Raw genomic sequence first — 144179 nt, forward strand, 5'->3', positions numbered from 1 at the left:
TCACTCAGCCAGTGACTCACTCACTCAGCCAGCCACCCACTCAGCCAGTCACTCACTCACTCAGCCAGTGACTCACTCAGCCAGTCACTCACTCAGCCAGTCACTCACTCACTCAGCCAGTCACTCTGCCAGTCACTCACTCAGCCACTAACTCACTCAGCCAATCACTCACTCACTCAACCACTCACTCACTCACTCAGCCAGTCACTCGCTCAGCCAGTCACTCACTCAGCCAGTGACTCACTCACTCAGCCAGTGATTCACTCAGGAGCTCAGCTGCTCACTCAGTCGCTTGCTCACGAAATTACTCAATCACTGAGCCAGTTTGACAGTAAACTTTATGTTTATATATCCAACAACACAGCACGAAATAACATCATCGTCTGGCTAATCAGGACCTCCGTCAGCCTACCCCACACCACACAATGGTACCCACACGCTTACCCCTCCACCGTGGTGGTGGTGGTGGTGCTGGAATTGGTGGTGGTGGTGGCATTGGTGGTGTTGGATCGTGGTGGTGTTGGTGGTGTCGTTCAGTGGGTGTTAGCGGTGGTGGTGTTGGTGGTGGTGTCGTTCAGTGGGTGTTAGCGGTGGTGGTGGTGGTGGTGTCGTTCAGTGGGTGTTAGCGGTGGTGGTGTTGGTGGTGGTGTCGTTCAGTGGGTGTTAGCGGTAGTGGTGGTGGTGTCGTTCAGTGGGTGTTAGCGGTGGTGGTGTTGGTGGTGGTGTCGTTCAGTGGGTGTTAGCGGTGTTGGTGGTGGTGTCGTTCAGTGGGTGTTAGCGGTGGTGGTGTTGGTGGTGGTGTCGTTCAGTGGGTGTTAGCGGTGGTGGTGTTGGTGGTGTCGTTCAGTGGGTGTTAGCGGTGGTGGTGGTGGTGTCGTTCAGTGGGTGTTAGCGGTGGTGGTGGTGTTTATGGTGGTGTTGGTGGTGGTGTCGTTCAGTGGGTGTTAGCGGTGGTGGTGGTGTTGGTGGTGTCGTTCAGTGGGTGTTAGCGGTGGTGGTGGTGGTGTCGTTCAGTGGGTGTTACCGGTGGTGGTGGTGTTGGTGGTGGTGTTGGTGGTGGTGTCGTTCAATGGATGTTAGCGGTGGTGGTGGTGTTGGTGGTGTCGTTCAGTGGGTGTTAGCGGTGGTGGTGGTGTTGGTGGTGGTGGTGTTGGTGGTGGTGTCGTTCAGTGGGTGTTAGCGGTGGTGGTGTTGGTGGTGGTGTCGTTCAGTGGGGGTTAGCGGTGGTGGTGGTGTTGGTGGTGGTGTCGTTCAGTGTGTGTTAGCGGTGGTGGTGGTGTTGGTGGTGGTGTCGTTCAGTGGGTGTTAGCGGTGGTGGTGGTGTTGTTCAGTGTGTGTTAGCGGTGGTGGTGGTGTTGGTGGTGGTGTCGTTCAGTGGGTGTTAGCGGTGGTGGTGGTGGTGTCGTTCAGTGGGTGTTAGCGGTGTTAGCGGTGGTGGTGTTGGTGGTGGTGTCGTTCAGTGTGTGTTAGCGGTGGTAGTGGTGGTGGTGGTGTCGTTCAGTGGGTGTTAGCGGTGTTAGCGGTGGTGGTGTTGGTGGTGGTGTCGTTCAGTGTGTGTTAGCGGTGGTAGTGGTGGTGGTGGTGTCGTTCAGTGAGTGTTAGCGGTGGTGGTGGTGTCGTTCAGTGGGTGTTAGCGGTGGTGTTGGTGGTGGTGTCGTTCAGTGTGTGTTAGCGGTGGTGGTGTTCGTGGTGGTGTTGTTCAGTGGGTGTTAACGGTGGCGTCAGCGATGTGCTCCAGCTCGTCGAGGTACCGCTGTCTCAGCGACCCCAGGTACGTGGCCAGGCTGGCTCCGTCCAGCCGCGAGTGTCGCGCCGCCTGGCCCAGCCGCGTCGCGAGGCGGTGGACGGCCGCTCGGCGCAGCACGGGCGCGGAGTCGGCCTGACGCTCCATCTGGGGGGGGTCGCGGAGGGGTCACGGGGGGGGGTCACGGGCGGGTCGCGGGGGGGTCGCGGCGGGGGTGTCGGCGGGGGTCAGCGTCGTTACCCAGCTCTTGCCGCCAATCCGCGCCAGCAGCCCCGTGGCGTCGCGCAGCAGGGAGGGCGGCAGCGATGACAGCGTGGCCATCTCCAGACCTGGACGCGGGGCACGCGGAGGGGGAGGGGGGGGGGGAGGGGGAGGAGGGTGGTGGTGGCCGTGAGACGCCGACCGCGTCGCGGAAGGCGACGGCTTCTTCTTTACGATGTTTGAGGCGCCGGCGGCCTCGGCAGGGCCGTCCCCGCTCTGTGCCGTGATGTGTTTTTCCGGGCCGAGGGGTTTTCCCCCTTCCCCTACCGGGACCTCGCGGAAATGCTCGGCAGATCTGCAAACCTGTTCCCTGGGGGTCGGAGATCGGGTCACCGTTCTTTCCCCCAATGATGGTAATCGGTTGTGGCGCCGCAGGTTACTCTCTTGATGGGGAGTTAAAAAGCGATTTGTGATCGCGGGCCACTGATGCAGACTCTATCTCCTCAGCAACCCGCGACCGCCACCCGTCATTGCGGCGCCTCGCGGCTCTCCGAACCTCCGAGCGAGGGCTGCGGTAAGCCTCCTCATTCTCCGACGTGGGATTCTGTAGCCGATGACAGTGGGCCTGTCGCTTTTTCTCAACCATCCTGAACATCTCCTCTGTCAGCCAGGGTCTCTGGGGAGGTCTGGACCACGTACCCAAAGCAGCCATTGCAGCTATATGAGCCACGGTCCTAAACCTTGCCCGTTGTCCCTCGACATCAGGAGGAGTGGGGGACGATGCCAATCCCAGCCGGCAGAGCATGCCACTAAGGGTTTGAATGGGGTCCTGGGTGTACACCCACCACCGGAGTGGAAGAATGGCAGGTGCATCTTACAGATGACTAGTCGATGGTCAGTGGGCAGATCAGTTCCACGGTAGGTCCTGGTGTCAAGGACATGGGCTCGCATTCGCTGTTCCGTCACTATGTAGTCCAGCAGTGTTCTTGCTTGGACCCGGCATGCATCCATGATGTTGTGTGGATGCGCCGATGCCGGAACAGCGTGTTGGTATTTACAAGCCCATGGGCTGCACAAAAATGTAGCAGCCTCCTGCCGTTGTTATTGAGCTGGTCTGGCCCATGCCTTCCAATCACTCCAGACCAGGTGCCAGCATCATGACCAACTCGGGCATTCACCCAACAAGATGACTCTATCCCGAGGGGCTACTTTAGCTCGCACCTGTGACAGGAGGTCATAGAAGGCATCCGACTCATCGGCCTTGCCTGGATCCCTCCACGGATGTTCGTCTTCGGTGGGGGCATAAGTAACCACGACCACCACTCCTCACCTCCGGTTGATGGGAAGGCGAGCCCAAAGTAGCCTGGGGCTTACAGCTTCCCACACCTCACCGCCACGCTCCCACGCCCCCTTCATTCTTTTGTTCAGAATAAGAACCACTCCCTGTTGTTTGGCAGTCTCCTGCCGTGAGAAGAGGACTGTCCATCCCTCATGGTGGTAGGAGCCAGAGCCGGTCCACCGGACCTCCTGAATACCACAGAGATCGAGGCGGCACCGGTCCAGCTCCCGACAGAGGAGTGGCAGCCTCTCCTCCGCAGTGAGCGTTCGAACATTCCACGTGGCCACACTTAGTGGCTTTTCGTTGTTTCTGGAGGAGCCCCGAGGGTAGATATTCAATCTCCTGGCTCCGCCAAGTGGAGTTTGGCCAGGAGACGTCATAGACGCCTGTACCCCCGGGGCCTCCGGCACAAGCTTAATAAAAAAAATTATAATCGTAGTTTGGTGGTAGTTAATTGAAGGTGGAGGGGTTACCAGCCCCTTGCACCCATCCAGAGCCCCCATTTGGCCACTGTGATGGTCACAAACGCCACGAGGGGAATGGTCAATTTACATTGACCCTCCCCCCACGGCACCGCTCACCACAGCGTTGCAGTCCGGCACCAACGAGGTAGGGGGTTGTTTTTGCCGGACACACGTACACACACACACATACACACATGTACACACACACACGTACACACACGTACACAACAACAACCGCCATTCGCCACTAAATGGCGGTGACGTCACCACGACGCTTGTGCCAGGCTATGTGCATCCTGAGGCCACGTGAAGTGTCGAACGCCCGCTGGCAGGAGGACTGAGATGACTGGCTGATGCACCACCTGTGCCCCCTACTGTGCCAACCTGCTGTGCTTTAGCCACCCGGCGCTCCGCTCGTTGTTCTGAGCGTCGCTCCTCCGTCCTCCGTTGTTGTTGGAGGGCGACTGCCTCCAACTGCCCAGTAGCATCCTTCACGAGCCTCCTCCACAGAGGCCGATCTTGACACCGCTGGTACCAGTCATCGGCAAGTCCACTCAGCTCCACGTCCTCCTGTACCACATGACTCCATCTCTTCTCTAGCCCGTGCCGCGCCCGCTTAGCCCCCTCAATCCGGCCAAACAAAAGCTGTTTCGGCATGCGGTGGCTGGGCATGCGGGCTACATGACCCAGCCATCGCAACCTTGCCTGCCGGAGGAGCTCACCGATGGGACCCTGCCCAGATCTTTCAAGGATTTGTGAGCTCCTCACACAATCCAGTCTGGTTAAACCCAGGATGGATCGTAGGCAGGCCAGCCTAAATGTTTCTAACCAGCAAAGATGTTCCCTTAGGGGGGTCCACGTTTCGCAAGCGTAGAGAAGGGAGGGAATGACCGTGGCCGAGAAGACCTGAAGCTTAGTGCGGAGCGACAGACCAGGTAGCTTCCACACAGCGTTACGCAACTGATGAAAAGATATTGCCGCTCGACTGATTCGGAGTGAGACCTCTGCTGTTAAACTGGAGCCAGTCATAAGCACACTGCCCAGGTATGGGAAACTCTCCACTCTCTCCACAACTGCCCCATCACCGATTGGGAGTTGTGGGGTGGAGTGTCCGATGGTACAAAATACCCAGGCAGGTGCTTAGTTTTGGTGGGGCTGATGGTAAGGCCCCACCTCTAAGTGGCACGCTCCAGTCTCAGCAGCAGCGTCTCCAACTCCTCCTCTGACTGAGCAGCTATTACCAAATCATCAGCATACATAACGTGGTTGAGCAATAGGGAGCCATCCCTTGACCGCACCCGGGCATCGATTAGCCTCACATTATATCTGTACCATATGGAGATTCCCCCGGTACAGCTATTGAAGGTTTCACGAACTACGTGGTCAAAATAGATGTTAAATAACGTGGGAGCCAGAGGACATCCCTGTCGCACCCCAAGGTGTACAGGGAATGGCTCTGACTCCCGGCCACGTAGTTTTACCCGGGCCCGCTCACCATCATGAAGGTCCTTAATGATCGTGAGCAGAGGGTCAGGTACTCCAAAAGCACGAAGAACGACCCAGAGCCCAGGCCTACTGATGGTATCATAGGCCTTGACCAGGTCAATAAAGCAGAGATGTAGGTCTTGTTGGAATTCCCTACACCTCTGCTGTAGCAGACGGACAGACACACACATGTACACACACACGTACACACACGTACACACACACGTACACACACACGTACACACACACGTACACACACACACACACGTACACACACACGTACACACACACACGTACACATACACACACGTACACACACGTACACACACACACGTACACACACACACACACGCGTAGTACCGTAGTGCGTGTCCGGCGTGTGCCCCTGCACCAGCTTGTACGTGCACGTCACACGTGGCACCGTCCGCGAGTCGTCGGCACCAGCGGCTTTACCGTCACGATGCTGCTGCAGCTGCTGTTGCTGATTGCGCGACTCCACCAGGAAGTGGCTGTTGGAGACGTTGGGGTAGAGGGTGGAGAGGTGACTCAGCTCCAGGTGGTGGGTGGCGAAGATGGTGAACGTCTGGGGGAGGGGGGGGAGACACACGGGGGTGGTGAGGGTGGTGAGGGTGGTGAGTGTGAGTGGTGAGTGTAGTGAGTGTGAGTGTGAGCGGTCACCACCTTGCGCTGAAGGAGACACTCACAGACCGAGTGTGAGTGGTGAGTGTGGTGAGTGTTTGTGGTGAGTGTGAGTGGTGAGTGTGAGTGGTGAGTGTGGTGAGTGTGAGTGGTGAGTGTGAGTGGTGAGTGTGAGTGGTGAGTGTGAGTGGTCACCACCTTGCGCTGCAGGAGACACTCACAGACCGAGTGACAGATCCCCAGGGCCTCGTGGACCCCGGTGCCCCTCCCGAGCTCGTCGATGATCACCAGAGAGCGGTCGGTGGCTGTGCGAACTATGTAGTTCACCTGGGGTCATGGGGGTCACCGGGGGTCACCCACCTACTCACCCACCCACACACCCACCCACTCACCAACTCACTCACTCACCAACTCACTTACCATCTCACTCACCCACCCACTCACCCAACCACTCACCCACCCACACACCCACCCACACACCCACCCACTCACTCACTCACCAACTCACTCACACACCCACTCACTCACCCACCCACTCACACACCCATCCACCCACTCACACACCCACCCACCCACTCACCCACCCACTCACCCACCCACTCACCAAACCACTCACCCACCTACCCAACCACTCACCCACCCACTCACCCACCCACCCACTCACCCACCCAGTCACTCACCCACCCACTCACCCACCCACTCACACATCCACTCACCCACCCACTCACACACCCACTCACCAACCCACTCACCCACCTACCCAACCACTCACCCACCCACTCACCCACCCAACCACTCACCCACCCACTCACTCACCCACTCACACACCCACTCACACACCCAACCAACCACTCACCCACCCACTCACCAACCCATTCACACACTCACCCACCCACTCACACACTCACCCACCAACCCACTCACCAATCCACTCACCCACCCACCCACTCACCCACCCTCTCACTCCACACCCACCTCTCTCATCTCGATGGTGAAGGTGGAGGAGAGTGGCTGGATATCGTCGTCCACACCGATGCGAGTGAAGATCTGATCAGCGATCCTCACGCAGGCAAAGTCGGCTGGCACGAAGCAACCTGAAGCAGTGGTAGCACCCAAACACTTACTCACTTACTTACTCACCTACTCACTCAAACACTCACTCACTTACTTACTCACCTACTCACTCACTCACCCAAACACTCACTCACTTACTTACTCACTCACTCACTCACCCAAACACTCACTCACTTACTTACTCACCTACTCACTCACTCACTCAAACACTCACTTACTTACTCACCTACTCACTCACTCAAACACTCACCTACTCACTTACTCACCTACTCAATCACCCACTCACTCACTTACTCACCCACTCACTCACCTACTCACTCAATCACCCACTCACTCACTCACTCACCTACTCACTCACCTACTCACTCACTCACCTACTCACTCACTCAAACACTCACCTACTCACTCACTCACCTACTCACTCACTCACTCAAACACTCACCTACTCACTTACTCACCTACTCAATCACCCACTCACTCACTTACTCACCCACTCACCTACTCACTCAATCACCCACTCACTCACTCACTCACCCACTCACTCACCCACTCAATCACTCACCCACTTACTCACCCACTCAATCACTCACCCACTCACTCACCCACCCACTCAATCACTCACCCACTCACTCACCCACCCACCCACTCAATCACTCACCCACTCACTCACTCACTCAAACAGTCACTCACCCACCCACCCACTCACTCACTCACTGACTCACCCACTCAATCACTCACCCACTCACTCACCAACTCACTGACTCACCCACCCAATCACTCACCCACTCACCCACTCACTCACTCACCAACTCACTCATTCACCAACTCACCCACCCACTCACCAACCATCTCACTCACCAACTCACCCACCCATTCACCAACTCACTCACCCACCGACTCACTCACTCACCAACTCACCCACCCACTCACCAACTCACTCACTCACTCACCCACCCACTCAATCACTCACCCACTCACTCACCCACCCACCCACTCAATCACTCACCCACTCACTCACTCAAACAGTCACTCACCCACCCACTCACTCACTCACTCACTGACTTACCCACTCAATCACTCACTCACCCACTCACCAACTCACCCACCCACTCACCCACTCACTCACCCACTCACTCACTCACCAACTCACCCCCCCACCCACTCACCGATCTGTGCCATCACCTGGCAGAGTGCCACCTGTCTCAGCAGCGTGGACTTGCCGCTGTTGTTGGGCCCCGTGACAACGAGGAAGTTGGAGGCGTCCGACAGGAAGACGTCGTTAGGCACCAGCGGCCAGCCCAGCACCCGCTCCAGGATGGGGTAGCGAGCCCCCTTGAGGGCCAGTGTGTCAGAGAATTCCGGACGGACTGCAGCTCACCACAGACAGCGGGGGGGAGGTCACGGGAGGTCACGGGGGTGAAGGTCATGGGGGTGGAGGTCAAGGGGGGAGGTCATGGGAGGGAGGTCACAGGGGGGAGGATTCACGGGGGGAGGTCACGGGGGGGAGGAGTCAAGGGGGGGAGGTCGCGGGGTAGAGGTCACGGGGCGGAGGTCATGGGGGCGGAGGTCACAGGGGGAGGTCACGGGGGTGAAGGTCACGGGGCGGAGGTCACGGGGGCGGAGGTCACGGGGGGAGGTCACGGGGGGTGAAGGCCACTCACTCATCCACTCACCCACCCACTCACTCACTCACTCACTCCCTCACTCACTCACCCACTCACTCACTCACTCACCCACCCACTCACCCACTCACTCACTCCCTCACTCATCCACTCACCCACTCACTCACTCACCCACCCATCCACCCACTCACCCACTCACTCACCTACCCACTCACCCACTCACTCACTCAATCCCTCACTCACCCACTCACCCACTCACTCACTCATCCACTCACCCACCCACTCACTCACTCTCCCTCACTCACTCACCCACTCACTCACTCACTCCCTCACTCACCCACTTACCCACTCACTCACCCACCCACCCACCCACTCACTCACTCACCCACCCACCCACCCACTCACTCACTCACTCACCCACCCACCCACCCACTCACTCACCCACCCACCCACCCACTCACTCACTCACCCACCCACCTACTCACTCACTCACTCCCTCACTCACCCACTTACCCACTCACCCACCCATCCACTCACCCACTCACTCACCCACTCACTCACCCACCCACCCACCGCGTACCGGACTTGGTGAGCGTGGTGCGGTGAGCGAATGCCAGCAGCATGTCCACCATGGACACTGCGTCAGCAAGCTTGTAGAGACACACTATGTCCTCCCGGATCTCCGCAAACAGCTTGGACAACACCCTGGGCACGGAGACAGAGCGGGGGTCACCCTCCCCCCCCAAAGGGTGTTGTGTAAAGAGTAGTGTACAGTAGTGTATAGTGTAGTGTATAGTGTAGTGCATAGTGTAGTGTAGTAGTGTATAGTAGTGTATAGTGTAGTGTACAGTAGTGTATAGTGTAGTGTATAGTGTAGTGCATTGTGTAGTGTACAGTAGTGTATAGTAGTGTATAGTGTAGTGTACAGTAGTGTATAGTGTAGTGTATAGTGTAGTGCATAGTGTAGTGTACAGTAGTGTATAGTGTAGTGTATAGTGTAGTGTATAGTGTAGTGTACAGTAGTGTATAGTGTAGTGTATAGTGTAGTGTATAGTGTAGTGTATAGTGTAGTGCATAGTGTAGTGTAGTAGTGTACAGTAGTGTATAGTAGTGTATAGTGTAGTGTATAGTGTAGTGTATAGTAGTATAGCGTAGTGCATAGTGTAATGTATAGTGTAGTGTATAGTGTAGTGTAGTAGTGTACAGTAGTGTATAGTGTAGTGTATAGTGTAGTGTATAGTGTATAGTATAGTATAGTGTATAGTGTAGTGTATAGTGTAGTGTATAGTGTAGTGTATAGTGTAGTGCATAGTGTAGTGCATAGTAATGTATAGTGTAGTGTATAGTGTAGTGTATATTGTAGTGTATAGTGTAGTGTATAGTGTAGTGTATAGTAGTGTAGTGTATAGTGTAGTGTATAGTGTAGTGTATAGTGTAGTGTATAGTATAGTGTATAGTAGTGTAGTGTATAGTGTAGTGTATAGTAGTGTAGTGTATATTGTAGTGTATAGTATGTAGTGTATAGTGTAGTGTATAGTGTAGTGTATAGTAGTGTAGTGTATAGTGTAGTGTATAGTGTAGTGTATAGTGTAGTGTATAGTGTAGTGTATAGTATAGTGTATAGTAGTGTAGTGTATAGTGTAGTGTATAGTAGTGTAGTGTATATTGTAGTGTATAGTAGTGTAGTGTATAGTGTAGTGTATAGTGTAGTGTATAGTAGTGTAGTGTATAGTGTAGTGTATAGTGTAGTGTATAGTGTAGTGTATAATGTAGTGTGTAGTGTAGTGTATAGTGTAGTGTATAGTGTAGTGTATAGTAGTGCAGGGCATAGCCAGGGGGTTCCTCTGCAACCCCCACAGGTAGAAGCGGCAGTGAGTCAAGGAACAGATGGAGATTAGTCCACCACACTCTGCCTGGGGTAGGGGTGTTCCCTCACACGTTGGACATGAGGTAGATCTCCTCCACGGCTTCCTGGCTGCGGCAGTTCAGCCTCATGAGGTCCATGGTGGTGTAGCTGAGAAGGTTCCCACGTTTGCTCACCTGGTGAGTGAGGGGTGGTGAGTGATGAGTGAGGGGTGGTGAGTGGTGAGTGAGGGTGTGTGGTGAGTGGTGAGTGAGGGGTGGTGAGTGAGTGGTGAGTGAGGGTGGTGAGTGGTGGAGTGAGGGGTGGTGAGTGAGTGGTGAGTGAGGTGTGGTGAGTGGTGAGTGAGGGTGGTGAGTGGTGAGTGAGGGTGGTGAGTGGTGAGTGAGGGGTGGTGAGTGGTGAGTGGTGAGTGAGGGGTGTGGTGTGTGGTGAGTGAGGGTGGTGAGTGGTGAGTGAGGGGTGGTGAGTGAGGGGTGGTGAGTGAGGGGTGGTGAGTGGTGGGGTGAGTGGTGGTGAGTGGTGAGTGAGGGGTGGTGAGTGGTGAGTCAGTGGTGAGTGAGTGGTGAGTGAGGGGTGGTGAGTGGTGAGTGAGGGGTGGTGAGTGAGGGGTGGTGAGTGGTGAGTGAGGGTTGTGAGTGGTGAGTGAGGGTGGTGAGTGGTGAGTGAGGGGTGGTGAGTGAGTGGTGAGTGAGGGGTGAGTGAGGGTGGTGAGTGGTGAGTGAGGTGTGGTGAGAGGTGAGTGAGGGGTGGTGAGTGGTGAGTGAGGGGTGAGTGAGGGTGGTGAGTGGTGAGTGAGGTGTGGTGAGGGGTGAGTGAGGGGTGGTGAGTGGTGAGTGAGGGGTGTGGTGAGTGGTGAGTGAGGGGTGGTGAGTGAGTGGTGAGTGAGGGGTGAGTGAGGGGTGAGTGAGTGGTGAGTGAGGGGTGGTGAGTGGTGAGTGAGGGGTGGTGAGTGGAGAGTGAGGGGTGAGTGAGGGGTGAGTGAGTGGTGAGTGAGGGTGGTGAGTGGTGAGTGAGAGTGGTGAGTGGTGAGTGAGTGGTGGTGGTGTGTGAGTGAGGATGGTGAGTGGTGAGTGAGTGGTGGGGAGTGGTGAGTGAGGGTGGTGAGTGGTGAGTGAGGGTGGTGAGTGGTGAGTGAGAGTGGTGAGTGATGGGGTGAGTGGTGGTGAGTGGTGAGTGAGGGGTGGTAAGTGGTGAGTGAGGGGTGAGTGAGGGGTGGTGAGTGGTGAGTGAGTGGTGGTGATGTGAGTGGTGGTGAGTGGTGAGTGAGGGGTGGTGAGTGGTGAGTGAGGGGTGGTGAGTGAGTGGTGAGTGGTGGTGAGTGGTGGTGGTGAGTGGTGAGTGAGTGGTGGTGAGTGGTGAGTGAGTGGTGAGTGGTGGTGAGTGAGGGGTGGTGAGTGAGGTGTGGTGAGTGGTGAGTGAGGGGTGGTGAGTGGTGAGTGAGTGGTGGTGAGTGGTGAGTGAGTGGTGAGTGGTGGTGAGTGAGTGGTGGTGAGTGGTGAGTGAGGGGTGGTGAGTGGTGAGTGAGTGGTGGTGAGTGGTGAGTGAGGGTGGTGAGTGGAGGGTGGTGAGTGGTGAGTGAGTGGTGGTGAGTGGTGAGTGAGTGGTGAGTGGTGGTGAGTGAGTGGTGGTGAGTGGTGAGTGAGGGGTGGTGAGTGGTGAGTGAGTGGTGGTGAGTGGTGAGTGAGGGTGGTGAGTGAGGGGTGGTGAGTGGTGAGTGAGGGGTGGTGAGTGAGGGGTGAGTGAGGGGTGGTGAGTGGTGAGTGAGGGGTGGTGAGTGGTGAGTGAGGGGTGGTGAGTGAGGGGTGGTGAGTGCCGAGTGAGGGGTGGTGAGTGGTGAGTGAGGGGTGTGGTGTGTGGTGAGTGAGGGTGGTGGGTGAGGGTGGGGAGTGGTGAGTGAGGGGTGGTGAGTGAGGGGTGGTGAGTGAGGGGTGGTGAGTGGTGGGGTGAGTGGTGGTGAGTGGTGAGTGGTGAGTCAGTGGTGAGTGAGTGGTGAGTGAGGGGTGGTGAGTGGTGAGTGAGGGGTGGTGAGTGAGGGGTGGTGAGTGAGTGTAGGGTGGTGAGTGGTGGGGTGAGTGGTGGTGAGTGAGGGGTGGTGAGTGGTGAGTGAGGGGTGGTGAGTGGTGAGTGAGGGTGGTGAGTGGTGAGTGAGGGTGGTGAGTGGTGAGTGAGGGGGTGGTGAGTGAGTGGTGTGAGTGGTGGTGGAGTGGTGAGTGAGGTGTGGTGAGTGGTGAGTGAGGGGTGGTGAGTGAGTGGTGAGTGAGGGGTGGTGAGTGGTGAGGAGTGGTGGTGAGTGGTGGTGAGTGAGGGGTGGTGAGTGGTGAGTGAGGGTGGTCAGTGGTGAGTGAGGGGTGTGGTGAGTGGTGAGTGAGGGGTGGTGAGTGGTGAGTGAGGGGTGAGTGGAGGGGTGAGTGAGTGGTGAGTGAGGGTGGTGAGTGGTGAGTGAGAGTGGTGAGTGGTGAGTGAGTGGTGGTGAGTGGTGAGTGAGGATGGTGAGTGGTGAGTGAGTGGTGGGGAGTGGTGAGTGAGGGTGGTGAGTGGTGAGTGAGGGTGGTGAGTGGTGAGTGAGAGTGGTGAGTGATGGGGTGAGTGGTGGTGAGTGGTGAGTGAGGGGTGGTGAGTGGTGAGTGAGGGGTGAGTGAGGGGTGGTGAGTGGTGAGTGAGTGGTGGTGAGTGAGTGGTGGTGAGTGGTGAGTGAGGGGTGGTGAGTGGTGAGTGAGTGGTGGTGAGTGAGGGGTGGTGAGTGGTGAGTGAGGGGTGGTGAGTGGTGAGTGAGGGGTGGTGAGTGGTGAGTGAGGGGTGGTGAGTGGTGAATGAGGGTGGTGAGTGGTGAGTGAGGGTGGGTGAGTGGTGAGTGAGGGTGGTGAGTGGTGGTGAGTGAGGGGTGGTGAGTGGTGAGTGATGGGTGGTGAGTGGTGAGTGAGGGGTGGTGAGTGGTGAGTGAGGGTGGTGAGTGGTGAGTGAGGGGTGGTGAGGGGTGAGTGAGGGGTGGTGAGTGAGGGGTGTGGTGAGTGGTGGGGTGAGGGGTGAGACTCACACATAGACACCATAGACTCACACATAGACACATAGACTCACACATAGACTCACACACAGACACATAGACTCACACATAGACTCATAGACTCACACGTAGACACACACATAGACACATAGACTCACACATAGACACATAGAATCACACATAGACACAGACTCACACGTAGACACATAGACTCACACATAGTTCACACATAGACACATAGACTCACACAAAGACACATAGACTCACAGATAGACACAGACTCACACATAGTCTCACACCTAGACACATAAACTCACACATAGACTCTGGGTCTAAGAGTGGTGAGTCTGTGAGTGGTGAGTCTATGAGTGGTGAGTCTGTGAGTGGTGAGTCTGAGTCTCTGTGTGATGAGTCTATGCGTCTCTGCGTGGTGAGTCTATGGGTCTCTGTGTGGTGAGTCTATGGGTCTCTGTGTGGTGAGTCTGTGGGTCTCTATGTGATGAGTCTATGGGTCTCTGTGTGGTGAGTCTATGGGTCTCTGTGTGATGAGTCTATGGGTCTCTGTGTGATGAGTCTATGGGTCTCTATGTGATGAGTCTATGGGTCTCTGTGTGAGTCTATGAGTCTCTGTGTGGTGAGTCTGTGGGTCTCTGTGTGGTGAGTCTGTGGGTCTCTGTGCGATGAGTCTATGGGTCTCTGTGCGATGAGTCTATGAGTCTGTGTGGTGAGTCTGTGAGTCTCTGTGTGATGAGTCTGTGAGTCTCTGTGCGATGAGTCTATGAGTCTGTGTGGTGAGTCTATGGGTCTCTGTGTGGTGAGTCTGTGGGTCTCTGTGCGATGAGTCTATGGGTCTCTGTGCGATGAGTCTATGAGTCTCTATGTGATGAGTCTATGAGTCTCTGTGTGGTGAGTCTGTGGGTCTCTGTGCGATGAGTCTATGGGTCTCTGTGCGATGAGTCTATGAGTCTGTGTGGTGAGTCTGTGAGTCTCTGTGTGAAGAGTCTGTGAGTCTCTGTGCGTTGACCTTGATGAAGACCTCTGGCAGACGCTGTTCGGGCTGCAGGGAGTGAGCGGACGTCTGGATGTAAAAGCCACGCAGGGCGCTGTAGCTCATGGACATGGGCAGGTTGTGAATCTCGGAGAGCTGTTTGATGATCTCTGGGAGAGAGAGAAAATGGGCAGGTTGTGAATCACGGAGAGCTGTTTGATGATCTCTGGGAGAGAGAGCATGGGCAGGTTGTGAATCTCGGAGAGCTGTTTGATGATCTCTGGGAGAGAGAGAAAATGGGCAGGTTGTGAATCACGGAGAGCTGTTTGATGAACACTGGGAGAGAGAGAATGGGCAGGTTCTGAATCTCGGAGAGCTGTATAATGGTCTCTGGGAGAGAGAGAATGGGCAGGTTGTGAATCACGGAGAGCTGTTTGATGATCTCTGAGAGAGAGAGAGAATTGGCAGGTTGTGAATCTCGGAGAGCTGTTTGATGATCTCTGGGAGAGAGAGAATGGGCAGGTTGTGAATCACGGAGAGCTGTTTGATGATCTCTGGGAGAGAGAGATGGGCAGGTTGTGAATCTCGGAGAGCTGTTTGATGATCTCTGGGAGAGAGAGAATGGGCAGGTTGTGAATCACGGAGAGCTGTTTGATGATCTCTGGGAGAGAGAGAATGGGCAGGTTCTGAATCTCGGAGAGCTGTGTGATGGTCTCTGGGAGAGAGAATGGGCAGGTTGTGAATCACGGAGAGCTGTTTGATGATCTCTGAGAGAGAGAATGGGCAGGGGAGAGAGGGGGAAGAGTGGGGGAGAAAGGAGGAGAGGGGGGGGGAGATGATGGTGGAACCCACGACCTCCTGCGTACCAGGCGAGGTACTTGACATCTCGCAGCCACCGTGATGATGACGATGATGAGAGAGACACGCAAACTCCAAACGTACAGCAGCAGGCGGTAGAGAGAGAGAGGAAGAGAGAGATACAAAGACGGCCAGGGAGGGCTACGGGTGGGTGAGCCGTGCCGTGCCTTCGATGTCTCCGACAGCCTCGGAGAGGATGCGCCGAGCGAGGTCCAGGAAGCCGTTGAGGCCGGGGCGCACGACGTGGCAGCGCCGTGTCCTGGCCGAGAGGAGGTTGCCCTTGCGGAAGGGCAAATCGTCGGTCAGCACCGTGCGCAGCTTGCCCAGGATCGCAGGGAACCTGGCACGGGGACAGCGGGGGAGGAGACGCGGTGGGGGTTGTGGTGTCGCCGCCGCCATTGACGCCGCCACGGTCGCCGACAACAACAACGACGACGACAACCGCCGTTCGCCACTAAGTGGCGATGACGTCACCACGACGCTTGTGCCAGGCCATGTGCACTTCAACGCGACGTGAAGTGTTGAACGCACGCTGGCACGAAGGTCACGGGGCAGACCCAGGTGCCAGGGGGGGACTGACTGAGATGAGTGGCTGATGCACCACCTGTGCCCCCTACTGTGCCAACCCGCTGTGCTTTAGCCACCCGGCGCTCCGCTCGTTGTTGTGAGCGTCGCTCCTCCGCCCTCCGTTGTTGTTGGAGGGCGACTACCTCCAACTGCCCAGTAGCATCCTTCACGAGCCTCCTCCACTGAGGCCGATCTCGACACCGCTGGTACCAGTCATCGGCAAGTCCACTCAGCTCCACGTCCTCCTGTACCACGTCACTCCATCTTCTCTAGCCCCCTCGATCCGGCTGAACAAAAGCTGTTTCGGCATGTGATGGCTGGGCATGCGGGCTACATGGCCCAGCCAACACAGTGTTGCCTGCCGGAGGAGCTCACTGATGGGACCTTGCCCAGATCTTTCAAGGATTTGTGAGCTCCTCACACAATCCAGCCAGGTTAAACCCAGGATGGATCGTAGACAGGCCAGCCTAAATGTTTCTAACCAGCAAAGATGTTCCCTTAGGGGGGTCCACGTTTCACAGGCATAGAGAAGGGAGGGAATGACTGTGGCCGAGAAGACCTGAAGCTTAGTGCGGAGCGACAGACCAGGTAGCTTCCACACAGCATTACGCAACCGATGAAAAGATAATGCCGCTTGACCGATTCCGAGTGCTGTTAAACCGGAGCCGGTCATGAGCACACTGCCCAGGTATGGGAAACTCTCCACTCTCCCCACAACTATCCCATCACCAATTGGAAGTTGTGGGGGTGGAGTGTCCGATGGCACAAAATACCCAGGCAAGTGCTTAGTTTCAGTGGGTAAGGCTCCACCTCTTAGTGGCAAGCTCCAGGTTCAGCAGCAGTGCCTCCAACTCCTCCTCTGAGTGAGCAGCAATTCCCAGATCATCGGCATACATTACATGGTTGAACAATCGGGAGCCATCCCTTGACCGCACCCGGGCATCGATCAGCCTCCCATTCTATCTGTAGCAGATGGGAATTCCTCAGGTACAGCTACTGAAGACTTCACGAACTACGTGGTCAAAATAGATGTTTAATAATGTGGGAGCCAGAGGACATCCCTGCCGCACCCCAAGGTGTACAGGGAATGGCTCCGACTCCCGGCCACGTAGATTTGCCTGGGCCCGCTCACTATCATGAAGGTCCTTAATGATCATGAGCAGAGGGTCAGGGACTTCGAAAGCACGAAGAACAACCCAAAGCCCAGGCCTACTGATGGTGTCATAGGCCTTGACCAGGTCAATAAAGCAGAGATGTAGGTCTTGTTGGAATTCCCTATACCTATACTGTAGCAGACAGACAGAAAATATGACATGTGCAGGAACGCCTTTTCCTGAAACCGCATTGGGGTTCCGCATGCCTCTCCTAAGCGTGCCTTGCACGGTGATGTTGAATAATCCTTGCCAGGACCTTTCCCGGCACACTGAGGAGTGAGATACCCCTGTAGTTGTTACAGTCTGTGCGGTCCCCCTTCTTAAAGAGGGGGACCACCAGGGCATTCTTCCAATCCTGCGGAACCAATCCAGTGGTCCAGACTGTTGTTATGATGTCATGTAGGGCAGTTTGTGCACAAACGCCACCCTTCCTCAGCATTTTGCTTGGGAGATCGTCTCTACCCGGTGCCTTTCCTGGTCTCAGACTCTGAATTGCCTTCAGTACTTCCTCAACAGATGGCACCTCAGCCAGCCACTCACAGGGGGTGACTTCTTCCAATATTTGAGGCACCGCAGCCTCAGTAGTGTCATCCCCACTTTGGCCCACGATGTTTTCCAGGTTGAGGGATTTTTCCTCCCCCAGGACCGCACAGAAATGCTCAGCAAATATGCAAACCTGTTCCTCGGGGTCGGAGATTTGGTCACTGTTCTTTCCCCTAATGATGGTAATAGGTGTGGCGCTGCAGGTTATATTTTTTTATGGCGTTAAAGAGCGAATAGTGATCGCGGGCCATTGAGGCAGACTCCATCTCCTCAGCAACCCGCGACCACCACCCATCCTTGCAGCACCTCACGGCTCTCCATACCTCCGAGCAAAGGTTACGGTAAGCCTCCTCATTCTCCGACGCGGGATGCTGTAGGCTATGAGAGTGGGCCTGTCGCTTTTTCTCAGCCAGCCTGAGCACCTCCACTGTCAGCCAAGGTCTCTGGGGAGGTCTGGACCGTGTACCCAAAGCAGCCATTGCAGCTGCATGAGCCACAGTCCTAAATCTCTCCCATTGTCCCTCGACATCAGGAGGAGTGGGGGACGATGCCAACCCCAGCCACACTGAGACCAGGCCACTATGGGTTTAAATGGGGTCCTGGGTGTACACCCACCACCGGAGTGGAAGATGGCAGGCGCATCTTACAGATGACTAGTCGATGGTCAGTGGGCAGATCAGTACCACGGTAGGTCCTGGTGTCAAGGACATGGGCCCGCATTCGCTGTTCCGTCACTATGACATCCAGTAGATGGCCTTGCTTAGACCCGGCATGCATCCATGATGTTGTGTGGATGCGCCGATGCCGGAACAGCGTGTTGGTAATTATAAGCCCATGGGCTGCACAAAAATCTAGCAACCTCCTGCCGTTGTTATTGAGCTGATCTGGCTCATGCCTTCCAATCACTCCAGACCAGGTGTCAGCATCATGACCAACTCGGGCATTGAAGTCACCCAACAAGATGACTCTATCCCGAGGGTCCACTTTAGCTAGCACCTGTGACAGGAGGTTATAGGAGGCATCTGACTTATCAGCCTTGCCTGCATCCTTCCACGGATGTTCATCTTCGGTGGGGGCATAACTAACCATGACCACCACTCCTCACCTCCGGTTGATGGGAAGGCTAGCCCAAAAAGTAGCCTGGGGCTTACAGCTTCCCACACCTCACCACCACGCTCCCACGCCCCCTTCATTCTTTTGTTTAGAAGAAGAGCCACTCCCTGTTGTTTGGTAGTCTCCTCCCCTGAGTAGAAGACTGTCCACCCCTCACGGTGGCAGGAGCCAGAGCCGGTCCACCGGACCTCCTGATTACCACAGAGATCCAGGCGGTACCGGTCCAGCTCCCGACAGAGAAGTGGCAACCTCTCCTCCGCAGTGAGCATTCGAACATTCTACGAGGCCATCCGTAGTGGCTTTTCGTTGTTAAAGGAGGAGCCCCGAGGGGAAGGATTCAGTCTCCTGGCTCCGCCAAATGGGGTTTGGCCAGGAGACGTCATGAATGCCTATCCCCCCGGGGCCTCCGGCACAAGCTTATTAATTACATTTTTCATTCATGGTTTGGTGATAATTAATTGAACGTAGATGGGTTACCAGCCCCTCGCACCCATCCAGAGCCCCCAATTGGCTGCTGTGGTGGCTACAAACGTCATGAAGTGAAAAGCCAAAAATCTAAATAGGCCCTCCCCCCATGGCACTGCCCACCACAGCGTTGCCATCCGGCACCAACGAGGAGGTAGGGGGTTGTTTTTGCCACCGTCACAACCCTCACCATCACCACCATCACCCTCACCACCGTCACCACCATCACCACCATCACCACCACCACCCACACCACCACCCCCACTACCACCACCACCACCACCACTACCACCGTCACCACCATCACCCCCACCACCACCCACACCTCCACCACCACCACCACCGTCACCACCCCCACCATCACCACCACCTCCTCCACCACCCCCACCCACACCACCACCACCACCACCACCTCCTCCACCACCATCACCCCCACCACCACCACCCCCACCATCACCCACACCCCCACCACCACCACCTCCTCCACCACCATCACCCCCACCACCGTCACCACAGTCACCACCTCCACCACCACCACCAGCCTGGTCTCCTCGTCACCTGCAGTCCAACAGGGAGCTCTGGTAGGCTGTCAGCAGTGGAGTCTTGCAGGGGCTGAGCGCTCGCTGGGAACACAGCAGGGGAGAGATAGGTGAGGGTGACACCTGCACCTGTCACTCACCACTCACCACCTCACCACTCAACTCACCTCACCCTTCACTCAACACTCACCCACCCCTCACCTCACCACTCACCTGCCACTCACCCTACCTGTGGGTGTTGTGGAGGCACCCCCAGTGGCAGCTGTCTCTGTGTGTGAGTCTGCTGTTGACTAGGGGCACCCCCACTGGCAGCTGTCTCTGTGTGTGAGTCTGCTGTGGTCTAGGGGCACCCCCAGTGGCAGCTGTCTCTGTGTGTGAGTCTGCTGTTGCCTAGGGGCACCCCCAGTGGCAGCTGTCTCTGTGTGTGAGTCTGCTGTGGTCTAGGGGCACCCCCAGGGGCAGCTGTCTCTGTGTGTGAGTCTGCTGTTGCCTAGGGGCACCCCCAGTGGCAGCTGTCTGTGTGTGAGTCTGCTGTTGCCTAGGGGCACCCCCAATGGCAGCTGTCTCTGTGTGTGAGTCTGCTGTAGCCTAGGGGCACCCCCAGTGGCAGCTGTCTCTGTGTGTGAGTCTGCTGTAGCCTAGGGGTACCCCCAGTGGCAGCTGTCTCTGTGTGTGAGTCTGCTGTGGCCTAGGGGCACCCCCAGTGGCAGCTTAATGATAATGATAGTGATCAATAATAATTAGTGATGATAGTGATCAATAATAATTAGTGATGACAGTGATTAACAATAATTAGTGGTGATAGTGATCAATAATAATTAGTGATGACAGTGATTAACAATAATTAGTGATGATAGTGATTAACAATAATTAGTGATGATAGTGATTAATAATAATTAGTGATGATAGTGATTAACGATGATTAGTGATGATGGTGATTAACAATAATTAGTGGTGATAGTGATCAATAATAATTAGTGATGACAGTGATTAACAATAATTAGTGATGATAGTGATTAACAATAATTAGTGATGATAGTGATTAATAATAATTAGTGATGATAGTGATTAACGATAATTAGTGATGACAGTGATTAATAATAATTAGTGATGATAGTGATTAACAATAATTAGTGATGCTAGTGATTAACAATAATTAGTGATGACAGTGATTAACGATAATTAGTGATGATAGTGATTAACAATAATTAGTGATGATAGTGATTAACAATAATTAGTGATGACAGTGATTAACAATAATTAGTGATGATGGTGATTAACAATAATTAGTGATGATAGTGATCAATAATAATTAGTGATGACAGTGATTAACAATAATTAGTGATGATAGTGATCAATAATAATTAGTGATGACAGTGATTAACAATAATTAGTGATGACAGTGATCAATAATAATTAGTGATGACAGTGATTAACAATAATTAGTGATGATAGTGATTAACAATAATTAGTGATGATAGTGATTAACAATAATTAGTGATGACAGTGATCAATAATAATTAGTGATGATAGTGATTAACAATAATTAGTGATGATAGTGATTAATGATAATTAGTAATGGTAGTGATTAACAATAATTAGTGATGACAGTGATTAATGATAATTAGTGATCATAGCGATGAACAATAATTAGTGATGACAGTGATTAATGATAATTAGTGATGGTAGTGATTAACAATAATTAGTGATGACAGTGATCTTGGGCAGGCGATGTAACCTGCAGTGGAGACACCAACTCCAGGACATGCTTGAGGTGGATGGCGTAGTTGATCTTAGACTCAGCAGTTCTCAACTGGGGAACAGGGTGGATGGATAGACAGATACATAGATAGATACATTTTGATTTAAAGCTTTCGTGACTGCAGGGATTCATATTCTTGGTTCTTTCGGTAAAGTCACCACGTAGAAGGGAAACTATAAAATAATAAAAATATAAAACAATAAAATTATCAAGAAGTTTCGACTGCAACACAAGTAATCATCATCAAGGTGTGAAAACCACAGCAAGAAAATTGTATTGTTTTATATTTATATTATTTCCCTTCTACGTGACTTTACCGAATATAGATAGATACATGTAGAGATAAATATAGACAAATAAATAGATCACTAAATAGCCTCTCTCTCTACATCACGGGTGGGGAACCTTTTTTCTACCAAGGGCCATTTGGATATTTACAACATCATTCGCGGGCCATACAAAATTGATCAACTTAAAAATTAGCCCGTTATATCCGGTCAAACGTTTAATTAACTCGCCCCTAATGCGATGGGATGGAACTGCTTCTCTTTGGCGAAGCGTTTGGTGATGTTAGCCGGTATTGACGATGTTGTTGCTACTCGCAACTGCTCTTCCAGGTTTGCTCTACCTAGATTTATTGAATTTCGAGTCCTGCCTGCGGTTGCCTTGGCAGGGCCAGAGACCGGACGTTCCCCACCCCTGTTTAACGTGATGAAGGGGTACTGTGTGGTGCTGAGCGAGGTGATGCTGATTAAAGTGATCATCTCACCGTCTCTGTCTTAGGGATTTGAATCAGCATTGAGAGCAGGTGGTCTACATCCAGAAACTGACTGATAGCTGCACACACATACACACAGACATCACACATATACACACAGACACACACACACAGACATACACAACAACAACAACCGCCATTCGCCACTAAGTGGCGGTGACATCACCACGACGCTTGTGCCAGGCCATGTGCACCTTGAGGCCACATGAAGTGTCGAACGCCCACCGGCAGGTGGTCACGGGGCAGACCCAGGTGCCACGGGTCGACTGACTAAGATGACTGAGATGACTGGCTGATGCACCACCTGTGCCCCCTACTGTGCCAACTTGCTGTGCTTTAGCCACCCGGCGCTCCGCTCGTCGTTGTGAGCGTCGCTCCTCCGCCCTCCGTTGTTGTTGGAGGGCGACTGCCTCCAACTGCCCAGTAGCGTCCTTCACGAGCCTCCTCCACAGAGGCCGATCTTGACACCGCTGGTACCAGTCATCGGCAAGTCCACTCAGCTCCACGTCCTCCTGTACCACATCACTCCATCTCTTCTCTAGCCCGTGCCGCGCCCGTTTAGCCCCCTCAATCCAGCCGAACAAAATCTATTTGGGCATTTGGTGATTGGGCATGCGGGCTACATGGCCCAGCCAACGCAGTCTTGCCTGCCGGAGGAGCTCACCGATGGGACTTTGTCCAAATTTTTCGAGGATTTGTGAGCTCCTTACACAATCCAGCCTGGTTAAACCCAGGATTGATCGTAGGCAGGCCAGCCTAAATATTTCTAACCGGCGAAGATGTTCCATTAGGGGGGTACACGTTTCACAAGCGTAGAGAAGGGAGGGAAGACCCGAAGCTTCGTGCAGAGCGACAGACCAGGTAACTTCCACACAGCGTTACGCAACCGATTAAAAGATAATGCCACTCGACTGATTCGGAGTGAGACCTCTGCTGTTAAACTGGAGCCGGTCATGAGCACATTGCCCAGGTATGGGAAACTCTCCACTCTCTCCACAACTGCCCCATCACCCACATACCCACTCACCCACCCACCCAACCACTCACTCACCCACTCACCCACCCACCCACTCACTCACCCACTCACCCACCCACATACCAACCCACCCACTCAGCCACCCACCCACCAACCCACCCACCCACCGGCTTGCACTCTATAGAAGTTGTCTTCCTGCATCAGCTCATCCACACAGTCGAGACGGCCTCTGAGCGTCTCTTCGTCCACCAGCGGCTCGTGGATGTTGGCTCTGAGCCGGCGCGCTCCTCCACGCGTCCTCGTGTAGTTGAGCACCCCGAATAGCGAGTGGGAGCTCCTGGGTGCACGCTCGCACGCACACACGCACACACACGGGTGGAGGAGGGTCACACACACACACACCAACACACACCCACACACACTCATACCACACTCGCACCCACACATACATGCACACACACCAACACACACACACTACCACACTTGCACCCACACACACCCCCACACACACCAACACACACCAACACACACACCAACACACACACACACACCAACACAAACCACAAAACAACAACAACCACCATTCTCCACTAAGTGGCGGTGACATCACCACGACGCTTGTGCACCCTGAGGCCACGTGAAGTGTCGAACGCCCGCTGGCAGGTCACGGGGCAGACCCAGGTGCCACGGGTCGACTGACTGAGATGACTGGCTGATGCACCACCTGTGCCCCCTACTGTGGCAACCTGCTGTGCTTTAGCCACCCGGCGCTCCGCTCGTTGTTGTGAGCGTCGCTCCTCTGCCCTCCATTGTTGTTGGAGGGCGACTGCCTCCAACTGCCCAGTAGCGTCCTTCACGAGCCTCCTCCACAGAGGCCGATCTTGACACCGCTGGTACCAGTCATCGGCAAGTCCACTCAGCTCCACGTCCTCCTGTACCACATCACTCCATCTCTTCTCTAGCCCGTGCCGCACCCGCTTAGCCCCCTCAATCCGGCCGAACAAAAGCTGTTTCGGCATGCGGTGGCTGGGCATGCGGGTTACATGACCTATCCGAGGGGCCACTCTATCCCGAGGGGCCACTTTAGCCAGCACCTGTGACAGGAGGTCATAGAAGGCATCTGACTCATCGGCTTTGCCTGCATCCCTCCACGGATGTTCATCTTCAGTGGGGGCATAAGTAACCACGACCACCATTCCTCGCCTCGGGTTGATGGGAAGGCGAGCCCAAAGTAGCCTGGGGCTTACAGCTTCCCACACCTCACCGCCACGCTCCCACGCCCCCTTCATTCTTTTGTTCAAAAGAAGAACCACTCCCTGTTGTTTGGCAGTCTGCTGTCCCGAGTAGAGGACTGTCCACCCCTCATGGTGGCAGGAGCCAGAGCCAGTCCACCGGACCTCCTTAATGCCACATAGATCCAGGCGGTACCGGTCCAGCTCCCGACAGAGGAGTGGCAGCCTCTCCTCCGCAGTGAGCGTTCGAACATTCCACGTGGCCACCCGTAGTGGTTTTTCGTTGTTTCTGGAGGAGCCCCGAGGGTAGATATTCAATCTCCTGGCTCCACACACAACCACACACACCCACACACCCACACCAACACCCACACACACACACCACACACACCAACACACACACCAACACACACACACCAACACACAGAAGAGGGAGCGGCTATCCCCGCTAGCGAGGGAGGAGGAGGCATCGTCTACCGGGGGTCGTGGGAGTTGCGCAGCAGCTCCAGGTTGGCGGCCGTTGTGCCGTCGATCATGGCGGTGCGCTCACTGCCGCAGAAGGAGACGCGCACGGAGGCTGGGGCGAGCACCACGCCCTGGATGAACTCCACATACTGCAGCAGCGCCGCCAGCGAAGCCAGGCAGTAGTATCTGGGGGTGGTGGGCAGGGGGGAGGGTGAGAGGGGGGTGGGTGAGTGGATGGGTGAGTGGGTGGATGAGTGGATCGGTGAGTGGATGGGTGGGTGGGTGAGTGAGTGGGTAACCCTAACCCTAACCACTCCATCTCTTCTCTAGCCCGTACCGTGCCCGTTTAGCCCCCTCGATGCGGCCGAACAAAAGCTGTTTGGGCATGCGGTGGCTGGGCATGCGGGCTACATGGCCCAGCCAACGCAGCCTTGCCTGCCGGAGGAGCTCACCGGTGAGCTCCTCACCCACTCACCCACACACTCACCCACACACTCACTCACCCACTCACCCACCCACTCACCCATCCACACACACATCCACACACACACCTACACACACCCACTCACTTCCCCTGCACGTCCATGAGCACGGTGGCCATGTGGGGCACGCAGAGCCTTCGCACGGCGTCCATGCCCCGCTCCTCGTTGAAATATTTCCTCAGCTCCGTGGTCACGTGGGCCTCCTGCACACGCATTCACCACGAGGTGGCAGCACCCACTGTGGTGCGTCTGTGGGTCTCTGGTGAGTCTGTGGGTCTCTGTGTGGTGAGTCTATGGGTCTCTGTGTGGTGAGTCAGTGGGTCTCTGTATGGTGAGTCTATGGGTCTCTATGCGATGAGTCTATGGGTCTCTGTGTGGTGAGTCTGTGGGTCTCTGTGTGATGAGTCTAGGAGTCTCTGTGTGATGAGTCTATGGGTCTCTGTGTGATGAGTCTAGGAGTCTCTGCGTGATGAGTCTGTGGGTCTCTGTGTGATGAGTCTATGGGTCTCTGTGTGATGAGTCTATGGGTCTCTGCGTGATGAGTCTGTGGGTCTCTGTGTGATGAGTCTATGGGTCTCTGTGTGATGAGTCTATGGGTCTCTGCGTGATGAGTCTATGAGTCTCTGTGTGGTGAGTCTATGGCTCTCTGTGTGATGAGTCTAGGAGTCTCCGCGTGGTGAGTAGTGGCGATGCCCTCCGTGCGTGCTCACAGGGAAGTAGTCCCTCAGCAGGGTGAGCTAGGAGTCTCTGCGTGATGAGTCTGTGGGTCTCTGTGTGATGAGTCTATGGGTCTCTGTGTGATGAGTCTATGGGTCTCTGCGTGATGAGTCTGTGGGTCTCTGTGTGATGAGTCTATGGGTCTCTGTGTGATGAGTCTATGGGTCTCTGCGTGATGAGTCTATGAGTCTCTGTGTGGTGAGTCTATGGCTCTCTGTGTGATGAGTCTAGGAGTCTCCGCGTGGTGAGTAGTGGCGATGCCCTCCGTGCGTGCTCACAGGGAAGTAGTCCCTCAGCAGGGTGAACATTTTGCTGGCGTTTGGGTTGCAGGCCGTTTGGGGCATCACCACCTCCAGCGGGCGTAGCACCTGCAGCTTGGTGATCGCCTGAACAAGCAGCAGCAGCAACAGCAGCAGCAGCGCCAGCAACGAGAATAACAGGCTGAGGTGCAGCAGGAGGAGGTCACGGGACAGACCCAGGTGCAGTGCGTTGACTGCTGTGCCAGGCTAGGTGCACCAGGAGGAGGTCACAGGACAGACCCAGGTGCAATGGGTTGACTGCTGTGCCAGGCTAGGTGCACCAGGAGGAGGTCACGGGACAGACCCAGGTGCAGTGGGTTGACTGCTGTGCCAAGCTAGGTGCATGAGGTAAGGTAAAATAAAAAAACTAGTGTTTAATAGTTTAATACTAACTCAACCTGTCAATGTATATAAATATACTGCATACCGTCAGAATAACGACACGCACACATTGGCACGTAGCTACTTACGTGGCTACTGGGCCCCGCACTTTCAAGGGCCCCGCGCTAAACGCTTTCAAGCGATCAATTCCGGTTCGGTGATTCTGCTCTCTTACCAGAGTACGAAACCACCCTTCAGCTTTTACGAACGGCCGAGTGTGTTGAAGGTTCAGTTTCAGTTTTCAGTTTATTTTGGGTATAGCCCTGTGAGCCATCCGGCTCTTGAATCGGAGTGCAACCGCAACAAACCAACAAACCAACAAAAACACGACCAAGAAAAGCATCAAATTTTGACTTAAAGCTTTCGTGACTTCAGTGATTCATATTCTCAGCTCTTTCGGTAAAGTCACGTTGAAGGGAAACAATAAAATAATAAGCACAGAGACAATTTAAACCGAGAAGATGTATTCTGGCTTAGCAATCATTGTAAGGATTTGATAAACTATTTCAGGTCTTAATTGATTGTTCACGCTTACGGTGGCTTTCAGACAGCATACATTAATTTTTCGTCTCCCCCCTCCTCTTTTCAGAACATAGATGGACTCGTCATTCTAAATAAACTGACAAATCGTGGCGCCAACGTATTTTTATAAATAAATAAATGCTCCGATTATAAATAAATAAATGTGAACCGCCACTTCTTTCAAATGTTTCTTGCCGTTGGTTTTGACACCTGATGATGACCGTTTGTGTTATGGTTGAAACGTCGTGAGAATTTTTATAGTTTTATATATATTATTATTTTATTGTTTCCCTTCAACGTGGTGACTTTACCGAAAGAGCTAAGAATATGAATTACTGCTGCAGTCACGAAAGCTTCAAATCAAAACAACCACAACCACAAAGAAAACTTAGGTTAGAGATGCGTCGCATTATCCGGCCGTACAGCAAGTGACAAAAATGACAATCGCTTTACCGCGCAGGTGAAGAATGTGCGTGTTTTAGTTTTAATTCAGGGCCCGGTTCATAACACGCACTGCACAGGGGGGGGGGGGGGGGGCCCTTTGTGTTCGTGCACGGAGAGAGAAGGAGGGGCGGAGGCTGACCTTGACGTAGGGCTGGCTGTCGGGGAACTGACACAGCACCAGCTCGGGGCAGCGCAGGTCGATGCTGGCCAGGCCGACCTCGCCCCGAGCGATACCTCGGCCCTCTGCCAACGCCACCACCACCGACCTCGCCTCCACCTCCTCCTCCTCCTCATCGTCGCCGGCGTCGGCGTCGTCAGTCGTGGAGAACGAGGTCGCTGCGGGGCCACAAGAGAGACGGGGTGCTGCCTCCTGTCGTGAGTCGATGAACGGTGGTGAGTCTACGGGTCTCTGTGTGAGTCTACGGGTCTCTGTGTGAGTCTACGGGTCTCTGTGTGAGTCTACGGGTCTCTGTGTGAGTCTATGGGTCTCTGTCTGAGTCTATGGGTTTTTGTGTCAGTCTATGGGTCTCTGTGTGAGTCTATGGGTCTCTGTGTGAGTCTACGGGTCTCTGTCTGAGTCTATGGGTTTTTGTGTCAGTCTATGGGTCTCTGTGTGAGTCTATGGGTCTCTGTGTGAGTCTACGGGTCTCTGTGTGAGTCTACGGGGTCTCTGTGTGAGTCTACGGATCTCTGTGTGAGTCTATGGGTCTCTGTGTGAGTCTACGGGTCTCTGTGTGAGTCTACGGGTCTCTGTGTGAGTCAATGGGTATCTGTGTGAGTCTATGGGTCTCTGTGCGAGTGTACGGGTCTCTGTGTGAGTCTATGAAGGGTGGCGAGTCTACGGGTCTCTGTGTGAGTCTATGGGTCTCTGTGTGAGTCTATGGGTTTCTGTGTGAGTCTACGGGTCTCTGTGCGAGTCTATGGGTCTCTGTGTGAGTCTATGGGTTTCTGTGTGAGTCTATGGGTCTCTGTGTGAGTCTATGGGTCTCTGTGTGAGTCTATGGGTTTCTCTGTGAGTCTATGGGTCTCTGTGTGAGTCTATGGGTCTCTGTGCGAGTCTACGGGTCTCTGTGTGAGTCTATGAAGGGTGGTGAGTCTATGGGTCTCTGTATGAGTCTATGAAGGGTGGTGAGTCTACGGGTCTCTGTGCGAGTCTATGGGTTTCTGTGTGAGTCTACGGGTCTCTGTGTGAGTCTACGGGTCTCTGTGTGAGTCTACCGGTGGACGTGGTGGCCCTGCTGCTGCTGCCGGGCGCATGCCGCTGGCGTTGCCGCCGCGAGCCGCCTGGCGCCGCACGGAACCGGGAAGAGGGGAGGGGCGCCCGCGGGGCCCAGGATGAGAAGCCTGGCATCACCACGGTGGGAGCATCACCGCAGCCGCCACCGCCACCACCGCCGCGGGCCCTGCCGCCGCCGCTGGTGGTTGTGGCGGTGTCGGCGTTGCCGCTCCGGTCGGCCAATCCCGACTCTGGGAACAAGAGAAACGGGGGGGGGGGGGGGGGCGGACGGAGACTTAATTAAAGCGGTCCGTTTTCTTCGGGGCTCCTCGCGCTCACGGCCCTGTTCCAACGCGGCACGGGGGGAGCGCGATGGCACCAGAAGGCCGACATCGTTCAAGAGAGAGGCTTCACCAAAAACAGAAGCGAGAGAGCTTGCATACTTCGACAGCTGGCGAGGAACGACGCCTCCCTCTCGTCTCCCCCCCCCCACCGCCCACCAACCCCAGCGAGGTCTTGTGCGAAATCCTGTTTGGCAGGATTAATTGTGCTCCCCTTTACAAGACCCTAGTGGAGGGAGCGAGCTGATTTTCTAAAGGGAGGGGGGGGAGAGGCTGCGTAGGGCCACACATTCGCTCGACGCAACATCACAGAACGGTGCCCGGAATGGAAAGCCGTGGGCTTGTCGGGGCCTTAATGCTCCGCAGGGAGCGGAGAGCAGCGAGATGCAATCTGTTCCTTAAACCTGCCGTGACCGCAGGAATTCATGTTGTTGAGTTATTTCGGCAAAAACTCACGTAGGTACGAAAACATTTTAATGGATCACGACGTTTGGATCGCGACACAAGCAACCGTCACCAGGTGTGAAACGAACACAGCAGGTGGACCGCCGACGTAGGAGCTGACGTAGGAGCAGTCCACGTGACCTCACCAAAAGAACCAAAGGATAAGGAGCAAGAGGAGCCAAAGTACGGTAATCCGTCAACATCAAAATAATCCGCGGAGAGGCGTCATCCCCCTCAGGGACGGAGCCAGGATTTTCAGCCCGGGGTGACATTCAACAAATGTTAACTTCAAGAATGATTAGAGATTTCGATTTAAAGCTTTCGTGACTGCAAGGATTCATCTTCTTTGGTTCTTGCGGTAAAGTCACCACGTAGAATGAGAATAAAATAATAAAACAATAAAAGTCTCACGACGTTTCGGCCACAGCACAAGTGGCCTTCTTCAGGTTTAAAGGGACAGACCTGTTGGGACGACAGGTGGCCTGAAGAAGGCCACCTGCGTTGCGGCCGAAACGTCGTGAGAATTTTATTGTTTTATTTTATTATTTTATTCTCATTCTACGTGGTGGTGACTTTACCGAAAGAACCAAAGAAGATGATTAGAGAGTCAGGCTTGTTGAACCAGACGCCATCGGTTTGGCGACACGCTCTGACGGTGCAGTTACACGAAGTCCGCCGGACCGAGTGTCGTGCACTTACACGCACAATGTTTCAGATTTTTCGATTTTTTATTTTTTTTCGGGGGTGACAATTGTCTAACCCTGTCACCCCCCCCCGCCCCCTGGCTCCGCCGCTGATTGCCCTCCTGCACTCTCTCCGACCTTGCATCCTGGAGTGGCGTGCCGCGGGCGTGGAGCTGAGCAAAGACGAGGAGGCGGAGGAGGTGGAGGCGGTGGTGCTGTGTAGCTTGGCTCTGGTCTTTGTGCGCCGGGGAGGAGAATCCAGCAGTAGGCCAAACGAGTACTTGGGACCCTTCGTGGACATCCTGCAACCAAGCCTGGGGGTGAGCGAGATGTTGACTACCTCACCTGGTATACAGCAAGAGGTCGTGTGTTCCACCACCATCATCATCATCACGGTGGCTAGGAGATGTTGACTACCTCGCCTGGTATACAGCAGGAGGTTGTGGGTTCCACCATCATCATCACGGTGGCTAGGAGATGTTGACAACCTCACCTGGTATACAGCAGGAGGTCGTGGGTTCCACCATCATCATCATCACGGTGGCTAGATGTTGACTACCTCGCCTGGTATACAGCAGGTCGTGGGTTCCACCACCACCATCAATATCATCACGGTGGCTAGGTGATGTTAACTACCTCGCCTGGTATACAGCAGGAGGTCGTGGGTTCCACCATCATCATCATCATCACGGTGGCTTTGGGGAATATTCAAATCTGTGCGAGGGGCTTAACGCTGCTCAAACGATGAGGATCTGCGAGATTACCTCATCCGATTTCAAAAGAGCGGATCACCTGTCAGACACACACACAGACATCACACACACACACAAGACACACACAGACATCACACACACACACAAGACACACACAGACATCACACACACACAGACATCACACAGACATCACACACACATCACACACACAAGACACACACAGCCATCACACGCACACAGCCATCACACACACACACACACAGACATCACAAACACACAAGACACACACACAGACATCACACACACAAGACACACACAGACACACACACATCACACAAGACACACACAGACATCACACACATCATACACACAGACATCACACACAGACATCACACACACAGACACACACAAGACACACACAGACATCACATACACACAGCCATCACACACAAGACACACACAGACATCACACACACATCACACACACACAGACGCACACAAGACACACACAGACATCACACACACACAGCCATCACACACACACACAAGACATACACAGCCATCACACACACACACAAGACACACACAGACATCACACACACAACACACACACAAGACACACACAGACATCACACACACACAAAGACATCACACACACACGACACACACACAGACATCACACACAGACATCACACACACACACAGACATCACACACACACGACACACACAGAGACATCACACACACACAGACATCACACACACACAGACATCACACACACACAAGACACACACAGACATCACACACACATCACACACACAAGACACACACAGATATCACACACAAAGACCCCCCGTACAGCCTTAACAATCTGTAGGGGCGAGTGCTGTAAGCGAGTAGCAGCACCTATAAGGGCCGGCACTGTGGCACACGAGGGGGTGGGTGGCCAGCACCACGCCCGACCGCCTTTGTCTCCCCCAGTGGTGATGTTTACTACACACACCACCACACCAGGTACTCATTTGAGGCTGAGTCGACCTAGGGGAGGCCCAGGACCGGTTCAGAGAATCGTAGCGCGGCGTAGCGCTAACCACTACACTACCGCTCCCCACATACACACACACAGACACACACAGAGACACACGGAGACACACGGAGACACACACAGAGAGACACACACACAGACACACACAGAGACACATCACACATGGAGACACACAGAGACACACACACAGAGACACACACATCACACACGGAGACACACATACAGAGACACACACACATGTACACACACAGAGACACACACAGAGACACAGACACACACACACAGAGACACAGAGACACACACAGACACACACACAAACACACACACAGAGACACACACACGGAGACACACACAGACACACACAGAGACACACACCACACACAGATACACACACACAGATACATACACACACATACACACAGATACATACACACACATCCACACAGACACACACACTATTACACTATTCAACTATAGACGAGAGACCTTCTGCAGTGATCTATCAGTGCAGGAGCGGAGCTGCTGTGAGGCGAGGCGCTTGGAGCTCTCTGATTGGTCCAAGCGGCGACTTGGAGCCAATCAGATTTGGTTCCTCCCTAGCCACGTGACGCGGGATTTTTTTTTCCCGCCAAATTTTTGAGACTCCTCCTCGGCCAGGCGCCATTTTGAGAGTCGTGAGGTGCGGATTTGAATTTTTTTTATTTCGGAGCAGAAATTAACGACGATGACGACCCCCCAGGGGTGCGAGATCGCCTCTCGTGAGGGAAAACGTGAGGTAAAAAGTGGCCTCAAATGTCCAGCCCGTGATTCGCAGATAGTTTAAATATGCACTGTTGAATTTATGGGCAGTGCTGAGTCTATGGGGCAGTGCTGAGTCTATGGGACAGTGCTGAGTCTATGGGACAGTGCTGAGTCTATGGGACACTGCTGAGTTTATGGGGCAGGGCTGAGGCTATGGTCATTGACAAAATACAAACGATGTAATTTGTGAATAGTTTGCCTCGTGAGGGGCATAAGATGTGCCAGTATTCGTCGAGATGACTGTTTTCTTTTCACCCCGCGAGTAATTTATTGCTTAAAGGAGACATCGTGGAGGGAAACAATGGGAGTGATATAAAACTACATCTGTGTGCTTTGTGGTTGTTCCTACAAGTAACTAAACCTACCCACGTGACGCGGGAGTTTTTTCCCGCCAAATTTTTTTTGGCTCCTCCCCGCCCCCGCCTTGGAGCCAATCAGGTTTGGTTCCCTCCTACCCACGTGACATGAGATTTTTTTTTTCCCGCTAAATTATTTTGGCGTCTCGCCCTCCTCGCTACGCCTTGGAGCCAATCAGATTTGGTTCCTCCCTAGCCACGTGACGCGAGATTTTTTTTCCCGCCAAATGTTTTGTGACTCCTTTCCCTCGGCCAGGCGCCGTTTTGAAAGTCGTGAGGTGCGGTTTTGAATTTTTTTTATTTTGGAGCAGAAATTGACGACGATGACGACCCCCCAGGGGTGCGAGATCGCCTCTCGTGAGGGAAAACGTGAGGTAAAAAGTGGCCTCAAATGTCCAGCCCGTGATTCGCAGATAGTTTACAAATGCACTGTTAAATTTATGGGCAGTGTTGGGTCAATGGGCGCGGTGCTGAGTCTATGGACATTGACAAAATACAAACGATTTAATTTGTGAATAATAATGTAGCCTGGTTATTAAGTATGGTAAGTGTACTGACAGTCTATAATGTAGACTGTAGCCTGGTTATTAAGCTGAGTGAGTGTACTGACAGTCTATAATGTAGACTGTAGTAATGGTTATTAAGTATGGTGAGTGTACTGACAGTCTATAATGCAGACTGTAGTAATGGTTATTAAGTTTGGTGAGTGTACTGACAGTCTATAATGTAGACTGTAGTAATGGTTATTAAGTATGGTGAGTGTACTGACAATCTATAATGTAGACTGTAGTAATGGTTATTAAGTATGGTGAGTGTACTGACAGTCTATAATGTAGACTGTAGCCTGGTTATTAAGTATGGTGAGTGTACTGACAGTCTATAATGTAGACTGTAGCCTGGTTATTAAGTATGGTGAGTGTACTGACAGTCTATAATGTAGACTGTAGCCTGGTTATTAAGTATGGTGAGTGTACTGACAGCCTATAATGTAGACTGTAGCCTGGTTATTAAGTATGGTGAGTGTACTGACAGTCTATAATGTAGACTGTAGCCTGGTTATTAAGTATGGTGAGTGTACTGACAGTCTATAATGTAGACTGTAGCCTGGTTATTAAGTATGGTGAGTGTACTGACAGTCTATAATGTTGACTGTAGTAATGGTTATTAAGTATGGTGAGTGTACTGACAGTCTATAATGTAGACTGTAGTAATGGTTATTAACCTGAGTGAGTGTACTGACAGTCTATAATGTAGACTGTAGCAATGGTTATTAAGCTGAGTGAGTGTACTGACAGTCTATAATGTAGACTAGTAATGGTTATTGACCTGAGTGAGTGTACTGACAGTCTATAATGTAGACTGTAGCAATGGTTATTAAGCTGAGTGAGTGTACTGACAGTCTATAATGTAGACTAGTAATGGTTATTAACCTGAGTGAGTGTACTGACAGTCTATAATGTAGACTGTAGCCTGGTTATTAAGTATGGTGAGTTTACTGACAGTCTATAATGTAGACTGTAGTAATGGTTATTAAGTATGGTGAGTGTACTGACAGTCTATAATGTAGACTAGTAATGGTTATTAAGTATGGTGAGTGTACTGACAGTCTATAATGTAGACTGTAGCCTGGTTATTAAGTATGGTGAGTGTACTACAGTCTATAATGTAGACTGTAGCAATGGTTATTAAGTATGGTGAGTGTACTGACAGTCTATAATGTAGAATGTAGCCTGGTTATTAAGCTGAGTGAGTGTACTGACAGTCTATAATGTAGACTGTAGCGGTACGTAGCTAACCGTGCTAATTGTGTTCTGGTTGCATTTTGCACAATTATAATAGTACAATATGGCACCAATCTTTAGCACGAATGTTCAGTTTTATCCTGAAAATTCATCTCTGACACTTTCAGTGAATACCTGAAATGATTTCCATTGAGAATGTCAATCTCTTGACGCGTAAGGGGAAAATATCCCGGTGGGTTATGACCACGCGATGCCTCGCATTCACCAAGACAATGCAGTGAATGTGCTGGGGGAAAGTAAGCACATTAAGAGCAAATATCCTAAACAAAAAATGTTTTAATAAAACTTGACCATAACGTACTCTTTGGCTTTTTCGGTGAAGTCACATAACGGCCAGCATGTTTTTTTCCCCTCCAAATGTTTTTGTAATCTGTGCGCATAACCTGATGAAATGAATGACCTCTTTTTTTAAATAACCCACGTGACAGATCCAACTCATCTCTCTTAAACTATAAACTAGTTTTTTCTATTTTATTGTACAAGGTAAGACCCACTGAGCTATGTAGCTTTTTTTCACAAGCGACCTGGCCATCACGAATAAAAGCTCAACACAAAGTGACTTCATCGTGTGGAAATGTATCGCAGTTAAATATTTTACATGCGTGATGTTAATTCTAAATCTGGAGGGGGGGAAACCGGAGGAACCAGAAACATCCATGCAACCACGAGGCAGAGACACGCACACTCCAAATATACTACCAGCAGCTCCACTATCAACAACAACAACAACCGCAGTTCGCCACTAAGTGGCGGTGACATCACCACGACGCTTGTGCCAGGCGATGTGCACCTTGAGGCCACGTGAATTGTCGAACGCCCGCTGGCAGGAGGTCACGGGGCAGACCCAGATGCGACAGGTCGACTGACTGAGACGACTGGCTGATGCACCACCTGTGCCCCCTACTGTGCAACTTGCTGTCCTCAACGGATGGCACCTCAGCCAGCCACTCACAGGGGGTGACTTCCTCCAATATTTGAGGCACCGCAGCCTCAGTAGGGTCATCCCCACTTTGTCCCACGTTGTTTTCCTGGCTGAGGGATTTCCCCTTCCCCAGGACTTCAGGAATGCTCAGAAAATCTGCAAACCTGTTCCTGGGGGTCGGATATTGGATCACCGTTCTTTCCCCTAATGATGGTAATAGGTGTGGCGCTGCAGGTTACTTTTTTGATGGAATTAAAGAGTGGTTTGTGATCGTGGGCCACTGAGGGAGACTCCATCTCCTCAGCAACCCGCGACCACCACCCATTCTTGCAGTGCCTCACGGCTCTCCGAACCTCCGAGCGAAGGCTGCGGTAAGCCTCCTCATTCTCCGACGTGGGATGCTGTAGCCGATGAGAGTGGGCCTGTCGATTTTTCTCAGCCGGCTTGAACACCTCCTGTCAGCCAGGGTCTCTGGGGAGGTCTGGACCGTGTACCCAAAGCAGCCATTGCAGCTACATGAGCTACAGTCCTAAACCTCGCCCATTTCCCCTCGACATCAAGAGGAGTGGGGGACAATGCCAATCCCAGCCGCAAGCGATGATGAAATTCTCGTTTGTAACTTTCATCAGCTAGCTGAGACCATGCCACTAAGGGTTTGAATGGGGTCCTGGGTGTACACCCACCACCGGAGTGGAAGAATTGCAGGTGCATCTTACAGATGACAAGTCGATGGTCAGTGGGCAGATCAGCTCCACGGTAGGTCCTGGTGTCAAGGACATGGGCCCGCATTCGCTGCTCCATCACTATGTAGTCCAGCAGATGATCTTGCTTGGACCCGGCATGCATCCATGATGTGGTGTGGATGCGCCGATGCCGGAACAGCGTGTTGGTAATTACAAGCCCATGGGCTGCACAAAAATTAAGCAGCCTCCTGCCGTTGTTATTGAGCTGGTCTGCCCGATGCCTTCCAATTACTCCAGACCAGGTGCCAGCATCATGACCAACTCAGGCATTGAAGTCACCCAACAAGATGACTCTATCCCGAGGGGCCACTTTAGCCAGCACCTGTGACAGGAGGTCATAGAAGGCATTTGACTCATTGGCCTTGCTTCCATCCCTCCACGGATGTTCGTCTTTGGTGGGGGCATAAGTTACCATGACCACCACTCCTCACCTGTGGTTGATGGGAAGGCGAGCCCAAAGTAGCCTGGGGCTTACAGCTTCCCACACCTCATCACCATGCTCCCACACCCCTTCATTCTTTTATTCAGAAAAAGAGCCACACCCTGTTGTTTGGCAGTCTCCTGCCCCGTGTAGAGGACTGTCCACCCCTCATGGTGGCAGGAGCCAGAGCCGGTCCACAGGACCTCCTTATTACCACAGAGATCCAGGCGGTACCGGTCCAGCTTTTGACAGAGGAGTGGCAGCCTCTCCTCCGCAGTGAGCGTTCGAACATTCCACGTGGCCACACGTAGTGGTTTTTTGTTGTTTTTGGAGGAGCCCCGAGGGGAAGGATTCAGTCTCCTGGCTCCGCCAAATGGGGTTTGGTCAGGAGACGTCATAGACGCCTGTCCCCCCGGGGCGTCCGGCACAAGCTTATTTATAAAATGTTGTGGTCGTGGTTTAGCGGTAATTAATTGGAGGTGGAGGGGTTACCAGCCCCTCACACCTGTCCAGAGCCCCCACTTAGCCACTGTGGTGGTTACAAACGCCATGAGGGGAAAGGCCAATCCGAATTGGCCCTCCCCCCCGGCACTGCCCACGGCAGCGTTGCCCGTCCGGCACCACAAGGAGGTAGGGGGTTGTTTTGCCGGACACCACCACCATTACCACCACTACTACCACCAACACTACCACCACCATTACACCACCACTACTACCACCACCACTAGCACCATTACCACCACCACTTCCACCACTTCCACCATTACCACCACTACTACCATACACTACCATCACTACCACCACCACCACCATTACCACCACTACTACCAGCAACACTACCACCACCATTACACCACCACTACTACCACCGCCACTAGCACCATCACCACCACCACTTCTACCGCCACTTCCACCACCACCACCACCACTACTACCATACACTACCATCACTACCACCAATACCACCACCACCACTACTACCGTACACTACAATCACTACCATCACCACCACCATTACCAACATCACTACAATCACTGACCACCACCGCTACCACCAATACCACCACCACTACCAGGACGTTTGCGTGCTGAATGCTGGAATCTGATCCCGCGTCTCCTCCCTCTCCTCCGGCCCTCCCCCCTCACCAGTGGCCTCCCAGACGGCCTCCCCCGGCCCGGGCCCCGGCCCCGGCCATGGCCACGGCCGCCCCCTCCGTGAGGGCTCGCTCCTCCTGGCCCATCCGGGTGCCCAAGCGCTCCGCGGACGACGCCGGAGGAGGAGGAGCCGAGTCCCACGCGGCGCCCTCCAAGGTCGCTCGCCCGCTCCACGACGACGACGCTGGGGGGCCGGGGCCCGCGCCGGGGCCTCCCCGCCACGACCGTCATCTTCGTCGCCCCGTGACGTTCCGGGCTCTCGAGGGGGGGCGCCGCTGCCGGGAGACTCCGGCGGCGGCGGCGCCCCCCCAGGAGAGCTTCCGTGGCGGCGGCGGCGGCAGTGGCGGCGCCCGGACGACGCCGACGCCGGGAATCGGCCCGAGGGTCGCCCCGGAGCGCGGAGACGGCGGCGGAGAGTCGGGGCCGGCGCTTGGCGCTGACGAGGCAGCGGGCGAGGAGGAGGCGGAGGAGGAGGAGGCGGAGAGACGCAGGGAGGCCGCGTTTGGACCGCGTGCGGCGTGGAAGAGACACTTCGACTTTTGGTGGCAGGGCGTGGGCAGGAGGGCGAGCAGCAGGAGGGGCGGAGGAGGAGGCGGAGCGAGAGGAGAAGGAGGGGAAGAGGAGGCCGAGGCGGCGATGAAGGCGGAGGAGGAAGAGGAGGAGGAGGTTTTGACCGGGCAGTCGTCGCTAAGCAAGCGGCGGGAGGCGGCGGCGGCGGATTGCCCGGCGGGACCGAATCCCGATCCCTGCCCGGGCTCCTCTACCTGCCGCGCTCCTCCGCCTCCTAAGCCTCCTCCGCCTCCTTCTCCTCCGCCGCCGCTGGCGGCGGCGGCGGTCGCGGGCAAGCGGCGCTCGGCCCCGCGTGGGGCGACGTTCCACTTCTCCTCGCTGATGACGCGGCCGCTGGCTGAGCCGCCGCCACCGCCCACCGGGAGGCGCCGGGGTCGCGCCCTGGAGAAGCAGCGACGGAAACAAATTCAGCAACAATACCGGCAGCAGAGAGCGTCGTCATCGTCGTCCAGCTGTTGGTCGTTCTCGGACGCATCGTCGTCGTCGTCGTCTTCATCGCCGGAGGAGGTGGTGGAGGGTGACGAGGTGAAGGAGCGGAGGGACGAGGAGGAGGTGGTGGAGGGTAACGAGGTGAAGGAGCGGAGGGACGAGGAGGAGGAGGAGGTGGTGGAGTCTACGGGGGGCGTCCGCAGGCTGTTGCTGAAGTTTTGCGTCAGTCGCCTGCAGCCGAGCATTGACAGAGCACAAGACGATGGGGAGGTGGCGGACAACGAGGAGGAGAACGAGGAGGAGGAGAGGAAGACGAGGAGGAGGAGGAGGAAGAAGAAGAGGACGAGGAGGAGGAGGAGGAGGAGGGGACTACGGAGATCACGCAGTGCAGCCGATGATGGCGACTGCAAGTCGGGCGACGAGATGGAGGAGGAGGAGGCGGAGGAGGAGAGGGTGGCGAGTCTCAAGAGGATGGAGGAGTGCCGGATTCTCAAGCAGATAGACGACATCATGGCTGAGATACCCCAGCTGGAGGGGAGATGCAGGGTGAGGAGGAGGAGGAGATGAGGTGTAGGGTGGTGAGGAGGGGCTGGGTGGTGAGGTGTAGGGTGGTGAGGAGGGGCTGGGTGGTGAGGTGTAGGGTGGTGAGGAGGGGCTGGGTTGTGAGGTGTAGGGTGGTGAGGAGGGGCTGGGTGGTGAGGTGTAGGGTGGTGAGGAGGAGGGTGAGGAGACTCCAGGGCAGCGGGTGAGGGCGTTGGGAGTGGCTCACTCGCTCGGACACTCAGTCACTCACTCAGTCACTCACTCAGTCACTCACTCAGACACTCAGTCAGACACTCAGTCACTCACTCAGACACTCAGTCACTCACTCAGTCACTCAGCCACTCACTCAGAAACTCACTCAGACACTCAGTCACTCACTCAGTCACTCACTCAGACACTTACTCAGACACTCACTCAGACAGTCACTCACTCAGTCACTCACTCAGACACTCACTCAGACACTCAGTCACTCAGACACTCAGTCACTCAGACACGTACTCAGACACTCAGTCACTCACTCAGTCACTCAGTCACTCACTTAGACACTCAGTCACTCAGACACGTACTCAGACACTCAGTCACTCACTCAGACAGTCACTCACTCAGACACTCAGTCACTCAGACACACACTGACACACTGACACACACACACTGACACACAAACTGACACACACACACTCAGACAACAACAACAACAACAACAACCGCCATTCGCCACTAAGTGGCGGTGACGTCACCACGACGCTTGTGCCAGGCTATGTGCACCCTGAGGCCACGTGAAGTGTCGAACGCCCGCTAGCAGGAGGTCACGGGACAGACCCAGGTGCCACGGGTCGACTGACTGAGATGACTGGCTGATGCACCACCTGTGCCCCCTACTGTGTCAACCTGCTGTGCTTTAGCCACCCGGCGCTCCGCTCGTTGTTCTGAGCGTCGTTCCTCCGCCCTCCGTTGTTGTTGGAGGGCGACTGCCTCCAACTGCCCAGTAGCATCCTTCACGAGCCTCCTCCACAGAGGCCGATCTTGACACCGCTGGTACCAGTCATCGGCAAGTCCACTCAGCTCCACGTCCTCCTGTACCACATCACTCCATCTCTTCTCTAGCCCGTGCCGCGCCCGCTTAGCCCCCTCAATCCGGCCAAACAAAAGCTGTTTCGGCATGCGGTGGCTGGGCATGCGGGCTACATGACCCAGCCATCGCAGCCTTGCCTGCCAGAGGAGCTCACCGATGGGACCCTGCCCAGATCTTTCAAGGATTTGTGAGCTCCTCACACAATCCAGTCTGGTTAAACCCAGGATGGATCGTAGGCAGGCCAGCCTAAATGTTTCTAACCGGCGAAGATGTTCCATTAGGGGGGTCCACGTTTCGCAAGCGTAGAGAAGGGAGGGAATGACCGTGGCCGAGAAGACCTGAAGCTTAGTGCGGAGCGACAGACCAGGTAGCTTCCACACAGCGTTACGCAACCGATGAAAAGATATTGCCGCTCGACTGATTCGGAGTGAGATCTCTGCTGTTAAACTGGAGCCAGTCATAAGCACACTGCCCAGGTATGGGAAACTCTCCACTCTCTCCACAACTGCCCCATAACCGATTGGGAGTTGTGGGGGTGGAGTGTCCGATGGTACAAAATACCCAGGCAGGTGCTTAGTTTTGGTGGGGCTGATGGTAAGGCCCCACCTCTTAGTGGCACGCTCCAGTCTCAGCAGCAGCGTCTCCAACTCCTCCTCTGACTGAGCAGCTATTACCAAATCATCAGCATACATAACGTGGTTGAGCAATAGGGAGCCATCCCTTGACCGCACCCGGGCATCGATTAGCCTCCCATTATATCTGTACCATATGGAGATTCCCCCGGTACAGCTATTGAAGGCTTCACGAACTACGTGGTCAAAATAGATGTTAAATAATGTGGGAGCCAGAGGACATCCCTGTTGCACCCCAAGGTGTACAGGGAATGGCTCTGACTCCCGGCCACGTAGTTTTACCCGGGCCCGCTCACCATCATGAAGGTCCTTAATGATCGTGAGCAGAGGGTCAGGTACTCCAAAAGCACGAAGAACGACCCAGAGCCCAGGCCTACTGATGGTATCATAGGCCTTGACCAGGTCAATAAAGCAGAGATGTAGGTCTTGTTGGAATTCCCTACACCTCTGCTGTAGCAGACGGACAGAAAATATGGCATCTGTGCAGGACCGCCCTTTCCTGAAACCGCGTTGGGGCTCCGCAAGCCTCTCCTCAGCGTGCCTGGCAAGGCGATGCTGAATAATCCTTGCCAGGACCTTTCCCGGCACACTGAGGAGTGAGATGCCCCTGCAGTTACAGTCTGTGCGGTCCCCCTTCTTAAAAAGGGGGACCACCAGGGCATCCTTCCAATCCTGCGGAACCCGTCCAGTGGTCCAGACTGTTATGATGTCAAATAGGGCAGTCTGTGCACAAACGCCACCCTCCCTCAGCACACTGACACACACACCATGATACACACACTGACTGGAGGATGTGGAGCGTGGTCAACACATCTATGCCTGAAACATTTTAGAAAGAAGCGGAGAATACGGAACAACCCACCTGTTGTCCATTTCGATTTCCGCGTTGCCTCTAATCTTCAGTCTTGCTGTGTATCCACCGTCTGATGGAGCTCGCCTTCTATAGCGAGGATATCCATCATCTCCAGTTTGTGTGTCTTTAATAAATTGTCTCGGATATTTCTTGCTGCTCTCTATGTCCTTCATACATGCTGCTGCATTGACATTAAGGTTTCCGCATGGTCCATGAATCATATTTGCGGTCACTACTGCAAACAGATTTTGGGTCTTCCTCTGGATTTGTAAACTTGGCAGATATAACATCGATTTGGTTTGGATGAATTTTTTTCTTTCAGCCAGATTAAAATATGAGCGTGGGGAAGTCATCTACATCATTAGACCTCCTTTGGCAGTACCAAAATATAATAATAGTAGGGGTTTTCCCATTTTTTCTGGTAACAAAACTGAAACCTTTTTACAAGGATTCATGTTACAGCATTAACCACAATACCTGCAGTCAAAATGCAAACAAAACACACGCACTATGATAATATATTGGCATTGTCCTTGAAACCGATTGGTCCACACCAAGGGACGGCTTTCTTGAGAGCCTCGACCCAATTGGTGCTCGAGCAGAGGACGCCAAAAGGTTTCAGTTTTGTTGCCAGAAAAAAAGGGGAAACCCCTATGATGTGGAAGTCCTCGCTTCTGCCACTCAGTTGAGTACATCCAGCATCTTGTTTCTCCAAAAAACACGACTCTCAGTGAATGCTCTCGATGAATTTGACTTGCTTTTGTCTGAACACCCTGGCTGTGAAGTTGTATCGACGGCTGGGTGTCTGGCCGAATGAAAGTTTTTATAATTTTTTTGTTTTATCTCAGGCCAAGTTGGATTACATGTAAAGGTAATAAATAAGTCGGGGACATCCATACGCTCGAACGTACGACATGGCACCTTGAGCATATTTGTGCATGCGTCTAGGGCTTCCTGCGAACGTAGCAGACGCCTGGATGCTACAAGGGGGGGGGGGGGGGGGATGTAGCGCCATTGTTGGGCTGTATGCGTATTACCACGGGAGCTGACCTGTAATAGCGGACATGCGTCAACAGGGGGTGGTGTACAGACCAGGTGGGACGAACTGGGCCCCCAGACCCCAGCTGGGGGATGTTCCAGGGCCCCCTAGAGAGTTCCATAAGGCTTGGCCAGGGGCGGAGAGACCCTGGAACGGGAATAAAAGCCGGACCCCTGAACGGGTTTGGTGGTCCTCGTCCACCTGAAGCTCTGAAGAAGACTCTGAGCGCTACCCTGAAGACCCTGAAGACCCTGAAGCGAAGAGCCCAGTGACCCTGGCTAGGGTCGGGTTCAGACATAACCAGTGTAGGGTTAGCGCTAGAACCAGAGTAAGGGCACCGTAGTGTGGAGGGACTGCCTCCTGAGGTTATCGGCTGTGAGGGGTCGTAACCCCTCTGTGCTGTGGTTCCCTTGTTGAATAAACGTGTTGCCTCTAGTGAAGCGTCTCGCCTCGTCTTGGGCCCACTGCACGTGTCACCTATGGTAATAAAACCTCTCGTCGCAAAAAATTAGCGGCGTGCGAAAGTGAAAGGTGTTAACGAAGTAAAAATAAATGTTCATTTAAAGCTTTCGTGACTGCAAGGAATTCATGTTCTTGGTTCTTTCGGTTAAGTCACCACGTAGAAGGGAAACGATAAAATAATAAAAATATAAAACAATAAAATTCTCACGACGTTTCGACTGCAACACGAGCAATCGTTGTCAGGTGTGAAAACCACAGCAAGAAATTTTGAAAAAAGTGGCGGGTTTTTTTAACGTTAGCACCACGGAGAGCGATTTGGCAGTTTATTTAGAAGGACGAGTCCATCTATGTTAGGAATAGAGGAGGGGGGAGACGAAAATAATGGAATGCGGTTTGAAAGCCACCATAAGCGTGAACAATCAATTAAGACCCGAAATGGTTCATCAAATCTTTCCAATGATTGCTAAGCCAGAATCCATCTTCCCGGTTGAAATTGTCTCTGTGCTTGTATATGTGGATAGCCTCATGAACGAATCTCTCATGGTAGCCAGATGGCTTACAAAGAACCTCTGTCTTGGAGAAGTCAATGTCATGTGAGCCTACTGAATTATAACAATGATCTGCCACGGCCGAGGTGTTGGTCCTACCATGTTTCAGGTCTGCTTTGTGTTCACGAATGCGGACCGAGACATGTCGTTTGATTTCTCCAATATAACTACTACCACAGAGGCAACTTAGTTTGTAGACGCCAGTGTACTGTATTTTCGAAATCACATCTTTTACAGATGGAACCAGATCACGGCTTTATGTAATGTGTTGAATCAGGCCTGGATCTTGTGTTTATTCAAGATTTTGGAGATCTTTTTTGTGATCCCCGCAATGTAGGGTAAAGTGATGGTTTTGAAAGGCTCCTCAAGAGGGTCCTTCTTCATGGTTGGAGTGATAGCTTTGCGGATTGTGTAGTCGGAGTAACCATTAGCCTTAAGAGCTTGGTGTACGTGCTTGAGTTCACTGGCTATGTGTTCCTGGTCAGATATGCATTGGGCTCTATGGTGCAGAGTCTTGATCAGGGAATTCTTCTGGAATGGATGGTGGTGGGAATCCGGTTTCAGGTAAGCATCCGTATGGATAGTTTCCTGTAGTCAGAGTGGCTCATTGAACCATCAGGTCTCTTTTTTATTAGGAAATCCAAAAAAAAGGTAGCTTGCCATCTTTTTCGACTTCCATGGTAAATCTGATGGCTGGGTGTATGGAATTAATGTGGTCGAGGAATTGGTCTAGAGCAGGCCGGCCATGTGGCCAGATGATAAAAGTGTCATCCACGTACCTCTTCCATAAGGTTGGGCGCAGAGTGGCAGTCTGGATGGCGTCAGTCTCAAATTTCTCCATGAAAATGTTGGCTACAACCAGAGATAGGGGGGAGTTCATTGGGGTGCCCTCAGTTTGTAGAAAGTTCCATTCCAAGTGAAGTATGTATTGGTTAAGCAGTGTCTCACCAGGGGGGGTACCTCAGTGTTTATTCCTTGATGAACCAAGTCTTCAATGATTGCGATGGTGTCAGGTACAGGAACTTTGGTGAATAAGGAAACTACATCAAAACTAAATTTTGATTTAAAGCTTTCGTGACTGCAGTAATTCATATTCTTAGTTCTTTCGGTAAAGTCACCTTGAAGGGAAACAATAAAATAATAAAAAATATATAAAACAATAAAACAAAATTCGACGACCGTTTGTGTTATGGTCGAAACGTCGTGAGAATTTTTGTTTTTGTTTTATTTATATTTTATTATTTTATTGTTTCCCTTCAACGTGACTTTACCGAAAGAACTAAGAATACATCAAAACTGACAAGCAGGTCGTCTGGGGACATGGAAATACTCGCGATTGTAGATACCAGGTGAGTAGAATTTTGTACCGCAGAGGTGGTTTTTCCAGTGAAAGACCACATGATTTCAGACAGAAAACGAGCCAGTTTGTAGGTGGGGAAGTTGATACAGTGAGGGAAAAAAGTATTTGATCCACTGCTGATTTTGTACATTTGCCCACTGACGAAGAAATGATCAGTCTATAATTTTAATGGTAGGTTTATTTGAACAGTGAGAGACAGAATAACAAAAAAATCCAGGAAAACGCATGTCAAAAATGTTATAAATTGATTTGAATTTTAATGAGGGAAATAAGTATTTGACCCCCTCTCAGAAATATTTCTGGCTCCCAGGTGCCTTATACAGGTAACGAGCTGAGATTAGGAGCACACTCTTAAAAAGAGTGCTCCTAAACTCAGCTTGTTACCTGTATAAAAGACACCTGTCCACAGAACCAATCAATCAAATTCCAAACTCTCCACCATGGCCAAGACCAAAGAGCTCTCCAAGGATGTCAGGGACAAGATTGTAGACCTACACAAGGCTGGAATGGGCTACAAGACCATTGCCAAGCAGCTTGGTCAGAAGGTGACAACAGTTGGTATGATTATTCGCAAATGGAAGAAACACAAAAGAATTGTCAATCTCCCTCAGCCTGGGGCTCCATGCAAGATCTCACCTCGTGGAGTTGCAATGATCATGAGAACGGTGAGGAATCAGCCCAGAACTACACGGGAGAATATTGTCAATGATCTCAAGGCAGCTGGAACCATAGTCACCAAGAAAACAATTGGTAACACACTACGCCGTGAAGGACTGAAATCCTGCAGCGCCCGCAAGGTTCCCCTGCTCAAGAAAGCACATATACATGCTCGTCTGAAGTTTGCCAATGAACATCTGAATGATTCAGAGGACAACTGGGTGAAAGTGTTGTGGTCAGATGAGACCAAAATGGAGCTCTTTGGCATCAACTCAACTCGCCGTGTTTGGAGGAGGAGGAATGCTGCCTATGACCCCAAGAACACCATCCCCACCGTCAAACATGGAGGTGGAAACATTATGCTTTGGGGGTGTTTTTCTGCTAAGGGGACAGGACAACTTCACCGTATCAAAGGGATGATGGACGGGGCCATGTACCGTCAAATATTGGGCGAGAACCTCCTTCCCTCAGTCAGGGCATTGAAAATGGGTCGTGTATGGGTATTCTAGCATGACAATGGTCCAAAACACACGGCCAAGGCAACAAAGGAGTGGCTCAAGAAGAAGCACATTAAGGTCCTGGAGTGGCCTAGCCAGTCTTCAGACCTTAATCCCATCAAAAATCTGTGGAGGGAGCTGAAGGTTCGAGTTGCCAAACGTCAGCCTCGAAACCTTAACGACTTGGAGAAGATCTGCAAAGAGGAGTGGGACAAAATCCCTCCTGAGATGTGTGCAAACCTGGTGGCCAACTACAAGAAACGTCTGACCTCTGTGATTGCCAACAAGGGTTTTTCCACCAAGTACTAAGTCATGTTTTGCAGAGGGGTCAAATATTGATTTCCCTCGTTAAAATGCAAATCAATTTATAACATTTTTGACATGCGTTTTTTCTGGATTTTGTTGTTGTTATTCTGTCTCTCACTGTTCAAATAAACCTACCATTAAAATAATAGACTTATCATTTCTTTGTCAGTGGGCAAACGTACAAAATCAGCAGGGGATCAAATATTTTTTTCCCTCACTGTAGTAGAGACGATGGGACGAAGGGGTGAATCTACTTTATGTATTTTTGGTAAGCCGCATAATCTTGGTGGCCTGGCAGTAGAAGGTTTCAACGAGAACTGTTTGGTTTGATCAATTAATGCGGTTGAATCAGAAATGATTTTGTTGGTTTGTATGACGAGGCTGTTGGTGGGATCTCTTTTTATTTTTGTATAGCTACCATTGATGAGTAATTCTTGAATTTTGTTGTTATATTGTATTTTATCCATGATGACAGTGGCATTGACCTTGTCGGCTGAGAGGATGACAATGCCATCCCTCTTTTTTAATTTCTATAATAATCAGATTTGAATATTTATATTTATTTATTTTTATTTAAAAATAATCAAATTTGATTAGTAAAATTTGAAAGGAAATTTTATATATTTATTATTTAAAATACTCAAATGTGATTATTTGTAAGTTTTATTTTTTATTATTTTAAAATATTAAAATTTTGTTATAAAGAAAGGCTAAATTATTAATTAAATATTCCTGCCTTGATTTATTATGTAAAAGTAATAGAAATTGGTCAATTATTTTATTATTTATTCATTATTATTTTAAAATAATCCAATTGTTATTTTAACTTATAATGTATATTTATTTATTATTTTAAAATAATCAAATTTTATTATTTTAATTTATACATTTTTATTTATTTAATCTCATTTTAAAAATAATCAAATTTGTTTTTTATGTACTTATTCTTATTTAAAAGCAATCAAATTTGATTATTAAAAATTTCGTTTTATTTATTTATTATGATTTTACAATAATCTAATTTGATTATTTTAATCATTTATTATTATTTATTTAATATTATAAAAATTTAATCAAATTTAATTATGTAGTCCGAGTCCGACCTAGGGGGAGGCCCACGACTGCTTCAGATCTCCGTCGCCGGCCCCAGTCGGCCGAGAGAGGCGTCACGTGACGAGTGGCTGTGGGGTCACACCAAGCCGCGCGAACATCGCCAGAGGACACATCGATCCGAGAATCGATGTCACGCGTTGGAATCGCCCCGCCGCCGCCGCCCGCTGCTGCCGCTGACGCTCGGCGATCCGCGCAGGCGTCGATTTTTTTGCGACAGGATCGCGAATCGATTCCCTCCGGCGCTCCACGCCATCACGATGTTGACCACCGCCGCCGCCTCCGCCGCCCGGCACGCGGCCAAGCGCCTGGGAGTCAATGGCGAAGGCAACGACCGCGTCCAGGCGGGCGCGATGGTGAGCGTCAGTGACGAGCGACTTGACGAGGTGTTTTTATAACGAGAAGATGTTTCTTTTACTCCTCCTCGCCCAGAGCCTCGTTGTGAGGCCTGGGCCAGAGGCTTCACTCAGGCGACGTGCCACCACCACCACCAGCCGTGTTTATATTATTTAACGTGATTGTTTAGCTTTGTAACTCGCAGATTCCAGTGCCGTTGCGAAGAGCTTCTCGTTGTTGGTGTTGGGGATGGACCACGCGGACCACAGCATCGCTAGGCTCTGCTTACGTTCAGTAAAACGCGTTTTGGTAAACGTGGATTTCGTGTTCGTTAACACTTTGGGCTATTTCCAGTGTAATTTTTTTATACGGCGTTTTCTCTTCTAAGGGTGGGTATTCTCTTTGCACTGAACTAAAATAATAAAAAAATATGAAACAATAAAAACATTACTCATTGTTTTTTTCGGTAAAGTCACGTATGTAGAAATACAATAAAATTATATTAAAACAAAAAACAATCACGACGTTTCGATCACAACGCAAGCGATCTTCATCAGGTGTCAAGAACAAATCACGGAGGTAAATACAGCAAAAGATGAGAGACGAGAATTCAACAAACCTGAAACAACATTATGTGAAGCACATCTAGTCAGGCCAACAACACAGACACTTCCTGGCGGACCACGAATAAAAACATTGCCTACCAGGAGAAATTCGTTCATGAGGCTATCCACATATACAAGCACAGAGACAATTTCAACCGAGAAGATAGATTCTGGCTTAACAATCATTGGAAGGATTTGATAAACCATTTCGGGTCTTAATTGTTCACGCTTACGGTGGCTTTCAGACCGCATCCATTATTTTCGTCTCCCCCCTCCTCTTTTCAGAACATAGATGGACTGGTCCATCTGAACAAACTCTCAAATCGCTCTCCGTGGTGCTGACGTTAAAAAAAATGCCACTTTTGTTCAAATTTTCTTGCTGTGGTTTTCACACCTGATGATGATTGCTTCTTGTGTTGCAGTCAAAACGTCGTGAGAATTGTATTGTTTTATATTTTTATTATTTTATTGTTTCCCTTCTACGTGGTGACTTTACCGGAAGAACCAAGAATATTAATCCCTGCAGTCACGAAAGCTTTAAATCAAAAGTTAAAATACTAATTAAGTTAAAATACCGATATGTTAAATGTCCCACGCGATAGCGTCGTGGGGAAGCTCTTCGACCCTCCCCAATGTGATTAAAAACTTTGCGGAATAAAACTTTACAGCATCTACAAAAGCGCACCTGGCGGTGGGGGATGCGAGTTCCAGAGTTTGTAACTCGAGGGCCGTTTAGATTGAAAGTTAAACTCGCGAACGTTCTTAGCGATTACTGAAATGATGGCACTGAGCTATGGCCATTTTTTGCCAAACGGATGCAGATTTAAAAAGCCCTTTAATGCAAGTGTCTGCATCTGCTCCGATATCACTTGCCGGCGATGTTAGCCGTGGCTTTATTTTGGTGATTTTGAAAAAGTTTTATGGTTTGGCCATGATTGTTTTGTTGTAGTACGGAGTTAGACTGATGGCTTTAATCTTAGTTGTCTTGTGGTTGTTGTTGTTTGACTTGCATCCCACTGGGATTTTTGCACACAGCGTTGGTGTACGGTGCTATTTCAAGGATTATTTTGCTGTTTTTTCCTGGATTTTTTGTTTGCACAGTCACACAAAGTCACTTTAAGATGTTTTTCCTGTTCATGTTTTTGTTTGTTGCGGTTGCACCCGATTCAAGAGCCAAATGGCTCACAGGGCTATACCAAATAAATGAAACTGAAAACTGTCTTCTCGGTATAGGAGGAAACAACAGCTTTGCACAATAGTCGTGTTGAGTTTGCTTCCTTGCCGACGTGCACAGGACACGTTTGAGGACCCACACAAGCCCCCACCGTCGGCTGTGGTTCACGTGCGGGGACTCTCAGACACAGCCCTCGAGTCGGACCTCGTGGAGGCCGTGCGGTACTTTGGCCTAGTCAGGTGACCAGTCGGTGGTGACCGTTGCCCGCATGGGGAAGGAAGCTGTATTATTATTATTGTTGTTTACCGAAAACACCAAAGATTAATTCCTGCAGTCACGAAAGCTTTGAACCAAGTTTAAACCGCCTCTACGGGGAGGTATAAGGTCTGTATCTTTGTGTCTGTCCTTGTGTTGTCTTGTGTTGTCTGTGTGTTGTCTCTGCTTGTGTATCTGCCTTTGTGTCTGTGCTTGGATTTGTTTCTCTGTGCTGTCTCTGCCTGTGTGTCGGTCTTGGTGCTTCCGAATGTTTGCTGCCGTGCTCCACTTTGCTCTATGCATACCTCATGCTAAAATGTCCCATTGTCTCTCAGCCTTGCCTTCTCATGCTAATATGTCCCATTGCCTCTCAGCCTTGCCTTCTCTGCCTATTTAAGGCGACTTCACTGTGTGCTTGTACCTGTGCTGGTCCGCTCTACTTGAATGTCTATGTGTGTGTGCCGTCTGTATCTTAAATTTCATACTTAACTTGCAATTTAGCAATCTTTGAAATAACGTAATCAACCAGGCTTTGCGTTAATTGTGTTTTGACCGACCGTCTGTGTTGCTTTATTTGGTTTCCAAATTCTGCTAAACTCTTGTCTGTTTGGTATGCTTCTCTCTCTGTGTCCCCTATTGTGTCGGTGTTAGTTCCCCCCTACTTGGGTGTCTGTATATACATCTGGGGTTATGTGTTTCCCCTCTCTCTTAAATTTAGCTCTTCTGTACCTGATGATGGCTGCTTGTGTTGCAACCGAAACGTCGTGCGCTATTATGTAATTTTATTATTTCTTATTTATACGTGACTTTACCGAAAAAAAACAAAGATTATTGTTATTATAGTTATTATTATTGTTATTGGTGTTATTATTATTGTTATTATTGTTGTGGTGGTGGTGTTTGCGGACGTGGAGTGAACGTAGACCTTGGAAATTCGAGTATTACCGGTTTTCGGTTCAATAACTCAAGAAATTGCATAACACGAAAATACTCGATGGTTCTTAAGCACGGGGTGGGAGATGCCCTTTCTGGGGGTGCAAGACGTGCCAGATTATTTTTTAACAAGGTAAATCCATCGAAACACATTGAGCACGGGCACGTACGCACCGCTACTTTGTTCCATCAAACCTCTAAATTAATAAATATTGTACGTTTTAAAAAAAATATATATTGAGAACCAAAGGGGGGGTGGCAAGGCTGCAGGTTAAAGCTCAAGAACCACTTCCGTAAATAAAAAGTCGTGGCCGCGTTATGCGGCGGACGAGAGGGCGCGGCGTTGCCCACGTCACGGCGTGATCGGCGACGCCGTGCGTGGCTTACTCGGGGCCTTGCCAGCCTGAAGTGACCAACCAAAAACCACTTCATCTTCTTTGGGGTTCTTTCGGTAAAGTCACCACCGCGTAGAATGAGAATAAAATAATAAATTAATACAAATTAAAATAACACGATAAAATTCTCACGACGTTTCGGGCCACAACACAAGTGGCCTTCATCAGGTGAAGGGACGAGACTGCCAAACTGAAATGGGACAGTCTCGTCCCTTCACCTGATGAAGGCGACTTGTGTTGTGGCCGAAACGTCATGAGAATTTTGTGTTTTTAAATTAATTTATTATTTTATTCTCATTCTACGCGACTATACCGAAAGAACCAAAGAAGATGAATCCTTGCAGTCACGAAAGCTTTAAATGGAAACAAAAACCGTTTGTTCTTCAATTTCCCCAAGTCACGAATTCCCTCCGAATTAAAGTGCCACTGCTGCTTTTGTTGTGCCGTCTGACAAAAGCAGCACACGTTCAACTGTGATTAGTAACCGTGTTAAAAATTAATATCTCGTATTGAAATGGTGCACACACGTACCTTGTTTATGTACGTTTGAAGAGGCTTCGTTTGTCAGGTGATACATCGACAGAAGAAGACTACATTACCCTCAAGATGTATTTTAAATATAATTATATTCTTACAGTACATTCAATTCCAACGTACTACACTGCCAAACTGAAATGGGACGTGGCATCTAACCTGCATCCAACCAGTCTCCACTCCGTTGCATGCATTGAAACATTTCTTGAGATCAAATGAGGTGACTTGGAGCAGACCAACCTCGTGGTTAAAATTAACAACAACAGGCACGCGTTTTAAAGTCGGCCACATCTTTGAATAACGGCACTCGTTTGTACGTGGTGATGATACCCAAGACGCGGCAGGCGCTGGTGGAGTTTGAAGACCCGGAGAGCTCCCGCAGCTGCGTCGACTACTCGTCCAAGGGCTCCGTCTACGTGTGCGGGCAGCCGGCCTACTTTAACTTCTCTACCAGCCAGAAGCTTTGGCGCCCTGGCGTCCCGGGGGACAACGGCAACAGCAACCACATCCTGCTCTTCACCATTCTCAACCCCATCTACCCCATCACCACGGTGGGCATTGTTACACTTACAGCAGCTGGACATTAATGTGTGAATAGTTTGTCGGGTGTGCCATGCACACACGCGCGTGTTTCATTTATACGAGTGAAATTATGTCCGTTTTGGATTACAGTGAATGGCTTTGCTAAGGAAATTACATTGATCCTTTGGTTCATTTGAGGCAATTGAAGTCGTGTTTTTTGTTTGTGCTTTGAAGTCTACCAATGGCATTGAATAAAAAACAATATATAGACCTAATGTTGATTTTGGAAAGCGTTGATGTCCTGTATGGCTCGATCTTAAAAATTCACTGGAAAAAAAGCTTTTCAAATTTACTTGGTAATGCGTGCAAAATCACCTCGCTGCGTTTGTGTGCTCCATGTGGTCCTGCAGGATGTGCTTTACAACATTTGCAAACCATTTGGGCCTCTGCAACGCATTGTGATCTTCAGGAAGAATGGCCTGCAGGCCTTTGTGGAATATCCTTTCAACGAGATGCATAACCGTAACGATATGTCCGCCATTCACGTAATTTTACGTGTTATTTTGGAGATGCTAAATGTATTGTTTTTAAAATGAAATGGTCGTGTTTTCCTTAATTTTTGGCCACGTTTGTTTCGGTTGAGAGCGCCGAGAGAGCGAACTCATCTCTGAATGGAGCGGACATCTATTCGGGCTGGTGTACTCTTATAGTGGAGTATGCGAGGGCAAGTACAACCGATACTTTGTACATTCACAAGTGTGTGCACCACAACCTGGGTTTTTTCACCCGCAGACCAAAGATTTCATTTAATATTCTGAATTGACCACTTTGGTGAGCAAATAATGCTGAATACACACGGCAATTCATTGCTAGATGAGGGCTTCCGCACTCGATGCCTGTTGTGGGGGTTATTTGACTTGTGTGCGGGGTAAAGGAGTGTAGCATATATTGTGGCAGCATAGAAATACAATGCACCCAATGGATTTTACAGCTGCCCACCACACAGCCCCACAACCTACAACAACCCATTGTGCATGACGGGCATCCTTGCCGTTGTCTAAAGTCAAACTTTTCCCAATTGATATTACCGTGTGAGCGTGGTTCTCATCTGAGCCAGTGCCCTGAGCCAGTTAGTGGAAAATTCGCATCCAGTGGGAAGGGTAGAGTTGGTTTTTAATTCAATTTTATTTGGTGACGGGTGATTAGCATTCAGCCATAGGCTGCTTTGCGAGACCTGCAGAGTACCTGAGGAGAGATGTTACATTGTTAGCAGGAAATAAAATTACTGAACAGTAATAACGAATGCATCATTTTCATAACGGGGTTATGGCACTTCAACATTTTTGAGGTATACGATCAAGGCTAACGCTTTACAGTACACGAGGAACACCGCGAATAAATAATACCGAGTTAGGCAGAGCATGCCAAACTTATGTGCGATTAAACAAGTTTGGAATTTAAATAGGTCACCGAGGGATAGCGATTTTATCTGCAAACACGAAGGGAGCTTGTTCTAACGAAGAGGGATAATCAACACTTGATCTTAAACAAAAAACCGGTGGCAGAAGGCCACTGTTTTCCCACAACTCCGATAAGCACGCTTTTGCTACGTACGGCGCGAAAGTTTAGCTTCCCGTTGACTTCCTACGTGTGGCAGCTCTTATTCATTCATCTCCCAGGAGGTTAAGGGTTGCGTTAAGTACCTCGGCTTCACCGCAAGTTGCATGCCGTAATTGTCTCGGGGGTAATGACCGCTTAATAATTATGCTTGTAAATTTTAAATGGTTCTAAAGTTTCGATTTAAAGCTTTCGTGACTGCAAGGATTAATCTTCTTTGGTTCTTTCGGTAAAGTCACCACGTAGAATGAGAATAAAATAATAAAATAAAACAATAAAATTATCACGACGTTTCGGCCACAACACAAGGTCGGGACGACAGGTTTGTTCCTTTCACCTGAAGAAGGCCACTTGTGTTGTGGCCGAAACGTCGTGAGAATTTCATTGTTTTATTTTATTTTTTTATCCTCATTCTACGTGGAGACTTTACCGAAAGAACCAAAGAAGGTTCTAAAGTTATATAATTTTTTTCCCAGCATCTATGCCCTATATGCTGGCCACGAATAATGTTTATCTTTTCCCCCTGCTGTGTCCTCTTTACAGGCGATGCGTCTGAATGTGTTTAAAAATGACTCTGAGACCTGGGACTTCACCAACCCTGGCCTCAAGCAAGGTAAGACCAATATCGAGCATATCAGAGCCGCGCTCTCTCGACAGCTGGTGGTGGTGAGCCCTCGGTGTGTGGGGGGGGGGTGACGTTTTTAACGCAAGGGGTGGGGGGTGTGCACGGCGTGATGAAACAGGCATTGACTATTTCTGTACGTGGCCGGCTTTGCCGTGTTATACTTGAAGATCAGTGGCCAAGTAGAGGGGGAAGTTTGGAGTGTTCTCAAGAGGATAATGCAGCTTCTGCACTTGAGATTTTGGTTGCAGAAAAATGTCACACCTGCAGACACTTGGTTATCTTGAAGCACATTGGTGTACTGTTTACAATCTACAGAACTTGGTCGTTGTCACAGGAAGTTATTTGAAACGCCATTCCCCTCTTTTGTATCAATCATGCAATCACTGCAATTGTGTAGAGCTGGTCAAGGTTATTTTCGTTTATACCTATCTTCTCCATATATAAAAGGCAAAGTTGTGAATATGTGTGTCTGTTCAAAATGTTTAGCGTACTTCCCGACATGCAACAAACTGGAAATTTGCCATGTGGGTACTTTCCAGACTGTACACCGTGCAAACATTACACAAATACACTTTTGTTTTTTGGGGGGGGGGGAGCTCGATAATGCATTTATTTTTTGCACGGCAAGTGAGCTGTGACGTCAAATCTGTCACGTGACCCGTAGTGTAGCGGTTAGCGCTACGCTGCGCTACGAACCCGGCGACCCAAGTTCGATTCCCGCTCACCGCCACCACCGGTGACGATTATTTTAACCGGTCCTGGGCCTCCCCTAGGTCGACTCAGCCTCAAACGAGTAACTGCTGTGGTGTGTGAACATCGCCAGTGGGGAGACAAAGGCGGCCGGGTAGTAACAGCTAGCGCAACATATAACTAAATAATCTTTGTGTTTTTTTAGCCCATGCTAAGCTTGCGTAGTTTACTCTGGGCAGATTGGTTTTAAACTCCTGCCCGTGTACTTTGTTTTTCTAGTTAACCCTTCACAACAATGTGGCAGTTTAAGTGAATGTTGTGAAGAACAGGATTCACAAGGAGGCATGTGGCTGCTGGAGTGTTCAATAATCCATTGGATTAATTTTTTTGTTACCATTAAAGCTGTTGCCCTGGTACTGGACATGCGATAGACATTGCCATTAAGTTGGTGGCGTTTTAGATTTTGATCAGCTTTGAAGATTTTCCCAACGTCAAGTGCATGTGGCCCATAGGCGGGTACTCGGTTGTTCGGGGTGTATCAAGGCTGGGCATTTTTACACTACAGTGTAAAACCTTGCATTGCGAGCATAATTCGTTCCGGGAACGTGTTTGTAATCCAAAGCGCTCGTACATCAAAGCACTCGTCTATCAGTTGTGTGATCACGTGACTCACGGCAGTACAAAGTGTGTCTACACGTACACTGCTCGTATTGCAAGACCTCGCTCGTTTATCAAGTTAATATTTATTTACAATTTTAGCTCGTCTTGCAAAACACTTGCAGACCAAGTTACTTGCAATCCAAGGTTTTACTTTTATATTTAGATTTACCAGGGTGTGTGTCTGTTGGATCAGAAGTAGGTGCCAACTTTCACTGGCATATTTGAGGTGGACATTGCACGTTGCGTTTTTATATTTTGTAGGGTTGAGAAACCTTGACTGCATTATGTGGTGTCTGGATACTAAGCGGAGAAGCTTAGAGGATGTCAGAAAAGCCGATATTTACGATTGAAAATATCACTTATTATAAAGTAACCCTTTTAATTTGGTACGATTGAACCTGAACAGGAAAATGGTATCTTTGTCCCGAATACATTGTGTGTACGCACAGATATTAGTTTCCGAAGAGGTAAGTCTCGCCACTTTATCAAGGGAGCTTTAGGGACACGGTGCGGTTTGATTTTATCACCAAATTTCCGTAAACGCTTCGAAGAGTATTTTCCTCACTCCCAACATCAACGCTACAAGGAGCATCTGCGAGCATTGCCGCACACAGAAGCACACGGAGGCAATTTGCAAGCAACACACGAGCAATAAAGCGCCCGGCAGCCAACAGCCACCGACGTGAACGGCGACGACACGAACGGCGACATTGGCGACATCCTCGTCGGCACTTGGGAGGCACCGGGGACCAAGCAACCAACACGCCGCCGCCGCTGTGACACGCACGGCCGACCCGCGCCCCCCACGCCTGCAGCGCAGCACGCCGCGTCCGCTGCACCGCAACCGCCACGTGCCGCTTGGCAGAGGCCATCGGATAACCCACGTCCAGCCGCAGGCACCGGGGGACACGGCGCTGACAGACCGGCAAAGCACCAGAACCGCCGCGAAGAAGCCGGGAGCGACGAAAGCCCGCATTCACCGCGAACGGGACTTGGAAATAAGCCAAACGGAACGCGTGCCGATGCGTTTGGGGCTTAAAATCGCTCCGTTGGTGAGAATTTACCTCCACGCTCGTACGTTTAGACTGCCTTGCTAAAGTTTTGTTTGCAAACGAGGCTTTTGACATTGCTGATGCCAGACAACGCATTTCGCATCGGTTTATAAGCGGCGATCTTTTTCATTTTAAAGGTTCGTAAGGCCCCGTCGCCCACTTCAAGCGTCCCAATTTTAAGCCCCAAACCAAAAAGGGTCGCCGGAGAGCGAGAGGTGCGGTGGCACGGACAACGCGGGGGGGTCCATTTGTGCCGAGCGTGACTGCTGTTGGCGCAGGAAAGAAGGCGCCGGCCTTTCTGTTGCATCCTCCTCGCGATGGGTCGTCAGCCGCCGCCCGACTCTGGGCAACTTTGTGTTCCCGTCGAAGCGTAGACTGGGTAAGAAACGAGCGGGCATCGCAGGCGGCAACCACGGACACTCGCTGACGCCGCACCTCGGAACAATTTGTCGCGTGCATCTGTACACCTCCAATAAATTTTGTTTTTTCTTCTTCTTGCGATGAGCGTTTCTTTACGCGCTGTATTTTGTATGGTGCTCGTTATTTATGTTGCGCCATGTGAAATCTGCATTTTAAAAATACCGCCAATTGTTTTTATCGACAGACGCAGCGCACCCCCGTGTGGAGTGTGCCCGGAATTTCTTAATGTGTTGGTCATGTGAATGTTCTGGGTGCAGAATGCATTTTTTGGATTGTCCTTATTTTGTGCAGCAATGAGCGCTTATGTTTCCCGTGGGTGAATTTGGTGATCGTTTTTTTTGTTGTTTTCAGAGGACAATGCAATGATGCCAGCGAAGCAAACGTCTCTCCTTGGCGACCATCCCAAAGCACACGCTTGCGGTGGTGGCGACTGTGGAGGTAATCCCCTTGTTGCGAATGCTATAATTTCGGTTTCCTTCAGCTTGCTGTCAGATTGAAAGAACCTGCTGCCTGTTGAGAACATTTCTTATTTGGAATTAGTGTTAAGGTGCATCCTAAAAACCTTTTTTTGCGATTAACAATTGCAACGTATGAGTTGCTTTGTGTTTTAAGAGACGATATTTCCAATAGCTATCAGATGTATTGGGTATTTAAAACAAGCTATGCTGAATAAGAGCTCTAGCTTGGTGGCCCTCAACCTAAAATAAAAACTAGTTTAGTCTATTCCCTAGGCAACTGAGTCTTCTGGACCAATGTTTTCCAGTGTCTCCAAGGAGTAGAGTGGTGATTCCTGGGTTACCTGACCTTATAGGAAAGGGCACACGTGTGTAAGATGATGGTTGTCATAAATCTGTTTTTCAGAGAAGTTTAGAGAGTTTCAGCTAGTTCACTATGCGTTTCCCCCTCTTGTGTGTTTGCGTCACAGGCCACCAGCAGCCACCACCACCGGGCGTCGACTACGGATCTGGCCGCGACGGCATGGGCGGTGGGGGAGGAATGGGCATGGGAGTAGGCATGGGCAACCAGGTTGGGCCCCAGGGTGGTACCCAGGGCCAGCACGTGCAAGCCATGATGAACCAGCAGGCCGACAACAAGGTCCTCATTGTGTACGACTTGGACGCCGAACGCTTCAACTGCGACCGCGTGTTTAACATCCTCTGCCTCTTCGGCGACGTGGAGAAGGTGCCTTCGCTGGGTGTTGCGCGCACCTGCTTTGAAATGAGTCCCTGTTTTTTTTCTTCCAAAGGTTCAACCGCGGTGCAATGCGTACGCACGCGTGTGGTGCACGTCGTGCGCTGATCGTGTTATATAAAGTGGGAGATTCACACGACCAAATTTGTTCACCGATTGACAACATACACATTTGGTCATTTTCTTTACAAAAATGTACCCAATGCGAAGTGTTCTTTGTGCATGTTTTCTAATGGCCCCTCGGCCAACACTTCACATTTCAACAATGCGTTACAACGAAACTTGTAGATATTTTCGTGCAAGATTGCGCGATGCTGAACCGTCTTACGGGTTGTTATTTTTGTAGGTTAAGTTCCTGAAGAGCAAGCCGGGAGCCGCCATGGTCGAGATGGGAGATCAGTACGCCGTGCACAGGGCGGTTTTTCACCTCAATATGTCTCAGATCTTTGGAAATAAAATCAACCTCTGGTGAGCCTTTTTGTTCCCGTGTTAAATTGGTAAATGTAACTCGTCATATCCTGTTAATGTAATTGGATACTGCTTTCCATTTAGAGAAGACAACTTTAGTAAATATTTAGTGCAAGTGACTAAATTTTAGGACGGTGAAAAAGAGAGCTGATGAATACCGTGAACGAAACACTCGTCACAGCTCACGAGGACCCCGGTGACTTGCTGTCCAGAGCCTTTATTGAAGTGGCGAACATGAAATTTAGATTCTAGATTTGAAGCTTTACGGGGAGGGCCTTTATTGAAATAGCGAACGTGAAATTTGGATTCTAGATTTGAAGCTTTACGGGGAGGGCTTTCACCTATCTGTTAGAGCTTTCAACAGACAACGGGACAAGAAGTCAAAGCTCATCGAGACGCTGACCTTCCTCAAAAGATGCCGCGATCACAAGCTTAAAGGACGCGACCTGGGCTTGCTGTCTTCACTCCAACGCTGTCCTCTGGACAGTCCGGTCCCTTCACCTGATGAAGGCCACTTGTGTTGTGGCCGAAACGTCGTGATTTTTTGTTATTTTATTTTTTACCCACGTGACTTTACCGAATCGAACCAAAGAGCACGTGAAATTTGGAACGTGATAAAATAAAAACTAAAAACAGTTTCTTCGCGCTATTCCCTCCCTTCCGCCCTCGTCTCGGCAGCGTGTCGAGGCAGCGGTCGATTGTGCCGGGCCAGGCGTTCGAGCTGCCGGACGGCACCGACAGCTACAGGGACTACGCAGGTTCTCACAACCACCGCTACGCCGACAGCGAGAAGGCGGCGAAGAACCGCAACCAGCGTCCCACCGCGGTGCTGCACTTCTTCAACGCGCCCACGGACATCACGGCCGAGATGTTCGCGCAGGTTCGTGCCCCCGCCGCCCCTTCAGCCTGCTGCCAGCAGCGCAGAAGGGGAGCGCGTTCGGTTTCTTTAAAAGTTTTCCCAGGTGAAGCTTTTATAAATATTCAAGTCCAAATTTTGCACATGAAACAATCGTGGGTTTTTAAGATGAGCCTATTGATGTTGTGGAGTTTGTGGTGGCCAATGACACGTTTCCTGTGACGGGACAAATGTAAAATGGTGTAATGTAGTTTCCTTTCAGCGCTTAAAACATAAGATGTATAAATAATGCAGTCGATGTTCCAAAGGGACTTTTTTGTTACAGACTAGACAACACCTCGCGTTAATTTGTCCTGTTTAATACATTACGATTCATATTCGTATTCGAAAGGTTTACATTTCAGTCTTTGGACATTGTTTCTGCAAATGGTTGCATTCCCCCTGAGTCTATGCTTGGTGTTCACAATAATCTGAGCACTTTGAAAGACTGCTCCAAAGCTGGCGAATGTAAATTAAAAAATGGACAACGGGATTTGTGCCTGCAATTAAAATGACATCTCCCGAATGCTTTACCGGTGCACGTTAACTGTTACCAACTATAACGTGAACGCCGCCCGTTCTGTCCCCGCAGCTGTGCGACGAAATGTCGATTGCGAGGCCCCGCTCTTTCAAAGTGTTTTCTGGAAAAAGTAAGTCCCGCAAAGTATGTTTATTATTTATCTTACGTGTCATGGCACAGAATAAATCGTGTACTGTATTCTCCATGCAATCGTCGCTTGATTTACAGCACGACACCAGATGATCTGCAACGTGTGCTATGAGGCCATGCTCAAGAAACCCTGTGAGAAATTCTCTCCCGAGAGCAGTCCTTGCTATTCACTCGCGCCCAAGCTGACTGGACCGTGTTAGCGTAGCCAAGGCATCGGACTGAAGCCTTCCTGCTGCAGAAATTCACCCACGACTGGCACCACCCTTTAAACATGGCAAAGGGTTTCATATTCTTGGTTCTTTAGGTAAAGTCACGTAGAAGGGAAACAACAAAATAATAAATATATACAAACACAGACAATTTCAACCGAGAAGATTGATTCTGGCTTAGCAATCATTGGAAGGATTTGATAAACCATTTCGGGTCTTAATTGATCGTTCACGCTTACGGTGGCTTTCAGACCGCATCCATTATTTTCGTCTCCCCCCTCCTCTTTTCAGAACATAGATGGACTCGTCCATCTGAACAACTGCCAAATCGCTCTCCGTGGTGCTAACGTTAAAAATAACCGCCACTTTTTTAAAATTTTCTTGCTGTGGTTTTCACACCTGATGATGATTGCTTGTGTTGCAGTCGAAACGTCGTGAGAATTTTATTTTATATTTTTATTATTTTATTGTTTCCCTTCTACGTGGTGGTGACTTTACCGAAAGAACCAAGAATATGAATCCCTGCAGTCACGAAAGCTTTAAATCAAAATGGCGAAGGGTGTTGCGTTTTACACGACCCAAATGACTCCATGAGCGACGGTCCATCCACGTGTCCAGCCGATAGGAGCGTGTCCGGCCTGATGGAGTGGGAGACCAAGAACGATGCCATGGAGGCTCTGGCGTGCATTAACCATCACCCCCTGAAGAACGCAAGTAAGTTGTGGGGTGTTGGCCATTTGTGTTGGTGCGATGACATTGAAGCGGTGCTGCATTATCGGCAAATCTTTGGTCGTACGCTCTGTTGAGCACCTAATGTTCAGATTTGGGGGGGGGCGCTTGTTATTACCATAGCACAGTGGTTCTTAACCTTGTTGGAGGTACCGAACCCCACCAGTTTCATATGCGCATTCACCGAACCCCTCTTTAGTGAAAAATAAAATGTGATTTTTTTCAAATTCAAGACATAGATATGTTTTTTACTGGTACACAAAATGAGCCGTGCATGAACATTACCTTGTTCAAAGAATAAAACCAACACAATGCATAAACTCACAACAAATTACATACCTGGAAATCAATGTGACTTCTGCTGTTGCCTTTGAGAGATCAGTTCAGATATGCGTGGCTTCACCTTGGCAAGTGCCACTCTCATGTCATTTTCACAGCAAAGTCTGTTCCTTTTCTTCGTTTTTATGTCCAGCATCCTCGAAAAGGATTGCTCACAAAGATATGTTGTAACAAATGGTATAAAAAAATCCAGGGCTTTCTTAGCAATAACTGGATACTTGTTCATTTGTCGACACCCAAAACGTTGAGAGCGTTGTTGTTCTGAAGAGTTGCTGTTGAACCTGGCTCTGCTGAATTTCAATGATTTAGTCGAGGAATTCATCATTGACATCTGCTGTTTCAACAGCAAACGTGAACGGCTGTCTCACCCATGCTGGATATGACTCTCTTGTAGGAAAATATCCGTCGAGAGACTTTGCAAGCTCATCTAAGTGCGTGGCAATTGTTTGCTTCAGTTCCGTGGATACAGAAATATCTCCGATTCCAGACACATCTTCGATCTTACTTGCACAGTCGTCCAGAAGCGGGAAGTTTGCGAAGTTATTGTTCTCTGTTCGTCGTTTCCATAACGGTAGCTTTTTTTGAAAAGCCTTCAGGTGTTCTTCCGCTTCCATGATATTGACTCCACCACCCTGCATCTGCTGATTGAGATGATTGAGAGCTGCGAATATATCAGCCATGTACGCTAAAATGAGAATGAACTCAGGATTTTTGAAGCAATCTGCATGGCAGTGTTGGTGCTCTTGCAAAAACAGGGCTAATTCCACACGCATGGCAAAAACACGATTCAGCACCTGTCCCCGGGATAACCACCGAATATTAGAATGGAGCAGAAGTACCTCAAATTCAGAGCCCATTTCTTTACACAGCTCACTGAAGATGCGGTGCCTCAGAGCACTTTTTCGCACATAGTTCACACATTCCACCACAGTTTTTAATACTTCTGCCATTTTTGGAGGTAAGGTTTTTGTTGCCAACGCATGCCTGTGCAGAATACAATGCGTCACAATGATGTGTGGTGCATCGGCCTTTACTAGCGCACCAAAACCAGACTTTCTTCCCAGCATGACTGGAGCTCCGTCCGTACAAATTGCAGAAACCATATCCCATGAAAGATTGTTGTCTCTGAAGAAGTCATCCACAAGCTTCTTCACATCGGCTGCCTTCGTTGTTGTTGTAAGAGGCTTACAAAATAAAAACTCTTCTTTTATCATGTCGTCTTTCACATAGCGTACAAAAACAGCAAGCTGGCTTAGATCAGAAACGTCTGTGGTTTCGTCGAGTTGAAGGCTGAATTTTGCCGGGCTTGAAATCAGATCCGCGACTACTTGAGCCAAGATGTCTTTACTCATATCTTCTATTCTGTCACTGACGGTGTCATTTGAAAGGGGAATTTGGGATAATTTACCTTCGGCCGCTGTTCCGAGTATCAGATTCGCCATCTTTAATGCAGCTGGTTTCACAAGTGTTTCACCAATGGTGTGTGGCTTGCCCTGCTTTGCGATCAGGTAAGCAACTTCGTACGATGCTGTCAGGATCGGTTTGTTAACAGGTACAAATCCAAGAGCAGGCAGAGTGGCCCTTTCATCGAATCTGGCTCTCTTCACCCTGAATTCAGCAAGTGTTGTGTTCTTGTATTCCCCGTCTCCATGCAGCTTCAAGAAGTGTTCCTTTAGTTTTGCCGGTGCAAGACTAGAGTTGCTCAACTTGGCGTTGCAAATCATGCAGATAGGACGCTCACTCCCATCACGTTCCGTGATACATGAGAATCCATGTTGTACATATTCGTCCGACCACTTTCTTCTTTTGCCCGACATAGTATGGATAAAATATTAAAGAAATCACACGACGTACGACAACAACAGTCACACATTGACTACTGAGTACGCACTAAATTCCCCGCAGCGCTGATTGGCCAAGCAGTGTAGCATGATTATCTGCAGCCAGTGATGGCCAAGCGGGCCGTGTGTGTCATCACAAATTTACACAATAATTCAAGTGTGTCCGGACCTCCGTGGCGGGGGCTCTGCCGAACCCCTGAGATCGACTCACCGAACCCCTGGGGTTCGATCGAACCCAGGTTAAGAACCACTGCCATAGCACCATCTGTGTACACTGGCTGCCTAGCAGCCTTGGGTGAAATTGCAGGAAGCGAAAGCAGTTGTAGATTGTTGTATTATATATTAACAGGTTGTTATTTATGGGCGATTTGGATTTCGTTGTTTGCATGTACAGAATGGAATTGAAAGTTGACATAGCCAAGCACTTTCACTTATCACAACTCAACGTTATCTTAGCTCCCTGAACGAGTTTGTTGACATCGACAAAGACCCTCCTAAGAATCGCTTCATTGTTTTAAGTTTTTGTGTGCTCCAGTGAAGACGTCATGTGGCTCCCCTGTTTTTATTTTCTCAGATGTTCCATACCTCTACACCCTCAAACTGTGCTTCTCTACTGCCCAGCCTTCATAGAAGACAACTCAACATGTTTCATGCCGTATTGAACGTCGGTGTCAACATCATTGTCACTTTGTGTACTATTTGTGAATGTCCCATCACTCTTGTTGAAAGTTAACCGTGGGTATAGGTCGAAAGTGCAATTGACGCGTTTACATTTTAGTTGTCATTTTTTGGAGGATTAATTTAGATTTCTATATTGACTGCACCGAAAGATTTTAAAGGTCGCAGTGGAAATGAAGAATGTTGAAATTAAAATAATTATGATTAGTCTCCTTAACCTGCCGAGTTTGTCTGCCGTGTGCATTGCTATTTTGTCCATGAGCCCCAAACCAGATTTCACTTGGCAGTCCTCGGGTGCCGTAACTTTAGCGGCTCCAATTAATTTACAATTTGGGGGGGTTCTCAACTTGCTCATAGCCAAAGTTTTTGCTCCCACCACGAGTGATGCTCCTTTCTTGCTGTAGCCCATGGCACTAATATTGCCCATTTAATTTCATAACGGAGAGCTCTGAAATAAATGCCAAAGAGACCCTTTTGGGGGGGGCTGGTAAAAATATACCCCGACTCATTGAAAATCCCATTGAAAAACATGGGTTGGCATTCTGTACAGTGCGTGTATTTAGCAGGTTAATACGCTTGCAAATATAAACCCCAAGAGAAAATAGAACAGTGTTTGAAAATAAAAGTATGGAGAGATGCATGTTTAACATCGAACTGGAATCGATTGAACATGAGCGTGGAGACATGAAGGAAGTTGGGCATAGGGTAGGTGAGTGACTGAGTGTGTGGGTGGCTAGGTGAGTGACTGAGTGACTGAGTGTGTGGGTGGCTAGGTGAGTGACTGAGTGAATGAGTGTGTGGGTGGCTAGGTGAGTGACTGAGTGAATGAGTGACTGAGTGTGTGGGTGGCTAGGTGAGTGACTGAGTGTGTGGGTGGCTAGGTGAGTGAGTGAATGAGTGACTGTGGGTGGCTAGGTGAGTGACTTCGTGAATGAGTGACTGTGTGGGTGGCTAGGTGAGTGACTGTGGGTGGCTAGGTGAGTGACTGAATGAGTGACTAAGTGTCTGTGTGGGTGGCTAAGTGAGTGAATGAGTGAGTGTGTGGGTGGCTAGGTGAGTGACTGAGTGTTGGTGGCTAGGTGAGTGACTGTGTGGGTGGCTAGATGAGTCACTGAGTGAATGAGTGACTGTGTCTGTGGGTGGCTAGGTGAGTGACTGAGTGTATGAGTGTGTGGGTGGCTAAGTGAGTGAATGAGTGACTGTGTGGGTGGCTAGGTGAGTGTGTGAATGAGTGTGTGTGGGTGGCTAGGTGAGTGAGTGAATGAGTGACTGAGTGTGTGGGTGGCTAGGTGAGTGAGTGACTGAGTGTGTGGGTGGCTAGGTGAGTGAGTGACTGAGTGTGTGGGTGGCTAGGTGAGTGAATGAGTGACTGTGTGGGTGGCTAGGTGAGTGAGTGACTGTGGGTGGCTAGGTGAGTGAATGAGTGACAGTGTCTGTGTGGGTGGGTAGGTGAGTGACTGTGTGTCTGTGTGGGTGGCTAGGTGAGTGAGTGTGTGGGTGGCTAGGTGAGTGCGTGAATGAGTGACTGTGTGTGTGCGGCTAGGTGAGTGAATGACTTAGTGTGTGGGTGGCTAGGTGAGTGACTGTGTGGGTGGCTAGGTGAGTGAATGACTGAGTGTGTGGGTGGCTAGGTGAGTGACTGTGTGGGTGGCTAGGTGAGTGAGTGACTGAGTGTTTGGGTGGCTAGGTGAGTGTGTGTCTGTGTGGGTGGCTTATCAGGGATGGGTCCCGTGTGGCCAGTGGTCGAGACCTGTACCTTGGCTGGGTCAGGTCAGACTAGCCTCCCCTAGGACCCCCTTAGCCGGAGGACCCCGAGACCCTAGCCCAGGAATAGGGCGAGTTAGACCGAAGCCGTACCTCCTCAGCAGCGGGTGAAGGGGCCGTTACCCCTTCAAGTAGAAGGCTGTATTGTATTGTGTTAAGCACCTTTGTAATAAATAAGCATTGCCTCTACCGATTCGTCTCTACGCTGTCTTAAAGAACCCACTACACATGTACAGGCATAACTCTTACGTCTGTAACCATTGAACTTGTTTTAAATACATATAAAAACTCTAAACATTTATCATGTGTACAGTATCATAATTAAGGCGGGTACTGATACCCCAATAAAGTGCTCATATTTGGACAGAGGAAAACCAATGCTCATTCGGTAATGCATCTCCATTGGAAGCATGTTATGATGACCTCCTACAGCGCTGTTTCACGAAGTGTTCCGTTTATCAAGAACGCATCCTGGCTGCCATAAGAGGCACGCATAAAACTGAAGGCCGCCTGGGATCAAACTTACAAAATAAGCGGATGAGAGCAGATTGGTGCGCTTTCGGAAAATGTAACTTTATAATGAAACGCAAGACCCAATCTAGATGTGACTCACTTGCAGCACTCCACTGCCCCTACTCCACACCCCCTCCACTCTCTCCTCCCTGGCTCCTAAACCCCTCTCTTACCTACATAGCCTCTTGTCACAGCAGCCCTTTTGCCCACTTCAGCAATTGTTTTCTTGCTGTGGTTGTCCCACCTCACGGCGGACGCTTGTGTTGCGCCCGAAATGTCGCGGATTTAATTTATTTTATACCTACTACGTGACTTTACCTAAAGGACCAAAGAGCGAGGCCCAATGTTTAGAGAGTTAAAGGGTATGTAAAGCAAGGCCAAAGGCACGTAGAGGCACAACCATAAGATAACATAACAGATTCTCCTGCGGAGGGAGCTGGTAGTAGGAACGTTGGGCTGCTCGGTCAATGGCCAGGGTCAACGGCGGCACCACCACGTGGTGTATTCCGTAAATATGCTCGACTGTGTGGGCGGGCATGAGCCGGCGTGAGTAGGTTACACGTTGAGTTTTATAAGGGCACCACGGGGTGACCAGCCCCTCCCCACCCAGCCCCACCCATCCCCACTCAGCCCCACCCTCCCCTCCCTCCCCTCCCCACCCCGCCACACCCACCCCACTCAGCCCCTCCACCACCCACCCCACCCAGCCCCACCCTCCCCTCCCCACCCTCCCCTCCCCACCCTCCCCTCCCCACCCAGCCCCTCCCCACCCTCCCCTCTCCACCCAGCCCCACCCCTCCCATTTGTGGATGCACGACGGACGGACCCAACAATAATCCCCTGTGGGCTGGTGGTGTAATAACCAGGAGGTTCCTACCAGTATTAACTTTATAACCAAGTGTAAGCCCAGAGTCTCGATGTATTTTATTTCAGTGAGCCCTGGGTCAGCACTCATGAAACATCACGAAAGCACAGCAAGTACAAAGCAATTTTAAAAGCAGTTGCAGTAACAGCTAAGAATATATTAGAATACATTTCACAACATTTTACAATTAACATTGCCGAAAAGGTCTAACTAAAATCTGAAAACTCATACTATTTATGCAACAAAACTGAAAAGCGCTCAAATTTATAACATCCAATTATGGAATTAATAGCTTATTAAAAACCAATAAAATCCTAAGGTTGGGGGTTGACTCAGCCTATGAGCCCTCCAGGGACAATACAATTAGTACCACTAAGTAGGGAAGTAAACAGTGGTTGTCCTATGGGTCGACTCACACCCATCATTGAAATGTGACATTTATAAGACTGGTTAAGGGCCGTAAAAACACAACACCATTGCACATTTGAGCAGGAAATCAACTTTGACTTGACAATTATAAAAACTGAGTGGGCCAGGATCATGTTTAGATGTTATACAAATGTGATATAATTCCACGTGTGGAGGAGCGTTGTGAGTGAAGGATCAGCCAACAATTTGTATTTAAGTTTAGGAACCTGGCATATGAATGTTTTAAGTGCTGGTCTCGTGTAAGACCCCTGCCAAACACGCACATCTGCACCTCCACAAATGGTGGAGTCCTCCGGCTCGATTCCTCTATAGGGTTTTTTTTCCTCTGCCAGTTTTCTCCCATTACTCTGCACCTCGTTAGGCTCAAGTGAAGCCTCAATCCGGTACGAACTCAGTCAGAACATGGCATGGCCAATATGAACCCTGATGACGACCGCCGCTTGCGCTGCGATTGAAACGTCGTAGGTTTTATTTTTATTAATTTCCTTTTATTATTATTTCTATTTTACGTGACTTTACCAACAAATCCGTTGTCAATCTACCATGGGCGTTGTGAACTTCCTACATTGCTTTTTCTCTCTGTAAATAAATACCCCAGGGCTCATGTCTGACACGACCATTACTGACGCCCTCTAGGGACTCTGTTGTAACTGCATGATTGAGTCCAGGGCTTGCCACGAGGTGGCGAGGGCTACCTCTTGTTGTCGAGCTTGTTGCAGCACCGTCGCCATTTCCCCAAACTGCATGGTCAAGCGGATATTGTAGCCTTCGTGACGTGACATGACGGAGGAGCGGATAGCATCGCACACCTGAGACACCTACAGTGGGGGGAGGGGGGGGGGGCGAAAGGGCAATTTTACAAGCAATAATGGAGGGAAATGTTTTCAATTCCTCATATGATCGTGTTTTGTTTTCGTGGAACTGAACACATTTAAAGGAACATTTTGCATCGGTTTGAAACATTCAGGCTGGCCTGCCTCCAATCCACCCTGCGTTTAACCAGGCTGTGTTGTGAGGAATTCACATGTTCTTGAAAGATCTGGACAAAGTCACACCAGTGACTTCCTCAATGAGGCTAGACTGTGTGTTAGCTGGGTCACATAGCCCACATGCCCAGCCACCGCATGCCCAATCAGTTTCTGTCTAGCCAGATAGAAAGGACTGAATGGTCATGGTACAAGCTACAAAACACAGGGGCTGCTGTGGTACAGGAGAATATAAAGCTGATTGGACTTGCCAAGGATTGGTACCAGCGTTGTCAAGATCGGCCTCTGTGGAGGAGGCTCATGAAGGATGCTACTGGGCAGTTGGAGGCAGTCGCTCTGCAAGCATCAATGTAGGGTGGAGGAGCGACGCTAAAGAGTGGAGCAGTGGGCGGCTAAAACACACAAGTTGGCACATTGGGGCTCACAGGCCGTGCATCTGCCATTTACCTCGGTCAGTTAACCCACAATGATCTGGGCCTGTCCAATGACCTCTTGCCTTCGAAATGGGCACCATGGATTCAAAGGCGCAAGCTATTTGGTGACATTACCACCATTTAGTGGCGGAGCGGTGAATGGCGGCAGTTGTTTTTTTCTTCAGATTTTTTTATGTGATAATTTCTGTACTTTCTTTGTTGCTTACTCTTTTGTCAACCTTGGACTCGGGGGATCGATTTTGAACAATGAGACTATCCTGGTCCCTTGAGTTCTCACCTTGTTAAACATTTATTTGAACTAAACTTGAGGGAAACACACATTGTCACGGTAAGTAAATGCGCAACTGGTGGTTCTGTAAGTCAAATGCTCTTGGAGTGTCCCACTGAGTGTTTTTTTGTTGTTAAATAGCTGGAGATAAGAGATAAATAAAATAAAATATATATGAAACAATAAATTAATGCAAACCGACACACCTGATGACGACCGTTTGTGTTATGGTCGAAACGTCGTGAGAATTTTTATTGTTTTATATATTTTATTATTTAATTGTTTCCCTTCAACGTGACTTTACCAAAAGAGCTAAGAATATGAATTACTGCAGTCACGAAAGCTTTAAATCAAAATTTATGTTTTTGTATTGTTTATGTTCGTGCACTTTGTTAAATTGCCTTGCAAATAAATGCTTTGCTACCTGTTAAAGGCCAAATCCTTTCACGTAATTATTTTTAACACGTCATTTATATTTAGTTCACACAAACACTCCATCCATCTGTTCCTGGCCCAGCCCCTCTGCCAAATTTTAGAACCCACTGTGGCCGGCGAGTCAAAAAATGTTCCCACCCCTGGTCTAGCTGGTAAAAAAACGAGTTTGTTGCTACGTGGGTTACATGGGCGACCACTGGGTATCTGAAGAGCGCACCTCAAGAAAGGTGACTTCTAAGATCTCAACGGAAGTTGCTTACCCAAATGTACAAAAGGGAGATCAAGTCATCAAATTTGAGTCAGTTTTTTTTTTAAGATACAGCATTTCTTTCACATGCAATCATCATTGATGATTTTTGCCAACCGTTTCCTGAAAATGGCCCTCGTTCAATTTGGTCTGAAGGCTCCCCGTCAGGTTCAGTGTTACAACTCTGAGGCTTGTTTCATAAATCCTTCGCACAGTTTCAAAGCCAGAATGAGGGTGCCTAAGGACCCAGATGTTAAGCCCCAGAGGCTCAAGAGAGCCAGATTAAGGCGACCCTGGGTCGTAGTAACATCCTCTCACCTCGAATAATAGTGAATTCTGGAACTCGTTCAACATCTCCAAGTCCCTGGCGCGTTTATCGTTAATCTCCTGCACCAGTGCTTCCAGCTCGTTTGTCAGATCGTCAGAGGTGGGCCTGCCCAAGGGGGTTGAGAGCAGGGTCGAGGCTTCCTCGGCGGCTGGAGATAATTGGGTGGAAGGGTCATAGTTGGTGTTGGAATCGTACCTGGTGTTGGGATTGTGACAGGTGGGAGAGAAAATGTACGAGACACAATGTGATCGTGAATTTCTGTACGGGGAGAATACGATCCAACTAGGGAGCACAATGTCCAATAGTGCAAAACTGTTGGAAATTATACTCCCTGAGAAGGTAATTATACTTCACAAAATGTATACTCCCTGGTCAGGAACACATCTTTTTTTTGTATTGCCTAACTGTCGTCTATGACTTTCTATGGCCCTGATGACCACAATCGCCATCATAACCATCCCCATCACGTGCACCATCGTCATGAACATCATCGCCATCACGATCACCACCATCATCACGATCACCACCCTCACAATCACCACCATCACCACGACCCTCACGATCACCACCATCACTACCACCCTCACAATCACCATAAAGACCTCCAACCATCACTACCATCATCATGATCACCACCAACCCCATCACGATAACCACCCTCACAATAACCACCCTCACGATCACCACCATTACTACCATCCTCACATTCACCATAACGATCCCCAACCATCACTACCATCATCATGATCACCACCAACCCCATCACGATAACCACCCTCACGATCACCACCATTACCACAATCATTACGATCACCACCCATCACTACCACCCTCACAATCACCACCACCAACCCCATCACGATCACCACAGAGCCATCACCGGCTGTCAGAAGCGGCCTTGCTGCTGCTGCTGCCACCACGGCCAAGTTCGTCACCTGACGTGTCCATGGCGAGGCTCTCCCACTGGCGTCCTTCACCCACAAAGACAAACACCGTAACCATCAAGATTCCCTCTCGATGGCGCAGCTGTCAACCCCTCATCAGTTGCCCCTACCTTACTACGGGCCAATTCAGAACTTAATAAAGTATTAAAGCTTTCGTGACTGCATGGAATTACTCATTGGTTTCTTCGGTAAAGTCACGTATGTAGAAATACAATAAAATTATATTAAAACAATAAACAATCACGACGTTTCGATCACAACGCAAGCGATCTTCATCAGGTGGTATGTGCAATCCAAAGGTTGAACACGAAATGTAAAACTCTTCTGAAATTCGTGGTCCGCCTGGAAGTGTCTAACTGTGTCGTTGGCCTGACTGGATGTGCTTCACATAATGGTTTTTCAGGTTTGTTGAATTCTCGTCTCTCATCTTTTTGCTGTATTTACCTCCGCGATTTGTTCTTGACACCTCATGAAGATCGCTTGCGTTGTGATCGAAACGTCGTGATTGTGTTTTTTTTGTTTTAATATAATTTTATTGTATTTCTACATACGTGACTTTACCGACAAAACCAATGAGTAATTCAGAACTTATTGATCACCCCTCGGTGCCCCTTATACATCTCAACGTTCATACTACAAAGTCCCATCATGAGTGAGAAACACAAAACATCATGCTAGTCTCCCGGTGAGAGGTTGAGGAGCGATTTGCTTGACCATACTTCACAACGCTGGTCAATGTGGACTGACCATACTTCACCACGCTGGTCAATGTGTACTGACCATACTTCACCACGCTGGTCAATGTGTACTGACCATACTTCACCACGCTGGTCAATGTGGACTGACCATACTTCACCACCCTGGTCAATGTGTACTGACCATACTTCACCACCCTGGTCAATGTGGACTGACCATACTTCACCACGCTGGTCAATGTGACCTGACCATACTTCACCACGCTGGTCAATGTGTACTGACCATACTTCACCACCCTGGTCAATGTGTACTGACCATACTTCACCACCCTGGTCAATGTGGACTGACCATACTTCACCACGCTGGTCAATGTGGACTGACCACACTTCACCACGCTGGTCAATGTTTACTGACCACACTTCACCACGCTGGTCAATGTGTACTGACCATACTTCACCACGCTGGTCAATGTGGACTGACCATACTTCACCACGCTGGTCAATGTGGACTGACCATACTTCACCACCCTGGTCAATGTGAACTGACCATACTTCACCACCCTGGTCAATGTGTACTGACCATACTTCACCACCCTGGTCAATGTGACCTGACCATACTTCACCACGCTGGTCAATGTAACCTGACCATAATTCACCACGTTGGTCAATGTGTACTGACCATACTTCACCACGCTGGTCAATGTGTACTGACCATACTTCACCACCCTGGTCAATGTGGACTGACCATACTTCACCACGCTGGTCAATGTGGACTGACCATACTTCACCACCCTGGTCAATGTGGACTGACCATACTTCACCACGCTGGTCAATGTGTACTGACCATACTTCACCACCCTGGTCAATGTGTACTGACCATACTTCACCACGCTGGTCAATGTGGACTGACCATACTTCACCACCCTGGTCAATGTGTACTGACCATACTTCACCACTCTGGTCAATGTGGACTGACCATACTTCACCACGCTGGTCAATGCGACCTGACCATACTTCACCACGCTGGTCAATGTGGACTGACCATACTTCACCACGCTGGTCAATGTTTACTGACCATACTTCACCACGCTGGTCAATGTGACCTGACCATACTTCACCACCCTGGTCAATGTGTACTGACCATACTTCACCACTCTGGTCAATGTGTACTGACCATACTTCACCACCCTGGTCAATGTGTACTGACCATACTTCACCACGCTGGTCAATGTGGACTGACCATACTTCACCACGCTGGTCAATGTGTACTGACCATACTTCACCACGCTGGTCAATGTGACCTGACCATACTTCACCACGCTGGTCAATGTGTACTGACCATACTTCATCACGCTGGTCAATGTGACCTGACCATACTTCACCACGCTGGTCAATGTGTACTGACCATACTTCACCACCCTGGTCAATGTGTACTGACCATACTTCACCACTCTGGTCAATGTGTACTGACCATACTTCACCACCCTGGTCAATGTGGGTTGACCATACTTCACCACCCTGGTCAATGTGTACTGACCATACTTCACCACGCTGGTCAATGTGGACTGACCATACTTCACCACTCTGGTCAATGTGTACTGACCATACAACACCACTCTGGTCAATGTGTACTGACCATACTTCACCACGCTGGTCAATGTGACCTGACCATACTTCACCACCCTGGTCAATGTGTACTGACCATACTTCACCACGCTGGTCAATGTGACCTGACCATACTTCACCACACTGGTCAATGTGTACTGACCATACTTCACCACGCTGGTCAATGTGTACTGACCATACTTCACCACCCTGGTCAATGTGTACTGACCATACTTCACCACGCTGGTCAATGTGTACTGAACATACTTCACCACGCTGGTCAATGTGTACTGACCATACTTCACCACCCTGGTCAATGTGTACTGACTATACTTCACCACTCTGGTCAATGTGTACTGACCATACTTCACCACGCTGGTCAATGTGACCTGACCATACTTCACCACGCTGGTCAATGTGTACTGACCATACTTCACCACTCTGGTCAATGTGTACTGACCATGCTTCACCACGCTGGTCAATGTGGACTGACCATACTTCACCACCCTGGTCAATGTGTACTGACCATACTTCACCACTCTGGTCAATGTGTACTGACCATACTTCACCACGCTGGTCAATGTGACCTGACCATACTTCACCACGCTGGTCAATGTGTACTGACCATACTTCACCACTCTGGTCAATGTGTATTGACCATACTTCACCACGCTGGTCAATGTGGACTGACCATACTTCACCACCCTGGTCAATGTGACCTGACCATACTTCACCACCCTGGTCAATGTGTACTGACCATACTTCACCACCCTGGTCAATGTGTACTGACCATACTTCACCACCCTGGTCAATGTGTCCTGACCATACTTCACCACTCTGGTCAATGTGTACTGACCATACTTCACCACCCTGGTTAATGTGACCTGACCATACTTCACCACTCTGGTCAATGTGACCTGACCATACTTCACCACGCTGGTCAATGTGTACTGACCATACTTCACCACGCTGGTCAATGTGACCTGACCATACTTCACCACGCTGGTCAATGTGTACTGACCATACTTCACCACGCTGGTCAATGTGACCTGACCATACTTCACCACGCTGGTCAATGTGTACTGACCATACTTCACCACGCTGGTCAATGTGGACTGACCATACTTCACCACCCTGGTCAATGTGACCTGACCATACTTCACCACCCTGGTCAATGTGTACTGACCATACTTCACCACCCTGGTCAATGTGTACTGACCATACTTCACCACCCTGGTCAATGTGTCCTGACCATACTTCACCACTCTGGTCAATGTGTACTGACCATACTTCACCACCCTGGTTAATGTGACCTGACCATACTTCACCACTCTGGTCAATGTGACCTGACCATACTTCACCACGCTGGTCAATGTGTACTGACCATACTTCACCACGCTGGTCAATGTGACCTGACCATACTTCACCACGCTGGTCAATGTGTACTGACCATACTTCACCACGCTGGTCAATGTGACCTGACCATACTTCACCACGCTGGTCAATGTGTACTGACCATACTTCACCACCCTGGTCAATGTGTACTGACCATACTTCACCACCCTGGTCAATGTGACCTGACCATACTTCACCACTCTGGTCAATGTGTACTGACCATACTTCACCACGCTGGTCAATGTGACCTGACCATACTTCACCACTCTGGTCAATGTGACCTGACCATACTTCACCACGCTGGTCAATGTGTACTGACCATACTTCACCACGCTGGTCAATGTGACCTGACCATACTTCACCACGCTGGTCAATGTGTACTGACCATACTTCACCACGCTGGTCAATGTGACCTGACCATACTTCACCACGCTGGTCAATGTGTACTGACCATACTTCACCACCCTGGTCAATGTGTACTGACCATACTTCACCACCCTGGTCAATGTGACCTGACCATACTTCACCACTCTGGTCAATGTGTACTGACCATACTTCACCACGCTGGTCAATGTGACCTGACCATACTTCACCACGCTGGTCAATGTGTACTGACCATACTTCACCACCCTGGTCAATGTGTACTGACCATACTTCACCACGCTGGTCAATGTGTACTGACCATACTTCACCACGCTGGTCAATGTGTACTGACCATACTTCACCACCCTGGTCAATGTGTACTGACCATACTTCACCACGCTGGTCGATGTGGACTGACCATACTTCACCACCCTGGTCAATGTGTACTGACCATACTTCACCACGCTGGTCAATGTGTACTGACCATACTTCACCACGCTGGTCAATGTGACCTGACCATACTTTACCACCCTGGTCAATGTGTACTGACCATACTTCACCACGCTGGTCAATGTGACCTGACCATACTTCACCACGCTGTTCAATGTGTACTGACCATACTTCACCACGCTGGTCAATGTGTACTGACCATACTTCACCACGCTGGTCAATGTGACCTGACCATACTTCACCACGCTGGTCAATGTGTACTGACCATACTTCACCACGCTGGTCAATGTGTACTGACCATACTTCACCACCCTGGTCAATGTGTACTGACCATACTTCACCACGCTGGTCAATGTGTACTGACCATACTTCACCACCCTGGTCAATGTGTACTGACCATACTTCACCACGCTGGTCAATGTGGACTGACCATACTTCACCACCCTGGTCAATGTGTACTGACCATACTTCACCACTCTGGTCAATGTGGACTGACCATACTTCACCACGCTGGTCAATGCGACCTGACCATACTTCACCACGCTGGTCAATGTGGACTGACCATACTTCACCACGCTGGTCAATGTTTACTGACCATACTTCACCACGCTGGTCAATGTGACCTGACCATACTTCACCACCCTGGTCAATGTGTACTGACCATACTTCACCACTCTGGTCAATGTGTACTGACCATACTTCACCACCCTGGTCAATGTGTACTGACCATACTTCACCACGCTGGTCAATGTGGACTGACCATACTTCACCACGCTGGTCAATGTGTACTGACCATACTTCACCACGCTGGTCAATGTGACCTGACCATACTTCACCACGCTGGTCAATGTGTACTGACCATACTTCATCACGCTGGTCAATGTGACCTGACCATACTTCACCACGCTGGTCAATGTGTACTGACCATACTTCACCACCCTGGTCAATGTGTACTGACCATACTTCACCACTCTGGTCAATGTGTACTGACCATACTTCACCACCCTGGTCAATGTGGGTTGACCATACTTCACCACCCTGGTCAATGTGTACTGACCATACTTCACCACGCTGGTCAATGTGGACTGACCATACTTCACCACTCTGGTCAATGTGTACTGACCATACAACACCACTCTGGTCAATGTGTACTGACCATACTTCACCACGCTGGTCAATGTGACCTGACCATACTTCACCACCCTGGTCAATGTGTACTGACCATACTTCACCACGCTGGTCAATGTGACCTGACCATACTTCACCACACTGGTCAATGTGTACTGACCATACTTCACCACGCTGGTCAATGTGTACTGACCATACTTCACCACCCTGGTCAATGTGTACTGACCATACTTCACCACGCTGGTCAATGTGTACTGAACATACTTCACCACGCTGGTCAATGTGTACTGACCATACTTCACCACCCTGGTCAATGTGTACTGACTATACTTCACCACTCTGGTCAATGTGTACTGACCATACTTCACCACGCTGGTCAATGTGACCTGACCATACTTCACCACGCTGGTCAATGTGTACTGACCATACTTCACCACTCTGGTCAATGTGTACTGACCATGCTTCACCACGCTGGTCAATGTGGACTGACCATACTTCACCACCCTGGTCAATGTGTACTGACCATACTTCACCACTCTGGTCAATGTGTACTGACCATACTTCACCACGCTGGTCAATGTGACCTGACCATACTTCACCACGCTGGTCAATGTGTACTGACCATACTTCACCACTCTGGTCAATGTGTATTGACCATACTTCACCACGCTGGTCAATGTGGACTGACCATACTTCACCACCCTGGTCAATGTGACCTGACCATACTTCACCACCCTGGTCAATGTGTACTGACCATACTTCACCACCCTGGTCAATGTGTACTGACCATACTTCACCACCCTGGTCAATGTGTCCTGACCATACTTCACCACTCTGGTCAATGTGTACTGACCATACTTCACCACCCTGGTTAATGTGACCTGACCATACTTCACCACTCTGGTCAATGTGACCTGACCATACTTCACCACGCTGGTCAATGTGTACTGACCATACTTCACCACGCTGGTCAATGTGACCTGACCATACTTCACCACGCTGGTCAATGTGTACTGACCATACTTCACCACGCTGGTCAATGTGACCTGACCATACTTCACCACGCTGGTCAATGTGTACTGACCATACTTCACCACGCTGGTCAATGTGGACTGACCATACTTCACCACCCTGGTCAATGTGACCTGACCATACTTCACCACCCTGGTCAATGTGTACTGACCATACTTCACCACCCTGGTCAATGTGTACTGACCATACTTCACCACCCTGGTCAATGTGTCCTGACCATACTTCACCACTCTGGTCAATGTGTACTGACCATACTTCACCACCCTGGTTAATGTGACCTGACCATACTTCACCACTCTGGTCAATGTGACCTGACCATACTTCACCACGCTGGTCAATGTGTACTGACCATACTTCACCACGCTGGTCAATGTGACCTGACCATACTTCACCACGCTGGTCAATGTGTACTGACCATACTTCACCACGCTGGTCAATGTGACCTGACCATACTTCACCACGCTGGTCAATGTGTACTGACCATACTTCACCACCCTGGTCAATGTGTACTGACCATACTTCACCACCCTGGTCAATGTGACCTGACCATACTTCACCACTCTGGTCAATGTGTACTGACCATACTTCACCACGCTGGTCAATGTGACCTGACCATACTTCACCACTCTGGTCAATGTGACCTGACCATACTTCACCACGCTGGTCAATGTGTACTGACCATACTTCACCACGCTGGTCAATGTGACCTGACCATACTTCACCACGCTGGTCAATGTGTACTGACCATACTTCACCACGCTGGTCAATGTGACCTGACCATACTTCACCACGCTGGTCAATGTGTACTGACCATACTTCACCACCCTGGTCAATGTGTACTGACCATACTTCACCACCCTGGTCAATGTGACCTGACCATACTTCACCACTCTGGTCAATGTGTACTGACCATACTTCACCACGCTGGTCAATGTGACCTGACCATACTTCACCACGCTGGTCAATGTGTACTGACCATACTTCACCACCCTGGTCAATGTGTACTGACCGTACTTCACCACGCTGGTCAATGTGTACTGACCATACTTCACCACGCTGGTCAATGTGTACTGACCATACTTCACCACCCTGGTCAATGTGTACTGACCATACTTCACCACGCTGGTCGATGTGGACTGACCATACTTCACCACCCTGGTCAATGTGTACTGACCATACTTCACCACGCTGGTCAATGTGTACTGACCATACTTCACCACGCTGGTCAATGTGACCTGACCATACTTTACCACCCTGGTCAATGTGTACTGACCATACTTCACCACGCTGGTCAATGTGACCTGACCATACTTCACCACGCTGTTCAATGTGTACTGACCATACTTCACCACGCTGGTCAATGTGTACTGACCATACTTCACCACGCTGGTCAATGTGACCTGACCATACTTCACCACGCTGGTCAATGTGTACTGACCATACTTCACCACGCTGGTCAATGTGTACTGACCATACTTCACCACCCTGGTCAATGTGTACTGACCATACTTCACCACCCTGGTCAATGTGTACTGACCATACTTCACCACGCTGGTCAATGTGTACTGACCATACTTCACCACCCTGGTCAATGTGTACTGACCATACTTCACCATGCTGGTCAATGTGTACTGACCATACTTCACCACCCTGGTCAATGTGTACTGACCATACTTCACCACGCTGGTCAATGTGACCTGACCATACTTCACCACGCTGGTCAATGTGTACTGACCATACTTCACCACGCTGGTCAATGTGTACTGACCATACTTCACCACCCTGGTCAATGTGTACTGACCATACGTCACCACTCTGGTCAATGTGTACTGACCATACTTCACCACGCTGGTCAATGTGACCTGACCATACTTCACCACGCTGGTCAATGTGTACTGACCATACTTCACCACTCTGGTCAATGTGTACTGACCATGCTTCACCACGCTGGTCAAATGTGGACTGACCATACTTCACCACCCTGGTCAATGTGTACTGACCATACTTCACCACTCTGGTCAATGTGTACTGACCATACTTCACCACGCTGGTCAATGTGACCTGACCATACTTCACCACGCTGGTCAATGTGTACTGACCATACTTCACCACTCTGGTCAATGTGTACTGACCATACTTCACCACGCTGGTCAATGTGGACTGACCATACTTCACCACCCTGGTCAATGTGACCTGACCATACTTCACCACCCTGGTCAATGTGTACTGACCATACTTCACCAACCTGGTCAATGTGTACTGACCATACTTCACCACCCTGGTCAATGTGTCCTGACCATACTTCACCACTCTGGTCAATGTGACCTGACCATACTTCACCACGCTGGTCAATGTGTACTGACCATACTTCACCACTCTGGTCAATGTGTACTGACCATACTTCACCACCCTGGTCAATGTGACCTGACCATACTTCACCACTCTGGTCAATGTGACCTGACCATACTTCACCACGCTGGTCAATGTGTACTGACCATACTTCACCACGCTGGTCAATGTGACCTGACCATACTTCACCACGCTGGTCAATGTGTACTGACCATACTTCACCACGCTGGTCAATGTGACCTGACCATACTTCACCACGCTGGTCAATGTGTACTGACCATACTTCACCACCCTGGTCAATGTGTACTGACCATACTTCACCACCCTGGTCAATGTGACCTGACCATACTTCACCACTCTGGTCAATGTGTACTGACCATACTTCACCACGCTGGTCAATGTGACCTGACCATACTTCACCACGCTGGTCAATGTGTACTGACCATACTTCACCACTCTGGTAAATGTGTACTGACCATACTTCACCACCCTGGTCAATGCGACCTGACCATACTTCACCACGCTGGTCAATGTGTACTGACCATACTTCACCACCCTGGTCAATGTGTACTGACCATACTTCACCACCCTGGTCAATGTGTACTGATCATACTTCACCACCCTGGTCAATGTGTACTGACCATACTTCACCATGCTGGTCAATGTGTACTGACCATACTTCACCACGCTGGTCAAAGTGTACTGACCATACTTCACCACCCTGGTCAATGTGTACTGACCATACTTCACCACCCTGGTCAATGTGTACTGACCATACTTCACCACCCTGGTCAATGTGTACTGACCATACTTCACTACTCTGGTCAATGTGTACTGACCATACTTCACCACGCTGGTCAATGTGACCTGACCATACTTCACCACGCTGGTCAATGTGTACTGACCATACTTCACCACTCTGGTCAATGTGTACTGACCATACTTCACCACGCTGGTCAATGTGGACTGACCATACTTCACCACCCTGGTCAATGTGACCTGACCATACTTCACCACCCTGGTCAATGTGTACTGACCATACTTCACCAACCTGGTCAATGTGTACTGACCATACTTCACCACCCTGGTCAATGTGTACTGACCATACTTCACCACTCTGGTCAATGTGTACTGACCATACTTCACCACCCTGGTCAATGTGTACTGACCATACTTCACCACCCTGGTCAATGTGTACTGACCATACTTCACCACCCTGGTCAATGTGACCTGACCATACTTCACCACTCTGGTCAATGTGACCTGACCATACTTCACCACGCTGGTCAATGTGTACTGACCATACTTCACCACGCTGGTCAATGTGACCTGACCATACTTCACCACGCTGGTCAATGTGTACTGACCATACTTCACCACGCTGGTCAATGTGACCTGACCATACTTCACCACGCTGGTCAATGTGTACTGACCATACTTCACCACCCTGGTCAATGTGTACTGACCATACTTCAACACCCTGGTCAATGTGACCTGACCATACTTCACCACTCTGGTCAATGTGTACTGACCATACTTCACCACGCTGGTCAATGTGACCTGACCATACTTCACCACCCTGGTCAATGTGTACTGATCATACTTCACCACCCTGGTCAATGTGTACTGACCATACTTCACCACCCTGGTCAATGCGACCTGACCATACTTCACCACGCAGGTCAATGTGTACTGACCATACTTCACCACCCTGGTCAATGTGTACTGACCATACTTCACCACCCTGGTCAATGTGTACTGACCATACTTCACCACACTGGTCAATGTGTACTGACCATACTTCACCACTCTGGTCAATGTGTACTGACCATACTTCACCACGCTGGTCAATGTGTACTGACCATACTTCACCACGCTGGTCAATGTGTACTGACCATACTTCACCACTCTGGTCAATGTGTACTGACCATACTTCACCACAGTGGTCGATGTGGACTGACCATACTTCACCACCCTGGTCAATGTGTACTGACCATACTTCACCACGCTGGTCAATGTGTACTGACCATACTTCACCACGCTGGTCAATGTGACCTGACCATACTTTACCACCCTGGTCAATGTGTACTGACCATACTTCACCACGCTGGTCAATGTGACCTGACCATACTTCACCACGCTGTTCAATGTGTACTGACGATACTTCACCACGCTGGTCAATGTGACCTGACCATACTTCACCACGCTGGTCAATGTGTACTGACCATACTTCACCACGCTGGTCAATGTGACCTGACCATACTTCACCACGCTGGTCAATGTGTACTGACCATACTTCACCACCCTGGTCAATGTGTACTGACCATACTTCACCACCCTGGTCAATGTGACCTGACCATACTTCACCACTCTGGTCAATGTGTACTGACCATACTTCACCACGCTGGTCAATGTGACCTGACCATACTTCACCACGCTGGTCAATGTGTACTGACCATACTTCACCACTCTGGTAAATGTGTACTGACCATACTTCACCACCCTGGTCAATGCGACCTGACCATACTTCACCACGCTGGTCAATGTGTACTGACCATACTTCACCACCCTGGTCAATGTGTACTGACCATACTTCACCACCCTGGTCAATGTGTACTGACCATACTTCACCACTCTGGTCAATGTGTACTGACCATACTTCACCACCCTGGTCAATGTGTACTGACCATACTTCACCACGCTGGTCAATGTGTACTGACCATACTTCACCACGCTGGTCAATGTGTACTGACCATACTTCACCACCCTGGTCAATGTGTACTGACCATACTTCACCACAGTGGTCGATGTGGACTGACCATACTTCACCACCCTGGTCAATGTGTACTGACCATACTTCACCACGCTGGTCAATGTGTACTGACCATACTTCACCACCCTGGTCAATGTGTACTGACCATACTTCACCATGCTGGTCAATGTGTACTGACCATACTTCACCACCCTGGTCAATGTGTACTGACCATACTTCACCACCCTGGTCAATGTGACCTGACCATACTTCACCACGCTGGTCAATGTGTACTGACCATACTTCACCACGCTGGTCAATGTGACCTGACCATACTTCACCACCCTGGTCAATGTGTACTGACCATACTTCACCACCCTGGTCAATGTGACCTGACCATACTTCACCACGCTGGTCAATGTGTACTGACCATACTTCACCACGCTGGTCAATGTGACCTGACCATACTTCACCACCCTGGTCAATGTGTACTGATCATACTTCACCATCCTGGTCAATGTGTACTGACCATACTTCACCATGCTGGTCAATGTGTACTGACCATACTTCACCACGCTGCTCAATGTGTACTGACCATACTTCACCACCCTGGTCAATGTGTACTGACCATACTTCACCAACCTGGTCAATGTGTACTGACCATACTTCACCACCCTGGTCAATGTGTACTGACCATACTTCACCACTCTGGTCAATGTGTACTGACCATACTTCACCACGCTGGTCAATTTGACCTGACCATACTTCACCACGCTGGTCAATGTGTACTGACCATACTTCACCACTCTGGTCAATGTGTACTGACCATACTTCACCACGCTGGTCAATGTGGACTGACCATACTTCACCACCCTGGTCAATGGGACCTGACCATACTTCACCAACCTGGTCAATGTGTACTGACCATACTTCACCACCCTGGTCAATGTGTCCTGACCATACTTCACCACTCTGGTCAATGTGACCTGACCATACTTCACCACGCTGGTCAATGTGTACTGACCATACTTCACCACTCTGGTCAATGTGTACTGACCATACTTCACCACCCTGGTCAATGTGACCTGACCATACTTCACCACTCTGGTCAATGTGACCTGACCATACTTCACCACGCTGGTCAATGTGTACTGACCATACTTCACCACGCTGGTCAATGTGACCTGACCATACTTCACCACGCTGGTCAATGTGTACTGACCATACTTCACCACGCTGGTCAATGTGACCTGACCATACTTCACCACGCTGGTCAATGTGTACTGACCATACTTCACCACCCTGGTCAATGTGTACTGACCATACTTCACCACCCTGGTCAATGTGACCTGACCATACTTCACCACTCTGGTCAATGTGTACTGACCATACTTCACCACGCTGGTCAATGTGACCTGACCATACTTCACCACGCTGGTCAATGTGTACTGACCATACTTCACCACTCTGGTAAATGTGTACTGACCATACTTCACCACCCTGGTCAATGCGACCTGACCATACTTCACCACGCTGGTCAATGTGTACTGACCATACTTCACCACCCTGGTCAATGTGTACTGACAATACTTCACCACCCTGGTCAATGTGTACTGACCATACTTCACCACTCTGGTCAATGTGTACTGACCATACTTCACCACCCTGGTCAATGTGTACTGACCATACTTCACCACGCTGGTCAATGTGTACTGACCATACTTCACCACCCTGGTCAATGTGTACTGACCATACTTCACCACGCTGTTCAATGTGTACTGACCATACTTCACCACGCTGGTCAATGTGTACTGACCATACTTCACCACGCTGGTCAATGTGACCTGACCATACTTCACCACGCTGGTCAATGTGTACTGACCATACTTCACCACGCTGGTCAATGTGTACTGACCATACTTCACCACCCTGGTCAATGTGTACTGACCATACTTCACCACCCTGGTCAATGTGTACTGACCATACTTCACCACGCTGGTCAATGTGTACTGACCATAATTCACCACCCTGGTCAATGTGTACTGACCATACTTCACCATGCTGGTCAATGTGTACTGACCATACTTCACCACCCTGGTCAATGTGTACTGACCATACTTCACCACCCTGGTCAATGTGACCTGACCATACTTCACCACGCTGGTCAATGTGTACTGACCATACTTCACCACGCTGGTCAATGTGACCTGACCATACTTCACCACCCTGGTCAATGTGTACTGACCATACTTCACCACCCTGGTCAATGCGACCTGACCATACTTCACCACGCTGGTCAATGTGTACTGACCATACTTCACCACGCTGGTCAATGTGACCTGACCATACTTCACCACCCTGGTCAATGTGTACTGATCATACTTCACCACCCTGGTCAATGTGTACTGACCATACTTCACCATGCTGGTCAATGTGTACTGACCATACTTCACCACGCTGGTCAATGTGTACTGACCATACTTCACCACCCTGGTCAATGTGTACTGACCATACTTCACCACCCTGGTCAATGTGTACTGACCATACTTCACCACGCTGGTCAATGTGACCTGACCATACTTCACCACGCTGGTCAATGTGTACTGACCATACTTCACCACCCTGGTCAATGTGTACTGACCATACTTCACCACCCTGGTCAATGTGACCTGACCATACTTCACCACTCTGGTCAATGTGTACTGACCATACTTCACCACGCTGGTCAATGTGACCTGACCATACTTCACCACGCTGGTCAATGTGTACTGACCATACTTCACCACTCTGGTAAATGTGTACTGACCATACTTCACCACCCTGGTCAATGCGACCTGACCATACTTCACCACGCTGGTCAATGTGTACTGACCATACTTCACCACCCTGGTCAATGTGTACTGACCATACTTCACCACGCTGGTCAATGTGTACTGACCATACTTCACCACCCTGGTCAATGTGTACTGACCATACTTCACCACCCTGGTCAATGTGTACTGACCATACTTCACCACGCTGGTCAATGTGTACTGACCATACTTCACCACCCTGGTCAATGTGTACTGACCATACTTCACCACGCTGTTCAATGTGTACTGACCATACTTCACCACGCTGGTCAATGTATACTGACCATACTTCACCACGCTGTTCAATGTGACCTGACCATACTTCACCACGCTGGTCAATGTGTACTGACCATACTTCACCACGCTGGTCAATGTGACCTGACCATACTTCACCACCCTGGTCAATGTGTACTGACCATACTTCACCACCCTGGTCAATGTGTACTGACCATACTTCACCACGCTGGTCAATGTGTACTGACCATACTTCACCACCCTGGTCAATGTGTACTGACCATACTTCACCACCCTGGTCAATGTGTACTGACCATACTTCACCACCCTGGTCAATGTGTACTGACCATACTTCACTACTCTGGTCAATGTGTACTGACCATACTTCACCACGCTGGTCAATGTGACCTGACCATACTTCACCACGCTGGTCAATGTGTACTGACCATACTTCACCACTCTGGTCAATGTGTACTGACCATACTTCACCACGCTGGTCAATGTGGACTGACCATACTTCACCACCCTGGTCAATGTGACCTGACCATACTTCACCACCCTGGTCAATGTGTACTGACCATACTTCACCAACCTGGTCAATGTGTACTGACCATACTTCACCACCCTGGTCAATGTGTACTGACCATACTTCACCACTCTGGTCAATGTGTACTGACCATACTTCACCACCCTGGTCAATGTGTACTGACCATACTTCACCACCCTGGTCAATGTGTACTGACCATACTTCACCACCCTGGTCAATGTGACCTGACCATACTTCACCACTCTGGTCAATGTGACCTGACCATACTTCACCACGCTGGTCAATGTGTACTGACCATACTTCACCACGCTGGTCAATGTGACCTGACCATACTTCACCACGCTGGTCAATGTGTACTGACCATACTTCACCACGCTGGTCAATGTGACCTGACCATACTTCACCACGCTGGTCAATGTGTACTGACCATACTTCACCACCCTGGTCAATGTGTACTGACCATACTTCAACACCCTGGTCAATGTGACCTGACCATACTTCACCACTCTGGTCAATGTGTACTGACCATACTTCACCACGCTGGTCAATGTGACCTGACCATACTTCACCACCCTGGTCAATGTGTACTGATCATACTTCACCACCCTGGTCAATGTGTACTGACCATACTTCACCACCCTGGTCAATGCGACCTGACCATACTTCACCACGCTGGTCAATGTGTACTGACCATACTTCACCACCCTGGTCAATGTGTACTGACCATACTTCACCACCCTGGTCAATGTGTACTGACCATACTTCACCACACTGGTCAATGTGTACTGACCATACTTCACCACTCTGGTCAATGTGTACTGACCATACTTCACCACGCTGGTCAATGTGTACTGACCATACTTCACCACGCTGGTCAATGTGTACTGACCATACTTCACCACTCTGGTCAATGTGTACTGACCATACTTCACCACAGTGGTCGATGTGGACTGACCATACTTCACCACCCTGGTCAATGTGTACTGACCATACTTCACCACGCTGGTCAATGTGTACTGACCATACTTCACCACGCTGGTCAATGTGACCTGACCATACTTTACCACCCTGGTCAATGTGTACTGACCATACTTCACCACGCTGGTCAATGTGACCTGACCATACTTCACCACGCTGTTCAATGTGTACTGACCATACTTCACCACGCTGGTCAATGTGACCTGACCATACTTCACCACGCTGGTCAATGTGTACTGACCATACTTCACCACGCTGGTCAATGTGACCTGACCATACTTCACCACGCTGGTCAATGTGTACTGACCATACTTCACCACCCTGGTCAATGTGTACTGACCATACTTCACCACCCTGGTCAATGTGACCTGACCATACTTCACCACTCTGGTCAATGTGTACTGACCATACTTCACCACGCTGGTCAATGTGACCTGACCATACTTCACCACGCTGGTCAATGTGTACTGACCATACTTCACCACTCTGGTAAATGTGTACTGACCATACTTCACCACCCTGGTCAATGCGACCTGACCATACTTCACCACGCTGGTCAATGTGTACTGACCATACTTCACCACCCTGGTCAATGTGTACTGACCATACTTCACCACCCTGGTCAATGTGTACTGACCATACTTCACCACTCTGGTCAATGTGTACTGACCATACTTCACCACCCTGGTCAATGTGTACTGACCATACTTCACCACGCTGGTCAATGTGTACTGACCATACTTCACCACGCTGGTCAATGTGTACTGACCATACTTCACCACCCTGGTCAATGTGTACTGACCATACTTCACCACAGTGGTCGATGTGGACTGACCATACTTCACCACCCTGGTCAATGTGTACTGACCATACTTCACCACGCTGGTCAATGTGTACTGACCATACTTCACCACCCTGGTCAATGTGTACTGACCATACTTCACCATGCTGGTCAATGTGTACTGACCATACTTCACCACCCTGGTCAATGTGTACTGACCATACTTCACCACCCTGGTCAATGTGACCTGACCATACTTCACCACGCTGGTCAATGTGTACTGACCATACTTCACCACGCTGGTCAATGTGACCTGACCATACTTCACCACCCTGGTCAATGTGTACTGACCATACTTCACCACCCTGGTCAATGTGACCTGACCATACTTCACCACGCTGGTCAATGTGTACTGACCATACTTCACCACGCTGGTCAATGTGACCTGACCATACTTCACCACCCTGGTCAATGTGTACTGATCATACTTCACCATCCTGGTCAATGTGTACTGACCATACTTCACCATGCTGGTCAATGTGTACTGACCATACTTCACCACGCTGCTCAATGTGTACTGACCATACTTCACCACCCTGGTCAATGTGTACTGACCATACTTCACCACCCTGGTCAATGTGTATTGACCATACTTCACCACCCTGGTCAATGTGTACTGACCATACTTCACCACTCTGGTCAATGTGTACTGACCATACTTCACCACGCTGGTCAATTTGACCTGACCATACTTCACCACGCTGGTCAATGTGTACTGACCATACTTCACCACTCTGGTCAATGTGTACTGACCATACTTCACCACGCTGGTCAATGTGGACTGACCATACTTCACCACCCTGGTCAATGGGACCTGACCATACTTCACCAACCTGGTCAATGTGTACTGACCATACTTCACCACCCTGGTCAATGTGTCCTGACCATACTTCACCACTCTGGTCAATGTGACCTGACCATACTTCACCACGCTGGTCAATGTGTACTGACCATACTTCACCACTCTGGTCAATGTGTACTGACCATACTTCACCACCCTGGTCAATGTGACCTGACCATACTTCACCACTCTGGTCAATGTGACCTGACCATACTTCACCACGCTGGTCAATGTGTACTGACCATACTTCACCACGCTGGTCAATGTGACCTGACCATACTTCACCACGCTGGTCAATGTGTACTGACCATACTTCACCACGCTGGTCAATGTGACCTGACCATACTTCACCACGCTGGTCAATGTGTACTGACCATACTTCACCACCCTGGTCAATGTGTACTGACCATACTTCACCACCCTGGTCAATGTGACCTGACCATACTTCACCACTCTGGTCAATGTGTACTGACCATACTTCACCACGCTGGTCAATGTGACCTGACCATACTTCACCACGCTGGTCAATGTGTACTGACCATACTTCACCACTCTGGTAAATGTGTACTGACCATACTTCACCACCCTGGTCAATGCGACCTGACCATACTTCACCACGCTGGTCAATGTGTACTGACCATACTTCACCACCCTGGTCAATGTGTACTGACAATACTTCACCACCCTGGTCAATGTGTACTGACCATACTTCACCACTCTGGTCAATGTGTACTGACCATACTTCACCACCCTGGTCAATGTGTACTGACCATACTTCACCACGCTGGTCAATGTGTACTGACCATACTTCACCACCCTGGTCAATGTGTACTGACCATACTTCACCACGCTGTTCAATGTGTACTGACCATACTTCACCACGCTGGTCAATGTGTACTGACCATACTTCACCACGCTGGTCAATGTGACCTGACCATACTTCACCACGCTGGTCAATGTGTACTGACCATACTTCACCACGCTGGTCAATGTGTACTGACCATACTTCACCACCCTGGTCAATGTGTACTGACCATACTTCACCACCCTGGTCAATGTGTACTGACCATACTTCACCACGCTGGTCAATGTGTACTGACCATACTTCACCACCCTGGTCAATGTGTACTGACCATACTTCACCATGCTGGTCAATGTGTACTGACCATACTTCACCACCCTGGTCAATGTGTACTGACCATACTTCACCACCCTGGTCAATGTGACCTGACCATACTTCACCACGCTGGTCAATGTGTACTGACCATACTTCACCACGCTGGTCAATGTGACCTGACCATACTTCACCACCCTGGTCAATGTGTACTGACCATACTTCACCACCCTGGTCAATGCGACCTGACCATACTTCACCACGCTGGTCAATGTGTACTGACCATACTTCACCACGCTGGTCAATGTGACCTGACCATACTTCACCACCCTGGTCAATGTGTACTGATCATACTTCACCACCCTGGTCAATGTGTACTGACCATACTTCACCATGCTGGTCAATGTGTACTGACCATACTTCACCACGCTGGTCAATGTGTACTGACCATACTTCACCACCCTGGTCAATGTGTACTGACCATACTTCACCACCCTGGTCAATGTGTACTGACCATACTTCACCACGCTGGTCAATGTGACCTGACCATACTTCACCACGCTGGTCAATGTGTACTGACCATACTTCACCACCCTGGTCAATGTGTACTGACCATACTTCACCACCCTGGTCAATGTGACCTGACCATACTTCACCACTCTGGTCAATGTGTACTGACCATACTTCACCACGCTGGTCAATGTGACCTGACCATACTTCACCACGCTGGTCAATGTGTACTGACCATACTTCACCACTCTGGTAAATGTGTACTGACCATACTTCACCACCCTGGTCAATGCGACCTGACCATACTTCACCACGCTGGTCAATGTGTACTGACCATACTTCACCACCCTGGTCAATGTGTACTGACCATACTTCACCACGCTGGTCAATGTGTACTGACCATACTTCACCACCCTGGTCAATGTGTACTGACCATACTTCACCACCCTGGTCAATGTGTACTGACCATACTTCACCACGCTGGTCAATGTGTACTGACCATACTTCACCACCCTGGTCAATGTGTACTGACCATACTTCACCACGCTGTTCAATGTGTACTGACCATACTTCACCACGCTGGTCAATGTATACTGACCATACTTCACCACGCTGTTCAATGTGACCTGACCATACTTCACCACGCTGGTCAATGTGTACTGACCATACTTCACCACGCTGGTCAATGTGACCTGACCATACTTCACCACCCTGGTCAATGTGTACTGACCATACTTCACCACCCTGGTCAATGTGTACTGACCATACTTCACCACGCTGGTCAATGTGTACTGACCATACTTCACCACCCTGGTCAATGTGTACTGACCATACTTCACCACGCTGGTCAATGTGTACTGACCATACTTCACCACCCTGGTCAATGTGTACTGACCATACTTCACCACCCTGGTCAATGTGACCTGACCATACTTCACCACGCTGGTCAATGTGTACTGACCATACTTCACCACGCTGGTCAATGTGACCTGACCATACTTCACCACGCTGGTCAATGTGTACTGACCATACTTCACCACGCTGGTCAATGTGACCTGACCATACTTCACCACCCTGGTCAATGTGTACTGACCATACTTCACCACCCTGGTCAATGTGACCTGACCATACTTCACCACGCTGGTCAATGTGTACTGACCATACTTCACCACGCTGGTCAATGTGACCTGACCATACTTCACCACCCTGGTCAATGTGTACTGATCATACTTCACCACCCTGGTCAATGTGTACTGACCATACTTCACCATGCTGGTCAATGTGTACTGACCATACTTCACCACGCTGGTCAATGTGTACTGACCATACTTCACCACCCTGGTCAATGTGTACTGACCATACTTCACCACCCTGGTCAATGTGTACTGACCATACTTCACCACGCTGGTCAATGTGTACTGACCATACTTCACCACCCTGGTCAATGTGTACTGACCATACTTCACCATGCTGGTCAATGTGTACTGACCATACTTCACCACCCTGGTCAATGTGTACTGACCATACTTCACCACGCTGGTCAATGTGACCTGACCATACTTCACCACGCTGGTCAATGTGTACTGACCATACTTCACCACTCTGGTCAATGTGTACTGACCATACTTCACCACGCTGGTCAATGCGACCTGACCATACTTCACCACGCTGGTCAATGTGTACTGACCATACTTCACCACTCTGGTCAATGTGTACTGACCATACTTCACCACCCTGGTCAATGTGTACTGACCATACTTCACCACGCTGGTCAATGTGTACTGACCATACTTCACCACGCTGGTCAATGTGTACTGACCATACTTCACCACCATGGTCAATGTGTACTGACCATACTTCACCACGCTGGTCGATGTGGACTGACCATACTTCACCACCCTGGTCGATGTGTACTGAACATACTTCACCACGCTGGTCAATGTGTACTGACCATACTTCACCACGCTGGTCAATGTGACCTGACCATACTTCACCACCCTGGTCAATGTGACCTGACCATACTTCACCACTCTGGTCAATGTGTACTGCCCATACTTCACCACTCTGGTCAATGTGTACTGACCATACTTCACCACTCTGGTCAATGCGGACTGACCATACTTCACCATGCTGGTCAATGTGTACTGACCATACTTCACCACCCTGGTCAATGTGTACTGACCATACTTCACCACGCTGGTCAATGTGACCTGACCATACTTCACCACCCTGGTCAATGTGTACTGACCATACTTCACCACTCTGGTCAATGTGGACTGACCATACTTCACCACCCTGGTCAATGTGTACTGACCATACTTCACCACGCTGGTCAATGTGGACTGACCATACTTCACCACGCTGGTCAATGTGTACTGACCATACTTCACCACCCTGGTCAATGTGTACTGACCATACTTCACCACGCTGGTCAATGTGTACTGACCATACTTCACCACGCTGGTCAATGTGTACTGACCATACTTCACCACGCTGGTCAATGTGACCTGACCATACTTCACCACGCTGGTCAATGTGTACTGACCATACTTCACCACGCTGGTCAATGTGACCTGACCATACTTCACCACGCTGGTCAATGTGTATTGACCATACTTCACCACGCTGGTCAATGTGACCTGACCATACTTCACCACGCTGGTCAATGTGTACTGACCATACTTCACCACCCTGGTCAATGTGTACTGACCATACTTCACCACTCTGGTCAATGTGTACTGACCATACTTCACCACCCTGGTCAATGTGGGTTGACCATACTTCACCACCCTGGTCAATGTGTACTGACCATACTTCACCACGCTGGTCAATGTGGACTGACCATACTTCACCACTCTGGTCAATGTGTACTGACCATACTTCACCACTCTGGTCAATGTGTACTGACCATACTTCACCACGCTGGTCAATGTGACCTGACCATACTTCACCACCCTGGTCAATGTGTACTGACCATACTTCACCACGATGGTCAATGTGACCTGACCATACTTCACCACGCTGGTCAATGTGTACTGACCATACTTCACCACGCTGGTCAATGTGACCTGACCATACTTCACCACGCTGGTCAATGTGTACTGACCATACTTCACCACCCTGGTCAATGTGTACTGACCATACTTCACCACCCTGGTCAATGTGACCTGACCATACTTCACCACTCTGGTCAATGTGTACTGACCATACTTCACCACGCTGGTCAATGTGACCTGACCATACTTCACCACGCTGGTCAATGTGTACTGACCATACTTCACCACTCTGGAAAATGTGTACTGACCATACTTCACCACCCTGGTCAATGCGACCTGACCATACTTCACCACGCTGGTCAATGTGTACTGACCATACTTCACCACCCTGGTCAATGTGTACTGACCATACTTCACCACCCTGGTCAATGTGTACTGACCATACTTCACCACTCTGGTCAATGTGTACTGACCATACTTCACCACCCTGGTCAATGTGTACTGACCATACTTCACCACGCTGGTCAATGTGTACTGACCATACTTCACCACGCTGGTCAATGTGTACTGACCATACTTCACCACCCTGGTCAATGTGTACTGACCATACTTCACCACCCTGGTCAATGTGTACTGACCATACTTCACCACTCTGGTCAATGTGTACTGACCATACTTCACCACCCTGGTCAATGTGTACTGACCATACTTCACCACGCTGGTCAATGTGTACTGACCATACTTCACCACCCTGGTCAATGTGTACTGACCATACTTCACCACGCTGTTCAATGTGTACTGACCATACTTCACCACGCTGGTCAATGTGTACTGACCATACTTCACCACGCTGGTCAATGTGACCTGACCATACTTCACCACGCTGGTCAATGTGTACTGACCATACTTCACCACGCTGGTCAATGTGTACTGACCATACTTCACCACCCTGGTCAATGTGTACTGACCATACTTCACCACCCTGGTCCATGTGTACTGACCATCTTTCACCACGCTGGTCAATGTGTACTGACCATACTTCACCACGCTGGTCAATGTGTAATGACCATACTTCACCACGCTGGTCAATGTGACCTGACCATACTTCACCACGCTGGTCAATGTGTACTGACCATACTTCACCACGCTGGTCAATGTGACCTGACCATACTTCACCACGCTGGTCAATGTGTATTGACCATACTTCACCACGCTGGTCAATGTGACCTGACCATACTTCACCACGCTGGTCAATGTGTACTGACCATACTTCACCACCCTGGTCAATGTGTACTGACCATACTTCACCACTCTGGTCAATGTGTACTGACCATACTTCACCACCCTGGTCAATGTGGGTTGACCATACTTCACCACCCTGGTCAATGTGTACTGACCATACTTCACCACGCTGGTCAATGTGGACTGACCATACTTCACCACTCTGGTCAATGTGTACTGACCATACTTCACCACGCTGGTCAATGTGACCTGACCATACTTCACCACGCTGGTCAATGTGTACTGACCATACTTCACCACCCTGGTCAATGTGTACTGACCATACTTCACCACCCTGGTCAATGTGACCTGACCATACTTCACCACTCTGGTCAATGTGTACTGACCATACTTCACCACGCTGGTCAATGTGACCTGACCATACTTCACCACGCTGGTCAATGTGTACTGACCATACTTCACCACTCTGGTAAATGTGTACTGACCATACTTCACCACCCTGGTCAATGCGACCTGACCATACTTCACCACGCTGGTCAATGTGTACTGACCATACTTCACCACCCTGGTCAATGTGTACTGACCATACTTCACCACCCTGGTCAATGTGTACTGACCATACTTCACCACTCTGGTCAATGTGTACTGACCATACTTCACCACCCTGGTCAATGTGTACTGACCATACTTCACCACGCTGGTCAATGTGTACTGACCATACTTCACCACCCTGGTCAATGTGTACTGACCATACTTCACCACGCTGTTCAATGTGTACTGACCATACTTCACCACGCTGGTCAATGTGTACTGACCATACTTCACCACGCTGGTCAATGTGACCTGACCATACTTCACCACGCTGGTCAATGTGTACTGACCATACTTCACCACGCTGGTCAATGTGTACTGACCATACTTCACCACCCTGGTCAATGTGTACTGACCATACTTCACCACCCTGGTCAATGTGTACTGACCATACTTCACCACGCTGGTCAATGTGTACTGACCATACTTCACCACCCTGGTCAATGTGTACTGACCATACTTCACCATGCTGGTCAATGTGTACTGACCATACTTCACCACCCTGGTCAATGTGTACTGACCATACTTCACCACCCTGGTCAATGTGACCTGACCATACTTCACCACGCTGGTCAATGTGTACTGACCATACTTCACCACGCTGGTCAATGTGACCTGACCATACTTCACCACCCTGGTCAATGTGTACTGACCATACTTCACCACCCTGGTCAATGTGACCTGACCATACTTCACCACGCTGGTCAATGTGTACTGACCATACTTCACCACGCTGGTCAATGTGACCTGACCATACTTCACCACCCTGGTCAATGTGTACTGATCATACTTCACCACCCTGGTCAATGTGTACTGACCATACTTCACCATGCTGGTCAATGTGTACTGACCATACTTCACCACGCTGGTCAATGTGTACTGACCATACTTCACCACCCTGGTCAATGTGTACTGACCATACTTCACCACCCTGGTCAATGTGTACTGACCATACTTCACCACGCTGGTCAATGTGTACTGACCATACTTCACCACCCTGGTCAATGTGTACTGACCATACTTCACCATGCTGGTCAATGTGTACTGACCATACTTCACCACCCTGGTCAATGTGTACTGACCATACTTCACCACGCTGGTCAATGTGACCTGACCATACTTCACCACGCTGGTCAATGTGTACTGACCATACTTCACCACTCTGGTCAATGTGTACTGACCATACTTCACCACGCTGGTCAATGCGACCTGACCATACTTCACCACTCTGGTCAATGTGTACTGACCATACTTCACCACGCTGGTCAATGTGACCTGACCATACTTCACCACGCTGGTCAATGTGTACTGACCATACTTCACCACTCTGGTAAATGTGTACTGACCATACTTCACCACCCTGGTCAATGCGACCTGACCATACTTCACCACGCTGGTCAATGTGTACTGACCATACTTCACCACCCTGGTCAATGTGTACTGACCATACTTCACCACCCTGGTCAATGTGTACTGACCATACTTCACCACTCTGGTCAATGTGTACTGACCATACTTCACCACCCTGGTCAATGTGTACTGACCATACTTCACCACGCTGGTCAATGTGTACTGACCATACTTCACCACCCTGGTCAATGTGTACTGACCATACTTCACCACGCTGTTCAATGTGTACTGACCATACTTCACCACGCTGGTCAATGTGTACTGACCATACTTCACCACGCTGGTCAATGTGACCTGACCATACTTCACCACGCTGGTCAATGTGTACTGACCATACTTCACCACGCTGGTCAATGTGTACTGACCATACTTCACCACCCTGGTCAATGTGTACTGACCATACTTCACCACCCTGGTCAATGTGTACTGACCATACTTCACCACGCTGGTAAATGTGTACTGACCATACTTCACCACCCTGGTCAATGTGTACTGACCATACTTCACCATGCTGGTCAATGTGTACTGACCATACTTCACCACCCTGGTCAATGTGTACTGACCATACTTCACCACCCTGGTCAATGTGACCTGACCATACTTCACCACGCTGGTCAATGTGTACTGACCATACTTCACCACGCTGGTCAATGTGACCTGACCATACTTCACCACCCTGGTCAATGTGTACTGACCATACTTCACCACCCTGGTCAATGTGACCTGACCATACTTCACCACGCTGGTCAATGTGTACTGACCATACTTCACCACGCTGGTCAATGTGACCTGACCATACTTCACCACCCTGGTCAATGTGTACTGATCATACTTCACCACCCTGGTCAATGTGTACTGACCATACTTCACCATGCTGGTCAATGTGTACTGACCATACTTCACCACGCTGGTCAATGTGTACTGACCATACTTCACCACCCTGGTCAATGTGTACTGACCATACTTCACCACCCTGGTCAATGTGTACTGACCATACTTCACCACGCTGGTCAATGTGTACTGACCATACTTCACCACCCTGGTCAATGTGTACTGACCATACTTCACCATGCTGGTCAATGTGTACTGACCATACTTCACCACCCTGGTCAATGTGTACTGACCATACTTCACCACGCTGGTCAATGTGACCTGACCATACTTCACCACGCTGGTCAATGTGTACTGACCATACTTCACCACTCTGGTCAATGTGTACTGACCATACTTCACCACGCTGGTCAATGCGACCTGACCATACTTCACCACGCTGGTCAATGTGTACTGACCATACTTCACCACTCTGGTCAATGTGTACTGACCATACTTCACCACGCTGGTCAATGTGACCTGACCATACTTCACCACCCTGGTCAATGTGACCTGACCATACTTCACCACTCTGGTCAATGTGTACTGCCCATACTTCACCACTCTGGTCAATGTGTACTGACCATACTTCACCACTCTGGTCAATGCGGACTGACCATACTTCACCATGCTGGTCAATGTGTACTGACCATACTTCACCACCCTGGTCAATGTGTACTGACCATACTTCACCACGCTGGTCAATGTGACCTGACCATACTTCACCACCCTGGTCAATGTGTACTGACCATACTTCACCACTCTGGTCAATGTGGACTGACCATACTTCACCACCCTGGTCAATGTGTACTGACCATACTTCACCACGCTGGTCAATGTGGACTGACCATACTTCACCACGCTGGTCAATGTGTACTGACCATACTTCACCACGCTGGTCAATGTGACCTGACCATACTTCACCACGCTGGTCAATGTGTATTGACCATACTTCACCACGCTGGTCAATGTGACCTGACCATACTTCACCACGCTGGTCAATGTGTACTGACCATACTTCACCACCCTGGTCAATGTGTACTGACCATACTTCACCACTCTGGTCAATGTGTACTGACCATACTTCACCACCCTGGTCAATGTGGGTTGACCATACTTCACCACCCTGGTCAATGTGTACTGACCATACTTCACCACGCTGGTCAATGTGGACTGACCATACTTCACCACTCTGGTCAATGTGTACTGACCATACTTCACCACTCTGGTCAATGTGTACTGACCATACTTCACCACGCTGGTCAATGTGACCTGACCATACTTCACCACCCTGGTCAATGTGTACTGACCATACTTCACCACGCTGGTCAATGTGACCTGACCATACTTCACCACGCTGGTCAATGTGTACTGACCATACTTCACCACGCTGGTCAATGTGACCTGACCATACTTCACCACGCTGGTCAATGTGTACTGACCATACTTCACCACCCTGGTCAATGTGTACTGACCATACTTCACCACCCTGGTCAATGTGACCTGACCATACTTCACCACTCTGGTCAATGTGTACTGACCATACTTCACCACGCTGGTCAATGTGACCTGACCATACTTCACCACGCTGGTCAATGTGTACTGACCATACTTCACCACTCTGGAAAATGTGTACTGACCATACTTCACCACCCTGGTCAATGCGACCTGACCATACTTCACCACGCTGGTCAATGTGTACTGACCATACTTCACCACGCTGGTCAATGTGGACTGACCATACTTCACCACGCTGGTCAATGTGTACTGACCATACTTCACCACCCTGGTCAATGTGTACTGACCATACTTCACCACGCTGGTCAATGTGTACTGACCATACTTCACCACGCTGGTCAATGTGTACTGACCATACTTCACCACGCTGGTCAATGTGACCTGACCATACTTCACCACGCTGGTCAATGTGTACTGACCATACTTCACCACGCTGGTCAATGTGACCTGACCATACTTCACCACGCTGGTCAATGTGTATTGACCATACTTCACCACGCTGGTCAATGTGACCTGACCATACTTCACCACGCTGGTCAATGTGTACTGACCATACTTCACCACCCTGGTCAATGTGTACTGACCATACTTCACCACTCTGGTCAATGTGTACTGACCATACTTCACCACCCTGGTCAATGTGGGTTGACCATACTTCACCACCCTGGTCAATGTGTACTGACCATACTTCACCACGCTGGTCAATGTGGACTAACCATACTTCACCACTCTGGTCAATGTGTACTGACCATACTTCACCACTCTGGTCAATGTGTACTGACCATACTTCACCACGCTGGTCAATGTGACCTGACCATACTTCACCACCCTGGTCAATGTGTACTGACCATACTTCACCACGCTGGTCAATGTGACCTGACCATACTTCACCACGCTGGTCAATGTGTACTGACCATACTTCACCACGCTGGTCAATGTGACCTGACCATACTTCACCACGCTGGTCAATGTGTACTGACCATACTTCACCACCCTGGTCAATGTGTACTGACCATACTTCACCACCCTAGTCAATGTGACCTGACCATACTTCACCACTCTGGTCAATGTGTACTGACCATACTTCACCACGCTGGTCAATGTGACCTGACCATACTTCACCACGCTGGTCAATGTGTACTGACCATACTTCACCACTCTGGAAAATGTGTACTGACCATACTTCACCACCCTGGTCAATGCGACCTGACCATACTTCACCACGCTGGTCAATGTGTACTGACCATACTTCACCACCCTGGTCAATGTGTACTGACCATACTTCACCACCCTGGTCAATGTGTACTGACCATACTTCACCACTCTGGTCAATGTGTACTGACCATACTTCACCACCCTGGTCAATGTGTACTGACCATACTTCACCACGCTGGTCAATGTGTACTGACCATACTTCACCACGCTGCTCAATGTGTACTGACCATACTTCACCACCCTGGTCAATGTGTACTGACCATACTTCACCACGCTGGTCGATGTGGACTGACCATACTTCACCACCCTGGTCAATGTGTACTGACCATACTTCACTACCCTGGTCAATGTGTACTGACCATACTTCACCACTCTGGTCAATGTGTACTGACCATACTTCACCACCCTGGTCAATGTGTACTGACCATACTTCACCACGCTGGTCAATGTGTACTGACCATACTTCACCACCCTGGTCAATGTGTACTGACCATACTTCACCACGCTGTTCAATGTGTACTGACCATACTTCACCACGCTGGTCAATGTGTACTGACCATACTTCACCACGCTGGTCAATGTGACCTGACCATACTTCACCACGCTGGTCAATGTGTACTGACCATACTTCACCACGCTGGTCAATGTGTACTGACCATACTTCACCACCCTGGTCAATGTGTACTGACCATACTTCACCACCCTGGTCCATGTGTACTGACCATACTTCACCACGCTGGTCAATGTGTACTGACCATACTTCACCACCCTGGTCAATGTGTACTGACCATACTTCACCATGCTGGTCAATGTGTACTGACCATACTTCACCACCCTGGTCAATGTGTACTGACCATACTTCACCACCCTGGTCAATGTGACCTGACCATACTTCACCACGCTGGTCAATGTGTACTGACCATACTTCACCACGCTGGTCAATGTGACCTGACCATACTTCACCACCCTGGTCAATGTGTACTGACCATACTTCACCACCCTGGTCAATGTGACCTGACCATACTTCACCACGCTGGTCAATGTGTACTGACCATACTTCACCACGCTGGTCAATGTGACCTGACCATACTTCACCACCCTGGTCAATGTGTACTGATCATACTTCACCACCCTGGTCAATGTGTACTGACCATACTTCACCATGCTGGTCAATGTGTACTGACAATACTTCACCACGCTGGTCAATGTGTACTGACCATACTTCACCACCCTGGTCAATGTGTACTGACCATACTTCACCACCCTGGTCAATGTGTACTGACAATACTTCACCACGCTGGTCAATGTGTACTGACCATACTTCACCACCCTGGTCAATGTGTACTTACCATACTTCACCATGCTGGTCAATGTGTACTGACCATACTTCACCACCCTGGTCAATGTGTACTGACCATACTTCACCACGCTGGTCAATGTGACCTGACCATACTTCACCACGCTGGTCAATGTGTACTGACCATACTTCACCACTCTGGTCAATGTGTACTGACCATACTTCACCACGCTGGTCAATGCGACCTGACCATACTTCACCACGCTGGTCAATGTGTACTGACCATACTTCACCAATCTGGTCAATGTGTACTGACCATACTTCACCACCCTGGTCAATGTGTACTGACCATACTTCACCACGCTGGTCAATGTGTACTGACCATACTTCACCACGCTGGTCAATGTGTACTGACCATACTTCACCACCCTGGTCAATGTGTACTGACCATACTTCACCACGCTGGTCGATGTGGACTGACCATACTTCACCACCCTGGTCGATGTGTACTGAACATACTTCACCACGCTGGTCAATGTGTACTGACCATACTTCACCACGCTGGTCAATGTGACCTGACCATACTTCACCACCCTGGTCAATGTGACCTGACCATACTTCACCACTCTGGTCAATGTGTACTGCCCATACTTCACCACTCTGGTCAATGTGTACTGACCATACTTCACCACTCTGGTCAATGCGGACTGACCATACTTCACCATGCTGGTCAATGTGTACTGACCATACTTCACCACCCTGGTCAATGTGTACTGACCATACTTCACCACGCTGGTCAATGTGACCTGACCATACTTCACCACCCTGGTCAATGTGTACTGACCATACTTCACCACTCTGGTCAATGTGGACTGACCATACTTCACCACCCTGGTCAATGTGTACTGACCATACTTCACCACGCTGGTCAATGTGGACTGACCATACTTCACCACGCTGGTCAATGTGTACTGACCATACTTCACCACCCTGGTCAATGTGTACTGACCATACTTCACCACGCTGGTCAATGTGTACTGACCATACTTCACCACGCTGGTCAATGTGTACTGACCATACTTCACCACGCTGGTCAATGTGACCTGACCATACTTCACCACGCTGGTCAATGTGTACTGACCATACTTCACCACGCTGGTCAATGTGACCTGACCATACTTCACCACGCTGGTCAATGTGTATTGACCATACTTCACCACGCTGGTCAATGTGACCTGACCATACTTCACCACGCTGGTCAATGTGTACTGACCATACTTCACCACCCTGGTCAATGTGTACTGACCATACTTCACCACTCTGGTCAATGTGTACTGACCATACTTCACCACCCTGGTCAATGTGGGTTGACCATACTTCACCACCCTGGTCAATGTGTACTGACCATACTTCACCACGCTGGTCAATGTGGACTGACCATACTTCACCACTCTGGTCAATGTGTACTGACCATACTTCACCACGCTGGTCAATGTGACCTGACCATACTTCACCACGCTGGTCAATGTGTACTGACCATACTTCACCACCCTGGTCAATGTGTACTGACCATACTTCACCACCCTGGTCAATGTGACCTGACCATACTTCACCATTCTGGTCAATGTGTACTGACCATACTTCACCACGCTGGTCAATGTGACCTGACCATACTTCACCACGCTGGTCAATGTGTACTGACCATACTTCACCACTCTGGTAAATGTGTACTGACCATACTTCACCACCCTGGTCAATGCGACCTGACCATACTTCACCACGCTGGTCAATGTGTACTGACCATACTTCACCACCCTGGTCAATGTGTACTGACCATACTTCACCACCCTGGTCAATGTGTACTGACCATACTTCACCACTCTGGTCAATGTGTACTGACCATACTTCACCACCCTGGTCAATGTGTACTGACCATACTTCACCACGCTGGTCAATGTGTACTGACCATACTTCACCACCCTGGTCAATGTGTACTGACCATACTTCACCACGCTGTTCAATGTGTACTGACCATACTTCACCACGCTGGTCAATGTGTACTGACCATACTTCACCACGCTGGTCAATGTGACCTGACCATACTTCACCACGCTGGTCAATGTGTACTGACCATACTTCACCACGCTGGTCAATGTGTACTGACCATACTTCACCACCCTGGTCAATGTGTACTGACCATACTTCACCACCCTGGTCAATGTGTACTGACCATACTTCACCACGCTGGTCAATGTGTACTGACCATACTTCACCACCCTGGTCAATGTGTACTGACCATACTTCACCATGCTGGTCAATGTGTACTGACCATACTTCACCACCCTGGTCAATGTGTACTGACCATACTTCACCACCCTGGTCAATGTGACCTGACCATACTTCACCACGCTGGTCAATGTGTACTGACCATACTTCACCACGCTGGTCAATGTGACCTGACCATACTTCACCACCCTGGTCAATGTGTACTGACCATACTTCACCACCCTGGTCAATGTGACCTGACCATACTTCACCACGCTGGTCAATGTGTACTGACCATACTTCACCACGCTGGTCAATGTGACCTGACCATACTTCACCACCCTGGTCAATGTGTACTGATCATACTTCACCACCCTGGTCAATGTGTACTGACCATACTTCACCATGCTGGTCAATGTGTACTGACCATACTTCACCACGCTGGTCAATGTGTACTGGCCATACTTCACCACCCTGGTCAATGTGTACTGACCATACTTCACCACCCTGGTCAATGTGTACTGACCATACTTCACCACGTTGGTCAATGTGTACTGACCATACTTCACCACCCTGGTCAATGTGTACTGACCATACTTCACCATGCTGGTCAATGTGTACTGACCATACTTCACCACCCTGGTCAATGTGTACTGACCATACTTCACCACGCTGGTCAATGTGACCTGACCATACTTCACCACGCTGGTCAATGTGTACTGACCATACTTCACCACTCTGGTCAATGTGTACTGACCATACTTCACCACGCTGGTCAATGCGACCTGACCATACTTCACCACGCTGGTCAATGTGTACTGACCATACTTCACCACTCTGGTCAATGTGTACTGACCATACTTCACCACCCTGGTCAATGTGTACTGACCATACTTCACCACGCTGGTCAATGTGTACTGACCATACTTCACCACCCTGGTCAATGTGTACTGACCATACTTCACCACGCTGGTCAATGTGTACTGACCATACTTCACCACGCTGGTCAATGTGTACTGACCATACTTCACCACCCTGGTCAATGTGTACTGACCATACTTCACCACGCTGGTCGATGTGGACTGACCATACTTCACCACCCTGGTCGATGTGTACTGAACATACTTCACCACGCTGGTCAATGTGTACTGACCATACTTCACCACGCTGGTCAATGTGACCTGACCATACTTCACCACCCTGGTCAATGTGACCTGACCATACTTCACCACTCTGGTCAATGTGTACTGCCCATACTTCACCACTCTGGTCAATGTGTACTGACCATACTTCACCACTCTGGTCAATGCGGACTGACCATACTTCACCATGCTGGTCAATGTGTACTGACCATACTTCACCACCCTGGTCAATGTGTACTGACCATACTTCACCACGCTGGTCAATGTGACCTGACCATACTTCACCACCCTGGTCAATGTGTACTGACCATACTTCACCACTCTGGTCAATGTGGACTGACCATACTTCACCACCCTGGTCAATGTGTACTGACCATACTTCACCACGCTGGTCAATGTGGACTGACCATACTTCACCACGCTGGTCAATGTGTACTGACCATACTTCACCCTGGTCAATGTGTACTGACCATACTTCACCACGCTGGTCAATGTGTACTGACCATACTTCACCACCATGGTCAATGTGTACTGACCATACTTCACCACGCTGGTCAATGTGACCTGACCATACGTCACCACGCTGGTCAATGTGTACTGACCATACTTCACCACGCTGGTCAATGTGACCTGACCATACTTCACCACGCTGGTCAATGTGTATTGACCATACTTCACCACGCTGGTAGATGTGACCTGACCATACTTCACCACGCTCACCACGCTGGTCAATGTGTACTGACCATACTTCACCACCCTGGTCAATGTGTACTGATCATACTTCACCACTCTGGTCAATGTGTACTGACCATACTTCACCACCCTGGTCAATGTGGGTTGACCATACTTCACCACCCTGGTCAATGTGTACTGACCATACTTCACCACGCTGGTCAATGTGGACTGACCATACTTCACCACTCTGGTCAATGTGTACTGACCATACTTCACCACTCTGGTCAATGTGTACTGACCATACTTCACCACGCTGGTCAATGTGACCTGACCATACTTCACCACCATGGTCAATGTGTACTGACCATACTTCACCACGCTGGTCAATGTGACCTGACCATACTTCACCACGCTGGTCAATGTGTACTGACCATACTTCACCACGCTGGTCAATGTGACCTGACCATACTTCACCACGCTGGTCAATGTGTACTGACCATACTTCACCACCCTGGTCAATGTGTACTGACCATACTTCACCACCCTGGTCAATGTGACCTGACCATACTTCACCACTCTGGTCAATGTGTACTGACCATACTTCACCACGCTGGTCAATGTGACCTGACCATACTTCACCACGCTGGTCAATGTGTACTGACCATACTTCACCACTCTGGAAAATGTGTACTGACCATACTTCACCACCCTGGTCAATGCGACCTGACCATACTTCACCACGCTGGTCAATGTGTACTGACCATACTTCACCACCCTGGTCAATGTGTACTGACCATACTTCACCACCCTGGTCAATGTGTACTGACCATACTTCACCACTCTGGTCAATGTGTACTGACCATACTTCACCACCCTGGTCAATGTGTACTGACCATACTTCACCACGCTGGTCAATGTGTACTGACCATACTTCACCACGCTGGTCAATGTGTACTGACCATACTTCACCACCCTGGTCAATGTGTACTGACCATACTTCACCACGCTGGTCGATGTGGACTGACCATACTTCACCACCCTGGTCAATGTGTACTGACCATACTTCACCACGCTGGTCAATGTGTACTGACCATACTTCACCACGCTGGTCAATGTGACCTGACCATACTTTACCACCCTGGTCAATGTGTACTGACCATACTTCACCACGCTGGTCAATGTGACCTGACCATACTTCACCACGCTGTTCAATGTGTACTGACCATACTTCACCACGCTGGTCAATGTGTACTGACCATACTTCACCACGCTGGTCAATGTGACCTGACCATACTTCACCACGCTGGTCAATGTGTACTGACCATACTTCACCACGCTGGTCAATGTGTACTGACCATACTTCACCACCCTGGTCAATGTGTACTGACCATACTTCACCACCCTGGTCAATGTGTACTGACCATACTTCACCACGCTGGTCAATGTGTACTGACCATACTTGACCACCCTGGTCAATGTGTACTGACCATACTTCACCATGCTGGTCAATGTGTACTGACCATACTTCACCACCCTGGTCAATGTGTACTGACCATACTTCACCACGCTGGTCAATGTGACCTGACCATACTTCACCACGCTGGTCAATGTGTACTGACCATACTTCACCACGCTGGTCAATGTGTACTGACCATACTTCACCACCCTGGTCAATGTGTACTGACCATACGTCACCACTCTGGTCAATGTGTACTGACCATACTTCACCACGCTGGTCAATGTGACCTGACCATACTTCACCACGCTGGTCAATGTGTACTGACCATACTTCACCACTCTGGTCAATGTGTACTGACCATGCTTCACCACGCTGGTCAATGTGGACTGACCATACTTCACCACCCTGGTCAATGTGTACTGACCATACTTCACCACTCTGGTCAATGTGTACTGACCATACTTCACCACGCTGGTCAATGTGACCTGACCATACTTCACCACGCTGGTCAATGTGTACTGACCATACTTCACCACTCTGGTCAATGTGTACTGACCATACTTCACCACGCTGGTCAATGTGGACTGACCATACTTCACCACCCTGGTCAATGTGTACTGACCATACTTCACCAACCTGGTCAATGTGTACTGACCATACTTCACCACCCTGGTCAATGTGTACTGACCATACTTCACCAACCTGGTCAATGTGTACTGACCATACTTCACCACCCTGGTCAATGTGTCCTGACCATACTTCACCACTCTGGTCAATGTGACCTGACCATACTTCACCACGCTGGTCAATGTGTACTGACCATACTTCACCACTCTGGTCAATGTGTACTGACCATACTTCACCACCCTGGTCAATGTGACCTGACCATACTTCACCACTCTGGTCAATGTGACCTGACCATACTTCACCACGCTGGTCAATGTGTACTGACCATACTTCACCACGCTGGTCAATGTGACCTGACCATACTTCACCACGCTGGTCAATGTGTACTGACCATACTTCACCACGCTGGTCAATGTGACCTGACCATACTTCACCACGCTGGTCAATGTGTACTGACCATACTTCACCACCCTGGTCAATGTGTACTGACCATACTTCACCACCCTGGTCAATGTGACCTGACCATACTTCACCACTCTGGTCAATGTGTACTGACCATACTTCACCACGCTGGTCAATGTGACCTGACCATATTTCACCACGCTGGTCAATGTGTACTGACCATACTTCACCACTCTGGTAAATGTGTACTGACCATACTTCACCACCCTGGTCAATGCGACCTGACCATACTTCACCACGCTGGTCAATGTGTACTGACCATACTTCACCACCCTGGTCAATGTGTACTGACCATACTTCACCACCCTGCTCAATGTGTACTGACCATACTTCACCACTCTGGTCAATGTGTACTGACCATACTTCACCACCCTGGTCAATGTGTACTGACCATACTTCACCACGCTGGTCAATGTGTACTGACCATACTTCACCACGCTGGTCAATGTGTACTGACCATACTTCACCACCCTGGTCAATGTGTACTGACCATACTTCACCACAGTGGTCGATGTGGACTGACCATACTTCACCACCCTGGTCAATGTGTACTGACCATACTTCACCACGCTGGTCAATGTGTACTGACCATACTTCACCACGCTGGTCAATGTGACCTGACCATACTTTACCACCCTGGTCAATGTGTACTGACCATACTTCACCACGCTGGTCAATGTGACCTGACCATACTTCACCACGCTGTTCAATGTGTACTGACCATTCTTCACCACGCTGGTCAATGTGTACTGACCATACTTCACCACGCTGGTCAATGTGACCTGACCATACTTCACCACACTGGTCAATGTGTACTGACCATACTTCACCACGCTGGTCAATGTGTACTGACCATACTTCACCACCCTGGTCAATGTGTACTGACCATACTTCACCACCCTGGTCAATGTGTACTGACCATACTTCACCACGCTGGTCAATGTGTACTGACCATACTTCACCACCCTGGTCAATGTGTACTGACCATACTTCACCATGCTGGTCAATGTGTACTGACCATACTTCACCACCCTGGTCAATGTGTACTGACCATACTTCACCACCCTGGTCAATGTGACCTGACCATACTTCACCACGCTGGTCAATGTGTACTGACCATACTTCACCACGCTGGTCAATGTGACCTGACCATACTTCACCACCCTGGTCAATGTGTACTGACCATACTTCACCACCCTGGTCAATGTGACCTGACCATACTTCACCACGCTGGTCAATGTGTACTGACCATACTTCACCACGCTGGTCAATGTGACCTGACCATACTTCACCACCCTGGTCAATGTGTACTGATCATACTTCACCACCCTGGTCAATGTGTACTGACCATACTTCACCATGCTGGTCAATGTGTACTGACCATACTTCACCACGCTGGTCAATGTGTACTGACCATACTTCACCACCCTGGTCAATGTGTACTGACCATACTTCACCACCCTGGTCAATGTGTACTGACCATACTTCACCACGCTGGTCAATGTGTACTGACCATACTTCACCACCCTGGTCAATGTGTACTGACCATACTTCACCATGCTGGTCAATGTGTACTGACCATACTTCACCACCCTGGTCAATGTGTACTGACCATACTTCACCACGCTGGTCAATGTGACCTGACCATACTTCACCACGCTGGTCAATGTGTACTGACCATACTTCACCACTCTGGTCAATGTGTACTGACCATACTTCACCACGCTGGTCAATGCGACCTGACCATACTTCACCACGCTGGTCAATGTGTACTGACCATACTTCACCACTCTGGTCAATGTGTACTGACCATACTTCACCACCCTGGTCAATGTGTACTGACCATACTTCACCACGCTGGTCAATGTGTACTGACCATACTTCACCACGCTGGTCAATGTGTACTGACCATACTTCACCACCCTGGTCAATGTGTACTGACCATACTTCACCACGCTGGTCGATGTGGACTGACCATACTTCACCACCCTGGTCGATGTGTACTGAACATACTTCACCACGCTGGTCAATGTGTACTGACCATACTTCACCACGCTGGTCAATGTGACCTGACCATACTTCACCACCCTGGCCAATGTGACCTGACCATACTTCACCACTCTGGTCAATGTGTACTGCCCATACTTCACCACTCTGGTCAATGTGTACTGACCATACTTCACCACTCTGGTCAATGCGGACTGACCATACTTCACCATGCTGGTCAATGTGTACTGACCATACTTCACCACCCTGGTCAATGTGTACTGACCATACTTCACCACGCTGGTCAATGTGACCTGACCATACTTCACCACCCTGGTCAATGTGTACTGACCATACTTCACCACTCTGGTCAATGTGGACTGACCATACTTCACCACCCTGGTCAATGTGTACTGACCATACTTCACCACGCTGGTCAATGTGGACTGACCATACTTCACCACGCTGGTCAATGTGTACTGACCATACTTCACCACCCTGGTCAATGTGGACTGACCATACTTCACCACGCTGGTCAATGTGTACTGACCATACTTCACCACGCTGGTCAATGTGTACTGACCATACTTCACCACGATGGTCAATGTGACCTGACCATACTTCACCACGCTGGTCAATGTGTACTGACCATACTTCACCACGCTGGTCAATGTGACCTGACCATACTTCACCACGCTGGTCAATGTGTATTGACCATACTTCACCACGCTGGTCAATGTGACCTGACCATACTTCACCACGCTGGTCAATGTGTACTGACCATACTTCACCACCCTGGTCAATGTGTACTGACCATACTTCACCACTCTGGTCAATGTGAACTGACCATACTTCACCACCCTGGTCAATGTGGGTTGACCATACTTCACCACCCTGGTCAATGTGTACTGACCATACTTCACCACGCTGGTCAATGTGGACTGACCATACTTCACCACTCTGGTCAATGTGTACTGACCATACTTCACCACTCTGGTCAATGTGTACTGACCATACTTCACCACGCTGGTCAATGTGACCTGACCATACTTCACCACCCTGGTCAATGTGTACTGACCATACTTCACCACGCTGGTCAATGTGACCTGACCATACTTCACCACGCTGGTCAATGTGTACTGACCATACTTCACCACGCTGGTCAATGTGTACTGACCATACTTCACCACCCTGGTCAATGTGTACTGACCATACTTCACCACGCTGGTCAATGTGTACTGACCATACTTCACCACGCTGGTCAATGTGTACTGACCATACTTCACCACCCTGGTCAATGTGTACTGACCATACTTCACCACTCTGGTGAATGTGTACTGACCATACTTCACCACGCTGGTCAATGTGACCTGACCATACTTCACCACGCTGGTCAATGTGTACTGACCATACTTCACCACTCTGGTCAATGTGTACTGACCATGCTTCACCACGCTGGTCAATGTGGACTGACCATACTTCACCACCCTGGTCAATGTGTACTGACCATACTTCACCACTCTGGTCAATGTGTACTGACCATACTTCACCACGCTGGTCAATGTGACCTGACCATACTTCACCACGCTGGTCAATGTGTACTGACCATACTTCACCACTCTGGTCAATGTGTACTGACCATACTTCACCACGCTGGTCAATGTGGACTGACCATACTTCACCACCCTGGTCAATGTGACCTGACCATACTTCACCACCCTGGTCAATGTGTACTGACCATACTTCACCACCCTGGTCAATGTGTACTGACCATACTTCACCACCCTGGTCAATGTGTCCTGACCATACTTCACCACTCTGGTCAATGTGACCTGACCATAATTCACCACGCTGGTCAATGTGTACTGACCATACTTCACCACTCTGGTCAATGTGTACTGACCATACTTCACCACCCTGGTCAATGTGACCTGACCATACTTCACCACTCTGGTCAATGTGACCTGACCATACTTCACCATGCTGGTCAATGTGTACTGACCATACTTCACCACGCTGGTCAATGTGACCTGACCATACTTCAGCACGCTGGTCAATGTGTACTGACCATACTTCACCACGCTGGTCAATGTGACCTGACCATACTTCACCACGCTGGTCAATGTGTACTGACCATACTTCACCACCCTGGTCAATGTGTACTGACCATACTTCACCACCCTGGTCAATGTGACCTGACCATACTTCACCACTCTGGTCAATGTGTACTGACCATACTTCACCACGCTGGTCAATGTGACCTGACCATACTTCACCACGCTGGTCAATGTGTACTGACCATACTTCACCACTCTGGTAAATGTGTACTGACCATACTTCACCACCCTGGTCAATGCGACCTGACCATACTTCACCACGCTGGTCAATGTGTACTGACCATACTTCACCACCCTGGTCAATGTGTACTGACCATACTTCACCACCCTGGTCAATGTGTACTGACCATACTTCACCACTCTGGTCAATGTGTACTGACCATACTTCACCACCCTGGTCAATGTGTACTGACCATACTTCACCACGCTGGTCAATGTGTACTGACCATACTTCACCACGCTGGTCAATGTGTACTGACCATACTTCACCACCCTGGTCAATGTGTACTGACCATACTTCAGCACGCTGGTCGATGTGGACTGACCATACTTCACCACCCTGGTCAATGTGTACTGACCATACTGCACCACGCTGGTCAATGTGTACTGACCATACTTCACCACGCTGGTCAATGTGACCTGACCATACTTTACCACCCTGGTCAATGTGTACTGACCATACTTCACCACGCTGGTCAATGTGACCTGATCATACTTCACCACGCTGTTCAATGTGTACTGACCATACTTCACCACGCTGGTCAATGTGTACTGACCATACTTCACCACCCTGGTCAATGTGTACTGACCATACTTCACCACGCTGGTCAATGTGTACTGACCATACTTCACCACCCTGGTCAATGTGTACTGACCATACTTCACACCGCTGGTCAATGTGGACTGACCATACTTCACCACCCTGGTCAATGTGTACTGACCATACTTCACCACGCTGGTCAATGCGACCTGACCATACTTCACCACGCTGGTCAATGCGGACTGACCATACTTCACCACGCTGGTCAATGTGTACTGACCATACTTCACCACTCTGGTCAATGTGTACTGACCATACTTCACCATGCTGGTCAATGTAGACTGACCATACTTCACCACGCTGGTCAATGTGTACTGACCATACTTCACCACCCTGGTCAATGTGTACTGACCATACTTGACCACCCTGGTCAATGTGTACTGACCATACTTCACCACGCTGGTCAATGTTTACTGACCACACTTCACCACGCTGGTCAATGTGTACTGACCATACTTCACCACGCTGGTCAATGTGTACTGACCATACTTCACCACGCTGGTCAATGTGTACTGACCATACTTCACCACCCTGGTCAATGTGTACTGACCATACTTCACCACGCTGGTCAATGTGTACTGACCATACTTCACCACGCTGGTCAATGTGTACTGACCATACTTCACCACGCTGGTCAATGTGTACTGACCATACTTCACCTCTCTGGTCAATGTGTACTGACCATACTTCACCACTCTGGTCAATGTGTAGTGACCATACTTCACCACCCTGGTCAATGTGTACTGACCATACTTCACAACGCTGGTCAATGTGACCTGACCATACTTCACCACCCTGGTCAATGTGACCTGACCATACTTCACCACGCTGGTCAATGTGTACTGACCATACTTCACCACGCTGGTCAATGTGTACTGACCATACTTCACCACGCTGGTCAATGTGTACTGACCATACTTCACCACGCTGGTCAATGTGTACTGACCATACTTCACCACCCTGGTCAATGTGTACTGACCATACTTCACCACGCTGGTCAATGTGTACTGACCATACTTCACCACGCTGGTCAATGTGTACTGACCATACTTCACCACGCTGGTCAATGTGTACTGACCATACTTCACCTCTCTGGTCAATGTGTACTGACCATACTTCACCACTCTGGTCAATGTGTACTGACCATACTTCACCACCCTGGTCAATGTGTACTGACCATACTTCACAACGCTGGTCAATGTGACCTGACCATACTTCACCACCCTGGTCAATGTGACCTGACCATACTTCACCACGCTGGTCAATGTGACCTGACCATACTTCACCACCCTGGTCAATGTGACCTGACCATACTTCACCACCCTGGTCAATGTGTACTGACCATACTTCACCACTCTGGTCAATGTGGAATGACCATACTTCACCACTCTGGTAAATGTGTACTGACCATACTTCACCACCCTGGTCAATGTGACCTGATCATACTTCACCACCCTGGTCAATGTGACCTGACCATACTTCACCACCCTGGTCAATGTGACCTGACCATACTTCACCACCCTGGTCAATGTGTACTGACCATACTTCACCACTCTGGTCAATGTGGAATGACCATACTTCACCACTCTGGTAAATGTGTACTGACCATACTTCACCACCCTGGTCAATGTGTACTGACCATACTTCACCACCCTGGTCAATGTGTACTGACCATACTTCACCACCCTGGTCAATGTGGACTGACCATACTTCACCACTCTGGTCAATGTGTACTGACCATACTTCACCACCCTGGTCAATGTGACCTGACCATACTTCACCACCCTGGTCAATGCGACCTGACCATACTTCACCACGCTGGTCAATGCGTGCTAACCATTGTGCCACCGCTCCCCCCCGTCGCCCTAAACGTGCTCAACCTGCGCAAATATTAAACGCCGTGTATATTACGATGATAAAATAAACATTAGGCGAGTAATTTAAGAGTTGTGTTTAATTAAAAGTTTACCTCACGCGAGCCCCCAGCGCAGCCGTTTCCACTTTTCCCGCCAAAAACAAACCGTCACCAAAACCAACGCTGCAAACTCTTCACGTTCCCACTTGGACGGCTAACTTCAGCTTAATTATTAATTATCTATCACTCGTGACTCTCTCTCTCTACACACACACATGTGTGTACATGTACACGATGAGGAGATTATTTACTTTGTTAACAAAACAACCTCGCGGTGGCCTTCAGGGACTGAGAGGCGCTGCCGAGGGCGCGAGGGTGGGGGGAGGCAGCCGGGGCCACGTGACCCGGAGTCACAAAAAGCGCGGGAAATTTGAAAAACCTCGCCTGGTCTACAGGAGGTCGTAGTTCATAGTTTCATTTACTTGGTATAGCCCTGTGAGCCATTCGGCTCTTGAATCGGGTGCAACCACAACAAACAAAAAAACATGAACAAGAAAACATCTTAAAGTGATTATGTGACTGTGCAAACAGAAAATCCAGGGAAAAAAACATAAAAAATATTCCTGAAATAGCACCGTACACCAACGCTGTGTGCAAAAAATCCCAGTGGGATGCAAGTCAAAATAACAACAACAACAACAACCACAAGACAACTAAGATTAAGGACATCAGTCTAATTCCGTACTACAATAAACAAAAACATGGCCAAAAAAAAAAACGTTTTCGAAATCACCAAAATAAAAGCGATACATGCAATGTAACAGTGATCATAGGGACTGTGACCGAATTTTTAACAATAAACTACATAAATAAATTATAACACCAAAATCTAGAGCCGTATTTTAGGCCACTGAATAGCAGTGGCAGCTAGGGGTGTACAACTCCTCTAGAGCAGTTTTGAGTGAAGATCTCATAGGTAGTGATTCAAGTTGCAGTTTATTGGCAATAGCATTCCAGACCCTGGGGGCATCAATAGCAAAGGCCCTTCCTCCTGTTTTTGTACGGCAATAGGGAATGTGAAGCTGGTAAATGAGCGAAGACCTGAGGTCAAATTTGTTCTTTGAAACAGAGAGGAGATCCAGTAGGTAGTCTGCGGAATTTTTTGTAAGTACATCGTGAATAAATAAGATCTGGTGCACAAGCCGTCGAACATTAAGATATGTTAAGTTTGACCCAATGTAGAGATCACAGTGGTGAGTCTATGGTGCAGTGTTGAGTCTATGGTGCAGTGTTGAGTCTATGGGGAGTGTTGAGTCTATGGGCAGTGCTGAGTCTATGGGCAGTGTTGAGTCTATGGGCAGTGTTGAGTCTATGGTGCAGTGTTGAGTATATGGGCAGTGTTGAGTCTATGGGCAGTGTTGAGTCTATGGGCAGTGCTGAGTCTATGGGCAGTGCTGAGTCTATGGGCAGTGTTGAGTCTATGGGCAGTGCTGAGTCTATGGGCAGTGTTTATCAATTCTACAGAATCTGAGCCTCGCTCGCACTGCGTGTTCGCCTATCCACACTACGATTTATAAAAGCGCCCTGCTAAGGCCTCACGTGATAACAGCCCCGCCGAGTCGCCTGCCCGTGATTCGAGGCACGGAACGTCGAATCTCCTCCTCCACCACGACAACACGAGGACATTGTTTTGTTTGTAACCTCACCACGAAGGAGGATATAGCTCAAGACCCCCTCCCCAGCACCTACGCAGCGTTGCGCTGGTGAGTGCCGCGTTGAGGCCTATTCCGGGAGTGTCACCGGTCTCGGCTAGATTGCCCAGCCGGCCGAGGCGGCACTTTGGCCGGCTACAGATGCTGCTGTCATGCGATGGTCTCCATGGAGACCTGGAAGATGGTCTCTAGGTTATGTTGTGGGTTAGCAAGCTTCCAAAGGATGCGTGAAGGCTGCCGCTCGGCTTTTTGTAACGAATCTTTGCTGCGTGTTTTAAACTTTAATTGTTTGCGATGCACGCGTGTCAACGTGGTGATGCGTCGCTCAAAGACTTCACTCGAGCGCGTCGTGTTCAAGCTCACTTTGTCTACCTTAGGAGCTTACAAAGTGCCGCCCAATAATTTACCATGCGTCTGCCTCTTAGGCCGAGTGAACCGCTTGAACAAGGGCACATTCAGAAGCGTAAACTCTGTGAGTATCTCGTTTTAAATTTTGATTTGAAGCTTTCGTGACTGCAGTAATTCATATTCTTAGCTCTTTCGGTAAAGTCACGTTGAAGGGAAACAATAAAATAATAAAATATATATAAAATAATTAAAATTCTCACGACGTTTCGACCTGATGACGACCGTTTGTGTTATGGTCGAAACGTCGTGAGAAATTTTATTGTTTTATATATATTTTATTATTTTATTGTTTCCCTTCAACGTGACTTTACCGAAATAGCTAAGAATATCTCGTTTTATTCATAGTTCGTGTTTCCAAGGACAAAAACAATTGCACATTCTCATTACCAATACATCGACCTGGCTGGTGGTCACACTTGCCAGGAGCCCCTTTCCCTGTCGGCTTGACATTTTTTTCAACTCAATTGTTTTTTTACACAGCTCATGGACAGACGTGCGGCAGTGTTGGTTTATATCCTGGAAGGTGCTCTCACTCCAGGGGCTGTTTCATTGATGGGAAAATAACCTGAGCTGGGGCTGTAATCAATGTTGTTTTATTGATCTAGTTTAAAACATCAGCACGAACATCGGTGCCAAACTAACACGATGTGAGGCGCTAGATTTGAAGCTTTCGTGATGTGCAAGGATTCATAGTCTTTAGCTTTTTTTCGGTAAAGTCGCGCTGGTAAAAAAAATAAAGTTAAACCCAAGTTAAACTTTAGCAGCCTTATAGTTTACAGCAGTATGCTCCGCAAGGCAACCAGTTTGTCAGCTTAACTACTGCCTTCTGCCTCTGGTTCACGTGTGTAACGCTCTTCAACCTGCACACGGCCATCTCTCCGTCCCCAACCCCCTGCAGCATAACAGAAGGTGGCTTAACTTAGCCCCCCCCCACGGCCCTTCTTGTCTCTCCCCCCCCCCCTTAACCTGTATACAATCTCGGGTGTCTTAGAGTTCTCTTCACCTGATGCAGCAATTTTGCCGTGACGGTTTCCACCTCAAGACGGAAGCTTGTGCTGCTGCCTCCGAAACGTGATTTTAATTGAGTTGTTTTTTTCATTTATTTATTTTATAGATTTTTTTTACCTACGTGACTTTAGCAAAAAAAGAAAGAGTCCGATGCGAGGAGGCGTTTCCCCCAACGTTCGTTTTCTGCGGTGGCAAAAAATGCAGCCTCTGCGAAACGATGAGAACCTAAACATTTTGCTCAACACAGGAGGAACGTGTCCATCAGCGAGGGAGCCTTAGGCATGCATCCAATTGTCCCTTGTGAAGGAGGAGGTCTTTAACCCGGCATGGTTGTCACCTGGTGTACAGGAGGTCGTGGGGTTTGATACCGACCCTGACACTCCCTGCTCTTTCTTTGGGGTTGACGTTTCTCGCTCCCCGCGGCCGCGTGGATTTTTCTCCCAGAGTCCTCCGGTTTTTCCCCCTCCGCATTCCGAAACGCCACGCGTTTAGAGTATTTTGCCCTGAATGTCCACTTGATATCAGCCCACCATTTATGGGCCAAGGTCTCTTCTTAAAAAAGAGCTATGTAGCACGGTGGTGTGCTTCCCGTGGCAACATTAAACATTGGTTAGTTTTATTAGTATATATATTTTTAAAGTGATTTGTTTTACTCTTCCTGTAACTCTGCACTCACGCCGTGTTTTTGTTTTGTGTTTGTTGTCATGTTCTGACCCAGTGCCACAGCTGGACATCTGTGACAAAAAGAGCTTCGTAGCGCTTTGGATTCCTCCTCTTGCAGTCTAAATAAATATCATTCCCACTGCTCCTCCTACTCCCTCCCCTTCACCCCTCCTAGCCAAGTGAAGGAAGCCGCCAGGCCGACCATCTGCCACCTCCCCCCAATGGAGACTTTCTCCACCACCACCCGTTTAGTGGCCTTGCTGGTCGTTGTGCTGGGCGACCGTCGTCACAACCCCTTCGCCCTGCCCCTTGACCGTGAGTAGCAAACAGCGCCGCTACCACACTTGAGACGATGCCCCCTCTCAACGCTACTCCCACTAAAGGCCATCGACTAAACTCGACTCTTTTGACTTCACCAGGCAATGCCCACTGAGCTTCGTGGCGCTTTTTTTTTTCAGAAGCGCTCCGGCTCTTGCAAATGATGGCTTCAACGAAGCACTTCGACGTTCAAGCGGGGCCGAGTACTCGAAACACTTGTAGGTATCTGTGTGACACACACACTACACACACTACTCACACACAGAGACCCACAGACTTCTCACACAGAGACCCACACACTACTCACTCAGAGACCCACACACTACTCACACACAGAGACCCACAGACTACTCACACAGAGACCCACACACTACTCACACAGAGACCCACAGACTACTCACACAGAGACCCACACACTACTCACAGAGAGACACACACACTACTCACACAGAGACCCACACACTACTCACACAGAGACCCACACACTACTCACAGAGAGACACACACACTACTCACACAGAGACCCACACACTACTCACACAGAGACCCACACACTACTCACACAGAGACCCTACTAACACTCTGCTGTATTTTCGCCCACAGCTGCGGTTATCATCTCTGGCCACGTACGGTACCAAAGAAGCTCACATCAGGTGTATGCAGCAAAGCAGCAACCTCCGGACACACGACGGAAAGGTGCACGGTTGCGACATCACACACACACATACACATGTACAGGGCCCAGTTGAGTACGCAGTTTGTTAAGGTGCAGCACTGCAAGTACTTGCTCGTGCCCCTGTTGGCGGAAGGAGGAATAGGAGGAGGAGGGAGGAGGAGGATGAGGAGGGGGAGGAGGAAGGGGAGGAGGAGGAGGAGGAGGGGGAGGAGGATGAGGAGGAGGAGGGGGAGGAGGATGAGGAGGATGAGGAGGAGGGGGAGGAGGGGGAGGAGGATGAGGAGGAGGGGGAGGAGGGGGAGGAGGAGGAGGAGGGGGAGGAGGATGAGGGGGAGGATGAGGAGGAGGATGAGGAGGACGAGGAGGAGGAGGGGGAGGAGGATAAGGAGGAGGTCCTTCACTGCACAGAGCGCTGTAGGGAGCGCCCCTCTAGGCAGGGCACGTTGGACCCCACTCCTCCGCCACGCCAGCCAAACCTCTTGAAGTGTCCCACACTTCACCCCACCACGTGCCACCCGCCTAGACGGGAAGCACCGCGGTGAGCTCACTCCCACCGCCGGGCGGACAACAACGGAGTTGTCGCTCACGACCCGCGACCCCAGCGTGACCCCCCCCACGTCGACCCCCGGGGGCCGGGCCGGCGTCCCCTCGTTAGGAAAACTAAAACTGCGAAAAACTTTGTTTTTGTGTTTGACCGGCAGGTAAGGGCCCCACCGAGCTACGTGGCGCTTTTTCACCGGCGACCGGGCCGTCGCCGTCGTCAGCGGGCGCGGACATTTTTTTGTTTTGCGGCCCAAACGCTTTGAAACGCGCGACGTCGATTCTGAGTGCGGCGCGGGGGGAGAGACGCCCGGAAGGACCCGGAGGGAGAAATCCACGCGACCGCCACGGTGACGAGAGGCCAACGCGAGAAACAACCACTGCGAGCCGCAGAACCTTGCAGGCGAGAGGGAGAGAGAGAGGGTTCTGAAAATCGATTTTTTTATATTTTTAAAAAACCCACTTTGTGCGAATCGCCTTCTATGACCCCCCCCCCCTCCACGACTCGTAGGGGGGGACGCGGCAGCCCCCCGACGACAGCCTCACATAGCCAGCGCCCTGCAGATGCTGTCGGAGCCAGACAGGATGTACAGAGCGAGAGAGGGAGAGGCGGTGTACATGGAGTGCTCGGTGTTGGTGTGGCCGCCCGCCACCATCCTGTGGTGAGACCGAACGCCGCGCCTGAGCGTCCGTGCCTCTCCGCCTCTCCTCTCGCTCTCCGCTCACTGGAGACTCTTTTTGTTTATTTCACCGCCTGATGCCCACCGAGCCGTGCAGCTGTTTTTCAGAAGCTATCCGGCCATGTCGCAAATGACGGCCCTGACGACGCGCCTCGAAGCTCCCTGTCGCGAGGGCTGTACGTGCCCTGAACTTCTTTCGCACCCTACGTGGCCAACCGTGCTAATCAGAGGTACGGGAGCTGGGTCTGTTTTGTGAATGCCGCCAGTGGGTTTGCATGGCTGGCCACGTACGGAGCGAAAGAAGTTCAACATAGAACACTCCCATAGACTTCAATGTTAAAGGCTCCCATAGACTTCAATGTTAAAGGCTCCCATAGACTTCAATGTTAAAGGCTCCCATAGACTTCAATGTTAAAGGCTCCCATAGTCTTCAATATTAAAGGCTCCCATAGACTTCAATGTTGAAGACTCCCATAGACTTCAATGTTAAAGACTCCAATAGACTTCAATGTTAAAGGCTCCCATAGACTTCAATGTTAAAGGCTCCCATAGACTTCAATGTTAAAGGCTCCCATAGACTTCAATGTTAAAGGCTCCCATAGACTTCAATGTTAAAGGCTCCCATAGACTTCAGTGTTAAAGGCTCCCATAGACTTCAATGTTAAAGGCTCCCATAGACTTCAATGTTAAAGGCTCCCATAGACTTCAATGTTAAAGGCTCCCACAGACTTCAATGTTAAAGGCTCCCATAGACTTCAATGTTAAAGGCTCCCACAGACTTCAATGTTACAGGCTCAAATAGACTTCAATATTAAAGGCTCCCATAGACTTCAATGTTAAAGGTTCCCATAGACGTCAATGTTACAGGCTTCCATAGACTTCAATGTTAAAGGCTCCCATAGACTTCAATGTTAAAGGCTCCCACAGACTTCAATGTTAAAGGCTCCCACAGACTTCAATGTTAAAGGCACCCATAGACTTCAATGTTAAAGGCTCCCATAGACTTCACTGTTAAAGGCTCCCATAGACTTCAATGTTGAAGGCTCCCATAGACCTCAATATTAAAGGCTCCCATAGACTTCAATGTTAAAGGCTCCCATAGACTTCAATGCTAAAGGCTCCCATAGACTTCAATGTTAAAGGCTCCCATAGAACAAGGATTTATGTCTACTGCATTAACCACAATACCTGCAGTCAAAATGCAAAAATAAAACATACTATGATAATATATGATGATGCATTGTCCTTGAAACTGATTGGTCCACACCAAGGGACGGCTTTCTTTTGAGCCTTTTGGCGTCATCTGGTCGAGCACCAATTGGGTCGAGGCTTCAATGCCACATATTTATTATCATAGTATGTTTTTTCGTTTGCATTTTGACTGCAGGTATTGTGGTTAATGCAGACATGAATCCTTGCTAAAAAGGCTTCAGTTTTGTTGCCAGAAAAAAAGAGGAAAAACCCTATTATTATATTTTGGTACTGGCAAAGGAGGTCTAATGATGAACAAAACATCAATGAAGCAATCTGATCTCATCTTGAACGGCTACTGTTGGCCTGCAGCCCGCCAAGTAACGCACTTGTGTAACGTATCTCAACAATAAAATGACTGGTCACTGTCCACTTCCAATGGAGCTTGGCTCTTTAACTTATCAGCCGTCTTTTCATTTGTGGGTGTGTCATTAACTTTGATAATTGATTCTTGTCAACACCACTGGGTACAAAGTTAATAAGTAACAATTTTTTTAAACAAAAATTAAACAGAAAAAACCGCAACACACACGCACATTTCATTCCGAGATCTATAGAAATGTATAAAGTAACCTGTTGCAGAATTTGCCACTTGCTGGTTTTATCCACCATCAATTTATTATGAGAACCCTGTCTATATCTCAGATACAAATTCAGTGTAATGACAGTTCATTGGCTGATTAATATGAAAATAGGTTTTCCCATTTTTTCTGGCAACAAAACAGGTCACATTTAAAGCTGAACTTTGAGCTGAAATCCTTCAGAATGTGAGATGTTTTTATCTTCCATTATTTTCATACTTATTGTGTATATTGAGCATCACTTTGTGAGAAGCCAAAAAATGTAAACTGGCCACCATCAGCAACGTGGAATTCCAGGCTACAGATACAGGGTGGTCCAAATGTCTCATGTCTCCTCTAAAGCTTAATATTGTAATAGGAGGCTTTATTTAAAACGCAACATTTAATATGCAAATATGTTCGGGGTCAATTAATTTTGGGAGTCACAAGACATCAGGACCACTCTGCACAGCACGAGTTCAGGATCTACAATGGGAATAGGGTGCCACCCAGCGTTGCTTCAATAGGGTCGCAGCGAGGGTTGGAGTTTAACAAGAAGGAAAGATTTACATTATGAGACCTCCTTTGTCAGTAACAAGATATAGTAATAGGTTTTACCCAATCAAATTCAAGGACAGTGCATATTTTTATGAGAGTTGTCGCTTTTGTTTGCATTTTGACTGCTTATGTTGTGGTTATTGCAAACATGATGCCTTGAATAAAGGTGTCAGTTTTTGTGCCAGTTAAAAGGGTAAAACCTATTACTATAACAAGGAAAGACATTTGCCCTCCCCTACCCCCCAAAGACTGGATACAGTCTGTGAAGTTAAACCTGCAATTCCTACAGTATGAAATATTTCTTCATACATCATTCCACTGTACATCGTCAATTAATCGTGGAGCGTTAATCCACAAACTGCACATCTTCTAAGACTCGACAAAGCAGGCTGTAACCAAAATTGATTTGTGGGTCCATCGTACTGAAGCGAATTTGACAGAATCACTGGTGCCGATTAGACACGGGGACATTGACAAGAACAAACGCATTGATGCATCGCTCAAATTTTTTAATGAAATGAAAACATCGATTTTACACGAACAGATTCAGAATAAAAAGATCAAAAACATTCAATGAACGATTTACAGGAGACAGCAAAGTGATTGTTCAGAAGTAAAGTTAATTATCGTAAATAACGAATGATAAAATAGCCAACCGTCTAATAATTAATCGGAAGGATGTGGTTGCAGGGTCAATACAAACGGACATTACTTTTAAAAATATATAGTTAAAAAACATTATAAATGCCTTTACATTAAAAAAAAACATTACAATGGCACAAGGCTGTTGTAGAAGGATCAACAATCAGCCGAAATCGTAAGGTTCCCCATCCCTTAGTTACTGATCCGTGGCCAAGATAGGTTGCATGGATTAAATCCTGTAATCTCGCCTGGATAAAATAATAATAATGAATGATTGTGACTTGTCTGTGTACTGCTGTAATGTGAGCTCTACTGTAATATTGTATTTGTACTGATGCGTTCTGATCTCGAAAATAAAAATTTTCCAAAGTGAGCATTTAGACGGTGCTCATCTCCAGTTTAAGAGCTCTGAGCCACGTGGTGGAAATTCGACGTTACTATGGCGGGGGCAAGTAACCCCACTGTTGACTTCTCCACAGTGTGTTACTCATTGTATCTACCCCCGACAGATGATGGGCTGATCCAGTCTAGGTTGTCTTCATAATTATGCCAGAAGATGCAAATACAATACTTTTCGAAGCACCGCACATTATTTTTGCATGTTGAATATTTACCGCCACTGTAAATATGTAATTTTAATCAATGCATTGCTATAATGTTTTAATCAATCGTATTGTTATTAAGGTTCGGGTCAGGATTTTAGAGCAGTGTGTTTCAAATAGGTCGACCAGATTTGAAATCGCTACATCTCTGCAAACCACGAACTCTTCATAATAATCCACAATAAAGGTTTTCTGGGTTAGATCGCGTTATTTATAACTGTGTCGTAACCCTCCACCACCCGACACGGCCAATCAGCAAAAAATAAGTGTCACGTTGACAAAAGACAATTAGTTCACTCATTTATTTGCTGATTGGCCGTGTCGGGTGGTGGAGGGTAAAAAAAAACCTTTATTATGAATAATATTGGTCGCGAAAGCTTGCTACGTGTTAAACTGACACAATCACAACTTTGCCTTTTTATATATATGGAGATATACTGTATGTTATTTTAATTAACTTTAACAATACACTACTGTATACAGTATGCTTTTCTCAAATGTGTCTTTACTGCCCCATGCTGTATATACCATCTTAAATCAGGACCAGTACTAAGAGTTTAGCCACGTGACAATACAGCAGACTCTCTGTTGTGTACTATACAGGACGGTCCAGATGTCTTATAACCCCCAATTAACTGACCCCGGAAAATGTGTTTCATTTGCGTATTAATTTCTGTTTCTAAATAAACCTTACATAAAATATATACCGTATGAAGATAATTAAGTGTGTGGGGGGGGGGGTCACAAGACATCTGGAGCACCTTGTGGAACGTGACTATTTTATGTTAATAAAAAACAAACGACACTTATTAAAGACGAGTTTTGTGGGCAGCAGATGACAGCGAAGTAAAATAAATTGTGCTGCACTTCTAAAACTGCCACGTCTATGACTCTCTGCCTTTACCATCCTGCAAAATCGTGTCCATGACCCAGACAGCGTGGAGAGGGCCCTCATCCAAACAGCACATTGCCAAAAGGGGTTTTGTACGTGCAGTATACATCAAGTATACAGATAGTACTCCTGTATATTGTAACATACCTTATCGACTGACAGTTACCAGTGTCTTTCAGGGCTAGGTGCCTTCCACCCACACAATGGTCATCCTTCTTTACACACACACACAAATATATATTTAGCTACTGGAATTTTCACATTCTGTACACACGTAAATTGAAAGCTTCCATCTAAAGAACACTGCACCGTAGAGGCAAAATCTCGAATGTATGATCTGTGTGCGAGTGTTTAAACTGTGGTGATGCTGGCATGGCTCCGAGAGAGACTCCAATCCAGTAATAACAAAACAACTATAATAATAATTGGGGTTTTCCCCCTTTTTTCTGGCAACAAAACTGAAACCTTTTTGCAAGGATTCATGTTACTGCATTAACCACAATACCTGCAGTCTCAATGCAAAAATAAAACATACTATGATAATATATGATGATGCATTGTCCTTGAAACTGATTGGTCCACACCAAGGGACGGCTTTCTTTTGAGCCTTTTGGCGTCATCTGGTCGAGCACCAATTGGGTCGAGGCTTCAATGCCACATATATATTATCAGAGTATGTTTTTTTGTTTGCATTTTGACTGCAGGTATTGTGTGTGGTTAATGCAGTAACATGAATCCTTGTTAAAAAGGTTTCAGTTTTGTTGCCAGAAAAAAAGGAGGAAAACCCCTGTTATTATATTTTGGTACTGGCAAAGGAGGTCTAATGATGAAACAAAACATCAATGAAGCAATCTGATCTCATCTTCAACGGCCACTGTTGGCCTGCAGCCCGCCAAGTAGCGCACTTGTGTAACGTATCTCGACAATAAAATGACTGGTCACTGTCGACTTCCAATGGAGCTTGGCTTGTTATTTTATTTTTTTACCTACGTGACTTTACCCAATAGAACCAAAGAGTATGGAGCTTGGCTCTTTAACTTATCAGCCGTCTTTTCATTTGTGGGTGTGTCATTAACTTTGATCATTGATTCTTGTCAACACCACTGGGTACAAAGTTAATAAGTAACTTTTTTTTTACAAAAATTAAACAGAAAAACCGCAACACACACGCACATTTCATTCCGAGATTTATAGAAATTTATAAAGTAACCTGTTGCGGAATTTGCCACTTGCTGGTTTTATCCACCATCAATTTATTATGAAAACCCTGTCTATATCTCAGATACAAATTCAGTGGAATGACAGTTCATTAGCTGATTTATATGAGAATAGGTTTTCCCATTTTTTTCTGGCAACAAAACAGGTCACATTTAAAGCTGAACTTTGAGCTGAAATCCTTCAGAATGCGAGATGTTTTTATCTTCCATTATTTTCATATTTATTGTGTATATTGAGCATCACTTTGTGAGAAGCCAACCAATGTAAACTGGCCACCATCAGCAACGTGGAATTCCAGGCTACAGATACAGGGTGGTCCAAATGTCTCGCGTTCTTAATTGAATTCTCTAAAGCTTAATATTGTAATGGGAGGCTTTATTTAAAACCCAACATTTAACATGCAAATGACAAATATGTTAGGGGTCAATTAATTTTGGGAGTCACAAGACATCAGGACCACTCTGCACAGCGCGAGTTCAGGATCTACAATGGGAATAGGGCGCCATCCAGCGTTGCTTCAACAGGGTCACAGCGAGGGTTGGAGTTTAACAACAAGGAAAGATTTACATTATGAGACCTCCTTTGCCAGTAACAAGATATAGTAATAGCTTTACCCAATCAAATTCAAGGACAGTGCATATTATTATCAGAGTTGTCGCTTTTGTTTGCATTTTGACTGCTTGTGTTGTGGTTATTGCAAACATGATGCCTTGAATAAAGGTGTCAGTTTTTGTGCCAATTAAAAGGGTAAAACCTATTACTATAACAAGGAAGGACATTTTCCCTCCCCTACCCCCCAAAGACTGGGTACAGTCTGTGAAGTTTAACCTGCAATTCCCACAGTATGAAATATTTCTTCATACATCATCCCACTGTACATCACCAATTAATCGTGGAGCGTTAATCCACAAACTGCACATCTTCTAAGACTCGACAAAGCAGGCTGTAACCAAAGTTGATTTGTGGGTCCATCGTTCTGAAGCGAATTTGACAGAATCACTGGTGCCGATTAGACACGGGGAAATTGACAAAAACGAACGCATTGATGCATCGCTCAAATTTTTTAATAAAATGAAAACATCGATTTTACACGAGCAGATTCAGAATAAAAAGATCAAAAACATTCAATGAACGATTTACAGGAGACAGCGAAGTGATTGTTCAGAAGTAAAGTTAATTATTGTAAAATAACGAATGATAAAATAGCCAACCGTCTAATAATTAATCGGAAGGCTGTGGTTGCAGGGTCAACACAAACGGACATTACTTTTCAAAATATAAAGTTAAAAAACATTATAAATGCCTTTACGTTAAATAAAAAACATTACAATGGCACAAGGCTGTTGTTGAAGGATCAACAATCAGCCGAAGTCGTAAGGTTCCCCATCCCTTCGTTACTGATCCGTGGCCAAGATAGGTTGCATGGATTGAATCCTGCAATCTCGCCTGGATAAAATAATAACAATGAATGATTGTGACTTGTCTGTGTACTGCTGCAATGTGAACTCTACTGTAATATTGTATTTGTACTGATGCGTTCTGATCTCAAAAATATTTTTTTTACAAAGTGAGCATTTAGGCGGTGCTCATCTCCCGTTTAAGAGCTCTGAGCCACGTGGTGGAAATTCGACGTTACTATGGCGGGGGCAAGTAAACACATAAAGGCAACCACTGTTGACTTCTCCTCCACAGTGTGTTACCTATTGTATCTACCCCCGACAGATGATGGGCTGATCCAGTCTAGGTTGTCTTCATAATTATGCCGGAAGATGCAAATGCAATACTTTTCGAAGCACCGCACATTATTTTTGCATGTTGAATATTTACCACCACTGTAAATATGTAATTTTTATCAATGCATTGCTATAATGTTTTAATATAATCGTATTGTTATTAAGGTTCGGGTCAGGATTTTAGAGCAGGGTGTTTCAAATACATTGACCCGATTTGAAATCGCTACATCTCTGCAAACCACGAACTCTTCATAATAATCCACAATAAAGGTTTTCTGGGTTAGATGGTGTTATTTATAACTGTGTCGTAACCCTCCACCACCCGACACGGCCAATCAGCAAAAAAAAGCGTCACGTTGAAAAAAGACAATTAGTTCACTACTTTAGCCCCACACCGGTGGTGGTTGAAGAGTGAATCCACAACATTTACAGTTTGATTAGTACTGTGACGTTACGCTGGTAATTACATCCAACGTCATCGGGCAATACCACTTGAAACGGCGGGGCATAGAGTTTAAAATGATAACCGCTAGATGCTTCTGCCAGCGCACAAACATCCCCTAGCCTCAGTCATTCACCGGCCACACCCTGCGACTTGTCCTTGTGGTGATACGTCAAAGACCCGTAGAGTGATTTTGGTGCTACCATCAGCGACTCATCTGGATGACCTCAAAAACAGAATCACGGCAAGCGGTGACTTCAGTGGAAGAGAAGACTTCGCTTTGAGAGGCGTTTGGGACGAATTCAACTATCGTCTCGATGTTGGTGGAGGGCACATAGAGAATTTATAAAATGGTTAGTAAATCTTGATAACTCATTAAAGCGTTTGTAACTTCATTAGACCTCCTTTGCCAGTACCAAAATGTAACAATAGGGGTTTTTCCCCTTTTTTCTGGCAACAAAACTGAAACCTTTTTAACAAGGATTCATGTCTACTGCATAACCACAATACCTGCAGTCAAAATGCAAACAAAAACATACTATGATAATATATGTGGCATTGTCCTTGAAACTGATTGGTCCACACCAATGACAATGCATCATATATGATCATAGTATGTTTTTTGTTTGCATTTTGACCGCAGGTATTGTGGTTAATGCAGTAGACATGAATCCTTGTTAAAAAGGTTTCAGTTTTGTTGTCAGAAAAAAGTGGGAAGACCCCTACTGTTACGTTTGTAACTTGTTGTGTAATTGTAACGTGTTGTTGCCATCGTGAAATATACCGCTTTGAAATTGGGTCCACATTTTTTTAAACCACCCTACATTAGCGTCTTACAAATTTACCCACGATAAGCCAATTTGGTTGACCCATCATTTGCGACGATATGCAGATCTCTTCTGGAAAGAGAAATAAATTAAAGCAGATCTAACAGAGCCCAGTGAGCCTTACCCTGGTAAAATTAAACACGGCTTGAGTTTATGAAGCGCTTTGCTGCACTAATAAATCTGAATGTTTGTTTTAGTAACCACCCACCCCCACACACCGAGTTGGCTTCAAGTCTCAGCCGTAGTGGGCGGGGTCACACTAGGGACGAGGAGGGGGCGGAGCCATAGTGTGCGGGGTCACACTAGGGACGAGGAGGGGCGGAGCCGTAGTGGGCGGGGTTACACTAGGGACGAGGAGGGGGCGGTGCCGTAGTGGGCGGGGTCACACTAGGGACGAGGAGGGGGCGGTGCCGTAGTGGGTGGGGTCACACTAGGGACGAGGAGGGGGCGGTGCCGTAGTGTGACCCCGCCCACTACGGCACCGCCCCCTCCTCGTCCCTTCCCTCCCCCTCCTCCTGCCGCTCTCATCAACTCCACTTCGCTCTCTCTCTCACAGCTCCCATAATCTCTCTCTCCCCTTCTCTCTCTCTCCCCTTCTCTCGCTCATCCGCTCCGTGGGCCCCTTCGCGCACACGACGACGGGACTACGCAGCGGTGACGGGGCCCGTCTGAGACCGACCGTAACCGAGGTCCCGGCCACACTGCCGTCGAGTTCTGTTCACGCTTCCGCCCGCCCCGCCCGCCCGCCTCCCGGCTTCCAGGGAGCAGCCAGCAGCAGCAGCCAGCAGCCTGTGGAGTTACAAGGTTTTGTCTGGAGACCCCGTTAAGACAAAATCCACGACTACAAACAACCACGTGACCAGCACCACCACCACCAGCACGTGATCACCAGCACGTGGTAATGGCTACCTTTTGTCGCACGCTGCTGCTGTTGTCGCTGTCTGTGTGAGCAGCAGCAGCAGCACGTGGAGGAAGTGGGGTTGGTTGCAAGTGTGGAAGTGGAGAGAGACGGAGAAGTTTGTACTTGTTTTGTTCACGATATTAATTATAAATAGATGGTGATGCTGCTGCTTGCTTGCACAGCGTCACAAACTCTTGCGGTTCTGCGAGGTCGCATTCGTAAACAACAACAACAGTTTGTAAAGTTGTTGCGTGGTGTGAAGTAAACAAGTTTATGTCGTCCGTGATGATGGTGTGGTTGTTGTGGTTGTTGGTGGTGGTGGTGGGGTGTTCTGGGCTCCCTTATTTATGTTTAATGATTGTTGTTTGTGACAATCTTTGAAGCCGTAGCAGCTATACGTTGATGATGGTGTGGTTGTTGTTGGTGGTGGGGTGTTCTGGGCTCCCTTATTTATGTTTAATGATTGTTGTTTGTGACGATCTTTGAAGCCGTAGCAGCTATACGTTGATGGTGGTGTGGTTGTTGGTGGTGGTGGGGTGTTCTGGGCTCCCTTATTTATGTTTAATGATTGTTGTTTGTGATAATCTTTGAAGCCGTAGCAGCTATACGTTGATGATGGCGTGGTTGTTGTGGTTGTTGGTGGTGGGGTGTTCTGGGCTCCCTTATTTATGTTTAATGATTGTTGTTTGTGATAATCTTTGAAGCCGTAGCAGCTATACGTTGAACAAGTCGGATTGATGAGTAACTCTGATAACTTGGCACAAGTTACATTTTGATTTTTATGCTTTCGTGACTGCAGGGATTCTTATTCTTGGTTCTTTTTGGTAAAGTCACCACGTAGAAGGGAAACTATAAAATAATAAAAATATAACACAAAATTCTCACGACGTTTCGACTGCAACACAAGCAATCATCATCAGGTGTGAAAACCACAGCAAGAATATTTTGTTGTGGTTTTCACACCTGATGATGATTGCTTGTGTTGCAGTCGATATGTCGTGAGAATTGTATTATTTTATATTTGTATTATTTTATTGTTTCCCTTCTATGTGACTTTACCGAAAGAACCAAGAATAATAATTTTATTGTTTTATATTTTTATTATTTTATTGTTTTATATTTTTATTGTTTTATTGTTTCCCTTCTACGTGGTGACTTTACCGAACGAACCAAGAATATTTTAGCACAAGTTGTGGTGGTGGTGAACGGGGCCTTTGGCGTTTGTGGTTTACGTGGCTGTGTTATTGTTTGATTTATTGTTCTGATATACAGCACCTCTAATGTATTTTTGCCGTAATTACAGTACTCTTATTCGTAGTTTAAAAGTAACGTGTATAGATTTTACAAGTTCTAAGTTACGAGTGAACGACTGTGTCTGATTTTTCGTGGCTAACGTGGCTGTGTTAATGAGCTCCACGTGGTTAATACACGTGGCCGATTTACGACTGCGGTCATTTATAAAGGTGTATTATAAGTGCTGTGTTTTACAGTATAAAGTACCACCACCACCGTGTGTGTGCACAGACGGTGGGAGCGGTTTAATAGGACGTGTGATAATATGCCTGACACATTTCTTTGCATTTTCTACATACGTGTAAAATCTATGACACTCAAGCGCATGTTTAAATAACTTGCTGAATACAAATACGGGCATGTTACATAACGCTTGAACAATGTAGTATTGAGATGCTGTGAATCACAATGGATGACGTAATTGTTATGGCGAGTGGCTTTTTAACAATCGATTCGGCAAAACAAAACTGAAACCTTTTAACAAGGATTCATGTTACTGCATTAACCACATACTATGATAATAAAAAAACATACTATGATAATATATGATGCATTGTCCTTGAAACTGATTGGTCCACACCAAGGGATGGCTTTCTTGGTGTGGACCAATCAGTTTCAAGGACAATGCATCATATATGATCATAGTATGTGTTTTGTTTGCATTTTGACTGCAGGTATTGTGGTTAATGCAGTAACATGAATCCTTGTTAAAAGGTTTCAGTTTTGTTGCCAGAAAAAAGGGGAAAAAACACTATTATTATATTTTGGTACTGGCAAAGGAGGTCTAATGATGGAAAACGTTGATCCATCTGAGCAGTGTCCGCTCACTCTGGCTGACACGTGTGTACTCATTGTTGTATTGTGTCTGTGTGTGTGTGTCCGTGTGTGTGTCCGTGTGTGTGTGTCCGTGTGTGTGTGTCTGTGTGTGTATGTCTGTGTGTGTATCCGTGTGTGTGTCCGTGTGTGTCCGTGTGTGTGCAAGCAGGTTGTTGTTGTTGTTCCTCCCCCTTTGAAACTCCTGCCAAGGTGCTTACACATAGAATAACTTCAGTGTACACCGTACACAGCAGGTTGCAACATCCTTGTACAAACACACACACACTCACACACTTATATACACACTCACATACACTCATACACACTCATATACACACTCATATACACTCATATACACACTCACATACACACTGACATACACACACACATACACACTCATGTACACACTCACATACACATACACACTCACATACATACTCACATACACACACACATACACACTCACATACACACTCACATTCACACTCATACACACACATACACACTCACATACACACTCACATACACACTCACATTCACACTCATATACACACTCATATACACATTCACACTCATATACACACACACATACACACTCACATACACACTTACATACACACTCACATTCACACTCATATACACACACACTCACATACACACTCACATACACACTCACATTCACACTCATATACACACTCATATACACACTCACATACACACTCACATACACACTCACATACACACATATACATACACACATACACACTCACATACATACACACATACACACTCATATACACACTAATATACACACTCATATACACACTCACATACACACTCACATACACACTCACATACACACTCATATACACACTCATATACACATACACGCTCACATACACACTCACATACATACACACATACACACTCACATACACACTCATATACACACTCATATACATACACACACACTCACATACACATACACACTCACATACATACACATACACACTCATATACACAACAACGACAAAGATCCCCCATATTACCTTAACAGACTGTATACACACATACACACTCACATACACACTCACATACACACACACTCACATACACACTCATATACATACTCACACACATACACACACTCACATACACACTCACATACACACTCACATACACACTCACATACACACTCATATACACACTCATATACACATACACGCTCACATACACACTCACATACACACTCATATACACACTCACATACACACATACACACTCACATACACACATACAACAACAACCGCCATTCGCCACTAAGTGGCGGTGACGTCACCACGACGCTTGTGCCAGGCTATGTGCACCCTGAGGCCACGTGAAGTGTCGAACGCCCGCTGGCAGGAGGTCACGGGGCAGACCCAGGTGCCACGGGTCGACTGACTGAGATGATTGGCTGATGCACCACCTGTGCCCCCTACTGTGCCAACCTGCTGTGCTTTAGCCACCCGGCGCTCCGCTCGCTGTTGTGAGCGTCGCTCCTCCGCCCTCCATTGTTGTTGGAGGGCGACTGCCTCCAACTGCCCAGTAGCATCCTTCACGAGCCTCCTCCACAGAGGCCGATCTTGACACCGCTGGTACCAGTCATCGGCAAGTCCACTCAGCTCCACGTCCTCCTGTACCACATCACTCCATCTCTTCTCTAGCCCGTGCCGCGCCCGCCCAGCCCCCTCAATCCGGCCAAACAAAAGCTGTTTCGGCATGCGGTGGCTGGGCATGCGGGCTACATGACCCAGCCATCGCAGCCTTGCCTGCCGGAGGAGCTCACCGATGGGACCCTGCCCAGATCTTTCAAGGATTTGTGAGCTCCTCACACAATCCAGTCTGGTTAAACCCAGGATGGATCGTAGGCAGGCCAGCCTAAATGTTTCTAACCGGCGAAGATGTTCCACCAGGGGGGTCCACGTCTCGCAAGCGTAGAGAAGGGAGGGAATGACCGTGGCCGAGAAGACCTGAAGCTTAGTGCGGAGCGACAGACTAGGTAGCTTCCACACAGCGTTACGCAACCGATGAAAAGATATTGCCGCTCGACTGATTCGGAGTGAGACCTCTGCTGTTAAACTGGAGCCAGTCATAAGCACACTGCCCAGGTATGGGAAACTCTCCACTCTCTCCACAACTGCCCCATCACCGATTGGGAGTTGTGGGGGTGGAGTGTCCGATGGTACAAAATACCCAGGCAGGTGCTTAGTTTTGGTGGGGCTGATGGTAAGGCCCCACCTCTTAGTGGCACGCTCCAGTCTCAGCAGCAGCGTCTCCAACTCCTCCTCTGACTGAGCAGCTATTACCAAATCATCAGCATACATAACGTGGTTGAGCAATAGGGAGCCATCCCTTGACCGCACCCGGGCATCGATTAGCCTCCCATTATATCTGTACCATATGGAGATTCCCCCGGTACAGCTATTGAAGGCTTCACGAACTACGTGGTCAAAATAGATGTTAAATAATGTGGGAGCCAGAGGACATCCCTGTCGCACCCCAAGATGTACAGGGAATGGCTCTGACTCCCGGCCACGTAGTTTTACCCGGGCCCGCTCACCATCATGAAGGTCCTTAATGATCGTGAGCAGAGGGTCAGGTACTCCAAAAGCACGAAGAACGACCCAGAGCCCAGGCCTACTGATGGTATCATAGGCCTTGACCAGGTCAATAAAGCAGAGATGTAGGTCTTGTTGGAATTCCCTACACCTCTGCTGTAGCAGACGGACAGAAAATATGGCATCTGTGCAGGACCGCCCTTTCCTGAAACCGCATTGGGGCTCCGCAAGCCTCTCCTCAGCGTGCCTGGCAAGGCGATGCTGAATAATCCTTGCCAGGACCTTTCCCGGCACACTGAGGAGTGAGATGCCCCTGTAGTTGTTACAGTCTGTGCGGTCCCCCTTCTTAAAAAGGGGGACCACCAGGGCATCCTTCCAATCCTGCGGAACCCGTCCAGTGGTCCAGACTGTTGTTATGATGTCATATAGGGCAGTCTGTGCACAAACGCCACCCTCCCTCAGCATTTTGCTTGGGAGATCATCTCTGCCCGCTGCCTTTCCTGGTCTCAGACTCCGGATCGCCTTCAATACTTCCTCAGCAGATGGCACCTCAGCCAGCCACTCACAGGGGGTGACTTCATCCAATATTTGAGGCACCGCAGCCTCAGCAGGGTCATCCTCACTTTGTGCCACGATGTTTTCCTGGCTGAGGGATTTTCCCTCCCCCAGAACCTCACAGAAATGCTCAGCAAATCTGCGAACCTGTTCCTGGGGGTCGGAAATTGGATCACCGTTTTTTCCCCTGATGATGGTAATAGGTGTGGCGCTGCAGGTTACTTTTTTGATGGAGTTAAATAGAGATTTGTGATCACGGGCCACTGAGGCAGACTCCATCTCCTCAGCAACCCGCGACCACCACCCATCCTTGCAGCGCCTCACGGCTCTCCGAACCTCTGAGCGAAGGCTGCGGTAAGCCTCCTCATTCTCTGACGTGGGATTCTGTAGCCGATGACAGTGGGCCTGTCGCTTTTTCTCAACCATCCTGAACAACTCCTTTGTCATCCAGGGTGTCTGGGGAGGTCTGGACCACGTACCCAGAGCAGCCATTGCAGCTGCATGAGTCACAGTCCTAAACCTCGCCCATTTACCCTCGACATCAGGAGGAGTCGGGGACGATGCCAATCCCAGCCGCAAGCGATGATGAAATTCTCGCTTGCAACTTTCATCAGATAACTGAGACCAGGCCACTTTAGGTTGGAATGGGGTCCTGGGTGTACACCCACCACCGGAGTGGAAGAATGGCAGGCGCATCTTACAGATGACTAGTCGATGGTCAGAGGGCAGATCAGCTCCACGGTAGGTCCTGGTGTCAAGGACATGGGCTCGCATTCGCTGGTCCGTCACTATGTAGTCCAGCAGATGTTCTTGCTTGGACCCGGCATGCATCCATGATGTTGTGTGGATGCGCCGATGCCGGAACAGCGTGTTGGTAATTACAAGCCCATGGGCTGCACAAAAATCTAGCAGCCTCCTACCGTTGTTATTGAGCTGATCTGGCCCATGCCCTCCAATCACTCCAGACCAGGTGCCAGTATCATGACCAACTCGGGCATTGAAGTCACCCAACATGATGACTCTATCCCGAGGGGCCACTTTAGCCAGCACCTGTGACAGGAGGTCATAGAAGGCATCTGACTCATCGGCTTTGCCTGCATCCCTCCACGGATGTTCATCTTCGGTGGGGGCATAAGTAACCACGACCACCATTCCTCGCCTCCGGTTGATGGGAAGGCGAGCGCAAAGTAGCATGGGGCTTACAGCTTCCCACACCTCACCGCCACGCTCCCACGCCCCCTTCATTCTTTTGTTCAAAAGAAGACCCACACCCTGTTGTTTGGCAGTCTGCTGCCCCGAGTAGAGGACTGTCCACCCCTCATGGTGGCAGGAGCCAGAGCCGGTCCACCGGACCTCCTGAATGCCGCATAGATCCAGGCGGTACCGGTCCAGCTCCCGACAGAGGAGTGGCAGCCTCTCCTCTGCAGTGAGCGTTCGAACATTCCACGTGGCCACCCGTAGTGGCTTTTCGTTGTTTCTGGAGTAGCCCCGAGGGTAGGTATTCAATCTCCTGGCTCCGCCAATTGGGGTTTGGCCAGGAGACGTCATAGACGCCTGGCCCCCCGGGGCCTCCGGCACAAGCTTAGTTGAAGAGAAACAACAAAATAACAAAATATATATAAAACAATAAAAAATTCTCACGACGTTTCGACCATAACTCAAACGGTCATCATCAGGTGTGAGTTATGGTCGAAACGTCGTGAGAATTTTTTATTGTTTTATATATATTTTGTTATTTTGTTGTTTCTCTTCAACGTGACTTTACCGAAAAAACTAAGAATATGAATTACTGCAGTCACGAAAGCTTTAAATCAAAATTTACAAGCTTAGTTGTTACATATTTCAGTTTAATTCGTGGTTTCGTGGTAATTAATTGAAGGTGGAGGGGTTACCAGCCCCTCGCACCCATCCAGAGCCCCCGTTTAGCCCCTGTGGTGGACACATATGCCATGAGGGGAGGAGCCAATCAAAATGGGATCTCCCCCCACAGCGCTGTCCACGACAGAGTTGCCCGTCCGGCACCGCGAGGAGGTAGGGGGTTGTTTTGCCGGACACACACATACATACACACACATACACACACTCACACTCTTACTGCATTACGCCAAGAATGCAGTAAGTGGTCAGATCGTAAACATTCGGGATAATTATTCACCCAAACAAAAATTATATCGTACGTACTGATCACACCCCTAAACTCACTTAAGTCATGTACTAAGGTGTGTCTTGATAATGTTAACTGGTTACTTGACGGAGTGACCACACCCCCCCCCCCCACCATACTGATAGATGATTTAAAAAAAAATGAACGGATCAATGAATGACTCATCACGTGCTAATCACTCATCAACATCCTGTTGTCAAGAGTGATTTAATATCACTTCTCTGTGTAGTAATTTCATGGCGGTACAGGGCTTGCACAGTCAGTGCAAGATGTATTCAAAGAGCACTGCCCAATTTTAAGTGAACGTGAAATTGCATGCAACAAAGTAGCAAACGTGTTACGTTGAACTGGCAATTGCATTTACGTAGATATTGCGTTTTACATAAGCATCACATGGAGCTACTGTGTTTGTAATATAATGGTTCCATCTGCTTCGTTTTTATGAAATGTTTTATTTATTTAAAGCATCATGATCATCCATTACTGCTGCTAACCACTAAATGAATACATTAATTTCCTTTCAATTTGTGAATATAGGTGCACGTGGCCATGCGAGATCTGAAAGTGATGTGTGTAAGGGCGGTCACACGCCTATCACTTGATTAATTGCAGTTTTAAGTCAGGGTTGAATGTTGACGCATTGATCCCCATTGCCTTGTGATCTCTTAAGTGGCCGATCATTCGTTGTTCCTAACAAAACGCCAGTCCACCGACGTTGGAGAATGAGTGGCTTCGCCTTGACCTAACGAATGTACCTGCATCAACCCTGACTGCACACCCAACCCCCCTTGTTGATGTAACAATATAAATCCTTAAAACGGCCTAGCAGCGCAACGTCCCACTGCTCTTTATTTTGTTGTCGTTCCGCAGCAGCCAGGAAGATGAAGCCCCGTGCGCCGGTACCACCGCTGATGCGGTCCCAGTCCCAGACTGGGACCCCCAGCTTAGACCCACCGGACGGTGGCGACGGCCCCCCAGTGGACAATGTGGAGCTCAACGTCATCCTGCCGGGCGGGGTGCACCACGTGGCCCGAGTCGACGGGAGGTGCCTGTCGTGCACTTGGATTATTTACACAAAGATAAACAGACAAAGATCCCCCGTGTAACCTGTAACAGAGTTGTAGGGGCAAGTGCTGTTAGCGAGCACACACAAAGACAAAGATCCCCCACCGTGTAGCCTGTAACAGACTGTAGGGGCAAGTGCTGTTAGCGAGCACACACAAAGACAAAGATCCCCCGTGTAGCCTGTGACAGGCTTTAGGGGCAAGTGCTGTTAGCGAGCAGCACACAAAGACAAAGATCCCCCGTGTAGCCTGTAACAGACTGTAGGGGCAAGTGCTGTTAGCGAGCAGCACACAAAGACAAAGATCCCCCGTGTAGCCTTAACAGACTGTTGGGCAAGTGCTGTTAGTGAGCACTTATGAAGGCCGGAACGGTACACGAGGGGGTGGGTGGCCAGCACCACGCCCGACCGCCTTTGTCTCCCCAGTGGCAATGTTTTTATCCACCGCACCAGGTACTCATTTGAGGCTGAGTCGACCTAGGGGAGGCCCGGGACCCGTTCAGATAATTGTCACCGGTGTTGGCCGTGAGCGGGAATCAAACCCGGGTCGCCAGGTTCATAGCGCAGCGTAGCGCTAACCGCTACACACACACGCACACTCATTCCATTCCTGCGGGGATCAAGCGATGGATGGGTAAGCATTTTATGGCCGCCCAAGTTTGGCACAGGCGTAATGGGTTCCGTAGACACACCTTCGTATAGACAACTCCTTTATTACAACACAGCGCTCCCCGACAGTCCTGATGGGCTGCTACAGCCCTAGGGACACGGCCTACTCCCGGCGTGCCGTGACGCTGGCAACGCTCTCGGCTCCTCCGCTGTGATCACCCTAAGGGGGGGCTGACCCCTGACCCCGACCCAGGGTCTACACTCTGGCTTCCTCTGACCTCGCCCTTATAAGGGCGTAGGGCCGGGGAGTCCCAGAGTCCCACCACTGGCCCCAGAGTCCTACCACAGGCCCAGAGTCCCACCAGCGGCCCCAGAGTCCCACCACTGACCTCAGAGTCCCACCACTGGCCCAGAGTCCCACCACTGGCCCCAGAGTCCAACCACTGGCCCCAGAGTCCCACCAGCGGCCCCAGAGTCCCACCACTGGCCCAGAGTCCCACCACTGGCCTCAGAGTCCACCACTGGCCCAGAGTCCCACCACTAGCCCCAGAGTCCCACCACCGGCCCAGAGTCCCACCACTGGCCCAGAGTCCCACCACTGGCCCCAGAGTCCCACCACTGGCCCAGAGTCCCACTACCAGTGCCCCAGAGTCCCACCACCACCGGCCCAGAGTCCCACCACTGGCCCAGAGTCCCACCACCACTGGCCCAGAGTCCCACCACCGGCCCCAGAGTCCCACCACCGGCCCAAAGTCCCACCACTGGCCCAGAGTCCCACCACCGGCCCAAAGTCCCACCACCGGCCCCAGAGTCCCACCACCGGCCCAGAGTCCCACCACTGGCCCAGAGTCCCACCACTGGCCCAGAGTCCCACCACTGGCCCAGAGTCCCACCACTGGCCCCAGAGTCCCACCACCGGCCCAGAGTCCCACCACTGGCCCCAGAGTCCCACCAGCGGCCCAGAGTCCCACCACCGGCCCAGAGTCCCACCACCGGCCCAGAGTCCACCACCGGCCCAGAGTCCCACCACCGGCCCAGAGTCTCACCACCGGCCCGCACGGCGTCCCCGGGGCCCTTGCAAGGGGCCCCAGGGTCCTGTCTGGCTGCTACCGGTCTTCGGCTTCGGTCTTCAACTGGTCCCAGATCGGCTGGGGGAGGTCCCCTTTGATGCCCCTTGCCCAGTGAGGGGCTCAGCTGTCTGGGATCCTAGAAGCCCCGTAGCCCTTCACCCCGACGGTACGAGGTACCGTAGTACCATCTGTGGTGTTACACTACGTGGTACCGTAGTACCATCTGTGGTGTTACACTACGTGGTACCGTAGTACCATCTGTGGTGTTACACTACGTGGTACCGTAGTACCATCTGTGGTGTTACACTGCGTGGGACCGTAGTACCATCTGTGGTGTTACACTACTTGGTACCGTAGTACCATCTGTGGTGTTACACTACGTGGTACCGTAGTACTATCTGTGGTGTTACACTACGAGGTACCATCTGTGGTGTTACACTACGTAGTACCATCTGTGATGTTACACTACGAGGTACCCTAGTACCATCTGTGGTGTTACACTATGTGGTACCGTAGTACCATCTGTGGTGTTACACTACGAGGTACCGTAGTACCATCTGTGGTGTTACACTACGAGGTACCATCTGTGGTGTTACACTACGTGGTACCGTATTACCATCTGTGGTGTTACACCACTTAGTACCATCTGTGGTGTTACACTACGTAGTACCATCTGTGGTGTTACACTACGTAGTACCATCTGTGGTGTTACACTACGTAGTACCATCTGTGGTGTTACACTAGTAGTACTATCTGTGGTGTTACACTAGTAGTACTATCTGTGGTGTTACACTAGTAGTACTATCTGTGGTGTTACACTAGTAGTACTATCTGTGGTGTTACACTACGTAGTACCATCTGTGGTGTTACACTAGTAGTACCACCTGTGGTGTTACACTACGTAGTACCATCTGTGGTGTTACACTACGTAGTACCATCTGTGGTGTTACACTAGTAGTACTATCTGTGGTGTTACACTAGTAGTACCATCTGTGGTGTTACACTACGTAGTACCATCTGTGGTGTTACACTACGTAGTACCATATGTGGTGTTACACTACGTAGTACCATCTGTGGTGTTACACTACGTGGTACCGTAGTACCATCTGTGGTGCTACACAAGCATTGAAATGTCAATTTGGAAAGGCGTGAGAGTGGAGTTTAATGAGAGTGGTGAGTGGAGTTTAATGAGAGTGGTGAGTGAAAGGACGCAGGGTTTCAGACAAAAAACGAGCCAGTTTGTAGGTGGGGGAGTTGATAGTAGAGACGATGGGACGAAGGGGTGTATCTACTTTATGTATTTTTGGTAAGCCGTATAATCTTGGTGGCCTGTCAGCAGAAGGTTTCAACGAAAACTGTTTAGATTGATCAATTAATGCGGTTGAATATAATGGTCCAACACATTGACGGCCTTCAGGCCAGGAAAGTCACAACATTTACGGCACACGAAGGACGCATTCACGCAAGTACCCCATGCTCCGTTTTGAAGTTTTAAAATGAAACATCTTTGAATTGTGTTGTGTTTTGAATTAGATTATTTTATTTCTTCATTAAAAGCTTGTATCAATTTACATCTGGAAGACTTCATTGAAAAGGACATTTCGTGTGAATTTTCTCTCCTCATTAAGTAGATGGCCTTGCCGGGGGTTCGGACACA

The 144179-nt window shown here is 49.1% G+C and overlaps 3 protein-coding genes and 1 long non-coding RNA gene across 9 annotated transcripts; 3 read left to right on the forward strand and 1 right to left on the reverse strand.

The window, feature by feature from the left end:
- Positions 1–320: 320 nt before the first annotated feature.
- On the reverse strand, positions 321–32659 carry LOC142912131 (mutS protein homolog 4-like). Its single transcript, XM_076060449.1, has 20 exons — positions 31167–32659; positions 30541–30704; positions 28937–29185; positions 27858–28054; positions 26351–26458; positions 25443–25558; positions 24886–25059; positions 23344–23513; positions 22192–22259; positions 21399–21473; positions 19680–19744; positions 15447–15619; positions 14458–14542; positions 9149–9273; positions 8113–8313; positions 6848–6966; positions 6071–6199; positions 5594–5816; positions 1985–2073; positions 321–1891 (listed from the first exon to the last, which is right to left on the reverse strand). Exons 1-20 carry the CDS (start codon positions 31169–31171, stop codon positions 1700–1702), a joined length of 2727 nt encoding a protein of 908 aa, XP_075916564.1. The 5' UTR covers positions 31172–32659; the 3' UTR covers positions 321–1699.
- Positions 32660–33544: 885 nt separating this feature from the next.
- On the forward strand, positions 33545–39925 carry LOC142912132 (uncharacterized). The gene is made up of 2 exons (XM_076060450.1): positions 33545–33690; positions 38354–39925. Exons 1-2 carry the CDS (start codon positions 33640–33642, stop codon positions 39923–39925), a joined length of 1623 nt encoding a protein of 540 aa, XP_075916565.1. The 5' UTR covers positions 33545–33639.
- An 8722-nt stretch (positions 39926–48647) lies between these two features.
- On the forward strand, positions 48648–65915 carry LOC142912105 (heterogeneous nuclear ribonucleoprotein L-like). Of its 4 annotated transcripts, none has more exons than XM_076060416.1 (12): positions 48648–48823; positions 53005–53220; positions 53602–53687; positions 53819–53915; positions 55352–55421; positions 58607–58693; positions 59181–59437; positions 59793–59914; positions 60593–60794; positions 61402–61459; positions 62307–62402; positions 65172–65915. In XM_076060416.1, exons 1-12 carry the CDS (start codon positions 48698–48700, stop codon positions 65225–65227), a joined length of 1473 nt encoding a protein of 490 aa, XP_075916531.1. In that variant the 5' UTR covers positions 48648–48697; the 3' UTR covers positions 65228–65915. The 4 variants fall into 4 exon arrangements, with proteins under 4 accessions (XP_075916531.1, XP_075916532.1, XP_075916533.1 ...); XM_076060417.1 differs by having other exon boundaries at positions 48648–48793; XM_076060418.1 differs by lacking the exon at positions 62307–62402.
- Positions 65916–118263: 52348 nt separating this feature from the next.
- Positions 118264–123102, forward strand: LOC142912106 (uncharacterized). 3 transcript variants are annotated; one of them, XR_012933922.1, is made up of 6 exons: positions 118264–118484; positions 118859–118905; positions 120688–120827; positions 120971–121048; positions 121434–121526; positions 122558–123102. It is a non-coding gene; the product is annotated as an uncharacterized LOC142912106 (long non-coding RNA). The 3 variants fall into 3 exon arrangements; XR_012933921.1 differs by lacking the exon at positions 122558–123102 and adding an exon at positions 122208–122548; XR_012933923.1 differs by lacking the exons at positions 118859–118905; positions 122558–123102 and adding an exon at positions 122208–122548 and having other exon boundaries at positions 118266–118484.
- Positions 123103–144179: the final 21077 nt, after the last annotated feature.

The sequence above is a fragment of the Petromyzon marinus genome, unplaced genomic scaffold (genome assembly GCF_048934315.1).
Source record: "Petromyzon marinus isolate PM22_M1 ecotype Great Lakes invasive population unplaced genomic scaffold, UKy_Petmar_22M1.pri1.0 PM_G_Scaffold_19, whole genome shotgun sequence".
Classification (NCBI taxonomy): Eukaryota; Metazoa; Chordata; class Hyperoartia; order Petromyzontiformes; family Petromyzontidae; genus Petromyzon; species Petromyzon marinus.

Coding starts and splice junctions, on each gene's coding strand:
- LOC142912131 (XM_076060449.1), bottom strand. Junction 14,543..15,446: donor GGCTGTCGGAGACATCGAAG/GCACGGCACGGC, acceptor CATGTCCATGAG/CTACAGCGCCCTGCGTGGCT. Junction 6,967..8,112: donor CCAGGTGATGGCACAGATCG/GTGAGTGGGTGG, acceptor CCACTGCTTCAG/GTTGCTTCGTGCCAGCCGAC.
- LOC142912132 (XM_076060450.1), top strand. CDS start 33,640: ATGACGACCCCCCAGGGGTGCGAGATCGCCTCTCGTGAGGGAAAACGT. Junction 33,691..38,353: donor CTCGTGAGGGAAAACGTGAG/GTAAAAAGTGGC, acceptor CCCCCTCACCAG/TGGCCTCCCAGACGGCCTCC.
- LOC142912105 (XM_076060416.1), top strand. CDS start 48,698: ATGTTGACCACCGCCGCCGCCTCCGCCGCCCGGCACGCGGCCAAGCGC. Junction 53,916..55,351: donor TTATAGTGGAGTATGCGAGG/GCAAGTACAACC, acceptor TCCTCTTTACAG/GCGATGCGTCTGAATGTGTT. Junction 61,460..62,306: donor CAAAGTGTTTTCTGGAAAAA/GTAAGTCCCGCA, acceptor CCACGTGTCCAG/CCGATAGGAGCGTGTCCGGC.